This window comes from Ammospiza nelsoni, chromosome 5 (assembly GCF_027579445.1).
Source record: "Ammospiza nelsoni isolate bAmmNel1 chromosome 5, bAmmNel1.pri, whole genome shotgun sequence".
In the NCBI taxonomy this organism is placed as follows: domain Eukaryota; kingdom Metazoa; phylum Chordata; class Aves; order Passeriformes; family Passerellidae; genus Ammospiza; species Ammospiza nelsoni.
Genome location: NC_080637.1, coordinates 886,933 through 1,006,074, shown reverse-complemented (window position 1 = coordinate 1,006,074; position 119,142 = coordinate 886,933). Strand labels below are relative to the sequence as shown.

General features: G+C 52.1%; 4 protein-coding genes and 1 long non-coding RNA gene across 6 annotated transcripts; all 5 read right to left on the bottom strand.

The window, feature by feature from the left end:
• Window positions 1-12,003: 12,003 nt before the first annotated feature.
• Window positions 12,004-32,945, bottom strand: STRIP2 (striatin interacting protein 2). Its single transcript, XM_059472160.1, has 22 exons — window positions 32,801-32,945; window positions 31,310-31,379; window positions 30,327-30,401; window positions 30,100-30,234; window positions 29,794-29,914; window positions 29,072-29,140; window positions 28,883-28,989; window positions 28,641-28,768; window positions 28,121-28,324; window positions 26,733-26,956; window positions 24,532-24,597; window positions 23,866-23,929; window positions 23,149-23,220; window positions 22,954-23,028; window positions 22,381-22,478; window positions 21,777-21,903; window positions 19,956-20,056; window positions 18,106-18,172; window positions 14,990-15,094; window positions 14,124-14,328; window positions 13,225-13,471; window positions 12,004-13,089 (listed from the first exon to the last, which is right to left on the bottom strand). Exons 1-22 carry the CDS (start codon window positions 32,942-32,944, stop codon window positions 13,062-13,064), a joined length of 2,532 nt encoding a protein of 843 aa, XP_059328143.1. The 5' UTR covers window position 32,945; the 3' UTR covers window positions 12,004-13,061.
• Window positions 32,946-34,055: 1,110 nt separating this feature from the next.
• Window positions 34,056-97,195, bottom strand: AHCYL2 (adenosylhomocysteinase like 2). Of its 2 annotated transcripts, none has more exons than XM_059472055.1 (17): window positions 96,770-97,195; window positions 60,840-60,948; window positions 55,540-55,683; window positions 54,150-54,250; window positions 53,115-53,217; window positions 49,896-49,990; window positions 45,973-46,079; window positions 44,713-44,829; window positions 43,189-43,252; window positions 41,695-41,783; window positions 40,374-40,444; window positions 40,043-40,137; window positions 38,981-39,079; window positions 38,350-38,418; window positions 38,193-38,271; window positions 37,488-37,608; window positions 34,056-36,490 (listed from the first exon to the last, which is right to left on the bottom strand). In XM_059472055.1, the coding sequence occupies exons 1-17, from the start codon at window positions 97,193-97,195 to the stop codon at window positions 36,484-36,486; spliced, it is 1,896 nt and encodes a 631-aa protein (XP_059328038.1). In that variant the 3' UTR covers window positions 34,056-36,483. The 2 variants fall into 2 exon arrangements, with proteins under 2 accessions (XP_059328038.1, XP_059328039.1); XM_059472056.1 differs by lacking the exon at window positions 96,770-97,195 and adding an exon at window positions 62,659-62,766.
• Window positions 97,196-102,647: 5,452 nt separating this feature from the next.
• On the bottom strand, window positions 102,648-109,162 carry SMO (smoothened, frizzled class receptor). Its single transcript, XM_059472510.1, has 12 exons — window positions 108,913-109,162; window positions 107,312-107,517; window positions 106,581-106,790; window positions 106,330-106,502; window positions 105,958-106,177; window positions 105,746-105,869; window positions 105,574-105,666; window positions 105,267-105,375; window positions 104,913-105,098; window positions 104,482-104,630; window positions 104,263-104,397; window positions 102,648-104,064 (listed from the first exon to the last, which is right to left on the bottom strand). Exons 1-12 carry the CDS (start codon window positions 109,160-109,162, stop codon window positions 103,562-103,564), a joined length of 2,358 nt encoding a protein of 785 aa, XP_059328493.1. The 3' UTR covers window positions 102,648-103,561.
• Window positions 109,163-111,179: 2,017 nt separating this feature from the next.
• TSPAN33 (tetraspanin 33) lies at window positions 111,180-115,845 on the bottom strand. The gene is made up of 8 exons (XM_059472823.1): window positions 115,678-115,845; window positions 114,419-114,476; window positions 114,184-114,311; window positions 114,001-114,075; window positions 113,811-113,906; window positions 113,453-113,581; window positions 112,674-112,835; window positions 111,180-112,098 (listed from the first exon to the last, which is right to left on the bottom strand). Exons 1-8 carry the CDS (start codon window positions 115,780-115,782, stop codon window positions 111,997-111,999), a joined length of 855 nt encoding a protein of 284 aa, XP_059328806.1. The 5' UTR covers window positions 115,783-115,845; the 3' UTR covers window positions 111,180-111,996.
• A 912-nt stretch (window positions 115,846-116,757) lies between these two features.
• Window positions 116,758-118,703, bottom strand: LOC132072970 (uncharacterized). The gene is made up of 3 exons (XR_009418453.1): window positions 118,553-118,703; window positions 117,779-117,904; window positions 116,758-116,885 (listed from the first exon to the last, which is right to left on the bottom strand). It is a non-coding gene; the product is annotated as an uncharacterized LOC132072970 (long non-coding RNA).
• Between the last annotated feature and the right edge of the window lie 439 nt (window positions 118,704-119,142).

The following is a 119,142-nucleotide window of genomic DNA, read 5'->3' as shown; positions in this document are numbered from 1 at the left end:
CACAAAAAATAGCAAAAAAGAAAAAAAAAACTCCATCAAAACTACTTTGAACAGTTTCTTTCAAAATGTCTATTTTAAAAGTCATTTTCCAGGAATTCGCATTTTAAAGTAGATTTTCTCGCCAAAAATATGACCAAAAAAAAAAAAAAAAAAAAAGCAGCAAACTGATTTAAAAAAAAAGAATGTTTGTTTAGCTCCCCCTGGGCAGGAGAGATAAACTCAAAGAGAATTCCCCAGCTCTGCCCCACTGCCCCTCGCAGGCACTGCAGGTTTGGCCTCTGAGGTGCCCCAAAGGCACAGGCTGCCTGGTTTCCCTTCAGTCACTGAATATCCCACACAGTTTCACCCCCCCCTCGTAGAGTTCTTCCAGTTCTCACACCCCTTTCTGCGGCCTTTAGCCCAAATTCCTGAGGGCTAAGCCCTGATTTCCCCTGTGAGGGACTCACATTTCTGCAGCCACGCTAAATTTTAATTTGCTTTCTCAGCAAAATCTTATAAATGGCAAATTTATAGCTAAATTTGTGCCTAAACAATGCAGCCAGAGCCTGCTGTAAAGCCCTGCACACGTTTAATCAGAGGAATCCCATCCTGAGCTGCTCTCCCTGTGTTAATCAAGATTAGTCCCAGCATCGATGCAGACATCGAGGTTTGGGAAGGAAAACTGTGGGCTGGAGGTGTTAATTGTCACCTTGTGCTGATGCAAGGGCAGCAGTGTGGGGAAGGGAGGAAAGCAACAAGAATTACAGGTTTGAAATGTGTTACAATATTAAAGGGTGGCAGCAGGGCGCTTTGTTACCCTAAAGGGGCGCAAGGAAGGATGTTAAGAGAAAAGGGATTTAACAACACTCACTTCATGGAAGATCAGTGGGTTCAGGTGAGCTCAGCATTAGCAGAGCTCTGCCACACGAATTCCATGGAATTGGAACAGTCCTGGAGCCACCTGATGCTGGAGCAGCCTGGGACACACCAAGGGACACTGGGGAGATCACCAGAGGCACTCCCAGGAGGTCACCAGTGTGAAGCCCACAGACACCTCCTTCCATCTCCTCTCCTGAAGAAACTTCTAGAGGAGAACTTTTCAGACCTGCTGCAGAATTTTGAGAGACCCCAGCTGTGGTTCTAGGGCAGAAAAACAAAATATGAGCTGCCAGTGTAAGAGCTGGAGGTGTTTCCTACTCTGCTGTCTGCTTTTCTGGTGGTGGGAACAGAAACTCTGCAAAGCACGTGAGGAAGGCAGTGGAAAAGGATGAGGAGTTGATAAAAGTGGGCAGATTTCTAAGAAGAAAACTGTCATATATATATATAAACTGTCAAAATATACAGGAAGTTTGCAAAACAGAGCCATGCAAAAACACCTGAAAACTCTGCTGGGACAGTTTCCAAAGGGCAAGCTATAATTATGAGGTACTCCCTCCAATATTGTACCTAATTTCATGAAGTTCTTCCTGATGAACCATCTCAGAAGCCAAAACAGGTGACAGAAGCTTTCCAGGACCCATCTCAGGTCATTGAGAGGGGTTGGACCCCATGTCAAACTCAATAGTTACAACTGGAGTAAGACCAAGAGCTTGGAAAGCTCCAGTACAAGCCAGCAGAAGATTGGGGTGTTCCCTGCTTTGGTGGCTTGAGAAAATCAGCTGACAACCCAATCAAACCCCACAGACAGGAAATCATCAACCTCGGCAGGCCCTGCCCTTTTCTGCTGGAAATAATTCCATTTTATACAAGCAAAGTGCTCCCAGTTGCTCTTCCCCAAGCATCCCTAGTGAGGGATACCTCAAACCCAATTTGGGAAATTCACAGAGCAGGAATTCCCCCCAGACAGAAATGTTACAGGTACCTCAAATCCAGAATGGGAAATTCACAGAGCCACCACAAAGAAACCTCACAGAGCAGGAATTCCCTCCAGACAGAAATGTTACAGCTCCAGCAAGGTCCGTCTGGCTCTGTAACATTTTGAGCTGCCCTAAGAAACCCATAGCAAGTGTCCCAGAGCAGGTTTTGTGTAAATACCAAAGGAGCCAGGTCATTCCTGCTGTGCCCTGGGTGATCCAAGCTGTTGTCACTGTTGTCACCAAGCCTTCAGCACACACAGTGCCACGTCCTGCACTGTGGGAGCAATCCATCCAATCATGAGGGCAAATTTATTCTACAAACCTTCTTCTTCAGACTGAAATTTAAAAAGTCTTAAAAAGCAAATTAATTTTTTTCAGGAACACCACAATTTAAGGAATGAGCATTTTGCCACAAATGTGACAAAGCAACAGCAGAGTTTTTTGGAAGTGGCCACAATTTACCTGCCTGTTTCCCATCTCATTTTTATCCCTAGGAGATCCCAGCATGAGCAGCTCAGCACCCACAGCTGTGCAAAGCAGGGTGAGATAATTCACATTTAAAGCCCCTTTCAGGTGTGTTGCCCATGTCAGCTCTGAGAAAACTCCAGGAAAACCAATTGAAATAATTATTGTGATTTAATTGCTTCACTGAATAACTTTAACTCAAACATCAGTGGTGTAACTTCTGATTTCACATCTCAGTCTGCACAGAAAACTGATTCCAGGCTGATTATCTCCATCCTTCACAGAGCAAACTTTCTATTAAATTATGTGGGGAAAGTGCCCCCAAGATTTGCATTACCTACTTGAATCATCCTGAGACAAAGAATATAAATTCTGAAGTTCAATGTAATTTTTGGCTTGTACTAAACAGCTTTAAGCATTTTTGTTTTCTTCAATTACCTGTGTGCTTTCTCCCTGCTGACATTTCCTGCAGGACTGTGGGAGCACTTGGCCTCTCCTTGGATTTTCAGCCATTAAAAATCCTCCAACATTCAGCAGTAAATGCAGGTGAACATTTGGACATTTGCATCAAGAATTTCCACCAAAGAGAAAATTGTTCCTTTCATGGCACAGAATTCTGCTGCAGCCATGGGTTCCATTAAATATTTCCCTCATTTTTCTCAGTTACAGCTCGAGGACAAATGCTGACACTTTTTCTGCATAAAGAAGATTTTGGTCTACTTTAGCTTAGTTGTGAACGTATCAGACTTTAAATTAAAACATTCCTTTGGATTGTTTCTCCTGAAATCACATGGCAATAACCTAAAAGGAACACAGCAATTTTGGAGGCCTGTATTTTATTTTAAACTAATTAAATATTTTTAAACTAAATTATGTGGAGCCAAAACAAACAAATCAAAAAAAGAGAGGGGAAAAAAAAAAGGAAAAATGTGTTGTTTTTTTTTTTTTTCTCTTTATGGTCTGAGGCTGTTGAGGTGGAAAGGCCCTAAAAGGTTCTTTTGAGGGGCCACCAAAAGAAGCAGGACTCCCGAATTCCCTGAACACCCCAGAAAATCATTGGATAATTACAAAATGGATAACACACCAGGATGTAACAAACTTATCCCAATGTTCCACCTGGGAGACTTTGGTACCTGCCTAAAAACCATTCCTGTGAGCTCTAAAATTCCACTCCTTTTGCTCCTTTGTATGACAGTTACAGAAGCAAAAGAGAGAAAAAAACAGCTTATGTTATGTCATTTAAAAAATATATACAGAGAGTTTGCAAAACAGAGCCTTATAAAAAACTGTAAAATTGAGGTTTTTGTTCTTGAAATGGCACCAGGTGAGGACAGTGAAAGATAAATGAAGGAGAGAGGAGTTACCCCACTGAAAACTTTATTTTATTTCCTTCTGCTCACATTTTTTAGTGCCAACATTTAAAAAGCCTCTTGCAAGGAAGTTTTTCTTTAAAAATCCTCCACGGGAGCCTCTTTGTTATGGAGATACCTTTTATGAGGAAAAGAGCCCTCAGCTCTCCGTCCTCCCTGGAGCTGGGAAATAACAGCCAGGGCAGCTCTTCAGATGGGAACGGGGACAAAAGGATCCCTGCCCCTTGCCAAGCCTTTCTCACACATCCAAAAATCCTCTGTGCTTTTCCTCAGGTGAAACAATGGGGAAGGAGAAACCTGGCAACCCAGAAATGCTGGCTGGAGGGAAGGGAAAGGGCAGGAAGCTGCTCACACGCAGCTTGAAACACTCTCATTCCAAATTGGTGAATAATAGATTTTATTAAACTATATTTATAGTTATAATTTATATTTATAGTTATAACTTATATTCATAATTTAGAAATATAAGTTATAATATTTACATTATATTATTTTAAAAATACATATTATACACAATTATAAATTATATATATTATATGACATATACAATATATTATATATGTATTATATTTTATATTTTATATATAATATATAACATATAATATATAACATATATTATATTATATAATATATATTATATATTATATAAATTTATATTATATTATATTATATTATATATTAATGTATTCTATTATTTATATTATTATATATTTATGTTTTATTTATATTTTGTTATAGTTATAATTTATATTTGTATTTATGCTTAAAACAAAATTTTATTAATGTTTATATTTATGTATATTTATATTTATATTTATGTCCACCACTCCCATCCCAGAGCAGCCTGTGCCTCTCCCCACCCACAAACACCCACCCACCCCAACGTCTCCTGTGTTTTTAACAGCAGGGCTCTGGTACACAACTTCCTGCAGGAAACAGTGGCAGCAGAGCACAGGAAACCCCAGCACTACAAGAACTTAACTCCCCGCAAGGCCAGAACACCACAAAGTTCTCCCTGCCCTAAAAAGGGCATCTCCAGCTTGCAGATTCCCCTCACAAACCTTTGTGCATTTGGGCAGAGCAGGATTTTTTCATCCTAAACTCCGCTTCAATCCTGCACCCCAGAAAAGCCCGAAACTCTCACAGGCTGGGATGGAGCAGGAATAGGTGCCACGGTCACCCTGTCACATGCACAGAGCTCGTGGCACAGCCCGCAGCGCTTGGAAGCAAATCCAGCCATCTGAAATCCAAACTTTTCTTTAGAGATGTATTTTGGTCTTTATTAATCACCAGGGAAATGGAATTACATGCAAAATTCAACTGAGAGGTAAAAGGAAGGGAAAAAAGAAAAGTGTTTCATTGCTCAGTTTGGGATTGTTGGGAGGGTTTTTTCATCTGCTGTCAAAGAAGTGAGTGGCAACTTTTCAGATGCACTGGAAAGCAGAGTCTGTCCTTTGCACTTCACTGCTCACCATCTGCTGAGTTCAGTGGCATCATGCTGAAATCAGAATTTTTTGTTAAAGAGAGAACAAAGTTATTATTTAATAAATATTCTAGCAAATTTTGGATACTGGAACTTGGAGTTTTGAAACCATAGTAGCTCCAGTTTACCAGAGATGTAAAAATGGCCTTGCTCACTTTCAACCATCCTTAACCACACTGAGCAGCTCCTCCTTCAGTGCTCAGAAACATCTGTCCCTAAAAGCCTGTGTGGTAAATATATCATACAAAAATCGAATATTTTTGGGTTTTAATTAATTTCTTAGCTGGAGTTGCTGAGTACAGAGGTTGCAAGAGATCTCTGGCTTTAGCAGGCTGATGAGTGGAGCTGCTGTGACCAGAGACTTCCTGCTGGGTGCTGGGGAAGTGAGAACACAGAGCAGGCTGAGGAGGAGATGGAGGTGCACAGAACAGAGGGGAAACCACAGCCCTGCGTCATCAGAGCAGGCCAGCCGAGGCTCATGGGCAGGGAAACAGGAAAGCCAGCAGCCTGCTGTCCCTCCTGAGACATGGGCTGCTGCTGAACACTGTGCTGGCGTGGTGCTTGGACTGGGTGATCAGTTCCAGCTCAGAGCTCTTCCATCCTGTGATTATTTTCTTGATGTGTTATGAGACACTGAAGTGCCTTGTGGATTAGACATTGCTAAAATCATCAATCAATCATCAATAATTTTGCTCGCTGTAGCAAACTGCAAAGGAGCTGCTGTCCATCTGTGACCACCAGAGCAACGCAAACACCCCTGTTAACTGGAATGATGGATTTTGAACCTGTCAGTTCAAATGTTTAATTTTGTCCAGTTATGCCAGCTCTGGGAGGAAGGATGGATCCATGAGGATGTTGGCAGACACTGTGATGCTGCCAGCTCACACATTCAGGGGGTAAGTTAGCATGTGCAAAGGAGCACAGCCCAGCTCAGGCTACAAACTGATAAGGGAGCCTTTATCAGCCCTGAACAGGGCCCTGCCTCTTTGTCCCTGCCCAAGGGAACTCATGGGGTGACTCCCCTGCTCTGGGATATGGGGACATTCACAGGTAGCCCCAGGGTGTTCACTTCAGCCACAATGGACGGAACTGTGCTGGTATCAAAGGCAGCTGCATCATCTTTGAAGGTGTCAGAGTCCCCAAGTGTCCCACGACCCATGAGATTCCATCATCCAGGGTGAACTCCCCACTCCAGGGACTGCCCACTGAGCCCGAGTGAACAGAAACCCACATTTTTTGTTCTGTGCATTTCTCCCAGCACTTCCTCGAGATTTCCCCTCATCCCCTGGTGGATCCACTCTGTGACCACCAACAGACACCGAGATTGCAACCACCAAGTCTCATCACAAGACCTGTGGGTGGTGAGATCCTCCTCCTCTCATCCTTTCGCTCTCTTTTTCAATATATCACATTTTCTTAAGTGTTACTTTTATGTTTTCATATTGTCAAATTACTATAGATAGAAACAGCCAAAATGGCTACATGGCTGTTTTCCTCTGCAAGCAAATTGGTCTAAATTAAACCCTACATATATTACCTACATATATAATTATTAAACCCTACATATATATTTTTTCCTCAAACACCAATTTTACTCTTGGCTTTCTAGGGTGGGTTATACCACACATAGGTGAAACAAACCCAGTGGAGTTTGCAGCAAGCCACAAATGACAGCAGCTGGCTGACCAGCAATGCCACCAATTATGATTTTCCCTGGTCAAAACCCCCTCAGAGAGGGAATGTTTCAGGCTGGAGAAACAGCACCAGGATTTCCAGGCCTTTATTGGCCTCCAGGATCATCCAGTCCAACCTGGGACTGAGCCCACCTTGTCCCCAGCCCAGAGCTCTGAGTGTCACATCCAGGAGGAGTTCCTGGGACACCTCCAGGGATGGGCACCCCAAAGCTCCCTGGGCAGCCCCTGCCAAGGCCTGATCCCTTTCCACGGGGAAATTCCTGCTGTGCCCACCCTGAGGCTGCCTGGCCCAGCCTGAGGCCGTTCCCTCTGCTCCTGTCCCTGTTCCCTGGAGCACAGCCCGACCCCCCGGCTGTGCCCTCCTGGCAGGGACTTGTGCAGAGCCACAAGGGCCCCTGAGCCTCCTTTGCTCCAGGCTCAGCCCCTGCCCAGCTCCCTCAGCCCCTCCTGGTTCTCCAGGCCCTTCCCAGCTCCCTCAGCCCCTCCTGGTTCTCCAGGCCCTTCCCAGCTCCCTCAGCCCCTCCTGGTTCTCCAGACCCTTCCCAGCTCCCTCAGCCCCTCCTGGTTCTCCAGACCCTTCCCAGCTCCCTCAGCCCCTCCTGGTTCTCCAGGCCCTTCCCAGCTCCCCCAGCCCCTCCCCACACCCCTGGCTCTGTCAGTCCTTCCTGAGCCCAGGCAGGTCTCAGGGATTGAGGCTCCCATCCCTAAGGACTGGCACCGGGTGGGTGAATCCATCCCCAGCACAGCCCTGCCTCTGGAGGCACAGCACTCCATCCCACACAGACCCACAGGGTGAAGTGACAATGGCACTTGTCCCCTGCCACTTGTCACTGTGCATGAGCTGTAATCAAAGTGTCTTTGGAGGAGCAAGAAAAACATCAGGGGACACTGGGGTATGAGCTGAGCACTGGCGAGGCCAGGACAGGTTTAATCACAGCAGAGTCTTCACCAGGCTGTTTGGTTCTCACCTCCTTCTCTTCCCTTTCCCCTTCTTTCTGAGAGAGCCAGGCCAGGGGTGGCCCCGGAACTGCAGGAAGGCAGCGGCGTTGTGACAGATGTAGTAAGCGTTGAGCATGGCAGCTGCGCTGAAGAGATCCACCGGTACCACTTCCTTCTTTGCACCCTTTTTGGAGCTTCTGCCTTTGCCACCCTTCTTGCCTTTGTCACCCTTCTTGCCTTTGTCACCACCCTTTTTGTCTTTGCCACCTTTTTTAGCTTTGGCCTGCAGAGAGAAAACGACCACAAACCCACTCAGTTCTGGGTCTTTGCTGTCTCACTTTTGGGTAGAGGACCCCAGGCTGAGAGACTGAGAGAGCTGGGAATGTTCCCCTGGAGCAGGGAAGGCTCCAGGGAGAGCTCCCAGCACATTGCAGGGCCTGCAGGGGCTCCAGCAGAGCTGCAGAGGGACTGGGGACAAGGCCTGCAGGGACAGCACACAGGGAATGGCTCCCACTGCCAGAGGGCAGCCATGGGTGGCATCTCATTCCTTGTTTGCCCAGGGTTTCTGGGGGGTTTTGTGAACACTTGTAGGCTCCTGGTAGGAATTCAGCCTCTAGCTGATCTTTCCAAATGTAAAAGATGCTCACAGGCTTTATGTGCTATATACAGAATTTTACAGCCTGCAGCCAAGAAGAAAAAATAGGTAAAAATCAGAATTAGGTTTACACTTGCACACAAAGTGAATTTGGGCAGGTCAGTTCTGTCCTGCAGATGTGGGAAGGAACCTTTTGGATATAAACCCTTCTCCTTAAAAAGGTGTTGCCAACACTTCTGAAGGATCAAAGGTATTTTACCATGGCTGGGTGTTTTTATGGAGCAGCCTGGAGTTCACATCAAGCTCTGGTGATTAACCCTGCAACACAAAATTACACGGTTAGTTACACAGTGTAAAGCACCTGTGGCTGTGTTGGTCCTCATGAAACTTTGAAGAGAAAAAGGGAAAAATAGTCCCTTACAAAAATAGTCCCTTGCAAAAATAGACCCTCACACAAATAGACCCTTGCAAAAACAGGGTCATCCCTAAAAGCTGATACTCACCTGTGAAATCAGCTGCTAATTGTCAAGCTCCAGGACTCTGAGCTTTTCAGAGGTTTACAATCAGAATCCTGGACAAGACCTCCCTGACCGAGTCCAGCCGATCCCCAGCACTGCCAGGACCACCACTGACCCCAGGTGTCCCCAAATGTCCCCAAGTGCCACATCCGCGGGCCTTTGAAACCCCTCCAGGGATGGGGACGCCATCCAGCCCTGCAGCTGGGCGAGGGCTGGACTACTCCTTTAGGGAAGGAATTTTCAGGATGTCCAGTCTAAACCCCTGGCACAACCTGAGGCTTGTTCGGTCCCTGTTCCCTGCGACAGAGCCCGACCCCCTCTTGGCTGCGCCCTCCCGTCAGGGAGTTTAGCGAGCGAGCAGCTCCCTCCGGAACCTCCTTTTCTGCCCCACCGGAGCCCCAGCTCCCTCGGTCCCACCGGAGCCCCGTGTAGAAAAGGCAGACACTCACCGTCCTGTCCTCGCAGCGCTGAAGAGACCCCGTCCCCCCTCCCCTGGCACGGCCCCCACGGCCGCCCCACCCTCCCCTCAGCGTCCCGTTGCTATAGCGGCCCCGGGGCGGGGTCTGGTGCTGATTGACAGCCCCGTGTCCAATCCGCTGTTGACGCACCCCCCGCGTCGCCCAATCAGCGTCCAGGAGGCACTTCCCGCCACTGCGGTGGGCAGGGGGAAAAGGGCGGGAAAAGCTGTGAGGGGCCTGAGGGGAGCGGCCGCCGCCACCCCCGCCCCTGTCCCACCCTCGGCCAAAAACCTCTGAAATGTCATGAGGAGGTCAGAAAACCCCCACCACAACAACAAAAAACCCCACCACAGCAACTTGGAGCTGAGAAGAGGAGGGCAGCAAGTTGCGCTTTTCAAAGGTCTCGGAAAGATTGGCGTTTGGTGGACTGTCAGTGAAATATTGCTGCATGACATGGGGGAGTCTGTTTAAATACCTGACTCAGCCTCCTTCACCATAAAAATATTTAAAAAACAAACTCTGCTTTGCATCCTTGCAGAGCTCTGGACAGCAGGTCCTGAAAATGATGTGTAATTCAGGTTGGATATTTCTAATAAATTCCCATTTATAAGGCCTGAGACACAGGGGATGGATGGAGGTGAAGAAGGCTGAGAGAGGGATGGGACATAAAGGGTTCATTTTTTTCTCTGCACCTTTTTTAGACACAACAATTTTATCCAAGGGTAGTAATACTTCTAAAGGTGGGGTGATTTTTAAATTTGGGAAAAAATATGTGTGAGAGAAGTCTCTCCTGCATCTCTCAGCACCAGATTTTCACTTGCAAAGCACTAAAAAAAATATAGGTACAAGCGAAAAATATCAGTAGGGGCTGAATTCCCTCATAGAAAAAAAAAAGCTCATAATTTGCAGTATTGCCAAACTCCAACAAACACATCAGTGAGTCTGCCTACATCATGAGTTTATTTTTACCTTTAACATTAACCTCTCTAAATGTGCTCTCTGCTGCATAAGTAAATTTCTTTCCTTCTTGCCTAATAAAAAGTTTTGGTAGTGTAGCTCACAGAAAAGTCTGCAGATTTGGGAGAAAAATTCTCTTGAATGAGCCTTGGATAATGAAAGAAAAAAATGATTTCCACTCTGTTCAGGGAAATTCTGTGTCATCTGTATTAACAAACCACGCAGCATAAAAGAAAAAAATCATAATTACACTAATTATCTAATTTCAGCACAGACAACTATCAGGAGGCCACATTATAATTATTGAGGAAAAAGGAAGGCACAGAGCACTGAAATGTTCAATCAAGGAGACAAAAATCATCCTGTGCAGTCAAATGTTGTGTTCTGTGCAGAGCTTGGACCTGGCTGCAGAAGCAGCTGCTGTTTACACATGCAAGGCTTTGATAAATAATTGAGGGAAGCTTCTCAAACTCCAGAGTATAATAAGCCTGACCTCATACAGTCACTTCTGTGGTTACAAGGGGATAAATACAGAGCCAGCCAGGACATCTCTGTGTTGTTATTTTTAGGGAAATATTCACAGGAGAAAAAGGAGGGATTTTTTTAACACTGCCAGACTGAATGGATAAAGGCTAATTCCCTTTTTTTTATCACCCTTTCCTTTTCTCAACTCTGAAAGGAACTTTGTAGCCTTTTATCCTTCACTGAAATTTGCATTAAATTCACCAAACAGCTCCAGAGTTGCTTAGAGAAATTAATAACTCAATTCCTTATGCTTTATATCCCTAGGAAACAGCAAGACTCTACAAGAAAACAGAAGAATCCGTGCTGAGGTGCTGAAGAAAAGGTTTCACCCACAGCAGAACTTTCAGCAACACCTGTGGGGTGAAAACAAAACAACAAAAAAGAATTCTTTACTGCAGTTAAAATGGGAATTGGGAGCACTGGAGGGTTCCTGGAACCAACAGTCCTGCTGGGGTGAGATAACAGATGTTCCTCCAGCTGTGCAGAAACCACCCAAAACTTCTTTCTGAAACTGCCTTGCTGAATGGATAAAATGATAATTCCTTAATTGCTGGCCCCCAGCTCTTCTGAGAATTTTTAATCAGTAGAAAATCCTCATTGTGAAGCAAAAAAAAAAAAAAAAAAAAAAAAGAAACTGCTGCTTGCTTGCCAGGATGGGACATAAATATTTCAAATAAAGGTGTAGCCTCTCCCTAAGTCACTTTTTAAAGCAGAGGTTCAAGTTTTCTGGGGAGATCTCTCTCTGGAAAGCAGAAAATTTGGTGGTGATGGTGTGAATAAATTGTAATCCAGGATAAATTTGTACCATCCTCCACCACCCAGACATTCAAGTAAGAATTTGTGCTTCTAATCTCTCTCAGTAAAAATAACAGGCACTGAAAAGCACAATTCAAATATAAAATATAGAAAAATACACATTGGATCTCAACTGTTTTTTTTTTTTTTCAATATATTGTGGAGAAAAAAGACACTTTAATGAAAAGAAAGGTTTTAGCCAAATACCAAGGGCTTTTCTAAGTATTTTAGTAATTAATTCAATTTCTCCTTGAGTGGAGATGGGCAGGGGTGAGGGCTGAGTTTGGAGGATGTTTTTATCCTTAAAAAATAATAAAAAAGAAGCATTTAAATGAAGACACAGGAAGAAAAAGCTTAAATAAAGAAGTGTCCTTTAAAAGTTGGTTTATTTTGAACAAAAGCATATTTTAAAAGGCTTTAAAAGGCTTAATGCCATTTCCATGAACAAGGCCTTGGACAAACCCCATGAAGGAAACATTCCCAAGCTAATTAATTATTTAAGCAATTAGCACAAATCCTGCCATAACAAACACTTGTTTATTTAGGGCTTCCCTGCCCTATATGAACACACAATGCTTTGACAAATGCCACCCTCATGCAATGCAGCTTTACCCAAGTGTAACGTTCATTATTTAATTGAAGTATTAAGTTATTAAATTGACAGAAAATTTACAGCTCCATATCCTATTCATCCTGAAAGTTATGGACCACAGAATCCACTGTTTTCCTCATAAATTGTTCACCAAAGCACCTTCCCTCCCCACCCTAAGAGCTGGCACAGACATTGCCCCAAACAAGCAAAAATCTGTGTAAAATTTGGGCTGTTTAACGTGGTATTTGCTGTCCCCTCAGGGCTATAGAGGATGTGCAATCCCAGTGACACTCAGGGAGGAGAGCAAAGGGACCTCCAGGCCCCACAGCTGGGAACTGCACAGCACAGGCTGCTGCAATAAAGGTGAGTGAGGGTGGAGGGGAGCAGAGCTGCAAAGGTGGCAGGTGGGTGTCCAGGGGACGTGCAGGACCTGGCCCTGGTGGCATCAGCACCTCTGAGCTGGGCCGTGCCACCCCAGCAGCAGCAGTGCCAGGTGGAGGAGAGCAGAAGCGCAAAGGTGACACAGATGGGTGTCCAGGGGACGTGCAGGACCTGGCCCTGTGGCATCAGCACCTCTGAGCTGGGCTGTGCCACCCCAGCAGCAGCAGTGCCAGCCCAGGGACAGCACAGAATGCTGTCTCCATCCCAAGCCAAGCTGTGTTCCTGTGTTGGGAGCACATCAGCAGCCAGCACAGACCCAAACAAAGGATCGTGGGGCGTGTGGGGGGGATGGAATTCCCACTGGGAATCCCGACCTTACCGCCAGCCTGCACAGGAACACACTGGGCTCTGAGCCCACTCTGCAACCCGTGCTCTGTCTGTGGTCTCCAGGGAGTCACGGGATGACCTCCAAAAAGAGGTGTCTGCAGGGCACACAGAGACCGCTCAGGTCTCTTTGGAAAGGTTCAATCTTTGCCCCAGCTGCGCTAAAGCCCCCGGATCCGCCCCAGCCCCGCGGGCGGCAGCAGGAGCGGGGCAGGCGGGGCCGGGACCGTCACTGGCAGTGCAGCAGCTCTTCCCAGCGGATGGGCTGCGAGAACACCTCCCGCTCCAGCCACAGCTCGTACGAGTAGTGGAAGTCCTCGGGCAGCTCCAGGCGCTGGCCCAGCACGCTCTGCAGGCAGTTGTCCACCGGGGCGAACTCCGAGTCCTGCGCCTTGTCGTACCTGCGGCTGTTGAAGGCTTCGATGTTGGCCCTCAGCGTGCACTCCTCGGCCTGGAAATCCCACGGCCTGGCGTCGATGTCTGCAGGGGAGGAGGGACAACACCCAAATAGTGTGGGAAACACCGCTCTGGCAAGGTTTGAGCAAAAGAAAGGCTGAAGGTTTCACGTGAATTAACCAGAGTCACTCTAATTATTGTTATTCCTAACCAAATCCCATTATGTGTGCATTTTCATTTAAGATAGCCATAAAAATATAATTACTCCTGCATTAAGGACTATTTAAGATGTCCCATAAAAATGTAATTATTCCTGCTTTAAGGACTCTCTATAATTATAATATTATTTTTTCTCAAAGACCCCACCACTTTTACTAAAAACCTCCACTGACCACTGAAGGGATGAAGACTTAAAAGATTTAAAACCTCACGGGCTTATTATGAGCTCCTAACCACAAATATTTTAAAATTTGGGCAAATGTAGCTATGAATGGTATTGAGATGCTGCAATAACCATGACATTATGTCATATTATATAAACATATAATATGAAAAGAATCCCAGTATTTTCTAAGCTGGCTTTCACCAGCTCTAAAGCTGACGGTGCAGAACAGTGCCATGAAACTTCTGGAAGAAATGCCCAGCTGTGACAAGAATTTTGGAGGTTTGAGGCCAAAGCAAGTGAAGCAAAGTGAAGCTTTCAAAGGCACGGACAGAGGGACAGGGCAGCACTCACCGTTGCCGTAGGCCCAGTCGTCGTTCATGCGGTGCCGCACCTTCTGGTAGATGGCAGACATGGTCTTCATGTTGCTCTTCCTCCACTGGCGCCCCAGGTACTTGGTCTGGATCTTCAGCAGCTTGAGCACGTAGAGCTGCATCATGGCCTGCTTCACCTTCAGGGCCCGCTTCAGGATCGGGGCTGATTTAAACACCACCAGCATCTGCCAGGAGAGCAACAGCCATCAGAGCAGGGTGCTCAGGGAGCCACACAAACAAACATCTGGGCTGGTGTGGGCACCAACACCTGGGGAGCCACACAAACATCTGGGCTGGTGTGGGCACCAACACCTGGGGAGCCACACAAAGAAACATCTGGGCTGGTGTGGGCACCAACACCTGGGGAGCCACACAAACAAACACTGTCTGGGCTGATGTGAGCACCAACACTTGGAGAGCCACACAAACAAACACTGGGCTGATGTGGGTACCAGCACCTGGGGAGACACACAAACAAACATTGTCTGGGCTGATGTGGGCACCAACACCTGGGAGCCACACAAACAAACATCTGGGCTGATGTGGGCACCAACACCTGGAGAATTACACAAACCCCCCAGGAGGGAGAACAGGAGAGTTCAGTACAACCAACAGTCTGCACAGGGCTTGAGGATCACAGAAATAATGTTATTTGCAGGAGAAAAAGTATTTCTGCATTCAAGGTTCAATCTGTGGAAGACAAAAGGGAAGATGATGAAGAGGAGAAGCTCCAGCAGTTCCACAAGGAGCCCCAGGCACAAGGCCAGGCTGAACCTGCTGTGTAGAGCCAGGGAGATGCTCCAGGTGAAACGCTGGAGGGTCTCAGGGGAGGGGACACCCCCTTACCATTGTCCTCGAGTGTTTCCACTTGGTCAGCTTGTTGAGGATCCTCAGCAAGTTAATGCAGGAGAACAAATTCCTCCAGCAGAACTGATTGTTGTCTCCAGCTTCCTGCAAGGGGAGAAGTGCAACCCTGACCACAGCGTTCATCAGCACTGCCACAGAGATGTCCCAAGGCAGAAATCTTTATTGTTATTGTCTGCACAAGTCTTGTTTGTGAGGGAGGACAAGCAGCAGAGCTTCCTCCTCAGTTTGGTTTTCCCCAGAATCTGCTGATGATAACCCTTCTGAAACATTCCACTTTTAATCTGCTTTTAATTTAGAGTAGGAGCTAATAATGGGATAAATCCCATTATTCCATCATGGGAAATATATTTTGTGGTAGATTTCTATTCTTTGTTTACAGCCAGAGAGCAAATTTCAGCCTGGTGATCACCACTGCTTTTGGTAACTATTTCAATTAATTCATGCTTAGGGCACACATTTCCAGTAAAAGGAAATCACAGACCAGCACAGGATGACAAATAGCAACGTTTGTATCAAGAGGATGAAACCTTTCTGTAACAAAAAGCCCTCCAGCCTAAGTGGTGCTGAGACATTGTTTTAAATATAAGGTAACTGTAAACACCCCCAGCTCCAGGTTGTGGAAATACTGCCCGTGGCACTTGGAGATTTAATCCCACCACTGCAGTAACTTGCTCCATGTTTGAACAGCTCCTAGCCCAGGAGAAATGTCCCACAGAAATCCTGTTTGGGGATTAGTGCACAACAAGGGCTGCTGAATTTATAAACCACTCACAGCCAGCTACAGCCTTCTTAACTCGGGGCAAAAACCCAACCCATTCCAGGATCTGGGTAAGAAAATCCCACCAGCACAACCCCTTGGCTTTTAAAGGCAGGTGCCAGCCAGAACCAAGGAATCACTGAGGCTGGAAAAGAGCTCCAAGGCCACCGAGTCCAAGCTGTGACCAATTCCCACTTTGTCCCCAGCCCAGAGCCCTGAGTGCCACATCCAGGAATTCCTTGGACAGAGATGGGCACTCCAAACCTCCCTGGGCAGCCCCTGCCAAGGCCTGAGAGGCAGCCAGAGGTGGGATGTCACCAGAATGTCACCAGGATGTCACTGAGCTGCTTGTGGATGCTGTCTGGTGCTTTGGGGGTCCCAAACTGCAGTGTCCCTGTACTGCCACATTGTGCCCAGGCCTAACTTGCACTCTCTACACCAAGTAATTATCCCAAAGATCCCGGTGGAACAAGCCAGTATCCATTTCTTAGGCTGATGGATTTGTTTGTCACCAGTCTGATGTTGTCTCTACACATTGAAGGAGGGAGGGTCTTTCCATCAGATTTATGGGAGGAGGGAACAGGCCAAACAGACTTTAATACCTTAATACTTTAATCCCCCTTCTAAGGGGTCGGTTAAGCCCTTTGCAGACCCCTTTGGAGTGACAGGAGAGGGGAGATGGGGACTGGCCAGGATTTGAATCCCCCACCACCTCAGGCACTCCTGATTTACACCGGGTAGGGACAGCAGTCACCCCACAGGCCCCCTTGGGACACAGCTGGACTCATCCTGGCTCTTCTTGGGATAACCAACACACATCACTGGGCTCAACCCACTGAGAGCAGAATCATCTGTGACATCCTCTGAGAAATGTGTTACACTGGGGTGTTGAAATCACTCATCAGAGTGACAAAAAAAGCTACAACAACGCACGAAGTGCTGGCTGAAAAAATATAAATACGTGCACAAATGTCTGCCTCGAGTAGCAGGGTGTGTCTAATTCCTATTAAATCCTTACTTTCATGGGTATCCTCCCTAAGATGAACCCTCATGGTAAAATTCAAGGTGGTTTCTGCATATTTTCTAATTAAATTGCTCTCCCTTGAGGATTACATCCGTGTCTGCTGGAGGAAAGTGAAAGGTGCTGTCCTGGAACGTGACAGCTCTCAAACTGTCCAGACCCTACTGGGAATATTTTCCCTAAATCGCTCAGTTTTCTCCTACAGCCTTAAGGCTGACTGTGAGGATTGCACAAGCCATGAAACCCTCCCTGAAGTGTCACTAGATGTCCCCATCGGTTCAGGATACGGTGGAGTCTGGCAGGGCTGGATGGGGACACCCAGCCTTCAGCAGCCCGTGGACCTGGGGAAAAGCTCTCTCTGATTTTGACCTTTACACACCTAAGGAAAGCAACACAGGCCTCAGATTGCAGCAGCACCATGAGATCATCCCTGCTCAGAGTGGATGCTCAGGATCCTTCTCAGTGATTTAGGGTCTCCATTTTCTGTCCATTATTTCCTGTTAACCCCAAAGCTTTCCCCTGTGCTGGCCAAGTCCAACCTCCTCTGCACTTGAATTATTGTAATTATAATAACAATTACACTGCCAGCGTTATTATCCCATCTGTGGTCTGTGTGTTTGCCCAGCCCATCCTCTGGCCAGCCTCTGGAACACTTAAGGCTCCTCTCCATGGGGAATTTGGTTCATTCCTTAAGCTGGTATCTCATAGAACATTAGTGCTCAGAGCAATTAAAACCTGGGAGGCAACAGCCTCTGGGTAAATTCTCTTTCAAAGCACAAGAGTCTTGTCAGAACAAGAGGAAACAGCTCAAACTGTGCCAGGGGAGGCTCAGGTTGAACATCAGGAAGAATTCCTTAGGGAAAGGGTGGGCAGGCCTTGGCAGGGGCTGCCCAGGGAGGCTTGGAGCTCCCATCCCTGGAGGTGTCCACGGAATTCCTGGAGGTGGCACTCAGGGCTCTGGGCTGGGGACAAAGTGGTGTTTGATCAAAGATTGGACTTGATGATCTTGGAGGTCTTTTCCAACCGCAACAATCTCAGAATTCTGTGATTCTATTCTGTCAAAGGGAAACCCCTAAACCCAGCTATTTTTATGGGGTGCCCAACACCAGCAGTGCCTCTTCCCCACTTCCCCACAGCTGACAGTGACTCAGAATAGTGATGGGAGGGATTTTCAAGCCTGGAGGGGAAAAAAAAAGTCCAGTTTTGGAAAGGTTGGGGGCTACAGAAAAAGAAGACAGCGAACAGAAAACCCAAATCCTTCCTCATGCTGTCACAAAGAGCAATCCTGGCCACAAAAACCCTTTCTGTGCTGCTTACCAGACTTTCTGCTGTGAGCTCAGGCAAGTCACAGACCGTGCAGTGGGGATAATCCAGGACAGAGATGCTGCAGAAAACAGGAAAACAGGGGCTTGTTAGCCAAATGTCACCAATGTTAGGCTGGATGTGACACACACACATGATCAGGGTCTAAGAAGAAAAAAGTTTTTATTCTGCGTGTTCTCCACCTTATATACTCTTAACAAAGCGTGATCTTAAGTCATTAACTACATCACAATAACTTATTATATTCATTGGTGCAAAGCAATTAATATCAATATAATTGGCAAAAGTTTTACAGAAATTCAATAAGGCACGTATACACACCTACTTATGCATGTAGTCTAGCTTACAAAAATTTTCATGTATCTTTTCTAATCTGTTTCTATGCTGACAGCCTTGTCTTCTTTGCTATGGATACACCGGAAAATCATCAATTGTTATTTCTTCTATTAACTCAGCTTTGCTTGCAGGCCAGCTGTCAAGCCTTCTATACCAGCAATTAACACGAGAGAAGTTTTTAAGGTGATCTGTATGATCATGCCCAGGAATCTGTAACATTCTTCCTGCTCTGTGCCTGGAAATGCCACAAGTGGTTTGGGTGGGGAACAATCCCATCCCCAGCACGTGAAGCAGCCGTGCTGATGGCACAGACAGCACCCAAAGGGGATCCCAGCCTCAGCACTGCCCAGCCCTCAGCTTAATGGAGCACATCGATGCCTCCTGGCTCCAAAGCTCCATCCTGAGTCCATTAATAAGGACACAAAGGGTTTGGATCCATTAAGACATGACAGATGAGTTATTCATGTGCATATTTAAAAAGAGGAAAAAAGTAAACAAAATAGATCTGAGGTTTACAGGGAGGCATATATGGTTGGCAGCAAGAAAATTCGTGGTGAGTGAATATTTAGAATATAATGTTTTTCAAAGGCTTCCAGGCCTGTGGAATTTGTAAAAGTAGTCAATGAAATACAGCCAGAACTGGAATTTACACCTCCCTGGCTCAGAGTGTTCAGCTGCACATCCCACCTGACTCCCAGGTGCATTTCCTGCCTGTGAAACCTCCATCCCAGAGCAGAGGAGGAAGCTGAGTGCTCCTGGGATATGTTTCCTCCTCACTTAAAAGACACAGGACCAAAAGTAGAAATATTTACAGCAGGAGGATCAACATATTACTTCCTATTTTTCTATGCATGCCTCCTCACACAGACACAACCATACCGTGCAGGAGACAGCCCAGCCTACACACACAACTGAAGAGCCACAAAAAGAGCATCAGAAAGGAAGAAAAATGATCTTTTTATCATCCCAACACCCTGTGGAGCTCCTCTCCAAACAGAGAAATTCTGCCCTGGTGGGCTGTGAGAGATCTGTGCTGTCTCAGGTCTCTGATCCATGGTGGTCCAGCCAGTGCCCTGCCCAAAACGGGGCTGGTGCCTCTCTCAGATCAGCAGTAAAGGGCAGTGACAGCTATGGAAAACCTGAAGGAGTCAGGAAAGCTGAATTACAGCTACAAAAAGTGGGAAAGACCTGGAAGAGCCTATCCTATCTGACCTGGATGGAGCTGTGGCCCAGAGATGCTCGGTGGCACTGGATGGCTCCCCAGCAGTCCATGTGAAGATGAAAAGCACTTTATCTTAAAGGTTAAGCCTATTTTATGAGATTGGAAACCCAGCATCCAGTCATCCATGTCATGCCAAAGGGATTTGCTCCCTCCACATGTTTCTGTGGTGGACAGGACACCCCAAAGGTGTCCTGTGAGGCCACCTGGGTCCCCCAGGACATCAGGGCTCCCCGAGCACGAAGCCTTCCTGCCCCATCAGCCATCTGTCCCCCAGCAGGGGCTGTACCTGTTTTTGGCAGCGATGTAAGACATGATGTTCTGGTTGAAGAATTTCAGGATCAGCGGGATGCAGTTGGCAAACACCAGGTGTTGGGACACGTACTCAAACTGGGGGAGACAAGGGAAGTGGATCAGCATTAGGGGACAGCTGGGAGCACCACCAGGGAATGGAAACCTCTTCCCAGCCAAAAGCAGAGCACTTGGTTTGCCCCAGACACCCCACAGAGCATTCTGTCCCTGGAGTTTGCTGTGTAAGGTCTGTGTCATGCACAGCAGCTGGAAAATTCCATTTGCCACAGAGAGGACACGCACACTTCACAGCAGTGCTCTGGGAGTAGCTGCACCTCATGGCTTTTCAAAATTAAATCTGTGGAAAAACAGTGTGTGGGGAAGAGGGAAGGGTTGTAGCTATTACATGAGAAACTACAATAAACCCTATTGCTCTCACACACTAATCCTAGTTCCCTCAGAAATTTTGACTGAAACAATATCCCTATTTTCCTACTTGCTTTTAATTCCTTTCTCCCTCAAAGCTTTAAATGGTCTTCAAGGTCCCTTCCAACCCAAACCACTCTACAGTTCATTAATACAACAAATCTCTCCTGTCCTCTAACGATACAAACTGCAGCAAACCCAGTCCTATCCCATCCTGCCCTTCCCATGCCTCTCCATCCAGATCTCCAATTTGAGAGGGAAGGAACAGTTTGTTCCCATCTCAGCCTGGTGCCAGCTGTCAGCATTGGCACACCACAGATGACACAACAGCACAGATGACACAGCACTGGGAAGTGCTGGTGAGTAATGGACCCTTCCAACCCAAACCATTCTGTGGTTCAGTGGTTCCTTCACTTCAGACCTGCTGGAGTTCTCATGGTGCTCCCTGAGACCACCTTGGCACAGAAAGAACAAAACCACCCTAATCAGGCACAAAGAAAAGCAGGATCAGGGGGATTCAGGGGACCCTGCAGCTTTCTCCAGGCTCAGCAGCAGGCTGCAATGCCCTCCTGCCTGGGGGGAAGAAAGGAGAGGAGCTGCTTTGAAGTGAGAAAAATTAATGAAGGGATTGTGGTGAGCGGGGGGAGCAGAACAAATGTAGGATTGTAAAAATGTGGGAGTTGGTTTCATTTCACCCAATCCAGGACGTGGATTTATATTTATCCTCAGTTAAATATCGGTGGGTTTTGTAATGCAGAGGGATTTGTAGCGTGCTGAAAGCTTTAACAGAAAAAATTAGAAAACATTAATTGTTTGACTTGCAGAATGAGCGGAGAACTGGGCCACAGCTCATATTAGTCCTTGGGTTTTTTTAACCAAGGAAAGCCCTGGAGTGGGTGCAGCTTGATTGGTGCCATGCAGATGGAACAAAAATCACATTTGGGAATTGGCAACAAAAAAATCAGATTGCAGCTATGACCCAGATCTCTGCCTCTGTTGAAACTGGAGCCCCAAGAACCCGATCCTGCCAAAACCAGAGCAGGTGACCTCGTGAGGTCCTTCCCTTCCCAGCACTATTTCTGGGCACTGGAGATGACAGAGCAAAAGAGAGTCTTGCCTAATCCCCTTCCTCTTCCCCCTTCTGCCAGGGAGGCTGGTGCCAGTTCCTAAATTTAACCTGAATGGATGTTCCCAGAACTCTAAAAGCTCCTGCCACATGAGTAGGAAAGGTGTTATCAAAGCACAGTGGGGTTATCCCAACCTGAGCAACCCTGAACAAATCCTGGAGCTGTGGAAACGTGATTACAGCTCCTCGTGGAAACTCTTCCAGGAGAGGGTTTATGAGGAGCTTCAAGCCCAGCTGGGCAGTGGCCATCCCTTGCTCTAGGCCCACCTGGTAGATGTGGTTCAGCTTGAAGTGCTTGAGGAGCAACAGCAGCAGTGCCGAGATGCTCTTCACAATGATCTCCTTGTGCCTGTTCACGTCGATGCCCAGCTTCATGCTCTGCAGCACGGTGATGCTGCGTGGAGGGAAAACAGCTCCTGGCTTGGCAGCAGGGAGCCAAGGAACCCTGGAGCTCTCCTTCATCTGGGTGAGCTCTATGAAACCCATCACCTTCGCTCCCCCCAGGACTCCCATCTCCACCCATCCCACCTGGTGATGCCAAAATGTGTTCAAAAAAGGTGGCTTGCCCTCCCCCAGGAATCCTGGCAGAGCAGTAGGAAGGACACCTCCTGTATGCTGACAAAGCTTTATGATTTGGGTCAATTAGCAGGATTTTATCATTTGTGCCACTTAGCTTGGAGTGGCTGCACTCAAATCATGGCAGCATCACTTCCTTGGCTTTCACAGCTCTGCCCTGGTGCCAACTGTAATTCACACCTACCCAAACAGATACCCCAAATCTGGAGCCCCCCAAACCTATTGGCTCTTCTGCTTGGTCCAAGCCTTGGTGGCAAGGCTGGGATGGCCAGTGGCCACCTGGTGAGGGACTTACGGCATCTCTTCAGGCAACACGTCTGCCAGGATGTTGATGGAGTCAGTCTTGGCCTTGGAGGTGGGTGCAGCAGCCAGGAGGATCTTCAGCAAAGCGATCTGCAGGAGAGGGCAGGTGTGGGGCATGGTCCAGGAAAGGGAATTCCTTCCTTCTCCTTCACTTGCCAGAACTGGACAACTCCAAGCCAACTCTACAGGGTTTCACCAGGCCACACTCAACCTCTGACAGACAGGACAAGTGTGGGGAGCCAACAGCTCTGTGTGATCCTTAAGCTAAAGCATCACATGTGCCTGAGCTCTGGTAGGGAGGGTAAAACAGCACAAGGAACACCTGGAGTTTAAATGCACTTAAACCTCTGTCTCTCCCTACAGAGCCCACGTTACCCAACCAGCATCTCAGAATGCTCTGAATCCTCCTCTTGGACTGTACTTTCCTCCCAGCTCTGCTCAGGATTCCCACCAAAATCTGACAATCCAGGTCCTGAACACCCTCCTGTGCTGAGCTCTGCAGCTCCCGGACTGGCACCATTCCCTAGCCCAGAACTTTTCCTTCCTTTAAGGAACAGGGGCTTACCATGTACTGGGGGAGATTGTACAACATTGCTCGATACAACACCTCACAAGGGGTTTCTTGCACTTCCTCTTCCCCCTAGGGCAGAGAAACATTAAAAACAAGGGAAAATGAAGCAAAAATAAACACGGATTTATGTGACACCTTGGAAACCTCCCATCTTCTCTCTGGTGATGGGGTGAAGCACTTCCTTCTTACCAGAGACATGGGGCACTTCTCCAGCTCCTCCTCGTTCTTGATCTGGACATCCGAGATGGAAACGTACTTGTGCTGGCAAAACACACAGACAGAGGCAGAGCAGTGTCACAGTGTCACAGTGTCACAGGAAACATGGCCAGCAGTGGTCATAGCAATCCCCAGTGAGGGTGCAGAGCACAGCAGAGCCATGGGCAACTCATCCCTGAGTGGGACATCCCTGAAGCCCCTCACACCTCTGCCTTGGGTTACTTCCACCTGCTCCTTCCAGGAGCTCTCTGTAAGGAACTAGAGGGAACAATCGCCTCCAAAAGACAGCCCAGACCCTGGATAGGGTCAGGTGGCCTCTGGAGGGGTCTCATTCCCCACAGAGCACTGCAGGAGCTGAGGCTGGCTGTGCTTCCCCCTGGGAACTGCACATTTGAGAATCTATGTCCAAACCCAGCTCTGAAAGTCTGTCACCTTCAAAACACATGACAGACATTCACCAGGAAACAGGAATGCTACACCTTGGATGAAGGGAAAGTAAAAATGCTGGAGAGGCTACTTGAGGACTCAGTTTTTAATTTTTTCCCCCAATTCCTGCAAGAAGCTCCAAAAGCTTTTCCTGTGGCAACCAACTTTTTACTCCCTGCAGTAAGAGTGTTTCAGGGAGGGTGGTCATGAGGATCCACGAGGTGGATACCCCATCTCATGCCATGCATGGAGCCACCATCTCACCTGCTTCAGGGTCTTCACACTTTCATGGATCGGCCGTGGGAGCCCTATCAGGGTTTCAGTGTCCCTGGGGAGAGGAAAGAAGGTCAGTACTGGGAAGGACATCCATGCTCAAACATTTCCACATCCTAACAGGTAAAAGAGGGAGCCTGGAGTCTGCTGAATGCATCCCAGATGGGTCAGGAATTGGGAGAGGTGTTTACCTCAGCTGCTGCCCTCCCATCTCCTCCCCATCATGCCTGCACGAGGCAGGAGAGATATAGGGGTGAAGAATTGGGGTGAAATCAGATTGAATCACAAATAGGGTGGAGCCAGTCTGAGCCCAGCACTGCACCTAAAAATGAATGTACCCTGCTGGGCCTGTCCCAGGATGACTCTGCACCCACAGCTTGATTTATCCACAAACTGGGTAATTTGCTGTGGATACCAAACTGTCTCAGCTGCCTTTCACAACAAACCAGCTCCTGGCTTGGGCCAGCGGTCACTTATTTTGGTCTGATTTTTAATAGAAAGAGGTCCTTGGGGAGCAGTGTCTCCAGGAACATGCTTTTCTAGCCCTGCTTTCATTGCTGCAGCTCTGGCAATGCCTCGAGCTGGGAAAGCCTGAGCTTTGTGCTTAGCCCCCACTGATGGAGGCTGCAGGGCAGGTTTTGGGGATGGAACACTCACTGTCCCAGCGTGAAGCCGATGAATTTGTTCCTGCTTGCTTCCAGGAAATGCTCGATGTCTTTCTGTCTGATGGAGCAGCAGAGAGACAAAAACAAGGAGAAGGTTGGAAAACAGCCACGGACAAGATCACAACCTCAGATTGATTTCTAGAGATCTCAGCAGCAGTGGGCAAAACCCACATTTGCCCTCACTGGCTGGGACAATGAGAACCCAAACCATTTGTATTTGCTGTGCAGCTCCACGGGAACATGTGAGTAAATGGAGAGGAGTTTTCTGCAAGCAGCACCTTTGGATCCACCTCCTGTGCTCCTCACACACATCTCCAAGGAGCATCTGCTGGCTCTGGGAGAACAAATGTTGTTTCCACAGTCTGTCAGAGCACACGCTGCTCCCACAGCAAGCTGACATCTTGTCCACCTTGGGCATCTTTCATGGGAATTGCTGGGCAGCTCTGCACTACAAGCAGGACATGAGCTGTGAGCCAAGGCTCTCCTGGACAGAAAGGAATCCAGCTGGATCTCCAGCCAGCAGCCAAGGAAAGCAGCAGCCATTGGATTTCAAAGCTGAGAGTGTTAAGTGACGTGGAGCACCACAGCACCATCGTGGAGATCCATGTGGGAAACCAATTCCTGCTGTGTTTCTGCCAGGAATGCTCTGGACAGACTAACTTGACCCTCTCACTGCTCCTATCTCAAAAATATCTATTTGCTCCTGTGTTTTAAAGATACTGGATTAAATCCAGGCTTGGGATGAACAGCAAAAAAAAACCCTCAGATGGAAAGAGGAAGAGGTTTTCACCCTCTTTTCCTAACATTCCCTCATTTCATGGAAGGAAGGAAGGAAGGAAGGAAGGAAGGAAGGAAGGAAGGAAGGAAGGAAGGAAGGAAGGAAGGAAGGAAGGAAGGAAGGAAGGAAGGAAGGAAGGAAGGAAGGAAGGAAGGAAGGAAGGAAGGAAGGAAGGAAGGAAGGAAGGAAGGAAGGAAGGAAGGAAGGAAGGAAGGAAGGAAGGAAGGAAGGAAGGAAGGAAGGAAGGAAGGAAGGAAGGAAGGAAGGAAGGAAGGAAGGAAGGAAGGAAGGAAGGAAGGAAGGAAGGAAGGAAGGAAGGAAGGAAGGAAGGAAGGAAGGAAGGAAGGAAGGAAGGAAGGAAGGAAGGAAGGAAGGAAGGAAGGAAGGAAGGAAGGAAGGAAGGAAGGAAGGAAGGAAGGAAGGAAGGAAGGAAGGAAGGAAGGAAGGAAGGAAGGAAGGAAGGAAGGAAGGAAGGAAGGAAGGAAGGAAGGAAGGAAGGAAGGAAGGAAGGAAGGAAGGAAGGAAGGAAGGAAGGAAGGAAGGAAGGAAGGAAGGAAGGAAGGAAGGAAGGAAGGAAGGAAGGAAGGAAGGAAGGAAGGAAGGAAGGAAGGAAGGAAGGAAGGAAGGAAGGAAGGAAGGAAGGAAGGAAGGAAGGAAGGAAGGAAGGAAGGAAGGAAGGAAGGAAGGAAGGAAGGAAGGAAGGAAGGAAGGAAGGAAGGAAGGAAGGAAGGAAGGAAGGAAGGAAGGAAGGAAGGAAGGAAGGAAGGAAGGAAGGAAGGAAGGAAGGAAGGAAGGAAGGAAGGAAGGAAGGAAGGAAGGAAGGAAGGAAGGAAGGAAGGAAGGAAGGAAGGAAGGAAGGAAGGAAGGAAGGAAGGAAGGAAGGAAGGAAGGAAGGAAGGAAGGAAGGAAGGAAGGAAGGAAGGAAGGAAGGAAGGAAGGAAGGAAGGAAGGAAGGAAGGAAGGGCACCAACTGCTTTGTCCTTTGGTGTTTTTCTCTGCCACTAAAAAGGCTTCCCCTGACAACACAGGGTCCTACTCACCCAACAAGGTGTCACTGACCAGCTCCCAGGATGATTAGTCAAGGGCTTTGTGCTACCAAGATCCACTGGGACCTGGCTGGGAAAGCTGACCCCGCTCCCACTGCGCCCCAGTACAACCTGGGATATCCAAACTGGATCACCACTATTGGGCAATAAGTTGGTTTGCCCATTTATTGGCTTGGGCTGGGTTTGGCTGAGCTCTGTCCCAGAATTTACACACCAAACATGGCAAGTGGCCAATCCAGAAAGGACCAACAAAAAAGAGAAGCGGAATCACTTCAGGTCAACCAGAGGCCAAAAAACTTCCCAAAAAACTGCAGAGAACTCCAGGACAGGTAGGCGTGGGGAAGAGGGTGGTGACACCGGTGGCTTTACCTGACTTTGGGGGCCCAGGGCAGCCCCTTGGGGAAGGACACCCTCTCGATGGGCAGGCGCTGCGCCGGCAGGGCGGAGATGAGCGCGTCCCGCTCCACCAGCTCCAGCTCCCCCTCCATCCCCCCGTCCACATCGTCGTTCTCCTCTTCATCAACCCCTCCCTCGTCGCTCTTGAAGGGATCTCTCTCGTTGTAGATATCCAAACTGTCCTGCTTCATCAGGGGCTGCAGCACAAGGGGAAGGAAACACTCAAGTCACTTCAAGGATTTTATTTCCCTCTCAGGTGCTGGCACCAGATCTCTCCGTCCTGAAAGGATCACGCTCTCAGATGTTCCTCAGGTAAGGGTTTCCCTCCTAGCTCTTGCCACCAAAGCCTGCACAAGAATAATTCCTTCTGTACCTCTAACCTTCCTGCTCTAGGAGGTGCAACCCTGTTTTCCACCTTAACTTTTGGGGTTTCCATCTGACATCTCTTCCTTAGCAAAAGGCATTTCCATCCCCAGAACACAACAGAGCAACTCCAAGAGCGGAGCTAAAAAAAGAACTTGCTGTGAGCAGTTTGCTCCCGGGTGCTTATCAGCCCTTTGCCATAAGGTCAGGATGTCCTCTGGCTTCCTCTGGATCAAACACACGCCATGGGGCTGATCTGTAGCAGTTGAAATTGGTGGATGGAAAACTGGACATGCTCTGACCACGTACTGAGAGCCCAAAATCCCCCCAGCCCTGGGCTGATCCCCCAGCATGGGCAGCAGGGGAGGGGGGGATCCTGCCCCTGTGCCCCCTCAGGTGAGACCCCACCTGCAGAGCTGCGCCAGCCCTGGGACACAGCAGCAGCACCTGGAGCTGCTGGAGAGAGCCCAGAGGAGACCCCAGAGCTGCTGCAGGGCTGGAGCCCCTCAGCTCCCAGGGATCCTGGCTGGGGGAGCTGGGGGTGCTCACCTGGAGAGGAGAAGGATCCAGGGAGAGCTGAGAGCCCCTGGCAGGGCCTGCAGGGGCTCCAGGAGAGCTGCAGAGGGACTGGGGACAAGGCCTGCAGGGACAGCACACAGGGAATGGCTCCCACTGCCAGAGGGCAGCCATGGGTGGCATCTTGGCAATGAGGAATTCCTGCCTGGGCTGGCATTGCCAGAGCAGCTGGGGCTGCCCCTGCATCCCTGGCAGTGCCCAAGGCCAGCTTGGCTGGAGCTGTGAGAAATCTGATCTAATGGAAGGTGTCATTTGGAACGGGACGGTCCTTAAGGTCCCTTCCAACCCAAACAATTCTGTGAGCCTAGAACTGGAAAACACCGGAGCACCTGAGGGGGAAAGGGAATTACAACCAGAGCGCTCGGGCTCCTCCTGCCGGTGCAGGGAACCCCTCCCGGGCCGGGGGACGCTCCCGCGCTCACCCTGCGGCTGCGGTGGCTCCGCTTGGGCTGCTGCGGCTGCTGCTGCTGCTGCTGCTCCACGAGCTCGATGGCGCAGGTGGGCGGGGAGGCCGCCCGCATCCCCCGCACCACCTGGATGCTGTCCTCGGGCAGCGGCGGCAGCCCCAGCTCCTCCCGCCGCCGCACCTTCATGGCCTGCAGCGCCTCGAACCCGCCCAGCGTGAACTGCGGACAGACACGGGGAGAGCGCAGAGTGCACACGGGGCACACACGGAGCGTCCACGGAGCGTCCACGGAGCACACAGCCCTCCCGGGCAGCTCCCAGCTGGGGACATCAACCAGGAGAGCCGAGGGGAAGGCATCACTGCACTCCTTTCTCCAGATTCCTCCCCCACCCCACATCCTCAGCCCAACCATCCCAGAAGGAAGTTTCCTTGTGTCAGCTCCTGGTGCCATCCTAAATAACCCCATCACGGTTGGGTTGAATGGTGGGGAATATCCAGGCTCCAAGTTTCTGGAGCAAGGAAGGGTTTGCACTCACCAGGAGCACCTTCCAGAGCAGGAGCAGGACCTTCTTCATGGGGAAGTGTGGAGCGTGGCCGCTGCAGAACTTGGTGACCATCGTGAAGAGCAGCAGAGCAAAGGGCTCCTCAGTGTGCACAGGGAAACCTGTGCAGCAGGGACCAGGAGAGGGTCAGAGCTGATCCCCCATCCCTGAGCTGGCCCTGCTGGTCCAGCACCACAAAGGGAGCTCCAGGGGGCACAGTGAACTGTGGGGCTCACTCAGCTCCATCCTGAAGGTCTCCCGGCAGGTTTTCCACTCGGGGGGATCCGTCTCCTGCTCCACGCGGATGTTCTCCACCATCAGGTACATGACACTGAGCAGGACCCTGCCAGGACAGCGCAGCAGGCTGGTGTGAGGCCACTGTGTCCCCAGAGGATGTCCCCCAGCCCTGCCAGCACCACGGGTACCTGAGCTCCGTGCTGTCGGCCAGGGAGATCGCCGGCTTCCGCAGGGCGCTGCTGCAGGCCTGGCTGTTCCTGCAGGACAGGGGAGAGCTCAGTGCCAGCCCCTGGGAATGCCACACGGGACAGGTGACACGGCTGGGGCACCTCCCCGGGGGGAGGAGGAGGAGGATGGGGAGAAAGAGGATGAAGATGAGGGTGAGGAGGATTGAAGAAAAGTACAAGGAGGATGGGGTGAAAGAAGATGGAGAGGAGGAGGATGAGGAGAATAGGGTGAGGAAGATAGGGAGAAGGAAGACAAAATGAGGGACATGAGAAGATGAGGAGAAAGAGGAGGAGGAGGAGGAGGAGGATGAAAAAAAGGAGATGAAAAGGGTGAGGAGGATGAGAAGAAAGACGACGAAGACAAAAAGGGTGAGGAGAATGAGGAGAAAGAAGATGAAAGAAGGAAGGGGAGAGGATGAGGAGAAAGAGGAGGTAGAAGAGAAAGAAGAGGATGGAAGAAGAAGAAGGTGAGGAAAGTGGGGAGGAAGAAGATGAAGAGGAGGAGAGTAAATTGAATGGAAGAAGAGAAGAAGGAGAGAAAGCGGATCAGAGAATCACAGAATCATTTTGGTTGGGAAAGACCTCCAAGGTCATCAAGTCCAAGAAGTGGAGGGGTGAGAAGAAAGAATGAAGTGAAGAGGACAAGGAGGGAGAGGAGGGCGAGGGCAGCGCAGTCCTCTCACTCAATCTCCATGTTGAGGAGCTCCAGGAAGGCAGAGAAGGTTCCCAGCTGGTACAGGAGGAAGCTGTTGTGCCGAGACCAGTGCAGGACATCACCTTCATTGTCACAGTCCCCAAAGACACCTGGAGAGGCCCCAGAGAGAAACCCTGGTGAGGGAGGATCTGCCTCTGAACCCCTGGAGTCCACAGGACCACCCCAGGCAGGAGCTTCACTGCCCCAGCCTGGCACAACCCTGTGAAAAGCTTCTCCCAAACCCCCACGGCAGCAGATCTGAGGCCACATCCAGCCATGGGGGACGTGTCCTCACCCTGTGCCAGGTACAGGATGGCCCGTGCCACTCGGAGCCTCTTGTCCCTGTTGACCACCTCCAGCCCATCCAGCAGGTGCATGACATAGGCCTTCTGCTGAGCCCTGTCCAGCTCCAGCCACCTCCTGTCCGGCACTGCAAAGGGGACAAAGGGACACGAGTCCATCAGGGGCTTCCCTGGGGGCTGCTCTTGCCCCAGGCCCGGGGTGCTGAGCCAGGGCTGGTACCTTGAGTGTGAAAATCCTCCTCGAAGCATCTTCTGTTGTGGCTCAGCTCGGGCTCCTCGGTGTAGCTGTAGAGCTCTGATGGAGACAGGGATCAGCAGGGACATGGAGGGGCTTCACCCTCCTCCTCATCCCCAAATTCCTCGGGAAGCGTCCCTGTGCACCCAGGCAGACACGGGACAGAGATCTAAATTGGTCCCTGAGCCCTCCTGCAGCTCCAAGGGCACCGATGACACCAAACTCATCCCCTTCCTCCTGGAGCTGTTCCCAGCTCCAGCTGCACTTCCAATTTCATTGGGGTTTTTGAGGGGACATTTGGACTCTCACTTAGGCAGTTTGGGAATGAAGGGAATGCAGGAACACCCAGGCAGGACCTGCACTGATCCCACAGCCAGCAGCTCGGACATTTTGGGTCCTGCAAACAGGGGCTGGACTTGGAGGAACATGATATTGCACCTGATATTTGTAATTCCTGCCTGTTCCTGTAGGATTCCTGCCTGTTCCCACAGAATCCCTACAGTCCCGAGGGGCTGAGCAGCACCACGGAGGACTGAGGTGATCCTGCAGGGAAGGAGGAAGGATCCCTTGCAGAGGAAATGTGTTTTTGCCAGGCCAGCTGAGATACACCGAGCTATAAATAACCCCATTTTCCCCGGCCACGCTCGGGAGCGGCGTTAGGGAGCAAAGGCAGCTGGAGGGACACGGGGACAAGGACAGAGCCGCCCGATAAAGGCTGGGTGGCACCTCCCGCCTGGGCTCTGTCACCGGACACTGCTGCCACCCCGGCGCTGGCGGGGCAACCCCCGTGTCCCCACGGTCCCTCTGCGTGCCCGGGGAGCGAGCGGCTCTCTAATAATAACCCCGCTTGCTCTGTTGCTGCAGGGCCGGCACCGCTCCGTGTCCGTCCCCCATCCCGGCGGGATTCTCATTTTCCCTGCCCGCCGGGCGCCTGGAAACAACAATGCAGCGCCCGAAACCCGCTTCACCTGCCAGCTCAGCGCCGTGGCCGTCGGCATCCCCGTACTCGAATTCCAGGTTGGGACAATCCACGGAGCCCTGCGGGGAGCGGGACGGGGTTAGGAGGGCGCTGGCACAGCCCCGGGGATATTTTGGGCTCCGGGATGGCTGCCAGCGCTCGCAGCCTTTGCGCCAAAGCTGCTCCAGCCGCCACTCGCAGGGATGGAGCGCGGAGTCCGTGCGGGGCCGCTTAAACACGGCGGAAATGTGGAAGCCGTGTGTAAAACCAGCATTTCTCAAATCCCAGGGAAAGCAAAGGCACGACACAAAATGCCGGTGAACGTTTGATGCCTTTCAGAGCCCTAAAAACAAACCCCGGGGCCTGTTCAAAGCACATGCCCGCGGGAGGATGCTGCGGATCCCCGAGCTCCTTGCCCAGCGCCGCAGATCTGACAGCTCCCGGGGCCGCGCTTCGCCTTTCTGCTCTCCCTCTCCTCCCCTGCGGATGAGAATTGGAGCATGAAACTCGGCCCGAGGATTCCGGCGGGGCAGCGAGCGGGCAGCCGCAGCCAGACGAGCCAAGGCCGGCACCGCGCCGCCCTGGCCCGGGGAAGGGAACACATGCATGGGTAATCAAGGAAATTAACATAATTCCCGTTCCGAGTCTCGGCATCCCTGCTCGGCAGCCGGGCTGGGGATGATGCGCATCGTGGCCATTAATATCGATGAGGCATGAGCCCGGGATGAGCCCTGGGCTCAGCAGCGCGGGGTTCTCGGTTCCCAGCCCGGTTCTGCAGCCCCGCCGCGGCTCGGGCGCTCCAAGCCGGGCAGGAATTCGGCAAAGCGCGGGCAGCCCTAATCCGCTTTGAGAGATTGAGGGACCGAGCCGGGGAGCAAAGCAAAGCCCAAACTCACGAGTCGGGGACACCACTTGGACGCCGTTCCCAGGGACCCTGTGGGGGTGAGGGAGCCCCAAAGGTGCCCAGGAACATCAGATCGCGGTGGGATCCTGGTGACCCCATCCCGGTCCTGCTCTCCCAGTCGGGCGCTCACGAAGACGCACGGGCGCAGCCGGGGCAGAGCAGCCCAGCGGGGTTTGGGGGTTCCCCCGTGCCCCGGGGTTATCGGGGCTGGAGGGACGAACGGGACAGCGGCACCCGGAGATTGGTGAGGGGCAAAGGGGAGCCTGCAGAGCGTGGGGGAGCCCAGGGCCCAGGTGGGTCCCCAAAACCCTGCTGCCGGCTCTGAGCGTGGGGCTGGGAGGTGCCAGTGCTGGGGCTCAGCCAGCACCCCAAAACTCTGCAGCTGGGTCTGGCAGTGCCGCGGAGCGCCCCTGGGGCTCCCCGCTCCGGGCTGGGCATCACACGACCCCTAAAGCGTCCAGTTTGGGGTAGGGAGGACCCCAAGACCTGGATAAGGCTCCTTCCGCAGGGACCCCAGCCCCGGAACAGGGACCCCATACACCACAGCAAGTCCCGGCGGAGCCCGGGGGGTGCCGGCACCGAGCTCCGTGCTCTTACCTCGGACTCCTTGCGCTGGCTCCTGAAGAGCTCCCGGCCCTTGGGCTGTGCCTGGGGCTGTGCCTGGGGCTGGGGTTGTGTCTGGGGCTGTCCCGGGCGGGCCCTGCCCGGGCCCGGGGCTCCGCCGCCTCCCGCCGCCTCCATCCCCGGCCCGCGGCCGCCGCCAGCACGTGGGGCCCGGCCCCGCCACGCCCCGCCACGCCCATTGGTCCGCCGGGCTCGGGGGCGTGGCCTCAAGACACACCCCCGCATCGCCATTGGTCCGGATCGGGATGGGGCGGGGCCGGGGGTAACGGTGAGGGGAGTCGGGGGGACCCGGGGGTCCCTCGGGATTGCGGGGCTGGGGACACAGCGGGGGACGGGGGGGCCCTGGGGTGCTGGGAACAGCGAATGCTGGGGAAGGAAGGAGAATTTGTACGGTGTCCCTGGGGTGCTGGGAGTACAGAACGCTGCCTTGGGGGTTATGGGGTGTCCCTGGGAGTACAGAACGCTGCCTTGGGGGTTATGGGGTGTCCCTGGGAGTACAGAACGCTGCCGTGGGGGTTACGGGGTGTCCCTGGAGCCTGAACTGGGGCAGCAGGGCGGGAGCCGGCGGTGTCAGAGGGGCCCATGGGGTGGCCATGGAGGGGCCGGGGGCACCTGTGGGGCTGCAGCCGCCCCAGCCAAAGGTCCCCGTCCCCGAGGCAGCCCCAGGAGCACCCGGGCCCTCGGGCTGTGCAAACCCCGCGGTCCCCATTCCGGTCCCAGGCAGCTCCCGGGGCCCTGGAGCGGGGTTTGTTTCCATTCCCACACCCGGTAAGGGGTGGTGGTTGTTTTTGGGGTGCCTGTGGGTCAGGTTTGTGGCTGGGGAGGTTCCGGGTGCCCGGCTCGGTGCCCCTCACGTCCCGCATCCCTTCAGAGCCTCTGGAGGGCTGGAGACCCGCAGGGTTTGGGTCGGAATTCCCTCGGCTGCCCTGGCGGCGTGTGCGGCTCTGCCGGCAGGGCGGGAGCAGAGCAGATAACGGGATTGTTCCGGAGGAGATAACGGGACCGGGATCGTTCCCGCAGCGCTTCCCAAGGACACGTCGGGGCCCAGAGCCCAAACAGCTCCGGCTGCCCAAGGACACGGCCCCGGAGCCGCTTCCCCAGCTGGAAGTGTCTGGAAACAGCAGCAGCAGCTCAGGGCTCCCCAGCCCGCCACCATCCCCGATCCCTCCTTGTCCCACCCCAAAATCCCACCTGACCCCACCTGACCCCAAGGACGCTCGGGAGAGGCTGAGTTTTCCAATGTTTTATTTGTGTTTTGAGATTACAGAGTCTTTATTGCTGATCTAATACAATCACTCAGACATTAATATTTAAAACATCCTTCTGAAATGTTACGGTTGCGACGTTTTTGTTTCCTCACTGCTGATGACCAGTTTTGTCTTATTATTATCTCTAAAGTTCAGAACAGAATTAATTTCCTTTATGCGATTTTGCTGGTGTTACCTAAAATTTCTTTTTTCCTAAGTCTTGAAAAATGCGTTACATTAAAAAAAAAAAGATGAAAGAAACCAAACCCCATTACACGTTTAATTTAGAGATGATCATAAGATATGATTCCAGGTTGATTAGGAAAAAAGCCAAGCGAGCCAAAAAGCTTTTACAGGAGAAGCAGAACATGGAGAAGAGCTTTAAAAATCGAGGTGGGAAAAGCCAGTTGGGATTTTAGTATTAATATATATATTTTTTTTTTTCCCTTCCTATCTACCTGGAAGATAAAGGGGGGATAAACTGGGCACGAAGGGATCGGGGCTGTGCAGAGCAGGCACGGGCAGGACGCGGCTCTGGGGATCAGAGGGCTTGGGATGAAAGGGGCTTTTCCAAAAGGGGCTTTTCCAAAAGGGGCTTTTCCAGGGGGAAGTGGCTGTGCTTGGGTTGGGAAGGGATTCCTGTTCTTCCCAAAGCTGCTCTGCCCCAGGGACCCCACGGCCACGTCTCACCTGGGCCAGGAGCAGCTCCCACGCTCCCAGAAAACAGCAGGGCCTGACACAGACCTGGATCCAGCCCGGGGAGAAACACCTGGGTGGGATGTTTCAAATTGCTCAGGGGATTCCTCCCAAAAATCTCAGGATCTGGGTAAAATGAACGAGCAGAGATCATTTTGAGTCTGTGCTTAGCGATCAGTCTGCTGGAAGCTTCTCAAGGCCTGAAGGTCTCCTCAAGGCCTTCACAAAGCCCTGACGCCTTCCCAAGGTCTCTTCAAGGTTTCCTCAAGCTCTTCTCAAGGTTTTCCTTCCTGATTTTGAGAGATTTCAAAGAGAAACTTGGAATAAGCCGGCACATGGGAACGTTTGCTCTGGAGATGAGCGACTTGTGGCCAACCTGCCTCCAAATCTCCTGAGAGCCGTGGGAAGGACTTGAGGCTGTAATTCCTCTGTTTTCCCTTCCTTGTGCGTGAACGAGCTGCCACAAAAAAGTTCTCCGTGACGGCAAAGAAGCCCAGGAGGACAAAGCACGGATCTGCAGCTGATGAGAGACTCGGAACCAACAGGGAGGACAGAGGCTCCTGTGCTCACGGAGCTGTTCCATTTCAGAAGGATCACGTTCTCCACATGAGGGACAGAAGTGACTCCGCTCCGACACTTGGGAAGTCACCTTGCTAAGGGTCACGCTGTCCTGTGCTCAGGTGGGACATCCTGGGATAAAACAGGGAACTCTGGCAAATTCACTCTCCATCAGCTGTGACACGTCGAGGTGACCGAAGGGTTTTAGTGGTGCTGAGCTCTCTCCTCGCACAGAACCCGTGGGGGTCACTCCGCCGGACGTCTCATACAATTCCAGATTCATACAAATATGACCAGAAAATAAAACTCCCAAGGTTTCCAATGAGGACTGAAATTCAGCTGGAGAGGGACCTGGGTCCTCCCAGCCGGGCGGCCGGCGAGCTCTGCGTGGCGCGGCAGGAGCCGCCGGCGCGGCAGCAGCATCGGTGGGCGAGGCCCTTCCAGCAGCGCTGGGAACACGACTTTGGTTGATCCAGAGAGGTTGGCACTCGGAACGACAGCAGCAGGAAAACGCCGTGGGGCTGTGCCCAGGGGAGCGGCGCCGGCTCCTCCGCGCTCGGGGCTGTCCCCGGGCACAGCTCCGGGCGGTGCTAAGGCGAGGTTCCCCGGCTGGGCACGGCCCCGGGCACTGCAGGGCACACGGAGAGGCTTCTCCAGCCAGATTCCCGAGGTGGCTCCCGGCCTGGAGCCAAGGAGGATCCCGGCTCTGTTGTTAAAGAGCCAGAGATCCCCCGGCTGCCGGGCTGGAGAAGCGCTGGGGCGTGGCGGAAACCAAAAGCGACTCCCAGGCCGGGTGCCACCGAGCGGGGGTGAGCAGGGATAAGGGAACATTCCACAGCTCGATTCCAGCAGCTTCCTCCTCGCCTTCCCCGTCCTCCCAGCCCCGAAAAAGAACGAACCCAAAGAGAAAAATGAAAGGAACGGAAAGAAAATCCAGCGTCTCCCAGTCCCGCGGCAGGACGAACACCAGTGGCAGAGGCCACATGAACAGTATTCTAATTTAATAAATAAATAACCTAAAACACACTGTCGACTATGGCAGCAAGCCCGGCTCTAGCGTGGGAAGCTTGCGCGGTTTCATCCTGTACAGTAGTTGAGAAAGACTCGGGTGCTTGTGGCGGTTCCTCGCGTTTCTCCGGGGCGCGGCGGCAGAACTCAATATCTGGGAAAAGGAGGAAAAACGGGGATTGGTGAGTGAGGAAGGGAGGAAAAGCTGCCCTGGCATTCCCACGGTGGATTCTGGGAGGGGGAGACGCCAAGGACAGAAATGGCTGAGGAAGGGACTCGGTCCTCGCTGCCTCTGAGGTGCCCACGAGAAGTTGGAGGGGTCGTGGCTCCCCCTCAGGGCAGGGAATTCCCTGAGACCCTCAATGGATCCCAACCTTTCCAGGACAAACCTCGCTCCCCACAAGGCTGGGCCAGACACCAAAACCAGGGACAAACCTCGCTCCCCACAAGGCTGGGCCATGCCAGGCACAGAGAACTGAACCAGAGGGAATTCCTCCACAGCCACAGGGAAGCACCAGTAGTTTGCAAGGGAAAAAGCTCAGGATCTGGGAAAACCCAGTGATCCCCAAACTGGGAGTGTTCTGGTGCTCTCTGCCTGCCAAGAAAATCCTTTTTCCTGCAGGAAAAGGCTCTGGGCTTCACCCTCCCAAGCACTTTTGTGCAAAGCCATTTCATTTTCACAGTGGAAATTCATGGCAGTGCTGGCTAAAAATGTGGAAAGGGAAGCGATTCAGGGCTCCTACTGAAAATTATTATTATTTTGGGGATCTGCCCAGCCCGTGCTCAGGAAGGAGCCATGGAGCTGAGCCTAGGGAGCAGCCCCAGGGCCGAGGCCACTCTGTGCCACCTCATCCTCCGTCAAACTTTAAAAATAAATCTGCCACCGAGCCGGTGGCATCGCGCTGGCATCTGCCACGTCTGGGTGACAGCTGCTGCCACACACAAAGGGCTCCTGTCCTGCCAAGAGCTGCTGTCAGGGCTCCAAGTGCACCATGCCCTTCCTGCTGCCTGCACCGGGATTGCGCAGGGACCTCGGAATCATCTCAGGGAATGGGTGGGGTTAAACCCCAGGTGTCCCCCACACCGGGGCAGGAGCAGAGGGCTGGGAGGGGACAGGGAGGGGACAGGGAGGGGACAGGGCTGGAGGGCACCTGTAGTAGTTGGGTTTGAAGGGTCCGTTCTTGTTGAGCCCCAGGTACTTGGCCTGCTCGTCCGTCAGCTCCGTCAGGTGCGCGTCGAAGGTGGGCAGGTGCAGGCTGGCCACGTACTCGTCTGGGGAGGGCACAGGAGGCCAGGCCTCGTCACAGCAGGCAAGGGAGGCCACAGCGAGTGCCCCGCGCTGAGGCACAACCCACCTGGCACCTCTGCTTGGTGACACCCCAGCCCAAGACCAGGATAAGCCAGCCTGCCCTCAAAAACCCCAACTGCCACCAAAAAGCCCATTCTGCCCAAAGTGTGCCCAGGAGGGGGCTCTGCTGGGGGAGCTGCTGGCAGGGGTGAGGTCCCATCCCTGGCACAGACCCCACAGGACACCCCCTGAACAGGGAGGCACCCCCTGCTCTCCACAGGTGGGACAGGAGAGCAGCAAGAAGCTGAAAGCCCCTGAGCTGGGCCCAGTGCCACCTCCCAGCTGTGACAGTGCCCAGCCTGGCCCAGGGCCACCTCCCAGCTGTGACAGTGCCCAGCCTGGCCCAGGGCCACCTCCCAGCTGTGACAGTGCCCAGCCTGGCCCAGGGCCACCTCCCAGCTGTGACAGTGCCCAGCCTGGCCCAGGGCCACCTCCCAGCTGTGACAGTGCCCAGCCTGGCCCTCCCAGCCCAACAGGCACGAGCAGAAGGCAGTGGGAGCATCGTTACCCATTTTTTTAGGCAGCAAGTACACGTCCTGCTTGTAGCGGCCCTCGGGAGCGTTGTAGAGCTCTATCAGAGCCAGGGCCTGCGGAGAGGACACCGGGGTCAGAGCTGCTGTCCCTCAGAGCAGGGCCTGTGCCCAGCCCAGCCCAAGCCCCCTCACCTGGGTGGTGGCCGTGATGGACAGGACGAAGGTGGGCACGGTGGAGCAGCTCAGGTTCAGCAGGCGGCCCTGGAAGCAGAATCTGGCTGTTAACAGGGCACAAACCAGGCTGTGACCCCACAGCAGGGACAGCAGCCACTGGAGCTGTCCCTGCTGTGTCACCTGCACCCAGCCCACTGAGGTGTGGCTGCCCTCAGGAAATGGGAGATACCCTGGAGAGGGATGAATTAAAACAGGGGAGCTTTTCCTCATCTCAGGAACTCAGGGGGGCCCTTGTGGCTCTGCACAAGTCCCTGCCAGGAGGGCACAGCCGGGGGGATCAGGCTGTGCTCCAGGGAACAGGGACAGGAGCAGAGGGAGCGGCCTCAGGCTGGGCCAGGGCAGGTTTGGATTGGATTTTAGGGGAAATTTCTCCATGGAATGGGCTGTAATGCATTGGAATGGGTGCAGTCCCCATCCCTGGAGGCATTCAAAGCCCTGTGGATGTGGGACTTGGACACATGGTGGCTTTGGCAGTGCTGGGAATGGTCGGCCCTGATGGACTCAGAGGTGTTTTCCAACCTAAAGCATTCTGTGATTCCCTGAGCCAAACCTGCCATGCACAGGGACCCTGAGCTGCAGCTGCTCTCACCTCTGCCAGCAGCACGATCCTCTTGCCATCGGGCCAGATGATGTGATCCACCTGGGACCTCACCCGCTCCCAGGTGAGCTCGGGCGTGCGCAGGCTGGCCTGGAACACGGGAAATGTCACAGCAGCACCAGGGAGCCCCGGGAGCTCAGACACGGGGTGGGAACAGCAGCAGCCCCTGCCAGCGCCCTGGGATTGTCCCCTTGGAGCCCAGCCCAGTGACACCTCTGTGAGTCACAGCCTGGACTGTTTCTGTGAGCTCAGCACATCAGAGCTGCACCATGGCTGTCCAAGGGCTGCTGAGGAGGATTCACCATCACCCCAAACAGCATCACTCAAAGTACAACCACCCCAAACACCATTGCCCCAAAGCACCATCACCCTAAAGCACTGTCAGCCCAAAACGCCATCACCCCAAAGCACTCTGACCCTAAAAGAGTTGCCCCAAGGCACCATCACCCCAAATACCACTGCCCTAAAGAACCATCATCCTAAAACACTGTAACCCCAAAGCACCATCACCTTAAAACACCATGATCCCAAAGCACCATCACCCGAAACACTGACAGCCCAAGATGCCATCACCCTAAAACACCATGACCCCAAAACAGTCACCCCAAACACTGTCTACCCAAAATACCACCAGTCCAAACACTGTTAGCCCAAAACTCCATCACCCCAAAACACCATCACCCCAAACAGCATCACTCAAAGCACAACCACCCCAAACACCATTGCCCCAAAGCACCATCACCTCCAAACACCATTATCCTAAAGCACTGTCAGCCCAAAACTGGGCACTCTGACCCTAAAAGAACCATCGTCCTAAACCACTGTAACCCCAAACACCATCACCCTGAAACAGGCACCCCAAACCATCACTATCCTAAAGTATCATTACCCTGAACACTGTCACCCCAAACCACCATCACCCCAAACACCACTGCCCAAAAGCACCATCATCCCAAACCACTGTAACCCCAAAGCATCACCACCCCAAAACACCATCATTGCAAACCCCATCACCCCCAAACTGTCCCCCCAAGCCCCGGTGGCCGTGCTCACCACGTCGATCTCGGTGTTGGAGTGTCCCATGTTGCAGACAATGCAGCTGTTCTTCATCCTGTCCAGATGTTCCCTGGTCACCACATTCTTGTTCCCTGCCAGCACCACAGCCCTGGATCAATCCCTGTCCTGCTCCACCTTTGGGGCTTTCCCTCAGGCTGGGCTGGGCTGGGGCCCTTTTGGGGTGGGCATCCCCACGGGGCCCTTTTGGGGTGGGCATTCCCAGGAGACCCTTTTGGGGTGGGCATCCCCATGGGATCCCTTTTGGGGTGGGCATTCCCAGGAGACCCTTCTGGGGTGGGCATCCCCGTTTCCCCCCGCTGGCCCGTACCTGTGCAGGTGATGACGATGTCCACCTGCCTGATGACCTCATTGAGCTTCACCAGCCGGAACCCATCCATGCTGGGAGGGAAAACAGGGACAAAGTGAGCCCAGATCCTGATTTTAACCCCCTGATGAGCCATTGGGAGCTCCTGGGGCCATCCTGGAGGGTTTGGGACATTTGTGTGGAGAATGAGAAGGGATTTTGGGGCTTTCCCATCTGCAAACGTCAATTCTGGACCCTGATGGGTTTTTCAGAGCTGCTCCTCCTGCAGGGAACATCCAGGAGCTGTGGATCCGCTCAGAATCCAGGTTGGGATGGATTTAGAGCATCCCAAAAACCACCCCAAAGCTGTGGGTGCCCCTCCCCACCCCAAAATCCTGATTTAGGCACCTGCAGAGCCTCGGGGTGCTGAGCCTGGCAGGCCTGCCCTGCCCTCCCCAGCAAGGTGAGCTCAGGGATAACAAGGGCAGGCTAGACTTTTTTGGGATTTGTTGACAATCCTCCCCAGAGCTCCTTCTTGTGCCTCTCACGAGCTGCAAAATTGAAGTTACTAAAATAAAAAAGTCATTTTTTTTCTGCTGCATGTCCCCATTTCCTGAGCTTTTCCCATGCCAGCTCCTCCTGAGAGGGGCCCTGTGCTGCTGCAGGGCCAGGGAAGGGATGGCTGGGAATTCCCAGCTGAGGATGGATGAAGGTCACAGAGCAGCCCAAAAGTTCATCAGCTCTGCTAATTAGAACTCGTTATCCTCTCACCACAACCTGGGGAGGAGCAGGCTGAGGGTTATGGGGGCTCTGGGTGTTTTGGGGTCCCACAGCTGGGGATGCAAAGGAGGATCCAAACCCAGCTGTGTCTGCTGAGGGGCTGGGGGGTCACAGGACCTCAAACACCCCCAGGGTGAGGGGTGGGCACAGCCCTGGGACAGCCAGGGAGCAGCTCATTCCCAAAATCCCTGCAAGCCATGTCCTAAACTCCTGCCTGCTGTGGGGTGGGAGAAACTGGGAGATGCTTTAGGGCAGATGGGATAAACTGGAGATCTTTTAGGGCAGGGCCCTTTCATGGGATGGGATAAACCAGGAGATGTTTTAGGGCAGGGCCCTTTCATGGGATGAGATAAAGCAGGAGAAGCTTTAGGGCATTTCTGGGATGGGATAAACCAGGAGGTGTTTTAGGGCATTTCCGGAATGGGATGAACCAGGAGAAGCTTTAGGGCATTTTTGGGACAGGATAAACCAGGAGGTGTTTTAGGGCAGGTCCCAGGGCAGGGCTGGGGCTGCAGGAATCCCTTGGGATGGGGTTTCCAGGGAAGATGAGGGGTTCCAGCCCTACCAGGCCTGCAGGGCACAGATGGGGTCGATCTCGGTGACGTAGACGATGGAGCCCATGGCCTTGAGGGCAGCACAGCAGCCCTTCCCCACCTGCAACAACAGGGACAGGCTCAGGGAAACCCCACTGCTGGGGCAGAAACCCCATTGCTGGGGCAGAAACCCCACTGCTGGGGCACAAACCCCACTGCTGGGGCAGAAACCCCATTGCTGGGGCAGAAACCCCACTGCTGGGGCAGAAACCCCATTGCTGGGGCACAAACCCCACTGCTGGGGCAGAAACCCCACTGCTGGGGCACAAACCCCACTGTTCCTGGGGCACAAACCCCATTGCTGGGGCACAAACCCCACTGCTGGGGCACAAACCCCACTGTTCCTGGGGCACAAACCCCACTGCTGGGGCACAAACCCCACTGCTGGGCACAAACGCCACTGCTGGGGCACAAACCCCACTGTTCCTGGGGCACAAACCCCACTGCTGGGCACAAACCCCACTGCTGGGCACAAACCCCACTGTTCCTGGGGCACAAACCCCATTGCTGGGGCACAAACCCCACTGCTGGGCACAAACCCCACTGTTCCTGGGGCACAAACCCCATTGCTGGGGCACAAACCCCACTGCTGGGCACAAACCCCACTGTTCCTGGGGCACAAACGCCACTGCTGGGGCACAAACCCCATTGTTGGGGCACAAACCCCACTGTTCCTGGGGCACAAACCCCACTGCTGGGGCACAAACCCCTGGAGCTGGAGCCATCTGAGACCCAGGCCTGCCTTAGGGAACACAAACCCCACTGGTTCTGGTCCCAGGGATTATTTTCCCCCAAAACATCCCAAATGATCCCAGGGGAAGTTCCAGAGCCCCTGCAGCCTCTGCTCCTCTCAGGAAGCTTTAGGGGTAATTAACCTCAGAGTGTTAATGAGCTTTAACCTTTGCCCAGCACAGGCAGTGCAGGGAATCCAGGTTAAAATGTTCCCAAAAATGGGATTACAGCAGGAAAACCTGACCCGTTCCAGCTGCTTGGACATTAAAAAAATTCCAGTGGAGCACCCACTGCAACTAGTGTGAACTGGTGCTGAGAAAAACTGGGAAAAGAGGAATATTCCCATGGGGAGAGGGTGGGTGAAGGGATAAATCAAGACTAATTCTCTCCTGATCACTGGAATGCCCAGAACATCTGCAGAACCTCAGATTTTAGTAAAATCAGATTAAATATAATATTAAACTTATAGAAATACATCTTGTATCAATATGTGGGCATGCCAATATCCAGATTTTAAATATATGCAGAATATTTAATGTATTTTTTTAAAGCTTTTGGCATCTCTTTAATAATAAAGAAATGAAGAAAACTTTCAGGTTTTGGCAAACTCCTGAGGTTTGGAGGCTCCTGCAGGTGCAGAGCAAAGACCTGAGGGTGGAGGAAGCTGTGCTGAGGATTTACACCTGGAATTCCCAGTGGGAAAAGGGGGAAATTGGGAAAAGGGAGCCCCTTACCTCCCCATAGCCACACACCACCACCTGCTTCCCTCCAAACATCATGTCTGTTGTCCTCTTCAGGCTGAGAAAAAAAGGGAAAAAAAACCAATTAAAGGTCAGAATTCCAGCCCAGCACTGAGAGCTGCTCCAAGGATGGAGCCACAGCTGGATCCTGCATCCCTGAAATTCCAGGGGAAGAGAAACCCCAAAAGCACCTAAAAATTCCCTTCTCCTTTTGGAAGGGTGGGGGTTCTTCTTCCAACAAAGAGGATGGAATTTGGGTTTGGAGCCCTTTTCTGTTGATTTTTATTCATTAACCCTTTGTTTTGACATTTCCAAAATACTGAAAATCCTGTCCAAAAATCCTTTAATGTGAATTTTTATTGCCAACCCCCAAGGAAGAGCCCCAGGAGCAGCAGGGGAGTGGGATCTCCTTGCCAGAATCCCAGAGATTTCCCAAATGCAGCTCCCCCTTCCTCTGGTTTCCTTTGCTCCATCCCTGAGCGTGTCCTACATTCCAGGCTATTTTTAGCTCTGGAGTAAATAGGTTAGCAGTGCAGGGAAGGTGAAATTCCCTCCCTTTTCCAGGAAATTCAGCTAAAACCCACAGCAATTCTGGGGCACCTCTGCTCTCCTCTGCCCTGACCCCGTCTGAAATTCCTGCACCAGGCTGAGCCCAAATCCCAATTTACCCCCGAGGTGTTTGCTGGAATCCCAGGACTTTTTGGGTTGGGAAGGACCTTAAATCCCATCCCATCCCATCCCATCCCATCCCATCCCATCCCATCCCATCCCATCCCATCCCATCCCATCCCATCCCATCCCAGGGACACCTCCCACTGTCTCAAGCTGCTCCTGTTCCTGCCACAGCTGCTCTGGGAATTCTGTTCCCAAATTTCACCCCTCATTATTCCTACTCCCCGTTCCTTGCACATCCCAAATCCATGGACTGCTCATGGATTGTGCCACAAACGATGTCACAACAAGGACAAAACCTGTCCCAGCCTCACTTGGCCGTGATGGAGTTTGGGCTGGAGGGACACAGACACCCAATTCCATGAAAACAAAGGGAACAAAGAGCTGGAGAGTAAAGAGATAGAGGGACACACAAGGGACACAGGCAGATTTTATGCCAAGGGGAGAGGGACAGGACAGGAATTCTGATGTGCACCAGAGGTAGGGAAGGATTTTATTCTCTGACAAACAAATTGAGCTGAGATGATCCAAATGGCAGCAGAGCAGAGCCCTGAGGGAATTCTTCCCCATTCCTTGTGGGAATTCCTCCCCATTCCCTGTGGGAATTCCATTCTCCCATTCCCCCATGGGAATTCCTCCCTGTTCCCTCTGGAGATTCCTTCCTGTTCCCCGTGGGGATTCCCTCCCCATTCCCTGCAGGAATTCCTCCCTATTCCATGTGGGAATTCCTCCCTGTTCCCTGTGGGAATTCCTCCCTGTTTCCTGCAGGAATTCCTCCCCATTCCCATGGCAATCCCTCCCCTTTCCCATTGGAATCCCTCCCCGTTCCCCTGGGATCCCTCTCACCCATCCAGGATGGATTCCCTGCAGCAGTAGAGGTTGTCAAACTTCTGCTTGGTGACGGAGTCGTTGACGTTCATGGCTGGCACGCAGAGCTTCCCTGCCTTGGAGAGCTGGTACAGCCTGGCACGGGCACAGAGCCAGGGGTTATCCAGGGAATTCAGCCCTGCTCTCAGGGGATTGGGGATGGGAAGGGCCCTAAAGATCAGCCTGGCCATGGCAGGGGCACTGGACACCATCCCAGTGCCCAGCCTGGCCTTGGGCACTGCAGGGATCAGGGGCAGCCCCAGCTGCTGTGGCAATGCCAGCCCAGGCAGGAATTCCTCATTGCCAAGATGCCACCCATGGCTGCCCTCTGGCAGTGGGAGCCATTCCCTGTGTGCTGTCCCTGCAGGCCTTGTCCCCAGTCCCTCTGCAGCTCTCCTGGAGCCCCTGGAATGTGCTGGAAGCTCTCTCTGGAGCCTTCCCTCCTCCAGCATCCCTCTGCTCTCAGCTCTGGGCACAGACCCAACTCCCCATAGCAGGAAAATCACTAAAAATTAATTCAAACACCTCACTGTGGCTCTTTTTTCAAGAGAGTCTGAAAATCCTGTTCCTGCTCCAGCCCTGGGGAAGGAGAACCTGCCTTTGGAAATCTCTTCTTCCCACACTGGGATTTCAGATCCTAAAAATATCCCCAGTCCTCCTGCTGACCCCACTGGTGCAGAGCTGGAGCCATTTCCCTGTTTCACACATTTCATTTCCCTGCTCCAGGAGCTGCCTGAGCCTCTGGCCAAGCTCTGATCAGCTCAGAGCTGCAGCCAAGCCTTTCCCCTGCAAGGACTCAGCCAACAGTGCTGCTCTCCTCAGTTCCCTGGCACCTGGGATGGGACGAATTCCATGGAAAAGCTCCTGTGACACCTCCCAGCCCCCAGAGCTGCTCCCACCCAGCTCTGCTCCTGCCAGGGACTCAGGGATTTCATTCACTCATCCCTCAGGTTCTCCCTTCCCCAGAAACAGCTCAGCTCCTCTTCCCAAACCTCACTTCTACCCACGGATTTAGGGCAGGGCTGCGCTCCTCATCCCTCCTGTTCCATCTCCACTCAGGTGGGAGCCTCTCCTCCCTCCCACCCCAGGAGGGGCTCCTGCTCCTCGTGGGAGCTCAGAGCAGAAACTGCTTTAATCCTGCCCAGATTGAAGCAGTTTCCATGCCAAGCCAGGCCTGGGAAAGCAGAGCCCAGCTGCTGGAGGCTGAGCTCAGCTGTGGGGCTGAGTCCTGAACCAAACCTGTGCACCCCGGTGACGCTCTCCTCCACGATGCCCTTGATCTTCTTGAACATGTTGGGGTATTTCTTGTAGATCCAGTGGGTGAGATCCCCCCCATCATCCAGGATCTGGAATGGAAACAGCCACAGAGTCACTGGGGCTGGCAGGGAGCCACTGCTGGAACAAAAACACTGGAGGTGAGTGAGGAGAGAGAGGAAAACTCTGGAAAACTGCCCTGGGAAGGGCAGGCAGGAAAACAACTCAGCCCCAGGAATCTCAGAATTCCAGGGAAAAGAGAGGTCCAAGAGCTTGGCCAGTCTTATGTGTGTGGAAACACCTGGAATGGCACCCAGGGGAGGTGCTGGGCCCAGAGGGGGCCTCTGGAGAAGAAAAGGTCCAAAAAAAGGAAAAAACCCAAATGTGGAATTTGCCACATCCTCCTGCCCCCAGGAGGCCCCGTGGCCTGGGGCAAGGTGGGAAGGGTGAAAACCCTGCTGGATTCCAGGGAAAGCAGGAGCAGAGCTCACCCAGGGCAGGGGAGGATCCTGCTGGATTCCAGGGAAAGCAGGAGCAGAGCTCACCCAGGGCAGGGGAGGATCCTGCTGGATTCCAGGGAAAGCAGGAGCAGAGCTCACCCAGGGCAGGGGGAGTGCTCAGGGGCTGCACAGGGGGACAGCAACACGGCCACCATCAGCCTCAGGGCCACCATCATCATCATCATCATCCTTGCACATTCCTCACACTGATGTCAAAGAATTTTCACTGCATCATCACCATCATCATCATCATCATCATCATCATCATCATCATCATCATCTCACTCTTTGCACATTCCCTACACCAAAGACTTCTCACTGCATCCTCCTCCTCCTTCTCTTTCCATATTCCATATACTGAGATCAAAGACTTCTCACTTCATCATCATCATCCTCATCCCTGCATATTCCACACACTGATGTCAAAGACTTTTCACTGTGTCGTCATCATCATCATCATCCTCATCCTCATCCCACTCTTTGCACATTCCCTATACCAAAGTCAAAGATTTCTCACTGCATCCTCCTCTTCCTCCTCCTTCTCCTCCTCTTTCCATATTCCTTACACTAAGGTCAAAGACTTCTCACTTCATCATCACCATCATCATCATCTTCATCCTCTTCTTTGCATGTTACCTACTCCAATGCAAGGAACTCCAACGGCATCATCATCCTCATCATCCTCATCATCCTTCTATATTCCATACACTGATGTCAAAGACTTTTCACTGCATCATCATCATCATCATTATCATTATCATCATCATCATCCTCATCCCACTCTTTGCACATTCCCTACACCAAAGTCAAAGATTTCTCACTGCATCCTCCTCCTCCTTCTTTTCCTCCTCCTCTTTCCATATTCCTTACACTGAGGTCAAAGACTTCTCACTTCATCATCACCATCATCATCATCATCATCATCTTCTTCATCCTCTTCTTTTCATGTTCCCTAGTCCAAGGAATCCTGACTGCATCATCATCATCATCCTTCTATATTCCATACACTGATGTCAAAGACTTTTCACTGCATCATTGTCCTCCTCATCCTCCTCCTCCTCCTCCAAGATTTCTCACTTCATCATCATCAATCATCATCATCATCATCATCAATTATCATCACCCCATGGTGATTCCTTCCCACGGGATTCCAGGGAGGCTTCAGGGATTCCCTGCTCTCCCAGCTCTGCCCTGAGGCCAGCAAAGGGGCCCTGCCCTGAGGCATCTCCCAGATTTTCCCCACCCCAGAGCAGCAGGAGTGCAAGGACGTGGCTTGCAGGGATTTGGGGAATTCTGGGTGTCCCAGAAGCCCAGCCCTGGGTGGAAGCGTCCCTGTCCCCGCCCGTCTGCTGCACTTGGAGCTCGGTGGGGACCCTCCGGAGCCTTCCCAGGGAAAAGGAGCTGTCCCTCTCCTGGCACAGGGGTGACACTGCCCAGCTCTGCTGGGGGCTTTGTGGGGCCACCACGCTGCCACCCAGGGACACAGAGCTCCTTGGGAACGTTCTGCTCCCACCTTTTCCGGAATTCTGGAATTTCCGCTGCAGTGAGCGCCGGGAGCAGCTGCTCCTGCAGAGCTCCTGGGAGCACAGGGTGTCCCCAGGGAATCCATCCCCAGCTCCGTGTCCCATCCACGGGCTGGGAAGGGTTAAGTGGAACTGGGAGCTCTGCTGGGCCAGCCAGGGAGGAATGTGGAATTCAGAATCCGGAATTCCCTGCCTCCCAGGACTCCTCATTTCATTAATCCCTGCTTAATGTTTAATGTTTAATCCTCTTCCAAGAGAGAATCCAGCCCTTGCCAGGTTTCCCTTTCCCAGGGGAACAGGGCATGGAAACTCCACAGAGAGATCCCTGGAGGGGCTGGGAGGTCACCTAGGTGTGGCACCCCAATATCCAACAGCCCATCCCACATTCCTGCAGTATTCCCAGCTTTTTGCAGGTTTGGCCTCATTTTTTTTCTTCCAAGCAGGTTTGGGGTTTTTTTTTTTTTTTGGGGGGGGGGGTAAAACCACTTTATTTGAGAAAGAAGTATTTTTTCCTGGAGAAAAGCAGCCTTGGCAGCCCCGGAGCTTCTCTCCCAGCTCCCTTCCTCAGCCCTTCCATCCAATGTTTTCTCCAGCAGAAAATCCCTAGAGAGGCTTTTCCATGAAGGAAACCCTGCAGATTTCATATTTTCCAGGAAAAATCCCTTTTCTGAACCATTCCTGTCCAGAGGGACCCTTCCCCTGAAGGTCAGAATTCCCAGAGCCCCCCATGAAGGATTCCCAGAATGGAATGGCCACGAACTGGCCCCATGTCCAAGGACCAGGGAGCAATGATGGGGAAACTGAGGGTGGCACAGAATTCCCAGAGCAGCGGGGGCTGCCCCTGCATGCCTGGAATGTGAGAGCCAGGCTGGATGGGGCTAGAGCAGCCTGGGATGGTGGGAGGTGTCCCTGTGGAACCCAAACCATTCCATAATTCCATGACTTTAAGATTCTTCTCACACCCTGCTCCTCACCCAGTGTCCTATTTCTTATCTCTAAACCCATTTATAATAATTTCTTATCTCTAAAACCACAGATCTCCAAAATCCAGCAGAATCTCTGGGAACAGCTCCAAGATCCTGGTGCTCCCTCCATCATTTCCATGCTCCAGGAGCAGGTCTGAAATCAGTCCCAGAATGAAGAGATCCTGGGAAAGCAAAATCTGCATTTTCTGGGACTCTGACTTGCTCCAAAAGTGACATTTTGGATGGGAAATGATTCCTCAAAGAGCAGAACAAAGCTGCTCTCAGGTCTAGACTCAGTCTGATACCTCGGGGGTGGATTTCTTTGACATTCCTGGTTCTTTTTAAAGGTGACAGTGACTGGAAGGGACAAAAATCCCACCTCAAACGAGCCAATATTGGCAAAAACCCAACCCAGATCCACGTTTCCACCTTTGATCACTTCCCATATTTAGATCAGGAGCTCCAGGGCTCAAAATCCTTGGGGAAATGTGATGAAAACAGCACATCTGACAGCTGAAAATTATTCTGCTCACCCAATTCCAGTTCCTGCTTTCCCTGGAAACAAGGGCAGGATAAAAAGGGAGCACCTGAGGTTTGTGTGGTTTAAAGTGTGGAAATCATGGAAAAATCTGGGCTTTGTTCCTACAAATCACTTCAGCCAAAGGTGAGAATTTAAGGGTGAAAAGGATGAAAAACTCTTTTCAAAAATACTCATTTGGAGCCATTTTTAGCAGCTTAAACTGCAGCAAGATGCTCCGAAATCAAACAAAACACCCAAAAAGCTGCATTAACACAGCTTCTTTTGGCAGCACTGAAACCAAACCTCACTTGGTGAGATCCAGGAGGTTTTAGCTGCCCTTCCCTTCCCTCTCCAGGTGGGATTTTCCAGGTGGGAGTGTCCCAGGAGTTTCCCAACTCACCATGTTGGGCTGCCAGCCCTCGACGTTGACGCAGCGGTCGATGCACCACCAGAAATCGTCCTCGGATTCGCCCTTCCAAGCAAACACTGGGAACCCTGGCAGGGAAGGACAGGGGGTTAAGGCAGGAAAATCCCATGGGAATCAGCTCCTGGACACTGATTCATTAATTCATGTGTTAATTTCATACATTCAATTATTACTCAGCTCCAGCCAGCAAGACCCACAGTGGGTTTGGCTTCTTCTGGGTGTCAGCCAGGTGAATTCTCTGACTTTATCCAGTAAAATCCTTGGGCTTACTCAGGTAAAACCCCTGGAATTATCAAGGTAAAATCCCTGGAATTATCCAGGTAAAATCCCTGGATTTATCCAGGTAAAATCCCTGGACTTGCTGAGGTAAAACCCCTGGAATTATCTAGGTAAAATCCATGGACTTGCCCAGGTAAAACCTCTGGACTTGCCCAGGTAAAACCCCTGGACATGCCCAGGTAAAATCCTTGGCCTCACTCAGGTAAAATCCCGGGTCTTATCCAGGTAAAATCCTTGGCCTCATCCAGGTATAATCCTTGGCTTGACCCAGGTAAAATCTTTGGTCTCATCCAGGTAAAACCCCTGGACTTATCCAGATAAAACCGTTGAATTTACCCAGGTAAAATCCTTGATATGACCCAGGTGAAACCACTGAACTTATCCAGGTAAAACTCCTGGAATTATCCAGGTAAAACCCTTGGACTTATCCAGGTAAATCTCCTGACTTTGCCAAGTTAAATCCCTGAGTGTATCCAGGTAAAATCCCTGGCCTCACCCAGGTAAAATCCCTGGATTTATCTGGGTAAAATCCTTGGCATTACCCAGGTAAAACCCCTGGCCTTACCCAGGTAAAACCCCTGGATTTATCTGGGTAAAACCCCATGTCTTATCCAGGTGAAACTCTTGGTCTTTTCCATGTAAAATCCCTGGTTTTGCCCAGGTAAAATTCCTGTCATTGTCCAGGTAAAATTCCTGGATTTAGCCAGGTAAAACCCTTGGATTTACCCGAGTAAAATCCCTGGTTTTATCCAGGTAAAATCCTTGGCCTTACCCAGGTAAAGTCCCTGGATTTATCCAGATAAAACCCTTGGCATGACCCAGGTAAAACCCTTGGACTTATCCAGGTAAATCTCCCGACTTTGCCAAGTTAAATCCCTGACTGTATCCAGGTAAAATCCTTGGCCTTTCCCAGGTAAAATCCTTGGCATTGCCCAGGTAAAACCCTTGGATTTATCCAAGTAAAATCCTTGGCATTACCCAGGGAAAACCCTTGGATTTACCCAGATAAAACTCCATGTATTATCTAGGTGAAACTCTTGGTCTTTTCCATGTAAAATCCCTGGTTTTGCCCATGTAAAACTCCTGTCATTACCCAGGTAAAATCCCTGGCCATATCCAGGTTAAAACCTGTGGTAAAATCCTGGTTTTAGGGAAAACCCCTGGATTTAGCCAGGTAAACCCCTGGATACACCCAGGATTTCCCAGGTAACCCCCACACGCTCAGTTTCTGCTCTGTAAATCACATTCCCCCCAAAATTCTCTCTTTCACATGAGTTATGCCCCAAATTATAGAATTTAAACTCAGTTTCATTTCTCTGAGCAAAACAACTTCCAGCTTCAGCTCATAAATGACATTTTTACCAAGGATTTTACCTGGGCAAGACCAAAGATTTTACCTGGGTAAGGCAAGGGGTTTTTCCTGGATAACTCTAGAAAAAAACCCAAAACATTCCAAGAGTTCCAGAGCTTTAGAAAGGGGTGATTTTGTGCTGTAGGTTTATTCTAAATTGAAGAGAATGCAAGGAAAAAGCCTCAAAGGGGTGATAAATGATCTAAAAATGATGGGGCAGCAAAAATTCCCTAGAAAATGCAGTAGGAATTCCTTACAGAATGCAGGAGGAATTCCCTATAAAATGCAGGATGAATTCTCCATAAAATCCAGGAACCCTCTATAAAATGCAGGAGAAATTCCCTGTAAAATCTAAGAGGAATTCCCTATAAAATCCAGGAGGAACTCCCTATAAAACCCAAGAGGAATTCCTTATAGAATGCAGGAGGAATTCCCTATAAAGTCCAGCAGAAATTCCCTATAAAATGCAGCAGGAATTCCTTATTGAATGCGGGAGGAATTCCCTATGAAATCCAGGAGGAATTCCCTATAAAATCCAGGAGAAATTCCCTATAAAACCCAGGAGAAATTCCCTACAAATCCAAGTAGAAATTCCGTATAAATCCCAATAGAAATTCCCCATAAAATGCAGGAGGAATTTCCTATAAATGCAGGAGGAATTCCCTATAAAACACAGTAGAAATCCCCTATAAATCCCAGGAGGAATTCCCTATAAATCCCAGGAGCAATTCCCTATAAATCCCAGTAGGAATTCCCTCTAAATCCCTGGAGGAATTCCCTATAAATCCCAATAGAAATTCTCTATAAATCCAGAAGAAATTCCCTATAAATCCCAGGAGGAATTCCCTATAAAGTCCAGAAAAAATTCCCTATAAAACCTGGGAGAAATTCCCTATAAATCCCAGTAGAAATTCCGTATAAAGTCCAGGAGGAACTCCCTATAAATGCAGTAGGAATTCCCTATAAAACCCAGGAGGAATTCCCTGTAAATCCAGGAGGAATTCCCTGTAAAACTCAGCAGAAATTCCCTATAAAACCTGGGAGAAATTCCCTATAAATCCCAGTAGAAATTCCGTATAAAGTCCAGGAGGAACTCCCTATAAATGCAGTAGGAATTCCCTATAAAACCCAGGAGGAATTCCCTGTAAATCCCAGGAGGTATTCCCTGTAAAACTCAGTAGAAATTCCCTATAAAACCTGGGAGAAATTCCCTATAAATCCCAGTAGAAATTCCGTATAAAGTCCAGGAGGAACTCCCTATAAATGCAGTAGGAATTCCCTATAAAACCCAGGAGGAATTCCCTGTAAAACTCAGTAGAAATTCCCTATAAAACCTGGGAGAAATTCCCTATAAATCCCAGTAGAAATTCCCTATAAAGTCCAGAAGAAATTCCCTATAGAACCCAGTAGAAATTCCCTTTAAAATCCAGTAGAAATTCTCTATAAATCCAGTAGAAATTCCCTATAAATCCCAGCAGGAATTCCCTGTAAATCCCAGCAGGAATTCGCTATAAATCCAGTAGAAATTCCCTATAAATGCAGGAGGAATTCCCGGTCCGTACCGCTCTCGGCCAGCGCCGCCGCCACCTCGTTGAGGGTGGAGTAGATGTTGCAGGCGGCCCAGCGGCACTGAGCGCCCAGGGCTCCCAGCGTCTCCATCAGCACCTGCACAAACACACGGAAATCAGCAAAAATCGGGGGTTATTTACACAAACACACGGAAATCAGCCAAATCGGGGGTTATTTACACAAACACACGGAAATCAGCCAAATCGGGGGTTATTTACACAAACACCAGGGAAATCAGCAAAAATCAGGGGTTATTTACACAAACACCAGGGAAATCAGCCAAATTGGGGGTTATTTACACAAACACCAGGGAAATCAGCCAAATTGGGGGTTATTTACACAAATACCAGGGAAATCAGCCAAATCGGGGGTTATTTACACAAACACATGGAAATCAGCAAAAACTGGGGTTTATCTGCAAAAACACCATGGAAATCAGCAAAATCGGGGGTTATTTACACAAACACCACAGAAATCAGCAACATTGGGGGTTATTTACAGAAACACCATGGAAATCAGCAACATTGGGGTTTATCTGCAAAAACACCAGTGGGAATGCCCAATTTGGTGTCAGTTTAGGGGATGAGCAGTGGGAATGGCCTGTTTGGGATCGGTTTTTGGGATGAGCAGTGGGAATGGCCTGTTTGGGATCAGTTTATGAGATGAGTAATGGGAATGTCCTGTGTGGGGTCAGTTTAGGGAATGAGCAGTGGGAATGGCGTGTTTGGGGTCAGTTTAGGGGATGAGCAGTGGAAATGCCCTGTTTGGGGTCAGTTTAGGGGATGAGCAGTGGGAATGCCCTGTTTGGGATCAGTTTAGGGGATGAGCAGTGGGAATGCCCTGTTTGGGATCAGTTTAGGGGATGAGTAAAGGGAATGTCCTGTGTGGGGTCAGTTTAGGGGATGAGCAGTGGAAATGCCCTGTTTGGGGTCAGTTTAGGGGATGAGCAGTGGGAATGCCCTGTTTGGGGTCAGTTTAGGGGATGAGCAGTGGGAATGCCCTGTTTGGGTTTGGGATCGGGCTCTCACCGCTGTCTGTGCTGTGATGTGAGTGCAGCCCACAATCTTGGCCCCAGCCAGGGGCTTCTCCCCCTGAGCTCTCTTCCTCAGAGCCATCAGCGCTGGCATCTCTGCGAGGAAAATGGGAAAAGGAAAATTGGGATGGGGTGGGAACAGCTCAGGAGGAACACCTGGCATTCCCATAAACTTACACAGCATCAAAACAGCCAAAGCCTCCACAGCAAACACACCAAAATCTCCGAAACCCAAACACATCAAAATCCTCAAATCCCAAACACAACAAAATCCCCAAATTCCTCTGGAGTTTTCTCTGTTATGTTCAAATTTCTGCCCCCAGGTGAGGCTGCAGGAAAATCTGCTTTGGGCTGAGGATTTGGGATTTGCTGCTCCACCTCTCCAACATCCAACACAAATCCTGCCTGGCCTTTGTTTTTTTTATTTTTTGGAGGTAAACAAGCTAAACCAAAATTGTGATGTTTATGGGATGGATTTCATCTTTTATACTGATTTAACAAAATGAGTTTGATTGTAGAGTACTCCTAACCCTGTAACTCCTTTTCCATCCCCAAAATCCTATGGACGCTTCCCCATCCCAACAGGAATGGGGTCAAGAATGCCTGCCTGGTGTTCCCATGAATTTGAATGGCTGTGGCAGCTTCAAAACAGCCAAAGCCTTGAGAGAAAACCCCAAATCCATCAAAATTACCCCAAATCCCGCTGGATTTTTCCTTATTTTATTCAAATTTTTGCCTCACAGCTGAGGCTGCAGGAAAATCAGCTTTGGGCTGAGGATTTGGGATTTGCTGATTTGCTCCACCTCTCCAATATCCAAACCCTGCCTGGCCTTTTTTTTTTTTTTTTTTTGAGGTAATCAAGCTAAACCAAAATTGTGATGTTTATGGGATGGATTTCATCTTTCCTACTGATTTAACAAAATAACTTCGACCATAGAATAGTCTTCTAATGGTTGGAACTACACAGCACAACCCTGTAACTTCTTTCCCATCCCCCAAAATCCCACAGAAGCTTTCCCATCCCCCAAAATCCCACAGAAGCTTTCTCATCCCCCAAAATCCCACAGCTTTCCAATCCCCCAAACACCACAGAAGCTTTCCCATCCCCCAGAATTCCATAGAAATTGTCCCAACCCCCAAAATCCCACAGAAGCTCTCACAACCCCCAAAATCCCAGAGAAACTTTCTCAACTCCCAAAATTCCACAGAGGCTTTCCCAACCCCTAAAACCCCACAGAAGCTTTTCCAACTCCCAAAATCCCACAGCTTTCCAATCCCCAAAACCCCACAGAAGCTTTCCCAACCCCCAAAACCCCACAGAAGCTTTCCCATCCCAACAATCTGGGGGCAGGAGGAGCCCCGAGGGGCAGAGGAGGGACCCTTACCCTGCTCGGCGATCTCGATCTCGCGGCGCCCGAACTCGGCCTGTTTGATGTTCTTGACGCAGAAGTCGCTGCTGCCCTTGGAGTTCTTCTGCTGCTTGTCCCTCGGCGAGGTCTCATCGTCGGAGCTGTCCGTGCAGGAGGCAGCTGCAGGGAGCAGGGCAGGTCAGCAACGGGGGAAAACGTTCCCCAAATCCCCAGCACCCACAGGGAAGGGTGAGGGTGGCCCACAGAGGGTGTCCATGGATGTCCATCCATCCCAGCTCCATCCACCCCCAGATGGGATCTCTCCTTCTCCTCACAAGGGGAATTTTCTCAGCTGGATTTACCTGGGATGAATTTTTAATTCTCACTGACCTCTACTTCAACACTACAGCAGAGGTGATGGGATTGAGCACTGCCTGGTTCCCACAGGGGTTCATCTCCATGGCCTTCTCCCACCTCTCTTCCCAAAGTTCTCCCACCTCTCTTCCCAAAGTTCTCCCACCTCTCTTCCCAAAGTCTCCCACATCTTTTCCTAAAGTTCTCCCACCTCTCTTCCCCAAGGTTCTCCCACCTCTCTTCCCCCAAAAGTTCTCCCACGTCTCTTCCCAAAGCTCTCCCACCTCTTCTCAAATGTTCTCTCACCTCTTCCCGCAAAAGTTCTCCCACCTCTCTTCCCCCAGAAGTTTTCCCACTTCTCCAAAGTTCTCCCACCTCTCTTCCCTAAAGTTCTCCCATGTCTCTATCCCAGTTCTCCCACCTCTCTTCCCAAGGTTCTGCCACCTCTCTTCCCCAGCATTCTCCCACCTCTCTTCCCAAAAGTTTTCCCACTTCTCTTCCTGAAATTCAGGCCTCCACAGCTCCAAGACATGCCACAAAATGCCTGCTGAGGTTTAGAGCACTTCCAAACCCAGCAGGAATTGTAATTTCAGACCCTATTCCATCCTGAACAGCCAGGTGAGTTGATTATCCTGTGGGATATTGTGGGATTCCTAATCCTTGGATTTGCTCCATTTTGGTGTTCCTTCATGGTGATGATGAGCTGCTGCTGCTTGGGAGGCTCATGTGGGATGGTTGGAAGGGAGGATAATCCACAAGCCTGGTGTGGATGTCCAGGGAGCTGCTGGCTCCCAACCCTCAGGGTATTTCGGGAATTGTTTGGAAAGCCAGGGATCACCGGATCCTGTCCTGAGCCCCATGGGATGGGACTGAGGGTGTGGATGTGCTGAATTCACTCCAGGATCTATCAATAATTGCCTTCCTTCCTTATCAGTGTGCTCCAAACCTCTGATTATGGAATTAGCCCATGGCAGACACATGGAAGAGCCCTTCATGGAGTCAGAAATCCCCTTTCCCGTTGGATTCCTAAAATCCAGTGTACTTGAATAAAATCACATCCATTTCTGATTGGAGTCATGATGGATTAATCACCACTTTGGATCAGCTGAAGGAATCCTTTGTGCCACATTTTCTGGAATTTGGATTTTGGATTGTGCCACGTTTTCAGATTCTCTGGAATCCTTCCCCACTGGGGGAAACCAAACCTCTCCTTCCATCTTCCAGGACTGGCACCAGCAGCCAGAGAAATGTAATGGGCTCCAAATCCCAGCTCCTCCTCCCTCTCCAGGTGACCCTTCCAGGACCTAAATGGCCATTCCCACATTCCTCATGGAATTGTTCTGCTCCAAGTCCTTCCTCTCCAGCTCCTGTGGTGCTTGTAAACTGAACCTGGGGCCTGGCATCCAATGGTTTTGTGTCCACTCCAGAGGAATTCTGTGGTGGAGCAGCTCCATCCCTGATGGCCCTGGTGGAGCTGGCTGATATTTTGGATCACTGGGAATGATGGACATGGTGATGGATACTCCTCCTTCCACATCCCCAGAGGCCTTGGGAATCCACGGGAGCTGCTCCAGCCAATGGTCAAGATTCCCAGGTTCCACCCCAAACCTGCACTGGGGGAATGGGGCAGCAGGAAGGGGGGAGGTTCTCACAGTGCTGATCCCAGCAGCATTCCCAGAGAGCCACAGCATTCCAGTGGCATCCAGGCCTCGAGCGGGGATGGATTCCAACAGCCCCTTCATTCATTCAGAGTAAATTCAACAATCTTCTACCCTGATCAGCTCCAGGGACATTTCCACACCAAAAACCCCAAAAAAGTTGTTAAACTTTTGGGACCATGGGGTTGTGTTTCCTGCAGGACCCAACAAGCTCCACGCTTTCCCTCCTGGCTCGCGGGAAGGGTTTCAGGATTCCAGGGAAAAAGCTCAGCCTGGGCACTGTGAGTGTGCCAGGCTCCCCCAGAGCTGCCCAGCTCCCCATCCCAGGGAATCAGGAGGGAATTAGGCATTGCTGGAATTTCTCCCCATCCTTGCTGAGTGTTAAGTCCCACCCTGCCAACAACCCCTGAGGGCAGCGGGGCTCCTGCTCTGCTCCCAATCGCAGAGCAGATCCCAAGGGACCAGGAGCCCGGATTAACCACAAAGGGCACCTTGTATAAAACCAAACTCTATGTCAAGGGCCCCAGGATTAATTACTTGGAGGAGGATTAGTTCCTTGGAGAGCGTTAATCTGTGTAGAGGTTGATTTAAAACCACAGAGTTTTGGTTCTGGAGGTTAAAAGTAATTTTTTTGAACAAAAATAATCCTGCCTGGAGTCGCCAGATTTTCATAGGCAGGAGGGTTTATACTATTAAATAAATCTAAAATATAGAAGTGTACATAAAATTGCAGTAATTAAATGAATGCTGATAGTTAATATAACAGCAAACCAAATCTCTAAAAGTCAATTTTGCCTTTGCTTTTCTGTAAAATAAAGAACAACGACTGAAAGGAAAGGATTCCTGTTATTAACTGATGGGACAGTTTCATAAAAATACTCTCCAAAATTGATTAATGAAAACTTCCTCCCTGTGCTTGGCACTCTGTGAGCTATGGAAAACTGAAACATCAATTGGATTATTTGTGTTACACGTTTGTATCTCCGTTCAGAGAGGTTGAGGATTCCACATCCCTGGAGGTGTCCAAGGTTGGAGAAGGCTTGGAGCACCCTGGGACAGTGGGAGGTGTCCCTGCCATGGCAGGGGTGGCACTGGGTGGGCTTTGAGGTCCCTTCCCAACCAAACCAATCCAGGATTCCATGATTTTCATTATCCATGTATTACTTGCAGATTATCGGGCTCCAGGATCCATGTGGGTCCTTCCCAACTCAGGATATTCCACAATTCCATGGTTTCCAAGAGAACAACATAAAAGTGGGTCTCAGGTGACCTGCATCCACGTCCTGGCCAGCAAAGCCCAGGTCAGAGCCTAAACTCAGCCAAGTCTGGCTTTGCTGATATTTGAGGTGAGGTTCCACTTATGGCTGTCTGAACTGGCATCACAAAGGGCAAAAAATGGGCAGCCTGAGCCTGTTACAGGCTCCAAATAAGGACAAAACTGGTTTATTCCCTATAAAACCTTCAAAAATATGAAACACCACCAGGATGAAGTCAGAGGCCTGGAATTCCAGATATTCCTGTCCTAATCCCACCATCAGAAAGTGCCTGTGGTGGGTAACACACATCTATCCCTCCATCATCCATCCATCCGTCCATCCATCCGTCCATCCATCATCCATCCGTCCATCCGTCCATCCATCCATCCATCCATCCATCCATCCATCCATCCATCATCCATCCATCATCCATCCATCCATCCCTCATCCATCCATCCATCCCTCATCCATCCCTCATCCATCCATCCATCATCCATCCATCATCCATCCATCATCCATCATCCATCCATCCATCCATCATCCATCCATCCATCCATCATCCATCCATCCATCCATCCATCCATCCATCCATCCATCCATCATCCATCCATCATCCATCCATCCATCCCCCATCCATCCATCATCCATCCATCCATCCATCCATCCATCCATCCATCCATCCATCCATCCATCCATCTGCCATGTGGGAACTGAAGTCCTCCATCAGGAATGCCAGTCTTGCTCCTTTCATTAGCAGGAAATTGAACATTTGCAGGAGATAATTAACTGCAATTCTGATATTAATTGCAAGGAGAGGAGCAGAATTCCCCAAAGTTGCTGCAGGTTCTTCCAGCTGTGACTTGGGAGCGACCACGGTGACATCAGCCAGGATAAGCAGACTCAGAGTCTGCAGAAATAGTCCCAAACATTCCCAGGTGCTCCAGGATCAGATGGAGTCGTGGATTCCCAACAGAGCCCGGGCTGACGTGCCTCTGAAGAGAACGTGGCATGAGCATTCCTGAATTTCTCTCTTTTCCATGGGAATGCAGTCAGTGCCCGCAGGATGGGTCACCCAGGGGGTGCCCAACCTTTGGGGGGCTCATCCCAACCTCTGGAAGAGACTTTGGAGGTTGCTCCAAGCCTGCAAAACAGCACTAAGGAAGCAGCAAGCCGGGAGCTGGGAAAGGAGATGAGGAACAGTCAGCTTCCCCACAGAAACCGGAATGCAGCCTGGGACTGTGGTGTCCAGGATCAGATCAGAACCTCCATCTTCTGGAGAGCAGCACCTCTGCCAGGAGCTGAGTGACCAGATAACCACAGCTTCTCCAGCTCTGCTCTTCCAGACCTGCTGAGGAATCCAAGAGCTCTCCACAGCCCAGTCCTGTCCCAGCTCGTCTCCAACATCCTTGGCATCATAGGAATGAGTGGAGAAACACCATTCCAAGGAGAGTTCCCAGTTAGGAGGTCTTCTGGCCACCAGCCATGAGCCATCAGGAGCAGCTGGAGCCAGAGTTTCCTGAGATTTTCCAAACTTGCCAGAGCTGAATCAGAGCTTTGAAGCTCCCAGGCTGGGCTGGATGAGGCTTGGAGCAACCTGGGCTAGTGGAAGGTGTCCTTGACAGCAGGGGGTTGGAATGAGGTGAGCTCTGAGGTCCCTGAAACCACCCAGATTCTCCCCAAATACACTATGAGCTGCCAAGCATCCCAAAAATCCATCCAGCAATATTCCAGCAGGAGAAACCCCTTCCAAGAGCCCTTCAAAGTCCCTAAAGACTCCAACCTCATGTGCAACAAACCTACAGTGGGATCCCTGTGGAATTTGTGATGCTCAAGTAAGAATAAAGTGTGCAAACACTGTTTTCCTGGGGGGATCAGGACAGGGAGGAGAGGAGGGAATGGAAGGGGAGGCAGCAGCAGCTGCACTCTGGGGTTATAAGGAGAGAGCAGGAGAGCACCAGAATAATTTCATTTTCCATCCAGCTGTAGAGGACAATGAGGAAAAAGGCAAACCCCTATTTCCATGCCTTCCCAGTGAGCCCAGAGGAGACTGGGAGATGCTTGGACACACCTGAGCTGTAGCTGTCTGTCGAGGACTGCGAGATGGAGCGGGACAGAGACCGGCGGCCGATCTTGGTCGGGCGCTTGTTGAACTCCTGCTTTTGGTCAGCAAACTGGATCTGTGGAAAGAAATCAGGGATTTTCTGTAAAAAACCCAACAGATCAATCCCAAGAACCCAAATCCATGAGCTGACACCAACACCACATCAGTCATGGCACAGAGCACAGTTCCTGTTATTTAACGGGGACTGGATATGGTAAATTGCCCATTTTGTTTAGTTTCAGTCCTTCCAACCAAGATTAGAGATGTCACTCCAGGCTGTTGAATTTGGGAGCACAGATGGCTGGAGAACTCAAGTTTTTAGGAGTACACAACAGAACGACACCGGATCAGGAGCAGCCACAGAAGGCGAAACCCACACCAAACTCAAGTTACAGCCAGGGCTGTGCCAGGATTAACACCCTGATCCCGGCGGGACAGGGGCTTTGCACACACACCAGGGTTTATGTTCCTCCTCTAAGAAGCTGCTGGCCTGAAATAACTTCTCTTTTTTGTCCTTTTTCTTCCCTTAATTTAGAACAAATCCCTCCACGGCTGAGCAGCTCCATCACAGGAGGAGGTTATTGGCGTGAAGCGGAGCTGGAGACACGCAGGAATTCTAACAAAGGGGGAATAATTTGGGTTAAATTCACATTTTCCTTTCCTGCATCACCTCTTCGAGGACACTGAGCACAACTTTTCACACAATGCCGTGATCTTGGTAATTCAGAGCTCCCTGAGCCCTCACACATCCAAAACCAAGTAAACGACGAAGCAAAAGAAGTCCTGAACCGACTCAGGCAGAATTAGAACCAGACTCAAATAAACCCTGTATGGTTTAAACCCCTTAAACACTGCCACGAGCTGGGTTCAGCTTCAGCTGAGACAGCCAGGAGGTGAAGGAAGCTCCAGGAAAGGGAAATTCAGGAAAGGGCCACGTCAGGGCTCAGATCTGCTTTTGGCTTGTGTTGGCCGACGTTCTTTGGGTTTAATCATTTAGGATTAAAGGAGAGAGTGGGCAAAAAGGGAATTTCACACGGTCCTGGAGTGGTTTGGGTTGGAAGGAACCTTACAGATCATCCAGTTCTACAGGACACCTTCTCCTATGCCAGGCTGCTCCAAATCTGCCAAACCCACAAGAGCCATGTTCCAGCCGGGCTGGGAAGATGGGAATGTTCCAGATGGGATGAAAAGAGAGATTTGGCTCGGTCGGCTCCCACCAAAGCACCTCTGAAGGCAACAGCCCCAAGGAGAAGCTGTGGAGCCTTGAAGAGCTGCAGCTCCTTGGATTTATGAGCCCAAGCTGCTCTGAAGTGACACAAGAGCTCCTGCTTTCCACTTCCAGCAGGAACAAACGATTCCCAGTGGAAAACCTCACCTGCAGGGCACAAGGGGTTAAAGCAGGTGAGGTTTCACCTTTACATTCCAAATGAGCCGCAGCTCATCTGACCTGGGGTTTCCATCACAAAGAGCCACCTTGAGCTACTTCTCCGTGCAAAAAAGGTCTCCTTTTCCAAGGTTTTCCTGGAAAATTTCCCCGTGCCGACCCCACCAACTCCTCCAGACAGAACAACCATGGAGCAATATGTTTGCCTTTACTCTTCATTGCTCCCAAGAGAAAATTAAGGGAAGCTCTCCAGAAACTGGGATTTTCTCCAACCAAGGAGCTCCAGGAATAAGTGACTGGGTGGACGCAGCAAGGAGAGGAGGAAGAAGAGCGAGGTAGCAGAGAAACGATCGCGCTTTTGAGTAGAAAACCCATTACTGTGGTCCCCAAGAGTGCCCTCACCTGGGCTTTCATGCCCGTTGGCTCCCCGTTGACGTTGTATTTCTTCTTGTTGGGCATGGTGGCCTTGGCGGCTGCCCGGGCGCGGCTCCCTCCGAACGGAGCAGGGAATGCCCCGACCCCGTTTATATCCTCAGCCCATCCCGAGCCCGCCCGCTCCGGTTTCACCGCGGCCAGGGGGGAGCCAAGGGAACCGGTTGGATTTTCAGACTCTTTTTTTTGTTGTTTTGTTTTTTGTTTTTTTGGCAGACCCCGGGACTTAATGAGGCGTCCCGACAAACAATTCCTGCCTGTGTTTTGTGTGGAATTACAGCGTTCCCTGACCTGTTCTGAGCGTGGCCTGGCTGCTGTGTGCATAACAATGCCTTATTTATGTAACCAGAACATTTCCCTGCTCGCTATAATTAACTCGCTAATTAAGCTCCTTTAACTCAGGTCCTCCCCTCCCCGCTCTCTCTCCCTTTCCCCCCAATGTCAGATGATTGCGTTAACGGAGCCTCGTTAGAAGGAAATTAACTAATGAGCAACTAAAACAACAGGGGCGGTTGTTGGATGGCAAAGTGCTTTTTAATTATTATTATTTTAATTATCCCACTCCTCGCTGTGTCCCCCACGGCAACCAGGGCAGAGTTTGTCCTTGGAAGGGTCCAGACTCCAACACCCATCCCTGTGTTGTTCCAATCCTTTGGGAATTATGGAATTGTGGGATGGTTTGGGTTGGAAGGAACCTTAAATCCCACCCAGTTCCACCCCACACCTCCCACCATCCCATGTTGCTCCAGCCTTGGACACTTCAGGGATGGAGCACCACAGCTTGTCTGGGCAGGGTGTTGAGGTGTTTTTATGGGAATTATCTCAGGCAAGAAATTATCAGGGATAAACTCCTTGGATAACAACACCAGCTGCTAAATCAGAATTAAAATCATTGTCCTGCATGGTGTCTGCTCATTCCACAGCCTTTTAGGTGGGAAGAGATGATCCAAGGAAGAAAAAATGGGAAAAATGAGGGTGGTGAGGCACTGGCAGAGGTTGGTGGGGCTTTGAGGTCTCCTCCAACCCAACCCACCCCGTGATTCCACTCTGTGATTCCAAGGAAAAGGGATCTGGGAAGCAGCAGGGCACCACTGATTGTCCTCAGCACCAATTCTGTCTGAACATGGAATAAAAAGCTCTCCCAGCCCCGATTCTTTCTGTACACCTGATTTACACCAGATTTACACCAGATTTACACCAGATTTACACCAGATTTCCACCAGGTCAGATCTGATCCTGCTGCTCAACAGTTGTCCCAAGGATGGAAAACACTGCCAGGGAAAATTCCTTCCCCAAAATGTTCCTTCTATGGCATTTCCATCTCCAGGGGAAACTTCAAGGAATCCACTAAAAGAGCAAAAATTCCTGAGCTACATGAAAGCAACTCCTGGAGGAATGGATGGGGGAAAAAAGGAGGGGAAATCCCACAGAATTCCTGAGTTGTAAAATGACTGAAAACTGTGAAAAATGGAAATACGAATTATTTCCAGTGTGGAAATATCTCAGGGAATAAGAACCTGGGATCAGCATTGCTTTTCTCACTTGATATTGCAGCTCTAGTTGTGTTTTTTCAGGTAAATTTTCCTTTACCCACATTATCCATGAACCTTCTCCTGCAAAATCCTAAGGGACACATGACTTCAGCTCAGTGTAAGTCAACTCAAAGCCTTTATGTTAACATCATAAAATTTTATGGTAACACCAAAGCACAAACTCCTTTTCCAGCAGGTTTTCACACCAAGTTACTTAAATCCAAAGGCTTTTCCTGAGAAAAAAAAACCCTTTTTTTCCCTCAATGAAGGTTGAGTCTAACACATTAAAATTAAGGAACAATATTGAATAAAAATGCTAAAAATAAAAACTTTTGCTTCATCTCCACCCCAGAGCTCAGCAATTATTTTGTAATTTCTGTGTCAATCTGGGTCAGTCAAATAAAACCAGAGAGAACTACGCTCAATCCCAGTAGATGTTTTGTTCTGAGTGTCTTTAATTGCTTCTTGGCCATGGATTTTTTTGGGGGGGGGAACAAAAGGAGAAAACAAGAGTTTTCTGAGGGATTAAGCAGCACAAGCTCTCCAGCATTGCTGGAGCTTCCAAATCCACCTGCCAAGAAGCTGGGAATTTAAATTTCTGCATGGAATGAGTTAAAATCCATTGTCTTATGGATGGAACAGCAGGACAAGGCAGTGGCCTTGAAGAATTGCCACTGCTCAGTGTCAAAGTTCCTGGGAAGTCTTTTCCCAGTGGAAAAACATCTCAGCCCAGGAGCACAAACCCCGTGGGCTGGAGAGAGAAAAACAAGCAGGGTGGGACTGCCTGGGCTAAAGCTGCAATGGGACAATGAACTGCAAGGTGCAAATGGAGCAGAGCTGATCCCAGGGACAGACCCCGGCAGCGCTCGTGCATTTTGGGGCCGTTTTGGGTCATCTTGGGTGCAGCCCTGGCTGGGCTCTGGTGCTGCCCAAGGTGCAGCCATGCAGGAGATCCTGTGAATGAATCCCTGCTTTATTCTGGAACTCTGCCCAGCCTCTGCTCCAGGTCTGATTCTCAAGGCATCAAGCCCAGTGCTGGATCATGGAATGGTGGAATTCTGGTTGGGAGGGACCTCAGAGCCCCTCCAGTGCCACCCCTGCCATGGCAGGGACACCTCCCTCTGTCCCCCAGGGGACCCCAATATCCAGCCTGGCCTTGGGCACTGCCAGGGATCCAGGGACACCTGACAGAGAATCCCTTGGAACTGGTGGGAGCAGGGAGGAGAAATCCTTCAAAGAAGAGAACAGAAATCCCCAACCCAGGCACTTCCAGTGGGGACAACAGGAAGGACAAGGAAGAGAGAAATCTCCTCCCTCAGCAGCGGAATGGGTCCCCTGGGCCATCCCAGCTCTGTTGGGCACAATCCCACAAAAAACAGGAAAAAGAGGAAATTGGTATTTCCACATTAAAATGTGGGATCTCAGCAGCTGGAGCTGGAAAATCCCTGTGGAGTCACCACCTGCCAGGACACCCCACCCTGAGGGATCCCATAGTTCCTCCCACAACTGCACACGGAGTCATTCCCTGACTGCTGAGGGTGTTCAGGGGGTCCAGCTGGGATTCTGGGGAAATTCCTTCATGGAAAAGGCCGTCCAGCCCTGGAAAAGGCTGCCCAGGGAGGTTTGAGTCCCCACTCCTGGAGGGATTTCAAAGCCCTGTGGATGTGGCACTTGGGGACGTGGGGCAGCGGTGGCCTGGGGAGGGCTGGGAATGCTTGGACTCCATGGGCTCAGGGGGATTTTCCAGCTTCTGGGATTCTGTGATTCCATCAGAGTCCCAAAATATGGGAGAACTCATATTTTAAGCTGCTTTCCCAAGAAGCAATCCAAAGGAATTATTATTGTTATTATTGTTGTTATTATTATTATTACTATTATCTATTCTATTCTATTCTATTCTATTCTATTCTATTCTATTCTATTCTATTCTACATATTATTCTATACTATATTATTATTATATGTTCTGTATTATAATATTATTGTTGTTGTTGTTATTATTCACTACGAATACAATTTTCCAATATTCGGTTAATAATAAAAGGCGGACGTAAAAACAGGGACCCAGCAAGAACATTAAGACCTAAAAGACTCTTTGGAATAATGACCTTAAAGATAATGAGCAATTTAGAGCTCTGGCTAATTATTTCTCGAAATGTGGCTGCTCCCTCCCACGCTGACCCGAGGAACCCCATAAAATGCAAATGAGCCGAGTTAAAATCCTGATTAAAAACGGTGCTGCAGGACATGACCCTCTGGAGCCCTTTGGAGATGGATTTGATGCCACAGCAGCTTTAAACCATCCATGAAATCATAAAACTGCGCTGAAAAAGGAAATTATTAAAGCAATAAGAATGAAAAAAGTCTATTTAAATAAAGTTTTTGTCATCTGACCCCCATCTCAGAAGCACCGAATCCATAATGGAAAAATTAGAGAACCCACAGGGAGAGGTTTTGTTTTTAAGGAAAACTCCACATTTTTACAAAGAAAAATCTACATTTGGGACTATAAATGAAGTTGTGAATGATGCAAAGTTTGTCACTGATAACCCTAAAACACAAAATTCTTTCCTGACTGTTGATAAAAATATGTTAAATTTGGGGGAAGGCCGAAAGAACTGTGTCACAAAAAATGAGTGAGAGGCAGAATAACCTGGAATTTTACAATAAAATCCATAAAATTAAGAAAGGGATAGCATGGAAGGTAAAGCTGGATATAAAAAGGAATAATGATGTCTGAATCCAATGCATGGACAATGTTTGTAAATAAAATCAAATTCCTTTGCAGGAGCACCAGAATTCCAACTTTTTATCGCATTGGTCCAAGTATTTTTAGAAGAACTACCAGGAAGGACAACTTCAAATCCAGAAATTGGAGATGTGAGCAGAAATATAGGAAGAAATAACAAATATTGGTCCAGTTTTGGGCCACAGGACACTGACAAACCCCACGGGACACAGACAGGGAATTCTGCCTTCCAAGCCCTGCCTGGCTTTTGGAGCTATGTAATTTTATTTTCAGCTGCTTTGGGAATTCTTTCCAGTGGAGAAGGAGGGAAAAGTGGATTTAATATTTGGGATCCATTCTAAACTCTTTAACCACTCAAATGAGGAGTGCTTGTTGTCCTGGAGGGTGTCTGGAAGTTTTAGAGGTTTTATTCTGACAGCAGAATGTAAATTGCTGGCAAAAATTAAGCTGAAAAGGTGGAACTGAGATGAAATTCCAAATCTCTGGAACATGCCGTGGGTTCTCCAAGTCCTTCTCATATTCCAAAAATTGGTTGTGAATACAACAGATTTGGGGTGACCGGAGGGATAATCTTGGCTGTTATTAACAAGGCAATTCATTCATGCACGATGCTCATTAATCTCCCACCTTAACGAGCCTCATTCCAGCTAAATCCTGGACATGAACCTCCTGAAGATCTCAGCAGGAATTCAGCTGGTTAAAGGCAGAGGGTCAGTCACTCACCATCCACTCGGGCAGCTGGAAGGCGCCGGCGCCGCCGTCCCACATCTCCCACGGCGAGTCCCTCCACGCTCACATGTGGGAACGCACTGGGATGCACTGGGATGCACTGGGAACGCACTGGGAACGCACTGGGATGCACTGGGAATGCACTGGGAATGCACTGGGATGCACTGGGAATGCACTGGGATGCACTGGGATGCACTGGGATGCACTGGGAATGCACTGGGATGCACTGGGAATGCACTGGGATGCACTGGGATGCACTGGGATGCACCAGCCCAGCCCCACAGCTCACAGAGCCCTCAGGGACAGGTGTCCCACACAGAGGTCCCCTCAGGATCCAGGCTCACGCTCAGAGCAGTGACGGGTTCCTCATTCCTGCTCCAAATCCCAAATCCTGGCAGGGCTCAGATCCAGCCCGTTTTCACAGCTCTGATTTCCCACTGAGCCCGGCTCTGCTCAGTGTTTGAGTCAGGAACAGCCTGGCTGTGGCATGCAGGACGTGTCCATGCATCACCCGCTGATGATCCCAGCCTGGTGTCCCCAAAATTCCAACATCCCCATGAATCCGGCAGTGATGTCCCCGGGATTTAGACCTGGAGGCTTCCAGCACTGAGGATTTCACTTTGCACCACCAAAATTCCTGCAGCCTCAACCCAAAGAGAGCAGGGATGCCTCAAATCCTGAGCAAAGCTCAGCTCCAGATCCATCCGGTTCCGATGAGCTCCACATTCCAAGGGGGATTCTCCTAAAGGATCCAGATCAGAATGAGATTCACATTCCAAGGGGGATTCTTCTAAAGGATGCATCCGGTTCAGAGTGAGCTCCACATTTCAAGGGCGATTCTCCTAAAGGATTGACCCAGTTTGGAATGAGCTCCACATTCCAAGAGGAATTCTTCTAAAGGATGGATCCCGTTCAGAATGGAGCCCACATTCCAAGAGGAATTCTTCTAAAGGATGGATCCCGTTCAGAATGAAGCCCACATTCCAAGAGGAATTCTTCTAAAGGATCCATCCAGTTCGGAATGAACTCCGAATTCCAAGGGGAATGCTTTTAAAGAATCGATCCGGTTCAGAATGAGCTCCACATTCCAAGAGGAATTATTCTAAAGGACGGATCCAGTTCAGAATAAGCGCCACATTGCAAGAGGAATTCTTCTAAAGGATGGATCCCGTTCGGAATGAGCTCCACATTCCACAGTGAACGCTTTTAAAGGATAGGAGCAGGGACACGGAGCTGCTGGAAGGGCTGCAGCTCCCTCTGCTGAGCAGACAGGATAGGAAGGAACATTGGAAAGGGATCTCCTGCACAATTCCACATGCAGACCAGGATACAAACACAATCCTGCCCCTCTGAGGGATGAAGGTCTGAGCTGAGGCTTCATCCTAACTGAAATTCACTCAAAATTCCACCTTTCCATGGTAAAGCTTTCTGAGCCCTCTTTGGATTGTCAGCAGTGCCAGGGTGAGGGTGGGGCTGGGAGCACTTCCACTCCTTCTCCTTTGGAATTCCCGTTTTCTGTTGGGAATGTGTGGCAGTTTGTTATATTTGGGGTGGTATTTTCCCACTGTTGGCAGTTCTCCCTTCCAGATGGGAAGAAGTTTCCGGTCACCGCTGCCTTGGGACCATCCCATTCCCATCTCCAAGAACACCAAGTTTAATTTGTGCCAGGAAAAAGGAAATGTGGGATTTGCACAGCATGGATATTCCCAGGGAGCCAAAGGATTCCCAGAGCTCTCGCTGTCCTTGCACACTGGGCATTCTTTCCTCCATGGAAAACATGGAATCATTAAGGTAGGAAAAGCCTTTGGAGACCATGGAGTCCAACCCAGCACTGCCAAGGCCACCACTGACCCTGTCCCCAAGTGCCACATCCAGGTGGCTTTGAAATCCCTGCAGGGATGGGGACTGCAGCCCTGCCCTGGGCAGCTGTGCCAGCGATGGACAAACCTTTCCAGGAAGGAATTTCCCAATATCCAACCTAAACCTTCCCTGGAACTTCTCCAGTGTCTTCTCCATGGGGTCAGTCCTTCAGGAACTCCAGCCTGGATCCCTTTATCCATGGTTTCAGTCCTTCAGGAACTGCTCCCTTTATCCATGGGGTCAGTCCTTCAGGAACTGCTCCCTTTCCATGGGGTCAATCCTTCAGGAACTGCTCCCTTTCCATGGGGTCAGTCCTTCAGGAACTGCTCCCTTTCCATGGGGTCAGTCCTTCAGGAATCACTCCAGCCTGGATCCCCTTTCCATGAGGTCAGTCCTTCAGGAATTGCTCCCGCCACCCCTGATGGATCCAGCTCCAGCCAGTGGTGGGTCCAATCTGGGGTTTCTGGAAGCTTCTCACAGAAGCCACTCGTGTCCCCTGTCCCTGTCCCCATCTCTGTGTCCAGTGCTGGGCATCCCAGGACAGGAGAGGAACCTGAGCAAGCCCAGGGCAGGACCATGGTGGTGGCCAAGGGAGGGGAGCATCCCTGGAGAAGCTGGGAATGCTCAGCCTGGAGCGAGGACACCTCGGCACAAGAGGACCTGGATGGTGCCAAAACCTGAGGAGAGGGAGGACAAAGCCAGGATCCCCTCAGTGGTGACCCAGAGTGGGCAAGAGCCAGCAGGGACAAACAGGGACAAACAGGGACACGAGAAATTCCCAGTTTTCCTGGGAGGGTGACACTGCTCAGGCACAGGGACATGCCATGGAGGCTCCATCCTTGGAGAAATGCAACAGCTGATGGGATCTGGGCCGGGCCAGCCTGCCCCAGGTGGCCCTGCTGGACCTGATCCTCTGAGACCTTCCTGGGAAGTTTGATCCCACAAAACATTCCAATGTATTAAACCCCCAGTTGTTTCCATTTTCCATTGCAAACCTTTCCAGTTTGGGATAATATCTCAGATCAGAATTTCAGCACTAGTGATGTGTTCCCATTGCTTCCCATCTGGGCTCTACAACCTTATTTTAGGAAAAAAAACAAACTAAAAAATGTGGATGATGAATATTTAGGCTCCTTTGAAGTTTTAGATGAGATGCAGCTTTAGGTCAGAATGAGGAAATCAGGATTTTCCTCCTTCCCTACCACGATCCCTGAAAACACCGAATCCTGATGCTCCCCAACCTTTAACTCCCTGTGGATGGTGATTTCCAGTTCCCTGACTCAAACCAATGTTTATTATCAAATTGATGAAATACCAGCATTGATCTGCTCGGAAAAGCCGCTCCAAGTCCCGGCTCTGGGAAAAGGAGAACAATTAGGAAAAGCTTTTAAACCCTACTTTGACTAATAAATCAATTAGGGTGGAATTCCAGAGCAAACAACAATTCAAAACCTCAGTAAATATAAAATTCTCAACATTCAGAGGTTGAACGGGATTAAAGCCCTGACTGGAGAACAAGAATTAGGAATTATTGCCCAAATCCTCAAAAACACAGGGACTGCCATCCGCGCTGAAAGCCGTGACAGAAGGATGGGATCAAAGCCGGGCTGCTGGAGGAAGGAGGGGATGGGAGGAATTCCAGCCCGGAGGCTGCAGGAGCCCCACGCAGGCACGAGGGGGAGCGAGAGCCTGCGGGAAAATCCCAACGTTTGCACGGATGGAGGAAAACAGCAGAAACCAGAGAGGCTGTGAGGAGCAGCCACGATTGGGAGTGAGAACCTGTGGAAAATCCCAGCATTTTAATGGATGGAGGAAAACAGCAGAAACCAGAGAGGGAGCAGCCACGATTGGGAGAGCCTGTGGGAAATCCCAACGTTCGCACGGATGGAGGAAAACGGCAAAAACCAGAGAAGCTTTGAGGAGTAGCCATGATCAGGCATTTGTAGGGATTTCTTCCACCTGCAGATGCCATGGGCTGCTGGGGAATGGGAGATTGGGAAGGGATCCAGAGCCTGTCCCTGGATGGAAGGCGGGGGGGTTGTCCCTGTCTGGCGTCCTGGTGCTCCCGAGCTGTGCGTCCCCACCAAGGGCTCCAGCCACAGCTCACCCGGGAGCTCTCCCCTTCCCTTGGAATTCCAGAAAATCCAGCACTGGGGAGGCCCCATCTCAAATCCTGGGAGCCTCACAAGACCTGGAGCGTGCCCAGGGCAGGGAATGGAGCAGGGCTGGAGCACCAGGAGAAGGGTCTGGAGAACTTTGGAGAGAGCCATGGAATTGGATCACCGGGACAAGAATCAGAGATGGAAGTTTGGGAGAGAGCTGGGAGCTTTCCTCAGGCTTTGATGTGTGGTGGCAAGAGGAAGAGAAGAACTAAAAAATGAAATCCAATTATAAATCAAGACTTTGGTTTAAGTGTCCCTGGCTAAGGAGGAGGAGGCTGTGGCCAGAAATGGTGAATTCCATGTTTGGAAAAAACAACGGACACACAGAGCCCAGCGAGTGTGGCTGAGCAGCCTGGTCTGGCGGGAGGTGGAATTTCTGCTGGAAGCCCACGGAATCCTGGAATGGTTTGGGTGGGAAGGGACCTCAGAGCCCACCCAGTGCCACCCCTGCCACGGCAAGGACAGGGTTTGGAAGATGGAAGGTGTCACCAGGAGCTGGAATGGGACGGGCTTGAAGGTCCCTTCCCACTCAAACCATTCCATGGCTCCACAGCTCTCATCCCAGGGAAGCTCTCCAAAACCCAAAAGCTGGTGAGGAAACCCTGCCCTGCTCCAGCACCGACCCTGATTTGGGTGTTTGGGATGGAAAAGCCTCCCTGAGATGCTCGGAGCTACCTCATGAATTCCTGATTCCTGATTCTCAATGTCCCTGCTGGAAACCAAACCTCTCCCTGAGCAGCTCGGTGACACTGGGGACTGTCCCCACAGCCACAGGGGAGGGGTGGCTCCAGCTCCCAGTTAAAGGGAAATGGAGTTAATGAGCAGAGCTTTAATCAGTGCAGCTTGGTGTAATGAGGAGTCCCTGGATCAGGGAAGGACAGCCCAGGCTCCCTGAGCTGCCTCTTTCCCATGGGAATGAAGTTCTGGGGTCTCAGAGGACAGGAGAAAACCCTTCAAATCCCAGATTAATTTAAGCTGGACACAAACCCAGCTTTTCCCTCGGGTTTGTCGCCACTCAGGAACACCAGAGCAGAGGAGATCCAAGGGAAGGATCAGAACAGCTGGAACACAGAGAAGAAACCCATTCCCTCATTAATACCGCTCAAATGTGCACTAAGCCAGGCCTTGTTAAGCCAGGCTTAATTCCAGTGCGTGGTGGATAAAAACAAACCCACCCAAAATTCCAAGGGTTCATCTCCAGTTTATTCCAAGGGTTCATCTCCAGTTTATTCCAAGGGTTCATCTCCAGTTTATTCCAAAGGTTCATCCCCAGTTTATTCCAAGGGTTCATCCCCAGTTTATTCCAAGGGTTCATCCCCACTTTATTCCAAAGGTTCATCCCCACTTTATTCCAAGGGTTCATCCCCAGTTTATTCCAAGGGTTCATCCCCACTTTATTCCAAAGGTTCATCCCCAGTTTATTCCATGGGTTCATCCCCAGTTTATTCCAAGGGTTCATCCCCAGTTTATTCCAAGGGTTCATCTCCAGTTTACTCTGAGGGTTCAGCCCCTGCAGGTCCAGGAGTTCTCAGAGCACTTTTTCCCATTAAATCCTGATAAAATTCCTCACAGATTTTACTCCAACCCCACCCCAGCTCCTTCCCCAATCCCTCAAGGACTTCCTGAATCCCTCGGAGATTTCCATGGATGTTCCCAGCTGAGGGATGTGAGGATTTCCTCTCCCAAGGCCAAAGCTCCAAACTGGACCAATCTCCCCCCTTTTTACCCTCAGTGAGTCCCCATTCTGTCACCCCCTGGCTTATTTTGGGTTTTAAACCCCAAATTTCAAAAGTTTCTCCCCCCTGACATGGAGTCCATGATCCCAGGGTGCTCCAACCTTTCCTTGGACATTGCAGGGATCAGGGGCAGCCCCAGCTGCTGTGGCAATGCCAGCCCAGGCAGGAATTCCTCACTGCCAGGATCCCATCCATGGCTGCCCTCTGGCAGTGGGAGCCATTCCCTGTGTGCTGTCCCTCCAGGCCCTGTAATCAGGACTGCTCTGAAACTTATCCACTGTTTTAAAATTTATTTTTGTATTTTAAACCAATTTAAATCAGGATTGGATCCTTCCCATTCCTTGTGACTTACACAAATCTCTGTTTTTAAGATCCAAATCTCTTGCTGCTTGCAGAAATTACAAATAATTCAATTTATCTCCCCTTCCTGTGCTGAAGCAAAGCTGAAACCCGACCTAGGCTGGTGTTTTTTTACACTGGGAATGTCTTTTTGCCATTAAGGACAAAACAGCCATTAAGGACAAAATATTCCAGCATGGGAATCAGCCCTGGGAATGAATAATGGAATTTTACAGATCCTCATGACTTTCCCCTGCACCAAGAGGAAAAGGACGGAGCAGGGATAAAATATGAAATACAAACTCAGTTATTAATTTGGAATTATTGAGGGGGAATAAAACCAAGCACAGAGAGGGAGGGGAGGAATGACTGGAAATCCCGAGTTTTCCCCAGGTTAATTCCTGAGTGGAATGGAGTCTGACAAGCACAATTAAGAGCTGTTAATTGGGGGGTTTTAATCACTCAGCACCCAGAGGCTGTGCCAGACCCCAGAGCTGAGAGAGCCCAAAATGCTCCTGGGAGCACAGAGAGCCTGGAAAAGCTGTGAATGTTCATCTTCCTGGGCTCCAAGGGATTCCCAAAGTCAGGAACGTTCCACCTGGTGTCCTCCTCTCCTTATCCCCAGTGCTGGCACTGAGTACTGGTGATGCCCAAATCCACCCAAAACTGAGTTTCCTTGACTGTCTCAAAACAGGATTTTGGGGAAAAGTGAATTATTTGACTATTCAGATTTATTTTCAAATAGCTGGATTGCTCTGGAGGACAAATCTGTCCCAGCTTTCTCACAAATTTGGAGAGATTTTCCATTTTAACCCTTAAATGGTTTGGGTGGGAAGGGACCAAAGCTCATCCCATTGCCCCTATCCCAGGGTGCTCCAAAGCCATTCCAGCCTGGCCTTGGGCACTTCCAGGGATGGAAAATCCACCAGCCCTCTCCTGTCTGAGACAGCTCTGGGAAAGGAACCCTGCAGCACATTCCCATCCATTTACAGGGATTTATGGGGATTTTCCATCCCATTCCCTTGCTCCCCTCCCCACCTGTGGCAGCAAAGTCTGGGATTTATTCCCATTCCGACCTCCTCTCCTGCTGAGTTGGGAAAACACAGAGCAACCCACACTTATTTAACCAAACCCAAGCAGGGACACACTGAAACTCGAGGATAAAGGATAAATTCCAAGGAAATTATCCCTGGAATTATGCAGGAGCCATCCTGGAGGGCTCCAATGGGATTAATAACCGCAGCCTGATAAACCCAAAGGGAATGAGAGAGGCAGGTGAATCAATTAAGGCTTTTTCACGAGTATTAAAAGATCAAGGAGGACGTTAAAATCCGTGAGAGAGCCTTAAAATGAGCCTAATGAGGGATTACTAACGAGCCTCCCCCTGGAAGGCCTGACAGCTCCCAAGGAAAAGCTGAGTTATCCCCTCCCACGCCCGGGAATGGGATCCACGGGGGTGACAGCAGCGTGGAACGCGTGGAATTGCCTCTTTATGGGCTGAGGATTCCAAAAGAGGCATGGATTATGTGAATTATGTCAATTATAGCGGAATTATTTCAGGCAGAATCTGTTCCCAGCCTTGCTGAAAGGCTGGAGCAGGAATTTCAGGGATCAATGACAATGACTGTGCACCCAGAGTTTCCAGCAGTACTTGGTGTCCTTTTCCAGCTTCCCTGCATCCCGTGGTCCCACTCCAATCTGGTTTCCTCCCATCTGCTCTGCTCACCCATCCCCCCTTTGTGTACTAACAGACAATAATTAGGGAAAAAATCACTCTGAAAACCAAGCAGGTGCTCCACGTTCAGTTCTCCACCAAAAAATCACTGCTCAAAGCTAAATTCAGCATTTTTCTCACTGTAACACACTGAACTTATCATCATTCCCTTGGATTTATGGAAAAGATGCTCAAATCTCCATTTTTTGGGATGCAAACAGCCCAAAGTGCTGATGCCACCCCCTGAAACACCTCCAGGGGAAGTTCCCAGCTCCTCCAGGCTGCCCAGTGAAGGGTTTTTGGGTGTTCCCAACCTGATTTAGCCCAAATTAACTGAAATCATTATTTGCTGACCAGGCAGGTCCCAGTGGGGGCAGAAGGAATCCTGAGATCCCTGAGGAGTTTCAACCCCAGCCCCCGCTGGAATGTGCAAGGTTTATAAAAAGCAGGGGTTGGGAACAGCACGTATGAACAGGGATAATTAACATGCATTAATTAACACAGCATTAGTCACATTCTGCTGGAGAAGGGGCTGGGAGAGGGAATATCTTGGAAAAATCCATCCCAGCTGCTGTTTTACCTGGGAATCCTCTGGGGTCCTGTCTTTAAAACAAAAAGGGTTTTATGGACTGGGTATGGTCGTTAAAAATAAAAGGATTTTCTGGACTTGCACGTTGCCCAAACCTGCTTTATTTCCAGGATTTTGGAAGTCAGGGATTTGTCATCCATGAAATGGGTGACTCAGGAGCAGCAGAATAATTTAAAGGATCTGCTTGGGATAAATGGGGATGGGAGGGATCCTGGAATGGGTTGGGTGGGAAGGGACCCCAGAGCCCCTCCAGTGCCACCCCTGCCATGGCAGGGACACCTCCCACCATCCCAGGCTGCTCCAGCCCCAGTGTCCAACCTTGGCCATTGCAGGGATCAGGGGCAGCCCCAGCTGCTCTGGGAATCCCTTCCCAAAATCCCACCCCAGGCTCCCTCTCCAGGGAATTCCCTCCATTCCCAGCTCTCCCAGCCTGGCATTGGATCCATCCCCACCCCGACTCCTCTCTAGGAAGGGATTTTGGGGTCTGGGGGCTTCACTGGCAATCTCAGCACTCCAGGAAGGGTCTCCCTTCCCTTCTCCATCCCCAACTTTCATAAAAATCCCTGGGGATGGATTCTGAGTGTCCCAAATCCCAGAATGGTTTGGGTGGGAAGGGCCCTTCAAGCCCATCCCATTCCAATGCCACCATCCCAGGCTGCTCCAGCCTGGCCTTGGGCACTGCAGGGATCAGGGGCAGCCCCAGCTGCTCTGGCAATGCCAGCCCAGGCAGGAATTCCTCATTGCCAAGATGCCACCCATGGCTGCCCTCTGGCAGTGGGAGCCATTCCCTGGGTGCTGTCCCTGCAGGCCTTGTCCCCAGTCCCTCTGCAGCTCTGCTGGAGCCCCTGCAGGCCCTGCAATGTGCTGGGAGCTCTCCCTGGAGCCTTCCCTGCCCCAGGGGAACATTCCCAGCTCTCCCAGCCTGGCTCCAGCCCTGCAGCAGCTCCAGGTCCCTCTCCCAGTTCTGTTCCCATCCCTCCATCTCCAGCCTGAATCTGGATCTGGAATTGCCCATGCCAGGTGCAGGATTCGCCCCTGGCCTTGCTGATCCTCACAGCTTTGCACAGACCCCCTCCCCAGCTGAGACTGCATTTTATTCAGTGTTTATGGCACTTTTAGAGCTTCCCTCTTAACAATTCTAATGGATTTTCTCCTCAGAAATCCAAATGGATTCTCCCAAAGGCTCAACAGGCAGCATCACCTCCTCCAGGTCCCCTCCTCTCCTCATTTCAGCTTCCCCGTGCAGAGGCAATAAAACAATCATTCCCAAGGAAGTGAAAAGCCTTTGGAATTTGCAGCAGCACCTGAGCCCTTCACAAAAGGTGCTGCAGCTCCTTTTCATGCAGCTGAACCCCAGAGCTGGGCCTGTCCTCACAGCGTTCCCAAGAGCTCAGAAAATGGGATTTAATGAGTGCGGCAGGAGGGAAAACTGCAAGGAGCAATTTGAGAGGCACGGATTTGTAAGGAGCGGCAGATTTAATGAAGAATGTCCTCGCACTTCAAGGAAACCCACGGAGATAATGGCAGCAAAAGGCTGAGGAGCCCAAAGTGTGGGGGCTGTAAAAAGCAGGGTGGAGAGGCCAGGCTGGCGGAGGAGTGGGCAGAGAGGCACAGGAAGGGAAAAGCTGAACCAGGTGGGATCTCAGCTCAGTGTTCCAGCTGGAAGAGAAAACCTCTGGTGTTTGTTCTGAGTGATGATATCTGCTTGTCTCAGATATCTGAATAAAGTCCTGCAGGCTGCATCAAGGTGCAAAAAGAGGGTGAAGGGTTTTTCAGACATACAAATAATAAGAGTAAATAATAGTTTTTATGGAATCTCAGCCAGGGATTTGGGTTGGAAGGGACCCTGAAGGGATCCAGTTCCACCCCTGTGCCACACACAGGGACCATCTCCACCATCCCAGGCTGCTCCAAGCCCTGTCCAGGGACACTTTGAGATTTTATATCAGATGAAACCTCACCCAAACAGCACTCATGGCTCTCTCCACGCTGCTCCAGCTGCAGCAGGAATTGTTCTGGCACAGGGATCCCTCATCCCACCCCAGCACGAGGCTCCCAGGGGCTCAGCTGGGCACAGGGAGCAGCAGCAGGAGCTGGGAGATCTCTGCCAAGAAGGGGAAAATGAGAAATTTGAGCTTGGTCAAAATTCCCCAGCAGTTTTGGTTCTGGGGACTGAAAGCAATTTTTATCTCCTATACAGCAGATTTTTTATGTTAAATGCATATAAAATACAGAAGTGTATACAGAATTATGGTTATTTCCCTGGGCACTCACTTCAGGGCATCCTTACACAGTGCACAACTGAAATGAATAAAATTCCAACAAACCCTCTGACAAAGGAGTGGGAGCCAAGGAAAAAGGAGATTCCTCAGCTTCTCCTGGCAAAAAGTGGGAACCTGTTTTAAAGGCAGGATGTTGGCTTTGCATCCAAGCTCCCAAATTAATTTTGGGGAGAAGAGAAAGGTCAAAGCAACAAAATCACATTAATGGCAATTTTTCCATTCTCAGCCATCCAAGCCTTTGATTTTTGCTTTCCTCGTGCCCTGAGAGTCACTGGCAGGTCAGAAAATATTTCAGCTAATGAGATTAGAGCAGCCCCAACTCATTCCTGTTCCTCCCCTTTGCCAACATCCTCAATCCAAGTGAGAGCTGGAAAGGGCCCCACGTGTTTGGGGCACTGCAATAATCCAATCACTGCTGTGGGTTTCATTAAGTTAATAGCAAAGTTAAAATCAAAGAGGTTTGAGAGAGAGAAATTGGCTGTACTGGTGAAACACGGGCTGTGCAGATATTGAGTTGAGAATTGAACAAAATATTCTTAATAGGACACAGAAAACAGGGAATGCCATGAGGGAAAGCATCCCAAAGCTCTCCCAAAGCATTCCCAAAGCTCTCCCTGTCCATCCCAAAGCTCTCTCTCCATCCCCAAGGTCTCTGTCCTTCCCAAGGCTCTCCCTCCATCCCAAAGCTCTCTCTCCATGCCAAAGCCCTCTGTCCTTCCCAAAGCTCTCCCTGTCCATCCCAAGGCTCTCCCTGTCCTTCCCAAAGCTCTCCCTGTCCATCCCAAAGCTCTCCCTGTCCATCCCAAAGCTCTCCCTGTCCACCCCAAAGCTCTCTCTCCATCCCAAAGCTCTCCATCCATCCCAAGGCTCTCCATCCATCCCAAAGCTCTCCATCCATCCCAAAGCTCTCCCTCCACCCCAAAGCTCTCCCTGTCCATCCCAAAGCTCTCCCTGTCCATCCTAAAGCTCTCCCTGTCCACCCCAAAACTCTCCCAACCTCAGTAATGTGGGAATTCTGTGCTCACACCCCATGAGCATCCCCAGCACACCCCAGTTATCCAGGGAATGAGCCCTGGGAACAGAGGGAGCAGCCTCAGCCTGGGCCAGGCCCAGCTCTGGGATTTGGGATCATTTCCCACGGAAAGGGCTGGCACAGCCGCAGGGCTGCAGTCCCCATCCCTGGAGGGATTTCAGAGCCACCTGGATGTGGCACTTGGGGACACGGGCAGCGCTGGCCTTGGCAGGGCTGGGGATGGTGGGATGGGAGCTCCAAGGGAAAATCCAACCCCACAGTTCCAGGATTTCCAGATGATCCTGCTGTTAGCATCTCCCAGTCTCCATCCCTGGCTCTTTCCCAGCCTCCCTGAGGACATTTCCTTCCCCACGAAATTCTGGGAACCCCAGACCCTTCCCAAACCTTCTCCCTGCTCTCCTGAAGCAGCCTCACCCCTCACCCCTGCCCACAGCAGCTCTGCCTTTAAATTAGTGAAATTATAGCCTTCAAAACACACCAAAAATCCCAAAAGGCCCCAAATTTATCAGTATCTAAGCTCTTCCTGCAGGTTTCCCCTCCCCTGCTGCACCCACAGCCCCGGGCAGAGCTCAGGGTGACCCCGAGTCCCTGTGGGATTTCCTGCCTGGCTGAGCCCTGCCCACGGTGCCAGTGTGTGTTTAGGGATTATTCTGTTTATTTAAAGGATTCCAAACACCAGCTTTTCTCACACTGCTTAAGCCTTTCCTCCCCTGGTTTCTCCAACTGAAATTTGGGTGCTGTGGAGGGCAAATCAGCCCATTCCTGAGCTTTTCCAGCAAAACTTTGACATTTTAGCCCTTCCAGCAAGACCCTCACACCACAACTTCCCTTGCAGAGCCCAGAATCCTCACAGGGTTCAGTAATTCCTCTGCAGATAAAGAACTCTGTAAAGAACAACACATTTCTGTCTTTTTCTGTGCTTTTCCTATTCCAAGACAAGATTTTTGTTGCATCAGAGAATCATGGAATGGTTTGGGTGGGAAGGGACTTTAAAATTGTTTTTTTTTCCATTCCTGCCATGGGCAGGGGACACCCTCCCCTATCCCAGGGTGCTCCAACCCAGCCTGGGACACTTCCAGGGATGGAGAACCCACAAATTCCCTGAGCAAAAAGGTTCCTGGGAATGCAGGGGAGAGAAAAGAACACCTGAAAACCACCCAGAGCTCCACATGAGATGGACTTGGAGGGAACCAATCCCTCAAAGGATGGATAAAAACAAAAAATAAACCCTAAGTCCTCGCTGACCTTTTTGTTTCACCCCACATTGATTCCTCACTCCCCTGCACAACCACAGATTTTGGCTTTCGATGGTTTCAGGGAAAAAAGAACAAGAAAAGGGCAAAATCCCATTAAAAAGAAGATTCCTGCCTAATTAACCCAAGGGTTGGGCTGCATCTTTGATGAATCTCAGTGTTTAACTGTGCTGGTGTTGCCCAGCACACATCACAACTTTCACGTGCAACTTTCTGATGCCCACAAAACCTTTCCAGCATTTGTTGAGGGAGGAATTTGGTTTAAAAGCTTTGTTGTGGGAAAGGAAAAGGGAAAAGGAAAAGGGGAAAGGGGAAAGAGGGAAAAGGAAAAGGAAAAGGGGAAAGGAAAGAGGGAAAAGGAAAAGGCAAGGAAAAGGAAAAAGGGAATCTCCAGGCTCAAAGATCTGAAATCCAGGGAATGGCTTTGTTCTGCTTGGATTTAATCACCTAAAAATACTAGAATTCCTCAGAATTTCTGCTTTTCTCATGGATCCAGCCTGCTGGGAGGGAATTCTCCATGGATTTCATGGTTTCCTCACTGCCAGCTCAGGATGGGCTGTTTGAGGGGATTGTTCCCAACCTCTGTGTGAAGGCTCAGGGCAGAGGGAAAATTTGGGAATGGTTTGGGTGGGAATGACCTCAAAGCACACCCAGGGGCACCTTCCACTATCCCAGGCTGCCCCAAGTCCTTCCCAGCTTATCCTTGGGCACTCCCAGAGATTCCAGCTGCTCTGGCAATTCCATTCCAGCCAGGAATTCCTTCCCAAATCCCATCTTCTCTGTGTCCATGTCTAACACCATCATTCCCTCCATCCCCTCAATGATTTTATCCCAAATCTGGCTGTGCAAAACCCATTTCCCTTCCCTGAGGAGCACAAACCAGGCCTGAGGTGGTTTGTTTTTTTGGGTTTTTTTTTTTTTTTTGGGAAATGTGGGTATTTCCAGACACTGGAATTTCCAGGATTTACCACTCCAAACTGGAATAAACACACAATTAAATAAAGGAGGCAGCAGAGTTTGTGTGACCTTCCAAATGAAACATTCCCTTTGCTCCTCCTCGTTGCTTCAATGAAATCTTAATTACCCCGGAGCTTTTGATGGCTTCAATTACCACAACACCACTTTTTCTATATATATTTTTTTTATGCCTAAAAAAATCCAATTGTGCAAAAATCCTGCTGCAAGCGCATTTTTTGTGGTTTATTATCTGGAACTGCTGCGAGTGCAGAGCGGCAGGAGCGTTCCTGAGCTTGGAAAATCCCGTGGGATGCACGGGCAGGCTCCTTTCCTAATTGGAAAATGATTTAGGGCCCCTCGGAGGGGAAGCAGAGCCATTCCTGCCTCTGCTGCAGCCAAAGCCAGCGCTGATGGACGAGCAGCACCCGGAATTGCAAATGAATCCGAGCAGGAGCTTGGAAATCCAGGGGATGGATGGATGGATGGATGATGGATGGATGGATGGGGGATGGATGGATGGATGGATGGATGATGGATGGATGGATGGATGGATGGATGGATGGATGGATGGATGGATGGATGATGGATGGATGGATGGATGGATGGATGGATGGATGGATGGGGCAGGAAAAACCAGTGCAGGAATGGCAGGAAATGGGGCACTGCAGAGCTTTCAGGGCTTAAATCACAGGCTGGTTCTGAGTAAGGTTTGGTGGCAAATTCCATTTGCAGCCTTTGGATGAGGCAGAATTCCATTTCCCAATGCAGAATTCCCTTTTCCACTCCAGAATTCCATTTTCCACTGCAGAATTCCATTTCCCAATGCAGAACTCCATTTTCTCACTGCAGAATTCCCTTTTCCACTCCACAATTCCATTTCTCACTGCACAATTCCATTTCTCACTGCACAATTCCATTTCTCACTGCACAATTCCATTTCTCACTGCACAATTCCATTTCTCACTGCACAATTCCATTGCCCACGGCACAATTCCATTGCCCACTGCAGAATTTCGTTTCCCACTGCAGAATTCTGTTTTCCACTGCACAATTCCATTTCCCAAGGCAGAACTCCATTTCCCACAGCAGATTTCCATCCTCCAAGACAAAACTCCATTTTTCACGGCAAAATTCCACTTTCCATGACAAAATTCCATCTCTCGTGATAAAACTCCATTTTCCATGACGAAATTCCATCTTCCATGACAAAATTCAATTTCCCACCACAAATTTCCATCTTCCACCACAAAATTCCATTTCCCATGCCAAAGGTTCACCTTCCATGACAAAGTTCCACCTTCCACAGCAAAATTCCATTTTCATGACAAAATGCCATTTCTCATGACAAATTTCCATCTTCCACAATGAAATTCCATCTTCCATCACAAATTTCCATCTTCAACCGCAAAATTCCATTTGTCACAAAACATTTCCATTTTCCATGATGAAATTCCATCTTCCATGGCAAAATTCAATTATGCACAAAAAAAAACTCCATCTCCCACAACAAAACTCCATTTTCCACAATGAAATTCCATCTTCCACCACAAAATTCCATATGCCATGACAAAGCTTCACCTTCCATGACAAAGTTCCATTTTTCATGACAAGGTTCCATTTTCCACAATGAAATTCCATCTTTCACCACAAAATTTCATTTCTCACGACAGATTTCCACTTTCCATTATGAAATTCCATCTTCCACCACAAAATTCAATTTTTCACAACAGAACTACATCTTCCACCACAAAATTCCAATTCTCACAACAAATTTCCACTTCCCACTATGAAATTCCATTTGCCACCACAGAAATCCCATCTTCCACAGCAAAATTTCTTTTTCCACCACAAAATTCCATTTTCCACCACAAAATCCCATCCTCCATGACAAAATTCCATCTCCTACCACAAATTTCCACCTTCCACTTTTGTGGCCCTCCCTGACAAGGCCAAAACAAAAGAGGCCAAGCAGAGAAAAGAAAAGTAATTAAAAAGCAAAACCAACTCTTGTGTTGCTCTGTGCTCACAAGAGGGAAAACGAGGACACGCTTGACGAGGGTGATTAATTTGCTGGAGAATGATTTGGTTGATATTTGCCATAAATTGGCCAGGAATCAAAAAAAAACAAGGGAAAAAACCTCAGCCACACATGAATTACTGAGTGAGGAATGAGATTTAGCACAGAATTTGGATGTGGAGAGATAATAATAATAATAATAATAATAATAATAATAATAATAATAATAATAATAATAATAATAATAATAATAATAATAATAATAATAATAGTAATGGAGGATGAGGGGATCCAGAATCCAGGATCCCAAAATTCCATCCATGTTTTCCTTAGTGTTCCACCATAAAATAATGGGAATTATGGATGGAACAAGCAGGGACAAGACAAAAATACCAGCATGAAGTCAATTATTGAGGAATTCTCCATCCAACTGCTTCTGCCTCATGACACAGACTCCAAATAAACCCAAAAATTGAGCAGATTTTTTAATTAAGGTGAAATTAAAGCCAAGCCAAATTGTTCAAGGAGAGCTACACTGGGTCAGGAAAATTCCAGGAGAGGGAGCTGGGAGAAGGGATGGAGGGACAGGACACAGGGAATGGCTGCAGATTGGAGGAAAGGGGAGATTTGGGGAGGAATTCCTGGCTGGGAGGGCTGGGATGGAATTCCCAGAGCAGCTGTGGCTGCCCCTGCATCCCTGGAATGCCCAAGGTGAGGTTGGAGCACCTGGCACAGTGGGAGGTGTCCCTGCCATGGCAGGGGTGGCACTGAGGGGCTCTGGGGTCTTTCCCACCCAACCATTCCAGGATCTGCGGTGGATGCACCCCCAACACCTCCCACCTGCTGGAAAAAGGCCAGAATTCCCAATGTTTCCAATGATTGTGGGTTTTCCACCTTGCTGGGGAGCAGCAGAACTGCAGATCCTGGAGGTTGGGCAGAGCTGCAGCCCAGCCCCAGGGCTGAAGTGTCCCTTTAACCACAGCCCCCATCGCTGCCTCCCCGCTGCTGCACAGGCACAACAGAGGGCAGGACGCAGAGAACAAACAAACACAGAAAAAGCAGCTCCGAGGCCCCGGGAACAAGGAGAGCTTTGTCTGGGCTGGGATTGGGCCAGGAAGCTCCACAGGTCTCTGCACACACCTACTCAGCTCTCCTCAAGCAACCCAAGCTAGGGAAGCTACAAATCCCACCCAAAATCACTCATGAATCAGGCAGAGCATCACAATCCCAACTCCAGCTCCAAAGCAGCTTTTGGTTGGAGTTTTCATGATGCCTGACCCAAGCACAGCTCCCTCACGCTCTGGAATCACTGTCTCAGCACACCCAAAAATGCATCACAAGGAGCACTGAAAATGCTTTACATGTTCAGGCAGCCCCGTGACTCATCTGTGGTCATTCTGCTGCAGAGAAACCAGAAAATGTTTCAGCTTATTTATATTAAAAATTAAAAAAAAAAAAAAAAAGAATGAAAAGCAAAGCACAGAAAGTTCTTGGCACTCGGAGTTACCCAACAGCTTCTGCACTGTGGTGAGCAGATAACTCAAGCCTCGTGCAGGATTGCAGGATCCTTTCCTGAAATCAGGCAAAATAATTCCTCAGTCAGTGCTGCACAGTGGATCCCAGAGGCTCTGCCCTGTCTCAAAGAACCCGACTGCACTTGAAGAGCTCCCACAAAAATGACATTTACAAGCAATGCACTGCGGAACTTCAGAGCCCGAGAATTCTGCCAGACACTTTTATGGGTGCTTGAGTCATCGCCGATTTTATGTGAGACAAAAAAATAACTGGTTTAGAACCAACTAAAAACCCTTTTTTCATCTGGGGGCTGCTGCTCCCTTTGAAAAGCTCAAAAGATATCCTGGAACAGCGTGAGCACAGCTGGGAGCAAACTCCCTCCACAGCCAAGGGCTGCTTCCCATCCTCTCAGGATCCATCCCCCTTCAGATGTCCGGAAATGAATCCCTGGGATTGCACTGGGGAAGGGTTTCCAGGGGATGCTGCAAGAGTTTGGGGTGGGAATGGCTGGCTGGGGCCCAGGCAGAGAAACCAGGCAGGAAACAAATCTGGAGCGGGGACTGATCCAGCAGGGAGCGTTCGGGAGTTTAGAGGGAGATGCCAGACAAAAAGCTCTCCTGGAACATAGAGAGGATGGTGATTTCATCTCTCCTGGAATTGCAGTGATCTTCAAACAGCACAGCACAAGCACTGCCTGCCCTTGGCAATGAAGGAGGCACAGGCAGAGCTGGGGGGATTTGCCCTGATCACCCCAAAACCACACCCAGCCCCGGCCAGGCACAGGAGGATTTGCTGTTCCTCATTTCCTGCTTCTAACGCCCCTTCCACCCCACAGGTGAGTGGATCCCTGTGCTGGAAGGGACCCCAGAGCCCCTGCAGTGCCACCCCTGCCATGGCAGGGACACCTCCCACTGTGCCAGGCTGTCTAGCCCCAGTGCCCAGCCTGGCCTTGGGCACTGCCAGGGATGCAGAGCCCAGAACCCTCTGGGAGCCCACCCAGCCTGTGGCAGGTCTCTGTGCTGAGGAGTGGATCCAAGACCCTTCCTGAACAATCAGAGCTGGTGTCTCCTGGTTTTCCCTCTGCTGTTCAGGTGATTTGGGCTGGGACATCCATGGTGAAGCCCAGAACACAACAGCTCCAGCAACAAAACCCTTCAGTGCTGTGTTTGAGGCCAGGAAAGCAGGAACTGAAGTGTTTTTCTCCTTCTGTCAGGAACTGACAGGCAGCCCTTCTGTGCCTGCTGCTGAAGAATGAACCATCCCAGACACCTCCCTTCACACAGGCACCAACCAGCTCTGCTTTGCTGCTTCTCCTGGGATCAGCTCCCAGCTCTTCCCTATCTGCCCATCTGGAGCTCTCCAAACCCGTGCAAGCCCTGATCTGCAGCTGGGCCTTCTCCCCAAAACGCCTCAGGGCACCCTCCAGTGTCCTGCCTTTGTCTGCTCCTGTTTGTTCTGTACCCACAGGAGCAGCTCCCCAAAGCCAGGGGCACACACAGCTCCCCAAACTCCAGGGGCACACACAGCTCCCCAAACTCCAGGGGCACACACAGCTCCCCAAAACCCCAGAGCAGACACGGCTCCCCAAACCCAGAACCAGACACAGCTCCCCAAAACCCCAGGAGCAGACACGGCTCCCCAAACCCAGAACCAGACACAGCTCCCCAAAACCCCAGAGCAGACACAGCTCCCCAAACCCAGAACCAGACACAGCTCTCCATGATGCCTTAAGTTTTATATTTCCTATTTTCCAGATTCTGCACTGCATTATGTGTAACTCTGAACTTCCTATAAAGTGCCAGCAAGTTCTCCTCACAGCCCAGTCAGACAGAACAATCCTTCTCCAGCCCCTTGGGTTTTGGGCAGCTTCAGGGCCAAAAGTGCAACAGCAGGGAATTGAGGGGAGCAATCTGGGAGGATGGGACTGCAGAACCTGGAGCTGGAATTGGCCAATTAACCCAATATGGAAATGGACCAAAACTTATAAAAGTGTGAACACTCATGACTCAGAGTCCATCCATTAAAACTTTTTCTTGTGGCAGGGGTCAGAAGGGGATGGGCTTTAAGGTCCCTTCCAACCCAACCCATCCCACCCCATGATTCCACCATTCCTCACAGAGTTGTCACCTCACAATCATTAAATCAAGACCTGAATCTGATTTAATCTTGGGTCCATCTTGGGTGTAGCTCTGGCTGGGCCCTGGCACTGCCCAAGGTGTATCCTGTGAAGGCCTTTAATAAATCCCTATTTTACTCCTTTAACACTGTCCAGCCTTTGTTCTAGGGAGCATCTCAAGACATCAGGTGTACCTATTGAAGGCCTTTAATAAATCCCTATTTTCTGCCCAGCCTCTCTTCTAGGCAGCCTCTGTACCTATTGAAGGCCTTTAATAAATCCCTATTTTACTCCTTTATTTCTGCCCAGCCTCTGTTCCAGGCAGGCTCTTTAGGCACCGCCCAACCCCAGCAGTGCCACTCAGCCCCGGAAGCTCTGGGCTCTGTTTGCATTTCCAAGGAGCCTTTTGGCTCCTCTGGGTGGCGGCTGCAGTGAGGGCTGTGCTCCCCTCTCTCTCCAGACCCTTCTCCTGGCTCCTGCTCTGAGGGCAGAGCTGCCCAGCCCCTCTCTGGTGCCACTCGGGCACAGCTCACCCTGTGTGCCAGGATGTGCTGGCCAGAGGCCACTCAGTGTCACACTCCCGTGGGAAACGCTGGGAATGGCTGCATGGAGAATTCTGCTGATTTAACCCCTGGGACTGAGCTCTGCTGGCACCACTGACAGCGGGGACAAAGCCTGGCACCCCGCGTGGCACCTCAGGTGACAAAGCCTGGCACCCCGGGTGGCACCCAAGTGACAAAGCCTGGCACCCCGCGTGGCACCTCAGGTGACAAAGCCTGGCACCCCGGGTGGCACCCAAGTGACAAAGCCTGGCACCCCGCATGGCACCTCAGGTGACAAAGCCTGGCACCCCGGGTGGCACCCAAGTGACAAAGCCTGGCACCCCGGGTGGCACCCAAGTGACAAAGCCTGGCACCCCAGGTGGCACCTCAGGTGACAAAGCCTGGCACCCCGGGTGGCACCCAAGTGACAAAGCCTGGCACCCCGCGTGGCACCTCAGGTGACAAAGCCTGGCACCCCGGGTGGCAGCCCTGCTCACAGCAGGGGTTGGAATCAGAGATCCTTAAGGTCCCTTCCAGCCCCTGGGTGTATAAAACAAACACATCCATCCCAAACACCCTGGCCGTGTTCTGTTGCAATCCTCACTGCTGAGGGCTCCAGCCCAATCCCTTTCCCCATCTCACAACCCCAAACCACTCTGGGACAGCCTTCCCTTCCCAGATGGCCTCCCTGAATCCCCCCTCTACCTCTTGTGGACCTCAACATCAGAATTTCAAACCAGTTCGGATTTTTACATTTTTTCTCTCCTTTTCTTTTTCCTCCTACTCTGTATCAGCTTGGACCAGGTTCAGCTTAAACATTCTGGGCTGCAGTCTGTAGGAAAGGTATTTACAAAATAAAGGGTGTGAAGCCTTTCCCAGGGTGGAGGTTTTGTTACTGTGTCCTTATGGATTCTTTGTGTCCCCAGGAACAGAAATTCCAAGAGAAACACACAAACCTATTTGACAATTGGAAACAAAAAATAAAACCCAATTATTTTTCCCTTCTCTCTTTTCTCTCCCTTTTTTCTCTTCCTCCAGATGTTGAGCAAAACAATTGATCTGTTTGAAAAAATCATCTGCAAAGCAGCTGTTCCACACATGGAAGGACATTTCAAAATTCACCTGCCAGGAATATCAGTCAAAAAAAAAAGGAAGAATGAGCAGTTAAAAACAGAACTGCTGAATGCATGAAATCTGGGAACTCAAAAATAACACAAGATGCACATACACAATAGGTTAAAGTAAAACTAAAATAGGAAAAAAACCTTGGGTTTTAAAAGTGCCCCACAGCACGACAAGAGCTTTGATACTCCCAAGGTTTTCCTCAAAATTTGCATGACAAATTTTCCCACCCAGCTGTGACATTTAAGGATTTCTCCCCCATTATTCCTCTGTGAATCACAGAATCGTTATAAAATCAGGGAATGGCTTGGGTTGAGAGGGATGTCAAATCTCTCTCAGTTTGGTTTTACAGGAATTCAGTGACGGGAGGAGAGGGAGCAGCTCAGGCTGGGCCAGGGGAGGCTCAGGGTGGGCAGCAGCAGGAACTGGTGTGGCTGGGCAGTGCCAGGCACAGAGGGACCCGGTGGGCAGCAGGGCAGGAGCCCTGGTGTGCCCTGGTGGCCAAGGGCCCAGTGCCACCTGGCTGTGCCACGCTGGAGGGCACAGCAGCAGGGAGGGCACTGTGCCCTGGCACGGGCAGGGCTCAGCTCCAGGGCTGTGCCAGCTGTGCCCCCTCAGCCCGGGCAGGACCTTGGGACACTGAGCAGGGCCAGAGGGGCAGCGGGGCTGGAGAGGGGCTGGGACACAAACCCTGAGGGAGCCCTGAGGGAGCTGGGGGTGCTCAGCCTGCAGGAAAGGAGACTCAGGGTGCCCCCAGCACTCTCACAGCTCCTGAAAGGTGCCTGTGCCCAGCTGCCCCTGGGCTCTGTCTGCAGCAGCACTGGCACACCCAGGGCACACAGCCTGAGCTGGGCCGAGGGAAATCCAGCTTGGAGAGCAGCAAAAAGCTTTTCCAGCAAGGGGGAGAAAGTTCTGCAATGGCTGCCCGGGGAGGGGGTGCAGTCACCACCCCTGGGTGTGTTTAACCAGCCTGGAGGTGGCACTGGGTGCCAGGGGCTGGGCTGGGCTCCAGGGCCTTGGAGGGCTCTCCCATCCTGGTGACTCTGAACTCTGTGCAGGTCAGACAAAAAACATTATTGGTGCTCACCCTGCCAGCCTGTACAACCTCCTGTTTCCACAGGAGCTGTCAGCCCTTGAGGGTTGCAAAGTTTACAGCTATGGCAAACAGATATTACCAAATACCCATCTTTTATAAAATTTTAAAATATTAATGTGTCTGTAGATACTTCTTCAAGCACAGTTTTGACTTCTGCACTCACAGGGGAAACAACCAATCACACTTGCTGTCATAGTTTTACATGAGAGATGTTTAAAAAAGTGATACAAAGCTTCCAACCATTAAAAAGCTGGACATGTCCCTGAACCAGGACAACATGCTGCTGTGAAAAGCACATGTTAAACAACAAAACAAACATGGAAGCTATTAATAAAATTTTCCTCATACTTTTTTAAAATTTTAAACCTATTTTAACTTTCTCCTAATCCCACCTCACAACAAAAATAAATACATTAATAATTAACCAACACCAAAATCTACCACACTCCTTAATACATTAACCAAAAAAATCTTGAAATAAAAAAAAAATCCTCAATTAGCAAGCCAAATCCACTACACTTGCCAACATTTTCTACAAGATTTTGCTTTGTTGAGTGTATCCCAAGAAGTAAAAACAGAGAATAAGGAAAGCTCCAGCAGAGATTTTGGTGTGATTCTGGAATTCTGACCCAGCACAGGAGCAGATCCCGGTGCCACAGCCCCTGGCAAAGGGCAGCTTGGCCATTCCCAGTTCCAAGGTTCCCTCCTCATCCCGTTTTATTTCCCTCTCCTTTTCATCTCCCCGCTCCTCAGCCCCGTGGGTTGATCCTTGCACTCGGTTGCACGCAGGCACCTGCTCCAATGAACCCGGATTCGTGCAGATTATCACACCAAATTCAAGAATTGGATACAAAAACCCTAAAGGTTTTACTAAAGAGCATTCCAGCCCCTCGCTCCCTGCATTTCCGGGGAATTCAGCCCCGGGGGAAGAAGCATTTATCACCTGGCTGGGGGTTAGAAGGGAAAAACAGCAGAGGAAAAAAATCCTTAATGGAGCCGAAAACGCTCACTGGTGTGCCGGAAAACAAAGTGGGAATTTCCACGGGAACGGGCAGGCTCTGGCGGCGGAGCGATCCGCTGGCAGCAAGGTCAGAGGCACCACCGAGGGAGCCGCACGAGAGGCGTTCCCAGCGGCCTCGGGGCTGTGCCGGCCCAGCGAGCAGCAGGAATTGCCGCGGATCCCGGATCCCCGCCGGGGGCTGCGGCACCTCGCCAGCGACACGCGGTGACACCGCAGCGCTCCCGCAGCCCCCGGCGCTGCGGAGGCGGCGGCACGGAGAGAACGGAGCCCGCGGGATGAATCAAGCCCGGCCTCGGCAGCGCAACGCCCGCTGCAGCCACCGCTCCGAGCTCCGCGGCACAGCTGGGAGGGAGGGAACGCCAGCGGCAGCTCGGCTTGCTGCACGGTGCCTGGGACAGGGGAAAATAATAACTAAAATAATAAAATAATAAAAATAATAAAAATAATAAAAATAATAAAAAATTTAATAAAATAATAATAAAATAATAATAAAATTAATAATAAAATTAATAATAAAATTAATAATAAAAATGATAATAAACTAATAATAAAATTATTAATAAAATTAATAATAAAATTAATAAAAATTAATAAATAATAATAAAAATAATAAATTATAGCAATAATAAATTAATAATAAAATAATAAAAATAATAATAAAAAATAAAAAATAATAAAATAATAATAAAATAATAAAATAATAAAAATAAAATAATAATAAAAATAATAATAAAATAAATAATAAAAATAATCACCGTCTGCTTTGGAGCTTGGGGTTGGCTTGGGGTAAAACTCACCTCTTGCTGAGGTCTGACCTTCCCAGTGCGGGTGCAGGAACCCCCAGAGCCCCGAGCACCTCACAACCATTAAATTAAGAAATTAATCTGTTTAAATCCAAGTTTTTCTTGCGGTTGGAGTCAGAACTGGATGGGCTTTAAGGTCCCTTCCAACCCAACCCATGCCATGATTCCACAATTCTTCACGTAGGTGTCACTTCAGAATCATTAATTCAAGACCTGAATCTGATTAAATTTAATCAGATTTCATAATCATTAAATCAAGACCTGAATCTGATGAAATTTAAGTTTTCTTGTGGCTCAGGGTCACAACTGGATGGGCTTTAAGGTCCCTTGCAACCCACTCTGTGATTCTTCTCTCAGCTGAAGAAAGCAGCACAGAGTTGTCACTCCATAACCATTCAATCAAGACCTGAATCTGATTAAATTTAAGTTTTTCTTGCGGCTGAGGGTCACAACTGGATGGGCTTTAAGGTCCCTTCAAAACCAACCCATCCCGTGATTCCACCATTCACAGAGTTGCCACTCCACAATCATTAAATCAAGATATAAATCTGATTAAGTTTTTCTTGTAGCAGGGTCAGAAGTGGATGGGCTTTAAGGTCCCTTCAAATCCAACTCAACCTACCCCGTCCCACTCTGTGATTCTTCTCTCAGCTGAAAAAAGGGGCACAGAGTTGTTACTTCACAATCATTAAATCAAGACCTGAATCTGATTAAATTTAAGTTTTTCTTGTAGCTGACAGTCACAACTGGATGGGCTTTAAGGTCCCTCCAACCCAACCCAACCCAACCCATCCCATGATTCCACCATTCTTCTCCCAGCTGCAGAAAGGGGCACGGAGTGGTCATGACAAGGCTGAGATTGCCCAGTTAATCAGTTTGGGAGTCTTAATTAAGGCTCCCTGGTCACTAATAACAGAATTCCCAGAGGTTCTGTGACTGTCAGCTGCTTGGATCTGGGAGTGCTTTAAGAATTCACACAACACCGGCATCCACCAGCATTCCAGGGCTGCTGAGCAATCACCTCATCACCAAAACAGCACCAGAACCCCAAAACCAGCAGCCACCACCCCCTAAAGCTGATGAGCAATCACCTCATCACCAAAACAGCACCAAAACCCCAAAACCAGCAGCCACCACCCCCTAAAGCTGATGAGCAATCACCTCATCACCAAAACAGCACCAGAACCCAGCCGGGAACATCTGGAGCTGTTGCCCAGCCCCTGGGCTCACCTGGCAGCGGGAATGGGGCCGAAGCGACCCCAAATCCACCCCACAGCCCAGCCAGGCAGTATCCAGCTGCTCCTGAGGGGCTTTCCCAGCTCCCTCTCCATTCCCAGCTCCTCCTGGACCCCACTCTCAGGAGAGACCCATCCCACAGGAAATTCACCCAGCCTAAAGTGAGGAATTGCACCCTCAGCCTGGAGCCACGGGAGGAGAGCACGGAGAGGGAGGATTTGGAACCTTCATCCCACCCTTCCCAGCATGGGGTGCAGGAACTCCCAGAGCCCCAAGCACCTCACAACCATTCAAACAGGAGCTGAATCTGATTAAATGTAAGTTTTTCCTGTGGCTGAGGGTCAGAATTGTGTGGGCTTTAAGGTCCCTTCCAACCCAACCCATCCCACCTCGTGATTCTTCTCCCAGCTGAAGAAAGGGACACAGAGTTATCACTTCATAACCATTAAATCAAGACCTGAATCTGAGTAAATTTAAGTAAATTTCAGTAAATTTTCTTGTGGCAGGAGTCAGAACTGGATGGGCTTTAAGGTCCCTTCAAACTCAATTCAACCTGTGATTCTACCATTCTTCTCCCAGCTCAAGAAAGGGACATGGAGATGTCACCTCACAACCATTCAATCAAGGACTGAAACTGCTTAAATTCAAGTTTTTCTTGTGGCTGAGGGTCAGAACTGGATGCGCATTCACCAGCAAAATTTCCCCTCAGGAATGAGGAATTCCAGCATTTCCAGCAAGACCCAAAGGGAACAACAATTCCAGGGATATTCCCCAAGATTTGATCTCTAAAGGTGGCAGAGAAAAGCCCAGCACCTTCTATAATGTCTGCATATAAATGTATATAACAATATCATCTATTCCTTCCTGTTTACACCCTAGTGAGGTAAATACAAATCAGAACATCTAAAGGCAGACAGATCAATAAAACACTGGACTGACAGAAAAGAAGATTTAAAGTGAGAGTGAAAAGAGGAAAAGAGCCACTGAAATTTTCTGGCAACTCTTTTTGTCTCAGAATTGCAAAACCACAATTTTGTGGAGTGGCATCTCAAGGATGGGTGTTAGGATTCCAAGGGAAGGAAAAAAAAAACTAAGAAAAATATATTTATATAAAGCAGCCAAGAAAAAAAATACTGAGATTTTGTTTCTATCAAACACTCTTAAGAATCAGAGTTCCACTACAAATTTCATCATTTTAATTAGACTTTTATCTCTATATCAGCAAAGTTCTGTTGGATCTGAATAAAAAATTTATCTTATTTTTGTTCTAAACAAAAAACTTATTTTTGTTCTAAACCTCCTTTCAGCAGATGCTTCAGCTCCACGTGCCCAATTTTGCAGCCATGGGCCTGGGGACAATTTGATGGCTCCCAAATCTGGTTTTGTTCCAATAACACCAGGATATTGAATATTATTTATTTCTCCTGAGGTGGAGAGGAGCTGGATGAATGAAGAGCCTGGTCTGAGAGGCTGGCACCTGCTGAAGTGGGGGAGAAAAGGAGGAGAAGGAGCAGTTTGTGCTCCCAGATCCTCTCCAGCAGCACATCCCAAGCAGAGCCAGCTGGGAATTCCAGGTTCCTCCTGCATCTGTGGCTCTGCTCCTGGGACTGGGAGTGATGCAGGTTTGAAGCTGCTTCAGGTTCCCCGCCACCCTCTGAAATAAAATCTCTTTTTGTGGTTTAACCCAGGAAAGAATGGAGAGGGGGGATGAAGAGTTTAAGCACACTTGAGGAGAATTACGGGTGCCCTGAGGGTCTCTAAAAATAGAGATGGGATCAGGATATCAAACTCCAAACACTGGGCTGGGAGTCAGGATCCCAGAGGGAAAATGTCCTTTCCTGAGCAGCTGAGCCCCCTGCTAACCCCAAAGAAGGGATTTTAGGGGGAGGAAGGAACCAAGATCCAGACCTTGCCCTGTGGGATGTGCTCCCTCCAAGGAGGAACTGGAATTTCAGGGAAGCCACCCAGGAGGAAATCACAGTTATGGGGACAAACCCCCTCACCCTGGGCCCTCCAAAGGGAGAGGAAATTTAGAGCAGCCCCAAAAGAGGCTGGAAGTCCACAGAAGGGGAGGTGAAACCCAAAGTTTCATGAGGTGAGAGGCTCCCTTAGGACAGGGACAATTTTTTCCCTACACCCCATAAAGGTCCACAGGACACAACTCCTTCTCCTGGGATTTCCAATAGGAATGATGCCAAAAACCAGGGGAAACGTGCATTTCCCTCCAGGCACAGCAGGGTACGCACAGCCCCTACTCCAGGGAGCACCTGTGTCCACCTGAGGAGCTGGAGACACGCCAATGCGCTCACCAGGACCGGACTCAGCAGGACTCCCAGCTCCACACAGAGCTGGGGTGCCAGCTCACAGCACCCCTGGGAGAGGGGCGCCCCCAAAGCCCCCCTGCCACACCCCACACCCAGCCATGGGCACACCTGGCCCTGCCCCAGGTGCCAACGTCACCAGCGACGCCCGGGACGTTTTTATCTCATCCACATTCCCCAGATAACCCTGGGAACGTGAACCCGATGTGAACCCACACACCCTGCAGCTCACACACCTGGGGTGAGGGAGTGCGCTGTAAATGCACCCAGGGACACCGGGGGGGGCAGAAATAGGGGGGAGAGGCACCGAGGGACACCTGGGGGTGCAGAATTGGGGTGTAAAGGTACCCAGGGCCATCTAGAGGTGCAGAATTGGGGTGTAAAGGCAACCAGGGACACCTGGGGGTGCAGGGAACGGGGTGTAAAGGCACCCAGGGGTGCAGGGAATAGGGTGTAAAGGCACCCGGGGAAACTTGGGGGTGTGGGAACCCAGGGGTGTAAAGGCACACAGAGACACCTGGGGGTACAGAAATGAGGTGTAAAGGCACCCAGTGATACCTGGGGGTACAGAAATGGGGTGTAAAGGCACCCAGTGATACCTGGGGGTGCAGAAATGGGGTGTAAAGGCACCCAGTGATACCTGGGGGTGCAGAAATGGGGTGTAAAGGCACCCAGTGATACCTGGGGGTACAGAAATGGGGTGTAAAGGCACCCAATGATACCTGGGGGTACAGAAATGGGGTGTAAAGGCACCCGGGGGTGCAGAAATGGGGTGTAAAGGCACCCAGTGATACCTGGGGGTGCAGAAATGGGGTGTAAAGGCACCCAGTGATACCTGGGGGTGCAGAAATGGGGTGTAAAGGCACCCAGTGTCACCTGGGGGTGCACAATTGGGGTGCAAAGGCACCCGGTGTCACCTGGGGGTGCAGGGAACAGGGTGTAAAAGCACTCAGAGTCACCTGAGGGTGCAGGTGTGGGGTGTAAATGCACCCAGGGACATCTGGGGGTGCAGGAACGGGATGCAAAGGCACCCAGTGTCACCTGGGGGTGCAGGAGTGGGGTGTAAATGCACTCAGTGTCCCCCCACACGTCCCCACTGCACAGACACGGGGGGAGGGTACAATGAACAGTCAGACCCCAGCACGGCAGAACACGTCCCCAGCATGCAGCCCCAGCCCTGGAGCGCCCCCGCAGCCCCGGCAGCCGCTCGGGGTCACCGACACCGCCGCGCACCGGGGACCCCGCACCGGGCCGGCCCTGCCCGGCCGAGGCAGCGCCGCGTCCCGAGTCCCGGTGCCCGGAGCTGTCCCTGGCACGGCCCCGCCGGGAGCGCTCCCTGCCGCTGCCGCCCCCGTTACCTTCTTGACGGTGCGCGGCGCCTCGGTGACGGTGCCGTCGGGGCTCACGAGCGCCTCGGCCGCGCTGCCGCTGCTGTCGCTGCCGTCGCGGTGCCGGGGCTGCTGGGGGTGGTGCGGGTCGCTCCTCTTCATGGCCGAAGCCTGCGGCACCTTGCCGGCGGCCGAGGACATCCCGGAGGCCGAGGACATCGCGGCGGCCGAGGACAGCCCGGGGCAGCCGCCCCCCGGAGGCCGCTCGGCGGAGGGGGCCGGGGCCGCCTCACGCTCGGCGCCCGGCACGGGGCAGGCGGGCGCCGCCGCCGCCACGCCGTGCCCCGCTGCGTGAGCGCCCACGGGCTCGCACGGCGGCCCCGCCGCCTTGTCCATGGGGCCGCCGAGCTCCTTCAGCTCCACGGCGGGCGCGGCCACCGCCACCTGCACCGACATCGCCGCCGACTGCTCCGGCTCCGCTCCCGGTCCGCTCCGGCTCCCTCAGGGCCGCCGGCCCCGCCTCGCCCCGCCCCGCCGCCCTCACTGCCGCACTGCGCGCTGGGACATGGAGTCCTCCCGCCCCGGCTCCGCCCGGTCGCGACTACAATTCCCGGCACCCCCTGCGGGCCCGCGCGGGGATTGCTGGGAGTTGTAGTCCGCGCGGGGCCACCCGCATCGTGTAGGCGTTTGGCTCTTTTTTCAGGTTTTGGTGAATTTGCAGTGTTTCAGCCGCTGGGCACGGAATCGCAGGAGCACTGAGGTTGCACAAGACCATCGAGACCAAGGTGTGCCTGATCTCCACTTTATGTCACCAGCCCAGAGCCCTGAGTGCCACATCCGGGGATTCCTGGGACACCCCCATGGATGGGCGCTCCAAAGCTCCCTGGGCAGCCCCTGCCAGGGCCTGACCCCCTTTCCATGGGGAAATTCCTGCTGGTGTCCAACCTCACCTCCCCTGGCCCAGCCTGAGGCCGCTCCCTCTGCTCCTGTCCCTGTTCCCCCCGGCTGTGCCCTCCTGGCAGGGACTTGTGCAGAGCCACAAGGGCCCCTGAGCCTCCTTTGCTCCAGGCTCAGCCCCTGCCCAGCTCCCTCAGCCCTTCTGGGGCTCCAGACCCTTCCCCAGCTCCTTTGTCCCTTCTCTGGACTCAATCTGGCACAGGCCTTGATGTCCCCATGGTGCCATGGCCTGGCCAGGCAGCTCCCCAGGTCTGGACCAAAATTATGGAATTTCAGAGCCAAAGGGGTTGGAAAAACCCTCCCAGACAATGAAACCCAACCACTACAAGGTCACCACTGGTCTGTGTCCCCAAGTGCCCCCAGCAAGGATGGATGTCCCACCAAGGTCATCCCAATGGTCAAAATGATGGAATTTCAGAGCCAAAAGGGTTGGGAAAGCCCTCCTGGACCATCAATCCCAACCAACGCCAGGAAAACCCATGGGAATGAGGAGCCACAACATCCTGGCATGGGGAATGTGCCATCCAAACTCCTGGGACTTGCTGTCCTGCCAGGCACTGAGCTCAGCCTGCAGGCACAAATCAGTAATAAACCACCAGATTCATGATTCATATTTAATGATTTAAATTTTACCACCTTTTCTAAATCCGTTTCTCTGTGAATGTGCCTCTCCTGGAATACAAACCCATCCTTTTATTATTGGTATTGACTGAGATCAGCTCTGAGAGAAGAACTTGGAGCTGTTGGTGGGCGAGAGCTTAATTAATTCTCAATTCTCAAGTGCCAATTCCAATTCTCAAGTGCCCAATTCCCAAACCCTGGGCGAGCTGAGTGTTTGGGATGAGATGGAGGAGAGGAAACTCTCAAAGCCTGGGGGGGCTCAGTGTTTGGGATGAGATGGAGAGGAAACTCAAACCCCAGGTGAGCTCGGTGTTTGGGATGAGGAGGAGAGGAAACTCTCAAATCCCAGGCGAGCTCAGTGTTTGGGATGAGATAGAGAGGAAACTCAAATCCCAGGTGAGCTCAGTGTTTGGGATGAGCTGGAGGAGAGGAAACTCTCAAACCTCAGGTGAGCTCAGTGTTTGGGATGAGATAGAGGAAACTCTCAAACCCCAGGTGAGCTCAGTGTTTGGGATGAGCTGGAGGAGAGGAAACTCAAACCCCAGGTGAGCTCGGTGTTTGGGATGAGATAGAGGAGAGGAAACTCTCAAACCCCAGGTGAGCTCGGTGTTTGGGATGAGATAGAGGAAACTCTCAAACCCCAGGTGAGCTCGGTGTTTGGGATGAGATAGAGGAAACTCTCAAACCCCAGGTGAGCTCGGTGTTTGGGATGAGATAGAGGAAACTCTCAAACCCCAGGTGAGCTCGGTGTTTGGGATGAGGAGGAGAGGAAACTCTCAAACCCCAGGTGAGCTCAGTGTTTGGGATGAGGAGGAGAGGAAACTCTCAAACCCCAGGTGAGCTCAGTGTTTGGGATGAGATAGAGGAGAGGAAACTCTCAAACCCCAGGTGAGCTCAGTGTTTGGGATGAGCTGGAGGAGAGGAAACTCTCAAACCCCAGGTGAGCTCGGTGTTTGGGATGAGATAGAGGAGAGGAAACTCTCAAACCCCAGGTGAGCTCAGTGTTTGGGATGAGCTGGAGGAGAGGAAACTCTCAAACCCCAGGTGAGCTCGGTGTTTGGGATGAGATAGAGGAGAGGAAACTCTCAAACCCCAGGTGAGCTCGGTGTTTGGGATGAGATAGAGGAGAGGAAACTCTCAAATCCCAGGCGAGCTCGGTGTTTGGGATGAGAGGAGGGAGGGAAGGAATTCTCCAGAGACCTCCCCAAAACCCAGGAGGGAGGGGAGAGATGGAAGCAGCTGATGGAGAAGCTGAGGGAGGATTCCAGGGAGGAAAGAGGGATGGGAGAGGGGCAGGAATTCCAGAGGGGGTCTCAGCTAAAGGAGAAGCAGCACATCCCTGTGTGCCAGCAGTGTGGTGAGCACAATTCCCGAGGTAAATTCCTGCTGAACGGGATCTGAGCCCGCAGCTCATCCCTGCCTCTCCCCGCGATCCCAGAACTCCGGCTGGGGGCTGATCCCGGCTCAGCACCGCCCTCTGGAACGGGAACTCTTTGGTCTGGGAGGGATTTGAGGCTGGAGGAAAATCCCTCCCCTTCCACGGAGAGCAGGAAAGGTCGGGGCCGCTGCAGCGCCGCGGTTCTGCTGAGCCGGGGAGGCGGTGCTGACCTGAGGGGCGGAAATCCTCCGGGATTTGTCATCTCAGATCGCACCAAAAACCCACCAGGTGTTCTGCAAACCCCTGACATTGTGTAAAATCCCGGCCCTGATCTTCCTCTCCTGAGGAGAGGAGCTTGTGCTGCCTTGGAAATAGAGAAACCCTCCAGAATTTGTCATTTCCTGGTGCCACAGATCCCACAAAAACCCCACCAGGTTGTTTTGGCCAAGGCAAAATCCTGACTCCGAGTTCTCCTCTGCTGAAGAGAGGAGCTTGTGCCGACCTGGAAATAGAGAAATCCTCCAGATTTTATCATTTCCAGGTACCATAGATCCCACAAAAAACCCAGCAGGTTGTTTTGCAAACCCCTCACAAATTCGAAATCCCAACCCCGATCCTTCTCTGCTGAGGAGAGGAGCTGGTGCTGCCCTGGAATGAAGAAATCCTCCAGAATTTATCATCACAGATGCCACAAAAAAACCCCACCAGGGTGTTTGGGCCAAGGCAAAATCCAGAGCCTGAGTTCTCCTCTGCTGAGGAGAGGAGCTGGTGCTGCCCTGGAAATAGAGAAATCCTCCAGAATTTATCATCTGAGATCCCACAGACCCCACAAAAAGATCCCAGGTTGTTTTGCACGTCCTTGACCAGGGCAAAATCCTGACCCTGAGCCCACCTGGCTCAGCGTGGTATCTTCCTCACCTTTTAAAGGATATTCCCAAAATCAGGAGATTGGCAGGGATGGTGTTTTCCTGCCCTGTGCTGCTGCCAGCACCCCCAAAACTCCTCCTGCTGAATGTCCATAAATCCCAGGGCTGATGCCTTGAGAATCAGACCTGGAGCAGAGGCTGGGCAGAGTTCCAGAATAAAGCAGGGATTTATGGAAAGGATCCATGGATCCCCCTTGGGCAGCACCAGAGTCCAGCCAGGGCTGCACCCAAGATGACCCAAAACGGCCCCAAAATGCACGAGCGCTGCCGGGGTCTGTCCCTGGGATCAGCTCTGCTCCATTTGCACCTTGCAGTTCATTGTCCCATTGCAGCTTTAGCCCAGGCAGTCCCACCCTGCTTGTTTTTCTCTCTCCAGCCCACGGGGTTTGTGCTCCTGGGCTGAGATTTGGGGCATTTGTCCTTGGTGCCCAGCTGGAGCAGGAATTGTTTTGTCTCCCTGCTCTGTGCACACAGCTCACCATCCCGTAATATGGAGCTCAGAACTGCACACTAAAGCAGCTCAGAATGGGAAAAATATAAAATCCAAACCCTGAGGCAGCAGGGAGAGCACAGAGAGGTTATCCCAGGGATCCAGGCCGTGCCTGGTGATTTAGCTGGGAAAACAACGGGTATCAGGAGAGGAGGGAGAGGCTGTTTGGGCAGGGAGGCTCCAACAATTGGGGCTCTGTGAGATGCAGGCAGCTCAGGGCTGGCTCCTTCCCCTGCTCCTGACACCAGCTTGGATTGGCTTTGCCTGGAAATCTGGGAGAAAACAGCCTTGGAAAAGCAAAATTCCTCTCCTTGACAGCCGTGGCTGGTGCAGATCCACAGCAGAGTTTGGTCTCTCCCACAAACAGAATCGAGGTAGAACAGGAGGAAAAACCTGCATTTTCCAGGTCGTTTTCTGTTCCAACTGAGATTTCATCCTTTTAATTCCACCAGATGGGTGGAAAATGCCAATTTCTCCCTGGGGATCAGTGGTTCAGTGAATCCACAGGGAGTATCACCCAAATTTCCTGAAATTCCCCCGTTTTTCCCCAGAGAAACCAATGCGGGTGCTGGGAGATGTGTGACCCTCTGTGCTTCGCCCTCCTGCACCTCCCATGGGAGTGCTGGAGCTTTTCCCTAAGGATATTTCAGGGGAATTTGCTGGATTTTGGCAAACTGGGGCTGTTTTCTTCCTTCAAAATTTTCTCCCCCTGCACCAAGTCAAGGTGAGGTTTTTTGGGAGGGGATGTAAGGTTGTCAGCACATCTCCTGCTGCTTCCGAAGTTAAAATAATGTGAGTTTTTCGGTTTCAAACAGCAAATAGTTTTGTTAGAACTGGGGTTTTAACTAAGAAAGCCACAAAATAAAATATATAAAAAAACCCAGAAAAGGGAGATAAAGAGAAATATTTTGTTTCATCCTGGACAATCCAGCTTTGACTCTGTAGCAGGGTCAGCCCAAAAAAAAAATAACAAACCCTGAAAAATGCAATTTTCACTGACCAATTCCAGCTAAATTTCAGGGTCTGGTTTGCAGGATAACCAAACCCTGCAGCTGCATGGCTTTCAAGCAAAACAAAAAAAGGATCTTTTCCAAAAGCAGCATTTTTCTCCCCCAAAAAAGCACCAGCACCGTGGGAAGCTTCAGATGCCTCAGTGGGACCCTACCCAGGAACACCCCAAAATTTGGGTAGCCCCACATTTTGGGGGTTTGGGGGATATTTTAGCCCGTGATGCCACCTGCTGGCAAAGGCCCCATTTGTCCCCAAAATTGCCCAGTTGTCACCAAAAGTGTCCCCACGGCCCCCGAGGGCATTTCCAGCCCCTCAGAGCTCCATCCTGCAGGTGGAACAGGGGGCTCAAAGCACTTTAAAGCAGTTTTTAATGTGCTTTAAAGTAGTTTGAAACATTTTAAGGTGCTTTAAAGCCATTTGAAACACTTTAAAGCAAGAGGGTTTTTAGGAGAAAGGACAACTCCCCCCCCCCAATGTTTTCCCGCATGGATCCCTCCCCAAAAGAGCCCAGAGCAGCCACTAGGATTGAAAATCTGTAAATTTAATACTGATACAGGAGTGTTTTTCCTTTACACAGCAAAAATGAACCCGTGGAGGTCACTGGGATAGCAAAAAAAAAAAAGAAAAAAAATAAAAGCCAGGAGCCTACCAGGACTTAATAAAAATAAGGAAAATCCAAACACCAGCAGGGACTGGAGCCCTCCTTCCCCAGGGCTCCGCTGGCTTTGCTGTGACTTGATTTTTATTTCTTTTATCCTAAAAAAATAATTAAAAAAAAGCTTTGCTCTGGGGGTTGCTGACCCTGATTCACCTCGGGCACCCCGAGGTTTCTGGGGTTATTTTTTTTGCTCAGGAGCACCCAGACAGCCCAAGGCACTTCCTGTCCCATCTCCCTGGTGCTGCCACCCCACTAATCCTGATCTGGGTCTGGCTCAGCTCTCTGGGGAGCTGGAAGGCACTTTGGGGTCACGGAAGGGATTGGGGTGAACCCAAAACAGGGGTGCACACCAGGGATGATGCTGCTGCTGCTGCTGCTGCTGCTGCTGCTGCCCCTGACTGGGCTCACCCCGAGCAGAGGCACCACGATACAAACATTAAAAAAATCAGAAATTTTAAAAAATTTGCTATTGGCACAAATTGGGGGTGAGCTCTACGTACCTCTAGCCGTGGGTGGGGCAGGGCTGCCCCAAATCTACCCTGATCTAGGCTGTCCCCAGGTGTCCCCCCGGTCCCTAAATCCCTGTGGGAGCCGGGGCTTGTCCCACTGCCAGCTCCTTTCTCCCGGTGACGCTGGAGGGAATCCCAAAACCTCTCCAGGCTGGGAAGTGCACGGAGACAAATCCTCCAAGGGGAGAAACGGGACGTGCTCAGGTGGGTGGGACATTTGGGATGATCCCCGTGGGATCGGGCGGGTTTGGTGCCCCCACATCCCTCTGGGATCAGAAGTCCGAGTCGGGCTCCAGCAGCTCCGCGTCCACCAGGTTGGTCCGGGAGTGGATGGGGGCCAGCCCTGCCCGGCAGCCCTGAGTCCTGGGGGCCAGAGGGCCGGGCTGGGGGGGCCACAGGGCGCCCCCATGGTGGCGGTGGCGGTGCCAGCCCTCGGGCTCGGCGGCGCCGCTCTCGGGGCAGAAGGGGTTGCTGATGACGTGCAGCACGTTGGCCCTGCGCCCGCGCCCGTCCCACGCGCCCCCGGGGAAGGTGGCATCGGGCTGGACGGCTGGCAGCACATCGGGGGCAAAGGCCACCAGGCAGGGCTGGGCGGGCAGGCGGGGCAGGTGAGGGACGGAGCTGGGGACGGCGAGGTGCCCCGGGCAGCGCTCGGGGTCCGGGGTCACCTCCTTCTTCTTCTTCCTCCGCTTCTTCTTGCGGCCGCTGCGCTTCTGCAGCTCCGGGGACACGTCGGCCTCCACCACCCACAGGTTGGCCCTCTCCTCTGGTGGCACTGGGGGACGTGGGTGAGGTGGCTGTGAGTGGCCACGTCCCACCTGTGCCCTCCACCATCCCCCCAGCGACCCCTGCCACCCACCTGATCCCACAGGGATCGATCCCAAACATTTCGTCAACCTGAGTACACCCTCCCTGCACACCCCCAGCCTGGCTCATGTGCCAGACATTCCCCACGAGGTCCCCAAGGACTTGCCAGGTGTCGCCACGGGTGTCACGGAGATGTCCTGGGGCAGGATGGCTCCTCTCCTGGCCACCATCTTGGTGACATGCTGGGCCCACGCCGAGGACACGTCGGCTGATGGCTCATTGATGTTGAACGCCAATCCGGCTGTAGGGACAGGGGGATCTGGTCAAGGGGGGCTTCGAGGACTCTGGGGGGCTGATGGGGACATCCCCTGCCCCGGGCACGCACCCACGGGGCCGTCGTGGGACACGGTGTGCATGCTGAAGGACAGCTCCTGGCCCGGGTCGCGCAGCAGCTCCTTGCGCTTGGAGAAGGCCTTGGCGATCATCTTGCTCTTCTTGATCCTCTTGGGCTGGTCGTCGCTCTGCCCCGTCAGCCTGGGGACACAGAGGGGACAGGGGGGCACAGCTGTCACAGTTGGGGGCACAGGGACCCTGCCCAGCTCCCCCTCCTGCACATGGGGACACCGGACTGGGGAATGGACTTGGGGATGGAGGTGTCCCAAAACTCCACATGGGAGAGGCCACCCCGTTCCTGAGCTGCTGTGAGCCCACAACCCATCGAGCTGAGGGACAAACATCTGGGAATGTCCTCCACCATCCCACTGGATGGGGCAGGAAGGGCTCCAGGGAGCTGGGGTGACACCCTCGGGGTCCCACCTGCACCAGGTGCGCTTCCAGATGAGCAGGGTGGCCTTGGTCCAGACCCAGGTGCTCATGGAGACGCCGGTGCCGAACATGGCGAAGAGGTTGATCTTCTCCACCAGCAGGCTCGGCCGGTTCTTGATCTCGCAGTCGGGGATGGGCTTGTTGGTCTGCGTGGCGATGGTCACGTTGGCCTCACACCTGTGGGGACACATGGGGACAGTGGCCATAAGGAGCAGGGACAGCCCACAGCCCCCACAGCCCCCACAGCCCTGCAGGGTGAGGTGGTGGCACCGCTCACGGGGGATGTGGGGCTGTCCACACTGTGGTGTCACCGTGTCCCAGTCACCCTGTCCCTGTCCCACTCACAGGACGTATTCCCGGAAGCTGCGCTCCCACTCGGCCTGGTTGAAGAAGTCATAGAAGTGGCAGCCAAAGGTGATGAAGACAAAGCCAAAGGCCAAGAAGCCAAAAATGCCTGGAAGAGAAAGGGATGAACTCCAGCCAAACTCCAGTGGCACCGAGACAAAGACACTGCACTGGGGCTGTGCCACCACAACCACCACAGCTTTGTCCCCCGCTGCTGCCACCCCGGGAAGGGGCTGTGTGACTTCAAGGGACAAAATGTCCCCGTTCCCACCCGGATTCCCTGGGGAAGTGTCGGTGCAGCCCTCACCCAGGCGCAGCATGGTCTCGTTGATCTTGCTGGCCGCCTTCTCGCTCAGCAGCCCGGGGTGGTTGCTCTTGATGGAGAAGAGTGTCATGACCCCTGTGGGGAGGACAAGGGGGTCAGGGTGTGGGGACACCCACGGTGACCCTGTCCCCTCCCAGAGCAGAAGCACACCTACCCCGGATGAGGAAATAGCCCCCCACGATGAGCACGAGCCCGATGGGGGCCAGCACGAAGCCGGCTCGGTAGCGGTAGTTCTTGTAGCCCACGAAGCAGATGCCACTGACAGAGTCACCGTCCACCTGGCAGGTACAGGGACAGGGACAGGAGGGTCAGCTGGCTGCGGCGTCACCCTGAGACACCATCCCCTGATGGTGCTCACCCCGTTACCTGCGCCACGGCCAGGATGGCCACGGTGAGCACGAAGGGGATGGACCAGGTGATGAGGTGGAAGTAGGAGGTCTTGCCCAGCAGTGGCTGGTAGGTGGTGCCCAGGGCCTTGAAGGACGTGTGCCAGGCGTAGGTGAGCATGACAAACCAGATGACACCCGACATCAGCGAGTAGTACACGATGACAAAGATGATGACGCAGGACAGCGTCTCGTTGGAGCTGCGGAGAGGTGAGGCAAGAATGTCACCCACCCCTGTGAGGGGACACGCAGGAGCACGGGGGTCTCACCCTCTGTGCTCCCAGGAGGCCAGCGAACCCCGAGAGCCCTCCTTGGTGTTGGGGACAGCTCTGGGGACAGAGGTGACACTTACGTGGGCTCGCCCAGCCGCATGGTGCCATCGGCCCGGCACACGATCTCGTCGCGGGCACCGTCCATGAACTGTGCCAGCCAACCAATGCTGCCCACGAAAAAGCAGGCATTGACGTAGAACAGGATTACGGCGGGGTAGCGGTTGGAGTTCCTCCAGTCAGCGACAAACGTGGCCTGGAGGGGTGGAGAAAGCGACAACTTGGTGCCCATCCTGTTTTGGGGACAGCTGCCCAAAGGGAGCCTGGGTCTCACCAGGGTGAAGAAGGTGCAGAAGATGGTGACGGAGCTGAAGGCGGCGATGTAGACGTGCATCTCGCGGTGCTCCTTCTCGGTGAACAGCGGGTTCTGGCACTGGATGCCGCAGCCCTCCACGTCCTCGTACCAGCTCTTGGGGTTGTCCGTCCTCACCAGCGGCGCCTCGCACTGCCCCGAGCTGTTGAACTTGATGTTCTGCACCTCGTTCTGCCACAGGGGAAACCAGGCCGTGAGGAGGAGGAGGAGGAGATAACTCCATGGCCAAGATGGACATGATGCCCTGTGGAGGGCAGGGGACAGCTGGGTTCCATAGAATCACCAGGGAATCCTGGAATGGTTGGGTGGGAAGGGACCTCAGAGCCCCTCCAGTGCCATCCCTGCCATGGCAGGGACACCTCCACTGTCCCAGGCTGCTCCAGCCCCAGTGCCCAGCCTGGCCTTGGGCACTGCCAGGGATGCAGGGGCAGCCCCAGCTGCTGTGGCAATGCCAGCCCAGGCAGGAATTCCTCATTGCCAAGATGCCACCCATGGCTGCCCTCTGGCAGTGGGAGCCATTCCCTGTGTGCTGTCCCTGCAGGCCTTGTCCCCAGTCCCTCTGCAGCTCTGCTGGAGCCCCCTGGAATGTGCTGGGAGCTCTCTCTGGACCCTTCCCTTCTCCAGGCTGAGACACCAGCCCTTCTCTCCTGCAGAGAATGCCTTTCCCCGCATTCCCCGTGCCCGTGCCGTACCGGGCAGCCCTCGGGGAATCGGTCCGTGGTGCACTTGAGGAAGTCGGGCCAGCCACGCTCACGCTCCACGATGGTGCAGGGTGCCCGTGTGGCCTGGCACAGGGTCTGGCTGGGCAGCTCCACCTGCCCATCCTCGCACTTGGGCATGTACACAGCGCACAGCAGGGGCTGGATGACGTCCCAGCAGCGCGGGGCATTGCGCAGGCCTGCGGGGAGGGGACAGCACCATCACCACCCCCGGCACGGCCACCTCCTGCCGTCCCCACAGCACCCACACAGCGCTGGGACCCCTCTGTGGGACCCTCCAGCTGTCCCCACAGCACCCACACTGCACCAGGACCCCTCTGTAGGGCTCTCCTGCTATCCCCACAGCACCCACACAACACAGGGACCCCTCTGTGGGTCCTCTGGGGCACCGTGCCCATCACCAGGGCTGCCCCTCCACACTGTGCCCACCCCAGCCCCTGATAAACCATTTTCTACACTGCACCCATCCCCAGCCTCCTGCTGTACCCATCTCTAAGGCCATTCCATCCTGTTCCCCCTGTACACCACACCCTCCCTGTACCCCAATCTCCTGCTCCCCTCCACATTACACGATCTCCACTCCTGTGTTGTACAGTTTCAGTGCTGTGCCCATCCCCAGACATCCACTATACTGCACCTCGTTCTGCTCCTATATATATACTGCTATATATATATACTATACTGCTCCCCTCCATGCTGCTCCTATCTCCAGTCCTTTTTTAACCAGTTTTCTACACTGTACCCATCTCCAATCCCTTTTTAATTAGTTTTCTATACTGTACCCATCTCCAATCCCTTTTCAATCAGTTTTCTATACTGTACCCATCTCCAGTCCCTTTTCAATCAGTTTTCCACACTGTACCCAACCTACTGCTCCTCTGTATACTGTACCCATCCCCTGTATCCACTGTGGAGTTTTCTATGCTGCACCCACCCCTGGGCCTGTGCTATCCCGTATCCACCCCCAGTACCCCAATCTACAGCTGCTCTCTGTACTGTGCCCATCTACAATGTTTTGAAACAGTTTTCTGTACTGCACCCATCCCCAGCCTCCCTCTATAAAGTTTTGTATACTGTACCCATGCCCAGGCCCCTGCTAGGCACTTTTCTATACTGTACCCATCCTCAAACCCCCTCTATGAAGTTTTCTATACTGTACCCATCTCCAGCCCGCCTCCACGAAGTTTTCTATACTCTACCCATCTCCAGCCCCCCTCTATGAAGTTTTCTGTACTGTACCCATCCCCAAACCCCCTCTACAAAGTTTTCCATACTTTACCCATCCCCAGCCCCTCTCTATAAAGTTTTCTATACTCTATCCATCCCCAGCCCCCTGCTAGGCACTTTTCTATACTGTACCCATCCACAGCTCCACTCTATTAAGTTTTCTACACTTTTCCCATCCCCAAACCCCCTCCACAAAGTTTTCTGTACTTTACCCATCCCCAGCCCCCCCCAATACACGCAAACCCCCCATCCAAGCTCTCCCCGCCTTCCCCGCTCCCCATCCCCCTCCAGCCCCACGCCGGGCCTCTCCCGCACTCTCCCCGCTCCGGGCGCCGTCCCGTCCGTACCGGACCAGAGCAGCAGCTTCCCGTGCGCCTCCTCCTGCGAGGCGGAGTCGGTGGCCAGCAGCGTGGAGGTGGCTGCGTAGGGCAGCGCGGAGCCCAGGCAGGCGCCGAAGCGGAGCCGCTCGCAGGGCGCGGGGCGGCGGCAGCGCGGGGGCCCGGCCGAGGCGTTGGGGGCGGCGGGGCAGCGCCCGCCCAGGGCCAGCGCCAGGGCCAGCGCCAGCGCCCAGCGCTGCCCGCCGCGGCCCGGCCACATCGCGGCGGCGCTCGGCGGGCTTAGGGCGGCTCGCAGCGGGGCGAGGGGCCCGCCATGGCCCCGCCGCCTTTGTTGGGCTCGCCGGGAGCGAGCGGAGCGGCCCCGCTGCTGCTGCTGCTCCTCCTCCTCCGCCGCCGCCGCCGCCCGCGGCCCGGCCCGGCCCGCGCCCCCCGCCGGGGCGGGCTGAGGGAGGGACCGCGGGGGAAGCGCTGCGGAGGGTAAGAGACGCGATTTGTGAGGGGAAAAGTCGCTGGAAAGTGAGGGAAAAGGCTTTTTTTGGGGAGGAAAGAGTCCCCTTCTGTGAGGAAAAAGTTCCTCTCGTGAGGAAGGAGTCACTTTTGGTGAGGAAAAGTTGCATTTTTCCGAGGAAAAGTTCCCCTTTCTGAGAGAAAGCTCCTTTTTGTGAGGAAAAGTTCGTTTTCATGAGGGAAAAGTCGCTAAAAAGTGAGGGAAAATGCTTTTTTTTGGAAGGAAAGAGTCTCCTTTTGTGAGGGAAAAGTTTCCTTTTTCTGAGGAAAAGTTCCCTTTTCTGAGGGAAAGCTCCTTTTTGTGAAGAAAAGTTCCTTTCTATGAGGAAAAAGTTGCTAAAAAGTGAGGTGAAGTGATTTTTTGGGGGGAGGAAAGAGTTTCTTGTGAGGAAAAAATTCCTCTCGTGGCGAAAGAGTCACTTTGTTCAGGAAAAGTTCCTTTTTATGAGGAAAAAGTCGCTAAAAAGTGAGGGGAAATGCTTTTTTTGGAAGGAAAGAGTGTCCTTTTGTGAGGATAAAGTTCCTCTCGTGACGAAAGAGTCACTTTTGGTTAGGAAAAGTTCCTTTTTGTGAGGAAAAGTTCCTTTTTGTGAGTAAAAAGTCACTAAAAAGTGAGGGAAAAAGTCGCTAAAAAGTGAGGGAAAAGTTTTTTTGGGAGGATAAACTCCCCCTCACAAAAGGCCTTTGTGAGGAAAAAGTTCCTTTAGTGAGGAAAAAGTGGCTTTTTGTGAGAAAAAGTCTCATTTTATGGGGAAAATATTCCTTTTTCTGAGGGGAAAAGTTCCTTTTTGCACAGAAAAACTCCCACGTGAGGAAAAAAGTCACTTTTTGTGAGGGAAATATCCCTTTTGGGAGGAAAAAGTCACTTTTGGCAGGAAAAAGTTCCCTTTTCATGAGAAAAAATTCACTTGTGAGGAAAATGTCACATATAGTGAGGGAAAAGTTCCTGGTTTTGAAGAAAAAGTCCCTTTTTGTGAGGAAAGTCACTATTTGTGAGGGGAAAGTTGACATTTATGACAAAAAGGTCCAATTTTCAAAAGAAAAAGTCACTTTTGTGACAAAACCATCACTTTATATGAGGAAAATATCAATTTTGTGAGGGGAAAGTTCCTTCTTGTGAGAAAAAGATCCCTTTTTTTGCTGTGAAATAAAATGTCCTTCTGGTGAAAAGGCCTCTGTGAGTGAAAAGTTACTTTTTGGAGGTGACAAGTTGCCTTTGGGGGAAAAGAAGCCACTTTTGGGATAACATAAGTTACTTTTTTAAGGGAAAAGTTACTTTTTAGGGAGCAAAAGGTACTTTTACTGGGGGGAAAAGGTACATCTTTTTTGGGGGTACTCTTTTTGGGAAAAAAAAAATCAATTTTAGGGGAGAAAAGGCAATTTTGGGGGAGAACTTGAATTTGTGGAGGAAAGTTCCTTTTTTAGGGGTAAGTTACTTTTTTGGGGGGAGAAAATCAGTTTGGGGGGCACAAAAGAAAAGTTGTTTTTGGGGACAAGTCCCTTTTGGGGGAAGAAAAGTTGATTTTGGGGAGAAAAGATCGGGATTTTGAGGGGGAAAAGTAATTTTTTTGGAGAGCAGCTACTTTTTAGAGTAAACTTGCATTTTTGGGCAAGAAGTAGCTCTTCAGAGGGGAAGTTTTGGGGAAAAAAGGTGAGTTTTGGAGGGGGAAAAATGGAAAAATCACTTTTTTTGCTGGGAGGTGCCCTTGCTCGGAGAAGCAATCGCTTTTGGGGGAAGAAATCCCATTTCGGCGGAGGGATGAGGCGGGTTTTGAGGAGGAAAAAAGCCAGAAAAAGGGGTTTTTATGGGAGAGAATCGTCCCGGCCGCACACAAAGAGCCGGGCGCTGGGCCGCATCCCGGCTCCCTCCGCGGGAGGGACCACCCAGCCCGAGCCGAAGGGAACATTAAAAGAAAACAAAAAAACAAACCAAAACTAAAAACCCAACCCCAAAAACTCCACCCACGGTTTGCGACAGCTCCGAGGGGCCGGGCCAGGCCCTTCAGCCGCGTTCCCTCCTCGTTTTGGGGTCTCACAGCAGCGCAGGGCCTGGCGCGGCCTCTGTGTCCCCAGAGGCACCGCCGTGTCCCCTGCGGCCTCTGCAGCCCGGCACAGCCCGCAGCGTGCGGCCTCCTGTCTTTATTGTCCGGGAAAGGCAAGGAACGGGCCCCTCGGTCCCCCTCAGCTGTCCCCGCGGCCAGCGACACCGAGACGGACACCCGGACACGGGGGGGACATCCCCGGCCCCGCAGCCCGGCCTGGGTGAAGGCAGCTCGGTGCACGGACACACAGACAGACAGACAGACAGACGTCCTTCTCCAGCACTCGCAGGGAGGGGAAGCACATCCCAGTGCGAAGCTTTGTGCGCCAGCAGGACAGACGGACAGGCAGCGATTCCCCGGCGCTGCTTCAGCTCAGCACCTCCAGGCCGAGCCCAGCACCGGCTGCCAAAGGCACGGAGTCTCCTGTGCAGCCACCGCAGATCTGCATTCCCCGTGGTCCAGCGGAGCCCCTCGGGCTGTCCCCGCCGACCCGGGGCTCGGGAATGGTCCCGGAGCGCCGCCGTGCCGCGGGGAGGGTGCGGGCTCAGGACCAGGGGTCTGCCCGGTGCTGCTGGTTGTAGAGCTGCAGCTTGATCTGGTCGCGGATCTGGTTGATGAGGAGCCGCGCCAGGACGATGCCCACCAGCTGGAGGGGAGAGGGACGGGGGAGGGAAACGAGAGAGGGAGTGGGAAAGGCAGAGGGATGGGGAGAGGAAAGGGGGATAGATCGGGAGAGGGAGGGGAAGAAGGAAGGGGACATGGAGGAGAGGGAAGGGGGAAGTGAGATAAAGGGAAGGCAAAGGGGAAGGAGAAGGGAAGAGGAAGAGGGGGGAGAAGGGAAGAGAAAGAGGAAGGGGAACAGGGAAGGAAATAAGAGAGGAAGGGGAAAGGGAAGAGGAAGAGGGGAGAGAAAGGGAGAGGGAGGGAAGGGGAAGAGGGAAGTGGAAGAGGAAGGAGAGAAAAGCGAGGGAAAGGGAGAGAAAGAGCAAGAGGGATGGCGGAGAGGGAGGAAAAGGAAGGGCAGAGGGAGATTCTGAGCGACACCAGGCAATGTCACCCCATGCCCCCTGTGCCGGACATTTGTGTCACTCCCCCACCCCAAATCCTATCCCAACTCCCCCATCTCACAACCAGCCCCCATTAAGGCAGCTCCCCAAAAAAGCCCCACAAAGCAGAGCTCTGGGGTGGCCCCTTGTCCCCCACAGTGCCCCAGCCCCATACCTGGGGCAGAGCCAGCCCCAGGGCGACGCCCCCCAGCAGGAAGAGGTTGCTGTGGGTCCAGTTGACCAGCTTGTCGATGCAGCCGTTGGTGTGGATGAAGGCACTGGCCTCCAGGTAGCTCCTGGCCTGCATCCCGTGGCCACACATGGTGTTGATGACAGCCTGGGACAGGGACAGAGCACAGAGGGGCTGGGGACAGAACACACTGGGCTCCCTGCTCTTGGGGGGCAGCTGTGCAGTGACCAGGAGCTCTGGCCCCTGCCTTGGTGGGGTGTCCCTTCGTTGGTGTCCCCACAGAAGGGACTGTCCCTCCAGAGCCACCTGGCCCCAAAGAGCCAATTCCAGCTCTGGAGAGGGAGAATTCTCCCCCACTTCACCACAGCATTTCCACACAGGAGTCCCCAAACCCAACGGTTGGGATGGGGAACCCAAACCCAGAGGGTGGGATGGGGAACCCAAACCCAGAGGGTGGGACGGGGGAACCCAAACCCAGAGGGTGGGACGGGGGAACCCAAACCCAGAGGGTGGGATGGGGGAACCCAAACCCAGAGGGTGGGATGGGGGAACCCAAACCCAGAGGGTGGGATGGGGAACCCAAACCCAGAGGGTGGGATGGGGAACCCAAACCCAGAGGGTGGGATGGGGAACCCAAACCCAGAGGGTGGCTCCAGGCCCAGCCCAGTCCCTGGGGCAGGGAGGACAGGCACGGGCAGAGTCCCCTCCCCAGGGCAGGGAGGACAGGCATGGGCAGGGTCCCCTGAGGCCACCCCAGCACAGACCTGGTCAGCATCGTGCAGGCAGCAGGAGAAGGGCACGGAGCAGCGCTCACGGCTGGGGTTGGTGGCCGTGCAGTTGAAGTACATGTTCTGGGACCAGTCCTTGTAGGAGACACCCCCGCAGCAGCTGAACTGCGGGCAGGACACGGAGCTCAGCGGGGAGGGGACCCCAGCCCAGGCAGGGGGACAGGACACTCAGGGCTCTTTGTGCCCCCAGCCCTCCCCAACCTCCCCCTGACAGGCAGGACACCACTGTGAACATCTTGGAAGAGCCATCCAATGTCCCCAGCCAGTGCTACCCCACAGATCAAAGGCTGACATGGAAATGGGGACATCCCGACCCTGCAGGCCCCCCTGTCACCTCCTTCTGCCCGAAATCGATGAGGTTCTGCAGGTCCAGGTCGTCCCGGTAATGCACGATGGCCCCGTTGATGATCTCGCTGACCTTCTCGCGGGCCTGGGGGACAAACAGAGGGACAGCAGCGAGGCTGTCACCCAGCAGGACAGGACTGGGGCCACCCAGCACCCCCAGTGCCCTCCCTTATCAGTACCTTATCAGAGAACACAAAGCCCAGCGCGCCGGCCGCCAGCTGCAGGAGGAAGATGATGGTCAGGCAGACGGAGAACTGCGGGAAGAGGAAGGTGACGGTGAGGGGAAGAGGAAGGTGACGGTGAGGGGAGCACTGAGATGCCGCAGGGTCCCCAGCAGGATCCCCAGCCCTGGCAGGACTCACCACCTGCAGCAGGCAGATGTTCTCCCGCAGGGAGCCCACGCAGCCGCAGAAGGTGATGAGGAAGGTGAGGACGCCCACCACGATGAGGAGGATGGCAGGGTCCACTGCCAGGCACGCCATGGCCGCCTCTGTCACCACGAACGAGCTGTCACCACACTGCCGGCACCCCCAGGACCCCACGTGCCACCCCAGCCGTGCTGGTGGCTTGGAACCAGCTGGGAACCCCCGAGCTCACCTGCGTGCTTCAGCAGCCGGGCGTACACCCCCACGGCCACCATCACCATAGAGATCATCTGCAGAGGGACACGGGGACCCCTCAGCTGTCACCGCCCCTGTGCCACACCCACGGCCCCACCTGCAGCCCCCCAAAGCCAGGGATGCACCCGAGCTGCAGCCGCTGTGCCTCAGTTTCCCCTTGTCACACGGTGTCCACCGTGTCCCCTCCCACTGGGAGGTCACCTCTGTCCCCACCTCCCGGGAGGTCACTCGCCAGCCAGTGCTGTTCCTCTACGGGTGGCTGGACACAGCAATGTGGTTTATGGGAAGTGAGGAACTTCCTCAAAAATATGATTGCAAACACGGAAATAACCCACCAAAAAACCCTGCAAAAAGCCCCCACAAAAGCCCCAAACATAAAGAAAAAACCCCCAAACATAAATAAAACCCCAAACCTCCCAAGCAGTACAAAAATCTCCGAAACGTTTTAAAAAAAGTCCCTGAAACATAAAATAATACTCAAAATATAAAACTTTACGAAAACATAAAAATCCCTCAAAACATAAAAAAAAAAAAAAAATCATTAAAAAGGCTCCTAAACATGGAAAACTGTGGCTTCCCTGCAGGAGATGTCCCTGGGGAGGGCTGGGGACAAGAGGGATCCCGGTGGGATCCTGGGGATGGAGGTGGGCTGGGGGAATGCAGGGTCCCAAAATAGGTCCCGGGCTGGAGAGATGGCCGGGGGTCCCTGGGGATGGGGGATCCCAAAAAAGTTCAGGGATGGAGACATTCCAAGGGCTGGAGGTCTCAGTGGGATCTCGGGGATGGGGGGTCCTAATAGGGTTCGGGGATGGAGATATTCCCAAGGGCTGGGGGTCCCGAAGATGGGGGGTCCTAATAGGGTTCAGGGATGGAGACATTCCCAAGGGCTGGGGGTCCCGAAGATGGGGGGTCCTAATAGGGTTCAGGGATGGAGACATTCCCAAGGGCTGGGGGTCCCGAAGATGGGGGGTCCCAAAAGGGTTCGGGGATGGAGACATTCCCAAGGGCTGGGGGTCCCGAAGATGGGGGGTCCCAAAAGGGTTCGGGGATGGAGACATTTCAAGGGCTGGGGGGTCCCGGTGGGATCCCAGGGATGGGGAGTCGCAATAGGGATCAGGGATGGAGACATTCCCAAGGGATGAGGGGTCCCGGGGACGGCGGTGTCCCAGGGATGGGGCCAGCCCCCGGGTCCGGACGTCCTTCGGGAGCGCGGTGTCCCGGTGTCCCCGCACTCACCCAGAAGAGCAGGTTGAAGAAGAACAGCACGTACTTGGCCACCGGGCTCACGAAGGAGAAATCGTCCCCGAGGGGCCCGACGGGGAGCGCCGCCCGCTTCGCCATGGCCGAGCGGGGCCGAACGGAGCCGAACGGAGCCGAGCGGAGCCGAACCGGACCGGTCTCCGCTTCGCCCCGCGGCGAGCGCCACCGAGCCCCGCCCCCGGTCCTGTTCCCCTTCCCGCCCGCTCATTGGCTGGATCTCCTCCATTCTGCCTTCCCATTGGATAAACACCCCGTCACTCAGCCCCGCGGGCCCCGCCCCGCCCTGCAGCACCTGTCCGTGGTTTAAAGGGCGGAGTCGTGGGCGGGGCCATGGGCGGGGCCAGTCCTGCCCCGCCGCCAACAGCGCCGCCCAGCGGCCGTGAGGGAACGAGCGCGCTTGGGGACATCCCGGGACCCCACAGCCTGTCCCCAAACAGGGACACCCCATGACCCCACAGACACCGCTAAATGGGGACCCCGAGACCCCACAGCCTGTCCCTAAATGGGGACACCCTGAGATCCCACAGCCTGTCCCTAAATGGGGACACCTCGTGACCCCCATAGCCTGTGCCCAAATGGGAACACCCCTGTGACCCCACAGCCACCCCTAAACGGGGACATCCTGGGACCCCACAGCCTCTCCCTAAATGGGGACACCCCATGACCCCACAACCTGTCCCTAAATGGGGACACCCTGTGACCCCCCACTCCAACCCTAAGAGGGTCCCCCCATACCCAACATTCCCCCCCCACCCCCCACAAGCCCCCCTGATGGGTGGAAGGAGGGGTCACCCCCACTCTGGAGCAATGCTCTTTATTTGGGGTCTCCGGGTTTGCCGCCCCCCAACCATGGGACCCCGGGGTTTGGGTGTCACCTGGAGGGTCCCCTGAGCTGTCCCCTGCCCATCCCCGGGGGTCCGAGCAGAGCCCCCCACCCCAAACCATCGTGCAACCCCCCCAAACCCATCCTGCACCCCCAAACCCATCCTGCACCCCCACCTAAGAGCATCGCCCCCCCCCGTCCCCCCCCATTGAGGCAGGCGGGGCCATGTCCTGCCCCGGTGTCACACGAGGACCTGTCCAGCTGGGGTGGCCTCAGGCGTTGGCACTCTTGATGTCACCCAAGGCCACCTCTCCTTCTTCCCCTGCAGCAATGGCTGCGGGCTCCTGGGCTGGGCCCCGCACTGAGGGGACAGACATTGGGGACACGGGACAAGCCTGGCCCCACACAGCACTGTCCCCATCCCTGTCCCTGTCCCCATCCTTGTCCCGTCACCATCTGCACCCTTGTCCTCCTCCCTGCCCTCTCTTCAACCCTGCCATCATCCCCATCCCATTCCCTCCTCACCCTCATCCCATCCCAGAGATCCCACCTCATCCCATCCCATCCCATGGATCCCATCCCATGGATCCCATCCCATCCCGTCCTGTCCCGTCTCATCCCATCCCACCCCGTCCCATCCCATCCCGTCCCCTCCCATCCCATCCCATCCCACCCCGTCCCATCCCATCCCGTCCCATCCCATCCTACCCTGTCCCGTCCCATCCCACCGGATCCCATCCCATCCCATCCCATCCTGTCCCGTCCCGTCCCGTCCCATCCCACCCCATCCCATCCCATCCCATCCCACCCTATCCCATCCCATCCCATGGATCCCATCCCACCCCATCCCACCCCATCCCATCCCAACCCATCCCATCCCATCCCATCCCATCCCATCCCATCCCATCCCGTCCTGTCCCATGGATCCCATCCCATCCCATCCCATCCCGTCCCGTCCTGTCCCATGGATCCCATGGATCCCATCCCATCCCACCCCATCCCACCCCATCCCATCCCATCCCATCCCATCCCATCCCGCCCTGTCCCATGGATCCCATCCCACCCCATCCCCACACGGGAGCTGGAAATCCCCTCCCCACACAGAATCCCATCTCCAGTGGACGTGGGGGTGTCCAGCTGCCCCCATCCCACAACACCCCCCCTTTGTGCTCCCAGCATCCCCAAACACCCCCTGTGCCCCCCAGCACCCCCTTTTGTGCCCCCCAAACACCTCCCTCTGCCCCCCACACCCACCTGGGCGCCCCCAGCAGTGGCCCTGGCAGCGGGCACACACCAGCACCCCGATGGCCACCGCGGTGAAGGCGGCCGTGAGGACACAGATCACCATGAACATGTCCGGCTCCGCGGCCTTGGGCACCTCTGCGGGGTGACACCGGCACGTGGGGACACCAGCTGGGCCACCCCCACCTCCCTGTGCCGTGCCAGGCTGGGGGAACCCCAAACTGCCCCAGGGGAGCAGCCAGAGACAGACAGACACACCAGGGACAAGGGACAGACACACCAGGGACAGACAGACACACCAGGGACAAGGGACAGACACACCAGGGACAAGGGGCACATCAGGGTATGTGGGGACCCCAAACATGGCAGGGGAACAGGGCAAGGACGCCTGGCACTGCTCAGGTGGGACAAGGGACAGACACCTTGTGGGGACCCCAAACATGGCAGGGGAACAGGGAAGGGACACCTGGCATCACCCAGATGGGGACAGAGCTAGAGGAGGTGACAGATGGGTCAAGGAATTGGGGGCATTCCCAAATTGTGGCAGCACCCAGATGGGGACGGGGATGGAGGAAGTGACAGATGAGTCAGGGAATGGGGGCCCCCAAATTGAGGTGAAGAGTGTGAGGAACCACCCAGATGGGGACAGGGATGGATCAGGGGACAAGGCAGGTGACAGATACAGCAGGGAATGGGGCACCCCCAAATTGTGGCAGCACACAGGGCTGGACACACCAGGGAGCAGAGGGACCCCAAAAGGGACAGTGCCACCCCTGCCCCACTGACCTGCCACGGCGGGCTGCAGCACCAGGGAGCACAGGAGCTGCGGGGCAGCAGCACTGACGGCGTAGCAGGAATAATTGCCGAAATCGGGATCGCTGAGGTTCCTCAGCAGCAGGGACACGCCGCTGTCCCCTGTCCCCGCGGCGCAGAAGGCCACCCTGCCCCTGAAGCGGCTGTCGGGCTGCACGGGCGGCTCCCAGCCCGGCTCGGGGGGCGGCGGCTGCCAGCCCAGGCGGTGGCTGAGCACGGGGACAGCGAGGTGGCCGCCGGCCTGGTGGGTGCAGCTGAGGGTGACCCCGCGCAGGTCACCCCAGGGCTGCGAGCCGCAGGGCAGGCAGGCGTCCTCGCCGATGGCCGCTGTCACCGTCACGGTGACAGGAGGCTGGTCTGAGAGGGGACACGGTGGGGTCAGCGCGTGGGGACACCAGGGATGGGGTACAGGGGCCATCCCCGGGACAAGGGGGCTCTGAAGGGGACAGGGGACATCTGTGGGGACACGGCCGGTGGCGCCAGGACCGGGGGCTCGGTGGAGCCAGGACCGGGGGCTCGGTGGTGCCAGGTCCTGGTGCCAGAACCGGGTGTTCGGTGGTGCC

What these genes read in the sequence shown, in the direction of transcription:
- STRIP2 (XM_059472160.1), bottom strand. Translation starts at nt 32,944, where the DNA reads ATGGAGGCGGCGGGAGGCGGCGGAGCCCCGGGCCCGGGCAGGGCCCGC. An exon ending in GGAGGATTTTCACACTCAAG is followed by an intron (nt 30,235 to 30,326) that starts GTACCAGCCCTG and finishes TCCCCTTTGCAG; the next exon opens with TGCCGGACAGGAGGTGGCTG. An exon ending in TGCTCTGGAAGGTGCTCCTG is followed by an intron (nt 28,325 to 28,640) that starts GTGAGTGCAAAC and finishes GTCTGTCCGCAG; the next exon opens with TTCACGCTGGGCGGGTTCGA.
- AHCYL2 (XM_059472055.1), bottom strand. Translation starts at nt 97,195, where the DNA reads ATGTCGGTGCAGGTGGCGGTGGCCGCGCCCGCCGTGGAGCTGAAGGAG. An exon ending in GATCGAGATCGCCGAGCAGG is followed by an intron (nt 54,251 to 55,539) that starts GTAAGGGTCCCT and finishes TTTTCCTCGCAG; the next exon opens with AGATGCCAGCGCTGATGGCT. An exon ending in CCATCACGGCCACCACCCAG is followed by an intron (nt 38,272 to 38,349) that starts GTGAGGGGGCTT and finishes TCCTCTCCGCAG; the next exon opens with GCCCTGGCTCTGATAGAGCT.
- SMO (XM_059472510.1), bottom strand. Translation starts at nt 109,162, where the DNA reads ATGTGGCCGGGCCGCGGCGGGCAGCGCTGGGCGCTGGCGCTGGCCCTG. An exon ending in GATTCCCCGAGGGCTGCCCG is followed by an intron (nt 106,791 to 107,311) that starts GTACGGCACGGG and finishes CCCCTGTGGCAG; the next exon opens with AACGAGGTGCAGAACATCAA. An exon ending in ATGCGGCTGGGCGAGCCCAC is followed by an intron (nt 106,178 to 106,329) that starts GTAAGTGTCACC and finishes ACCTCTCCGCAG; the next exon opens with CTCCAACGAGACGCTGTCCT.
- TSPAN33 (XM_059472823.1), bottom strand. Translation starts at nt 115,782, where the DNA reads ATGGCGAAGCGGGCGGCGCTCCCCGTCGGGCCCCTCGGGGACGATTTC. An exon ending in TCTTCAACCTGCTCTTCTGG is followed by an intron (nt 114,477 to 115,677) that starts GTGAGTGCGGGG and finishes GTCCCTCTGCAG; the next exon opens with ATGATCTCTATGGTGATGGT. An exon ending in CCGGCTGCTGAAGCACGCAG is followed by an intron (nt 114,312 to 114,418) that starts GTGAGCTCGGGG and finishes TCGTGGTGACAG; the next exon opens with AGGCGGCCATGGCGTGCCTG.